The following is a 135,913-nucleotide window of genomic DNA, read 5'->3' on the forward strand; positions in this document are numbered from 1 at the left end:
TACGGGGTATACTTGGTGGTGTAAATGAAAACAATAACTGGAGAAGGAGATTTTACTTTGAACTTTACAAGATTTATAAGCAACCCGAAATTATTGAATACATAAAAATAAATAGAATGAATTGGATAGCCCACGTGATTCGAATGAGTGATGACACTACAATGAAAAACATACTGCTTTTTAGACCCACTGGAACAAGAAAGCGGGGATGAACGCGGTTGAGTGGACTGACTCGGTGGAGTCTGATTTTCTCTGCAATCAGATTTGGAGATCAAAGATAAATCGGAAGTCGTTATGGAGAAATCTTCATAGGAAGACATTGGCCCACAATGGGCTGTCTGACCATACTGATTTTTAGACCCACTGGAACAAGAAAGCAGGGATGACCGCGGTTGAGTGGACTGACTCGGTGGAGTCTGATTTTCTCTGCAATGAGTTTCGGAGTCTGATTTTCTTTGCAATCAGATTTGGAGATCAAAGATAAATCGGAAGTCGTTATGGAGAAATCTTCATAGGAAGACATTGGCCCACAATGGGCTGTCTGGCCATACTGCTTTTTAGACCCACTGGAACAAGAAAGCAGGGATGACCGCGGTTGAGTGGACTGACTCGGTGGAGTCTGATTTTCTTGCAATTAGTTTTGGAGTCTGATTTTCTTTGCCATCAGATTTGGAGATCAAAGATAAATCGGAAGTCGTTATGGAGAAATCTTCATAGGAAGACATTGGCCCGCAGTGGGCTGTCTTGCCATACTGCTTTTTAGACCCACTGGAACAAGAAAGCAGGGATGACCGTGGTTGAGTGGACTGACTCTGTGGAGTCTGATTTTCTTGCAATTAGTTTTGGAGTTTGATTTTCTTTGCAATCAGATTTGGAGATCAAAGATAAATCGGAAGTCGTTATGGAGAAATCTTCATAGGAAGACATTGGCCCACAATGGGCTGTCTGGCCATACTGCTTTTTAGATCCACTGGAACAAGAAAGCGGGGATGACCGCGTATGAGTGGACTGACTCGGTGGAGTCTGATTTTCTCTGCAATCAGTTTTGGAGTCTGATTTTCTCTGCAATCAGATTTGGAGTCTGATTTTCTTTGCAATCAGATTTGGAGATCAAAGATAAATCGGAAGTCGTTATGGAGAAATCTTCATAGGAAGACATTGGCCCACAATGGGCTGTCTGGCCATACTGCTTTTTAGACCCACTGGAACAAGAAAGCGGGGATGACCGCGTATGAGTGGACTGACTCGGTGGAGTCTGATTTTCTCTGCAATCAGTTTTGGAGTCTGATTTTCTCTGCAATCAGATTTGGAGTCTGATTTTCTTTGCAATCAGATTTGGAGATCAAAGATAAATCGGAAGTCGTTATGGAGAAATCTTCATAGGAAGACATTGGCCCACAATGGGCTGTCTGGCCATACTGCTTTTTAGACCCACTGGAACAAGAAAGCGGGGATGACCGCGTATGAGTGGACTGACTCGGTGGAGTCTGATTTTCTCTGCAATCAGTTTTGGAGTCTGATTTTCTCTGCAATCAGATTTGGAGTCTGATTTTCTTTGCAATCAGATTTGGAGATCAAAGATAAATCGGAAGTCGTTATGGAGAAATCTTCATAGGAAGACATTGGCCCACAATGGGCTGTCTGGCCATACTGCTTTTTAGACCCACTGGAACAAGAAAGCGGGGATGACCGCGTATGAGTGGACTGACTCGGTGGAGTCTGATTTTCTCTGCAATCAGTTTTGGAGTCTGATTTTCTCTGCAATCAGATTTGGAGTCTGATTTTCTTTGCAATCAGATTTGGAGATCAAAGATAAATCGGAAGTCGTTATGGAGAAATCTTCATAGGAAGACATTGGCCCACAATGGGCTGTCTGGCCATACTGCTTTTTAGACCCACTGGAACAAGAAAGCGGGGATGACCGCGTATGAGTGGACTGACTCGGTGGAGTCTGATTTTCTCTGCAATCAGTTTTGGAGTCTGATTTTCTCTGCAATCAGATTTGGAGTCTGATTTTCTTTGCAATCAGATTTGGAGATCAAAGATAAATCGGAAGTCGTTATGGAGAAATCTTCATAGGAAGACATTGGCCCATAATGGGCTGTCTGGCCATACTGCTTTTTAGACCCACTGGAACAAGAAAGCAGGGATGACCGCGGTTGAGTGGACTGACTCGGTGGAGTCTGATTTTCTCTGTACTCAGTTTTGGAGTCTGATTTTCTCTGCAATCAGATTTGGAGATCAAAGGTAAATCAGAAGTAGTTATGGAGAAATCTTCATAGGAAGACATTGGCCCACAATGGGCTGTCTGGCCATCTATGATTATGAGTTCTGCTAAACTAAATTTCTCGTCGCAAAAAGAAAAGAAAAATTCCTCAACATAAACATTCAATAATTTAAAAATTTATAATCGCAAATGTAATCCCAAAATGTTCTTTAACTCTCTAGAAATGTGCTAAATTTCATATTGTCTCGTGTCATAGTTTTCGAGTTATAATAGGAGACTTGTTCAGCGGAAATTTTCCGAAACAGAGAGAAACTGCGGCTATGTATATTTTTTTAAAACAATAGAGATTTCTATCAACTATATTTGTTTTGAATAATTTTAAATTGAACGAATATTTCTAAGCAAAGTATTTCGCCTACAGATTTAAGAACACAATAAGTTTGAGGTCTCGAAATTTTATTTTTACAACTAGTCATCAACTGATATCATAAGAATTTAACTGTTTAATTGAATTCAGTTATGTATCATTCTATTAACATAACGTTTAAGTTAATCAGTAAGAATATAGTGATTTTAATTGTTATTTTAATAATTGTTATTTTAATATGTTATTTTAATTTTAAAGAAGACTTTCATGATGATTAAAATGCAAATTAAATTCCGAAATAAGAAATTTATCACCATGCTTGCTCTGACTAAGCAGTTTTTGTTCACATATAAAATGTCTCAAATCTCCCTTTAATATTAATCTATAATTTAGAAGCTCGGTTAGATATTAATTACAACTATCTAAATAATTATAAACAAAAAAATATGTATTTTATCCAGACGGCTCTCCCCAGCTGCCATTTGAGCAGTTATAGCTTAGCAGTTTATTCCCAGCTGCTAATTGGACAATTCAGCAGTCTACCTATATTATTTGTCTATGGAGAAACTTCTCTGAATGATAAGCTAACTTGATTGATTCGAGAAATTCTGTTTTATACCGTAAAACAGAAGGTTATATTTTAAGTAAATATGGATAATGAAGAGATTTGATGGTCTTCTGAGTTCAAGGTTCGAAATAATCTTAAAAAAATTACGCTCCCACTCTATCAGTTTGTGGATAAGCTGTTTATCAAGGTTGATATAAAATAAACAAACGTTTAGAGATACCGAATAATTAAACAGTCTTAGACTTATTGTTTTTTCTCCCTAAGGAAAAATAATTAATCCCCCTAAATTTTAAGCCCTTGATATTTTTGTTTTCTTTTTGTTTAGATTTACTAAAATGGATTGAGCTAATTTTAAAGTCAATCCTATTTTATTAAATTTCAATATCAAATTCATATATTGTGCTTTTTCTTTTTTACAATGCATAACAAAGTGTAGTATGAGTTCTATCAAAACGTTTTTAAATTGTAAGATATTATTTTTATCTGGATTATAATTTTGTGGTTAAAATTTCATTTTTACTTGTGTTTAAAAAAACAATGTTAGATCATTCTTATTTTTTTTCCATCACAAAATTTAAGGCAAAAAAATTGTTGACTATAATTTTAGTACGTCTACTTATTACCTCTTTAAAATGTTTACAATACTTACTTTTTTAAATTTTTCATTTATTTTATTTCAGGGTCTAATATAAATTATTTTTCAGGTGAAACTAATAAATATTTTAGATTAATTTCAGTTCTCAGAAGCGTTGGTGTCGTATCTATCGATTTCGTTCACGTGGATGAGTGACTTTGTGTTTGATGCTAATAGATAGACATGAAGATGACTCTTGAGAAAGCACTAAAACTTCGTCCGTTTCTAAATTAGGTAAGGTTTGACAATATTCTTAAACTAATTATTATGTATTAAAGACAAATAATTTTGTAAAATTTATTTTTCGTAAGTTTTTACCAAAACAGTCAATGGCAACACACAGTGAAACGTGTAAAATACAATGTCTTTAGAAAACGGAAAAATCTTTTCTATTTCTTTCATATACGAACCGAGAACGTCTATTTATTTCCATGATGATAGCTGCTGACGTCTACAGCACGTCATTGACGATTTAGTTTCAAAGGCACTTTGGCGTGTTATAACACGTCTTTCCAAATCAAGTGGTAAAATTGAAATTTTTATTTGTGATTAGAAACAAAGAATTAAGCTATCCCGGGATGAACGGAAATCAAACACGTTGCAGAATATAAAACACGGTACTACTTAATAACTTTTGATCCAGCAGGGGTGATTGTGCTCCGGAAAAAATCCGTATTTCCGGATTTTTCGTAAATCGCGATCCGAAAATTTCAAAAAATCATGCTCACATTATATATAAAAATTCTTGTATGTTTTATTTAAAAAATATTAGAACTAGAATTTATACTTGGCATCTCTTTCATTTGTATATTTTTTTTGTGGTAGAATTATAAATGTGATTAGAGATAAAAGTAAACTTACGCATTATATATTCATTTAAATTATGCTGCATATAATTCATTTAGAATATCATGTTTTGAAAATTTTAATGATTTAAATTTATAAAGATATTAATTTTTTTGAATTTTACTCAAGAATTTTTCAGGATTTTTTTAGTTGGACCCACAATCACCCTTGATCCAGTAAACAAATTTCACGTACTCAATCAAAATGTTTCAATAGGCTGTGTTGGCTGTGGTTCCACTTAGTGTAGTGAATTAAAGTTAAGTTTCTGTCCTTTAATGGCAATCTTTGTATTTCTTTTTCAGTAGGTGTAAATGACGTCATTTTTTGTGCATATAGTTAGTGGGTATGTTGCCTAACAAGACAGGCATGTATTTTTGGCGGTGTCAGCTGAATGGCTGCAAAAACAAATTCCAATCTATTTAAGTTTTTTTGTTTTCTAACCTAACTGAGAAGCCTGACTCACCAAAATAAATCGTCATAAATCACAATCACTTAAGCAAATATTATAATTGCAACGACTCTGCCTCTCTTATATAAGACTAAGCGTTAAGGACCAAAATTCTGTTTACCCGTCTTTTGATGGAGGGTCATTTTTTTATCTAATAAAATACCAACAGCCTTTTCAAAACACATAGGACAGGGGATAGCCTGGTTGGTAGAGCACTGGGTCCATGTCCAAGAGGTCGAGGATTCGATTCCTACCGGCCAAGGACTCCTCGTGTAGTAAATGATGACTGTTGCATGTTAAGTCTGTCGAGTCAAAAAGTCCTCCATGTTCCCATAACAAATCAATACCTCTGGGGGTACTGATCCAAGAGTTCCCTCGTCTTCTGGATTGGTTTGAAATTACAAGACCACGGAGATGAACATTGGTAATCGTAAACCCAAAATTGGGTCGGCTGTTCAACGGCGGTAGTTATTAAAAAAGGATTTTGAATTTAATTTAACGCATCAGTGAGTGCAGGAGAGCATACATTAAATTCAGTTTCTGAAGGGTAACAAGAGAATCTGCATTAGAAGTTCAAATTTAATATCCAAACTGACCTCTTTCTTTAAACAATGACCCCGGTTTATGAACCACTGCATTCAGGTGTCTTTGATTAAAAAAATTTAAGACAGTGGATAATCGATTGTATATATTTTAAAATCATCACCTTAAGGGGGTTTTTTCATTAAAAAAATTTCTAATAGTTTCTAGTTTAGAAATCAGTTATTCTACAGATTATCTAGCTAATGGGCAGATAAACAAGGATGAACCAGTAAAGTGCCAAAATATTGTTTCATTTCACAAATTAATCTGCTAATCTTCAAACAACCTACATAATCTACTTTTTACCTACTAGGCACTGGTTAAAGTCAAAGCAATATCTTTACTGGAAAAGCAATGTACGCTTAAATTAAAATCATAATAATTATTTATTTTCGCTATCTAAAAAATCCAGTTACATCGATGAACACATTAGTTGATAGAGTTTATGAAATACAGTCGGACTTCTATTGAACGAACTTCCATTTTCTGAATTTCTCTATTTTGCTAAATTTTTTTCTTCGAGGAACTAAGAAGATTTTGGAAATTTCTTCGTAAAATAACTTCTGAATAGCGAAGTGAATTTTCTTTTTAACGAACTTTTCTTGGAGATTCCCTTTCCCTGTTTCCCAAAATATTTCCGGATATTTCAAACTTGTTAATGTATTTTATGGGGGATATTGATAATTCAAAGCCACCTAACGTTTAGAGACAGTAGTAAAATCCTTTTCCCTTTTTGTTTACATTTCAAACGAAAAACTCTGACAAAATTAACGGATTTTATCAATAGCAATTCAACTTATGAACGCATGCGGTAATGTATGTTTAAAATTACTTTAAATAATAAAAGCAGCTATAATTTTGTACATACATATGGCTTTTTTTAGTTGAAAATGTATGTAGCGTGATAGTGTAACACTGGATAGTGTTTTGCTCTATTCTTGCTTTTCTTTTAAGGTTAAGATTTATAAAATAAATAGTAGATACTAGTTTACAATATAACGGTGTATCAATTGCTATTTTACTCGTAATTATGTCTAGGGTTTGTGTTTAAGTATTTCAAAAGTTCTATTTAACGAATTTTCCGTGCAACGAACTTATTACCGGGATTTAATGACTTCGTTAAATAGAGGTCCGACTGTATTATGAAAGGAATCAAATAGTTTAAAATATTATTATAATTTCAGAAATCATTTATTTATTATCATGGGGAGAATGTCCCTCAATAAAAGAATGTCATTTATTTATTTTAGAATCTGGTCAATGAATATAGCCATCAAGTTAGTTGATAGAATTCAAGAAACAAATTTTTGAACTTTAACGATGAGAAAGCCATTAATACACACATTACCTATGGTAATGCGGAAAACTCTTTATTCTGCACCTTAGCGAACCAAAATAGTCAATCTGTAGATTTGTTCGCCAGGAGTTGGCACTTGACTCCGCCTTCATCACACGGTATCCGACGATATTATTTCACCACTTTTGGGAGAATGATGTGAACAATCCTGAACAAGGTTGCTATTTGGCGATCATATGACAAAAATATTTATTTCGCAATCTTCATGTGCATTTTTTTAACATTAAATATTTCATAAATTTGATGATATTTCTCTTTTGAGTGAATGGTTTGTCTTTTTTGAGACATTTTTCTGGGAAAACAGCAGTTTTTAAATTTAAAGTATATTTAATTAGCTAGAGTAACGGAATGTACTATAGCAAAGAATAAATCGAAGTAAGTGACAGAAAAATAATTCACTGATTGCATTTGACGCGCATGAAGGGTTGTCTCATTTTCAAGCGCTGAGATGCTTCTCCTCTTACTCCCGCCTAGTGAACTCTGCGTCCGAGGAGGTTGAGCCAAGTGCCAACTCCTGGTGAACGAACTATAGAGATTCTCGGCTCCGTCATCGTCTCATGTTAAGATATTTAAGAAAGCGAAGACAAGAATAATCCATTGAGATAGAATAATTCTATATCTCATTAGACTTAGGGATGTAATGATTTTAACTTAATGATCATAAATTCCTCCCCCCCTTAGGTTACCAAGAAAAAGAAAAGTTGCAAGAAGCGATGTAAGTACCTGACTAACAGTCTTGAATACAGTGTTATACTATTGGTAAGTTTAACGTGGTTTAAAAATCCTATCTATTCAAAATATGGTGTGAGACGTACATTTCTTTGTAAAGGTAAGTTTACTAATAATTCTTAATTATAAGGTAAGTTATTTATTTAGAAGTTCTGTTTAGTTTGATATTCTAAGTAATCGCAGAGTAGCTACTCTAATAATGCGTTTTTTCTTCGGGTTAAAAACAGACAAAATTTTGTCCGGGATTTTTTTTTTCTGGTTCGTACATTTTTGGTAAAGCGTTCTTGATTCGAATAGCGAAGGTAGGTAGCGAAATTCATCGCTTCTACATCCGCTTCAGACTGCATGCCACGAAATTCAGTCGTTCCGTCACCGCGTTGCGTTTGCGTTTCCTAATTTTTGTTATTTTTCCAGTCTTTTCAATTTGTTTTTTAATTAAAAATTTTTTTCTCAATTTTTAATTGTGTTTCTAATTTTTTTTCCACAGTATCTTTTTCTGCCAATTTTTCTCCATTATGTTTCCATTGTTCTTCAATTTCTTTCTTTTGAACGTTTTCCATTTTTCTCCCGTTTTATATGTTCCAAGTTTTATTTTCGTTGTGCAATTTCCGAGTTTTTTTTTATTTTATTCATTGTCCTTTTTTTAGAAGTTTTTTTTTTTACTCTTGTGTTTTTTTCCAGGATTTTTAATAACATTTTGTCTTTATTATAACAATTTCTCTTCAGTTGCGTTTATTCGTAGTGGTTCGTTTCTCTCCTTTTCATTGTGTTCGTTTTCAGTTTTATCATTATTTTTGTTTATTGTTATATTTGCTTTCCAGTGTTTCATTATGTTTTTCATTGGTTCAAGGTGCTTTTTTGTTCATATTTTCATTTTGTGGTGCGTTTCATTCATTGGTGGTGTTTCGTTTTCCATTTATTCATTGTGTTTGTTTTCCATTTATTCATTGTGTTTGTTTTCCATTTATTCGCTGTGTTTGTTTTTCATTTATTCATTGTGTTTGTTTTCCATTTATTCATTGGGTTTGTTTTCCATTTATTCGTTGGATTTGTTTTCCATTTATTCACTCTGTTTGTTTTCCATTTATTCATTGCGTTTGTTTTCCATTTATTCATTTGGTTTGTTTTCCATTTATTCATTCTGTTAGTTTTCCATTGATTCATTCTGTTTGCTTTCCATTTATTCGTTGTTTTTTTTTTTTCAATTTATTCATTGTGTTTGTTTTCCATTTATTCGTTGGGTTTGTTTTCCATTTATTCACTGTGTTTGTTTTCCATTTATTCAATGTGTTTTCCATTTATTCGTTGGGTTTGTTTTCCATTTATTCACTGTGTTTGTTTTTCGTTTATTCATTATGTTTGCTTTCCGTTTCTTTTTTTTCCGAGGTGTTTTGGGTCCTTTGTTTTCAGTCTTTTCACTATGTCTGTTTTCCGCATTTTCCTAACGTTTCTTTTCGTACCTCCATGGTGCATTTTTTTTTTTTTAATCTTTTCATGGTGTTTGTTTTCCGTTTTTATTGTTTTTATCCTTTTTTCACGGTGTCATTTTGTTTTTGGTTTTCTTTCCTCACTTTTTCTTTTTTTTTTCGTTTGTTAATGGTGGTTTTTTTTTTAAATTTTCATTGAGCTTCTTAAGCAATGTTTAATTTATTATTCCCGTTTTTACTATAGTGATTTTCTTTTCATCTTCTGTCTGTCATTTCTTTTTGCATGCTTCTTACACTTTATTTTAATTTTAAAACATTTAATTACTCCAAGTCTGCTTTCGATCTCTTGCCAAATTAATGATATTTAACAAGCTATGCTATTTTTTTATTGTAACATGTTTTAGATTTTTAGGATTACTTTGCATAGTACTACGATAGATAAGGGCCCGTTTGGATGAATTGAATGCAGAGTTGCCGGACTTATATGGATGCGAACAATTCCGGAGAATTGAAGACTTTTGCTGTAAGTAAAGCATATTTGTTTTATATATATATATATATATATATATATATAAATACAAGAAAACACGAAGAAAGTTAAGAAAAACAATGAGTTTCATTTATTGCACTTAAGCTGCAAGTAAACAGAACTCATTAGATAAGTTCAAAATGAAGAATAAAACAAAGAAAAATTATAGACATATAAAAAGAAAGGGGGGGGGGATAATAAGTAAAAAAATAACAAACAATAGTTTATATATAAATAAAAAAAATTAAAAAAAAGAATTAAATTTTATTATAAAAATTGGAAAATAAAAGATATAATCTTTTCTTCAGCTCACACGATTATATCCGCAAAACAGAGTGCTTTCTGGTATTGTATCAATAAAGCCAAAGCAAGATATATTAATACAATAGTGTGAGGAGCACTCAAAATTTTTTTTATAAAAATAACAATAAATAAAATAGATCACAAAAAGTAAAAATAACATGTAAAAATAACATGTAAAAACAGAAAATAAAATTTAATAAAAGGCAAAACATTAAAAAGGGGGCTATAAAGCGAGTAGCAAAATCAGATCAACTTACATGGTCGAAATATTTTTCAAGAATGATTTAAAAATGTTTTCACACAAAGATTGCCAGATTACAAAATATGAAAATAAAAGATGAAAACAAAAGCGCAAATTGAGTGTAACAAGAGGGTTTTAAAGTGTCGTTCTTACTGCACAGCTGAAGTGATTTGTTATTCTGAGATTTGATTTGTTAGTTACCAAGGATGGGCCTGAAATGGATGTGCGCAAGGTAATATTATACTGGATAATTTTAAAAATTGATCATAAATAGTTTTAGAAGATAGATGTTTATTTAAGAAAAAATATAAAATAGAAAAGAGAAACATAAATTGCCTGCTTTGCAAATAATTTTAGCCGCGGATTTGCACGATATGGATTAGCGCATAGAAAAATTATTCAAATTATCAAAGAAAAAATTTTAATAGATTTTTAGAAAGATAATTTTAACACGGATTTGCCCGAAATGGATTTGCACATGGAAAATTGTATAAATTAATAAAGAAATTTTTAGCAAACAATTTTATCCACGGATTTGTCCGAAATGGATTTGCACATGGAAAAACTGTATAGATTAACAAGGGAAATTATTTAGTAAAGAAATTTTTAGTAAATAATCTTTTTAACGTGAATAAGTTTTTCTTAACTTTCTTAGTGTTTTCTTTTATATATATATATATATATATATATATATATATATATATATATATATATATATATATATATATATATATATATATATATATACATACAGTACCCTTCCAAATTATAAGGGACACTTAAAATTTCTAAAAAATTGTCATTTTTCAAAGTGTCATAACTTTTTCAAAAATGAATCAATTTTCATAAAAATTTCAGGAAATCATGATCAGGTCTTCTACTTTCACCTAAAAATTATTCATTTAATTTATCTCAATTTTTTGCTAAAATTTGCACGTTCGAACAAAGCAATTTTTTTTTTAAAAAATAATGTCAAGTCTCTTTGTAACAAAATGTTTTGCATGAAAATTATTATTTACACATTAAACTACAAGTCATTAACTTTAAAACGCGCTTAAGTAAATGACTTGACGATTTTTTTTGTCCGAGATATGAGATTTTTAAAATTTTTTGTCATCTATAGTGAAAAGTGAGTTGTGGCAGTATTTTTGGTGAGAGAAACCTGGAATAGCCCAGATAATATTGCAAAAGCAAGAGCTTGTATTGAAAGAATGCCGCGAAGAATAAACGCAGTTATACAAGCAAAAGGACATGTTGCAAAATATTATGATTTTTTTTATCAAATTTGTTTTTGTAAAAAAGTTTTTGAATTTTATAGTAAAGTTAAATTTCTTGAGTCGTTTTTTAAAATTTTATTACAAATTTACAAATAATGTTCTTGTTTGTAATAATGTTTTAAATAAAAAACTTAATTTATCCAAATAAGAAAGTTGCAAAAAAATAATACTAAATACTAAATAATTTTCGAATTCACAATAATTTCGTTTTCACTATAAATGACAAAAAATTTTCAAAATCTCATATCTCAGTCACAAAATAATCGTAAAGTCATTTACTTTTGCGCGTTTTAAAGTTAATGACTTGTACTTTAATGTGTAAATAATAATTTTCATGCAAAAATTTTTTTTACAAAGTAGCAACGTGTCAGACTTGACATTTCTTTTTAAAAAGAAATTGCTTTGTTCAAATGTGCAAATTTTTGCAAAAAATTGAGATAAATTAAATTAATAATTTTTAGGTGAAAGTAGAAGACCTGAACATGATTTCCTGAAATTTTTATGAAAATTGATTCATTTTTTAAAAAGTCATGACACTTTGAAAAATGACAATTTTTAAGAAATTTTAAGTGTCCCTAATAATTTGGAAGAGTACTGTATATATATACTAATTTAGATCGTAATAGGTTTTGCAAGTAATATGGCCGATTAAACGTACGGTTTGTACATTAATCGGCATTATGCTACAACACACCCAGGAGAAACAAAAATCTAAAAAAAGATGAATATTAACATACCTGGTGCAGACGAGATGAGGGATAATTAGAAATCACAAATACCTGTCAAGATTTACTAAGTAAACAGTCACTTTTTTTTCGAGAAATGAAAAATAACTTTATTCTGTTCTTTTTTTTTTTTTTTTTTTTTGTAATGCACTCAGAGTCAACCTAGTTCACAGGTGGTGGCATTAGGTGTTCGAAAAACAAGGATCAGGTTCAACCTCAGCATACTGACTTGATGGTGAAGCGGCAAGATCTATCACTGTAGGCTGCGAAATACACAATAGCGTAATCGCTTTATTGTTTCGAACAAAACATAGCATAACAAAATTATGTTCTATTGGGGAAAATAACCGCCACACTGCCCATCTGGATCATGGCTCTCGGATGATGTTCAAAAAACTAAAGACACGCTGTTGACAAAAGTTAATATCTATAGGTGGATCATGGCTCTCGGATGATGTTCAAAAAACTAAAGACACGCTGCTGACAAAAGTGAATATCTATAGGTTGATCATGGCTCTCGTATGATGCTCAAAAAAACTAAAGACACGCTGCTGACAAAAGTTAATATCTATAGGTGGATCATGGCTCTCGGATGATGTTCAAAAAACTAAAGACACGCTGCTGACAAAAGTTAATATCTATAGGTGGATCATGGCTCTCGTATGATGCTCAAAAAACTAAAGACACGCTGCTGACAAAAGTTAATATCTATAGGTGGATCATGGCTCTCGGATGATGTTCAAAAAACTAAAGACACGCTGCTGACAAAAGTGAATATCTATAGGTTGATCATGGCTCTCGTATGATGCTCAAAAAAACTAAAGACACGCTGCTGACAAAAGTTAATATCTATAGGTGGATCATGGCTCTCGGATGATGTTCAAAAAACTAAAGACACGCTGCTGACAAAAGTTAATATCTATAGGTTGATCATGGCTCTCGTATGATGCTCAAAAAAACTAAAGACACGCTGCTGACAAAAGTTAATATCTATAGGTGGATCATGGCTCTCGGATGATGTTCAAAAAACTAAAGACACGCTGCTGACAAAAGTTAATATCTATAGGTGGATCATGGCTCTCGGGTGATGCTCAAAAAACTAACCTTTGTCAACAAATATAAATAAATTACAAAACCTCACCCCCTTTATGTCCTTAAGTAATGTTTGAACGATCCCTATATCTTGTTGCAAAGATATTTATTTAATTTTAATCAATATGTGGTATTTTTTATTTTCAGCTTCTGAAATCTTTAGGAAAGATAAGTCTAAAGCAAAAGCCGACATCATAGTTTTTTTAAGGTAAGTCATTTAAACACTCAAAGAATTTAATAATCTTTGTGTTAGTATTAATCACCATTTATATACATTTTCGGTAAAATAATAATAATACATAAGCTAATAAAGAAATACATTAATACCACGCATCAATTCCTATACTTAGATGAAAACGTATTAAAAAATTAGCCTAAACATTATATTTGTCAAAAAATGACACAATAAGGCAATCGTTTTCGTTCCGAAAGGTTTGATACCTCTAAATTACGTTAAAACCAACTTTTCTTTTAACAAAAGGTTTTTATTACAGGGGGAAAATTCGCAATGCGAACAAATTGAAATAATTAATTTATCTTCTGCAAGCGTTCAAAATCTCGACGTGGACTGGCGGAAAACAGGTTAAAACTTATTTGAATAACAATGTTAACTATCTGGTAACAATGTTAAGTATCACGTTTCTGATAGAAAACGGTGTTTTACTAATAATGGAAATAAAACCATTTCGAACTGAATCCTTTGTAGCAGAAGTAAATAAATCAATAAATGTTTACTGAAATATCTCAATTAAGTATGGTGCATTATCCAGTTAAAATAGTTCATGGGTAAATCTTAAAAAGTTAAATTTGTTGAACTGCAGGTAAACCCTGTTCATTCTGCTGTGGTCCTAAATTGGGGTAAAAATAAAATTATATATTGTGAAATAAACAAAATAATTTTTTTGTTCACAAACAGTTATGTCGAGTTTGCTCTGATATATCTTCTTATTTAGCTTAAACAAATTTCAACTAACAAATTTAAGAAATAAGGGTGATTCTTAGGAAACATGACAATTCGGACCAAAAAATTTCTTCAAAATTAAAGTCTTCAAAACAATATTTTTTTTTCGTATATTTATTTAGTTACATTTATTAATATCTTACAGAGAGAAGTGTAGTTCATTGGCATTTGCTCAAGAAAAAAAATAAAATGGAAATTAACCACTTTTTGAATGCCAGGAAAATGACATATTAGCTTAGAAGTTTGAAAAAACAGTCATTTTAAGCTATTAGTAAGTAACAAAACCTAAGCCTTTATGTTAGATGGACCATGAATAACTTAAATTAATTCTTTTATCTACTGTAGAAAGAATCAAACATTTTTTGTTGCTAATAGGTATAGAATAAAATTGTATAAAATAATCAATCATTAAATAAATAAATAACTTTGATTACATTCAATCTTATTACAATCATACATAAACTTGGTATTAGGTTGATATTAGCTTTCCCTCTTTACAGTATTAGCAGTTAAAAAAAATTTCTGGTAACACTTCAATGTCTTGGCATTCACAAGCCAGGAAATTGACAGCTAGGATAATGACAAATTCGCCATTTTATAGCATATAACTTTACTTTAATTTAATATTTTGGCTTAAGACATTTATATTCTGCAGAAAACAACAAGATTTCTTAAAATAACTCAGATAAAACTATGTAGTTTATGTTATTAATGATTTCAAGAAGCCAGGAAAATGACAACATAAAAACCTACTCGCCTTGAAAAAAATCTAGATTTTAAACCAGAAAGTTGGTTCTTTATTCATGTTCAGATAGGAGGGTATTTAATCAATCTATTAACATAAGATATTGATTGCTGGCTCTATCTATTTTGGTTATAAACCACTAAATAAAAGTAGCCTGGAAAATGACAGATTTTCTTGTGACAAACAAATTATTCGCAGAAAATTTTTTTTTAAACGAAGTTTTTGTTAATAATACCCTCTGCGTATATTTTAGAAATGCTTACATAGGATAAGATAAAAAAAATAGATATTGAAAAATTTATGGGAAGTTTTGAATCTAAACTGCTGTTTGTAGAAAATGCAACACCATGAAAGAATCATCAGAATCAAATGAAATTTAATGCAGAAACGACTTGTACTGATACAAATAAATGATGAAATTTTCAAAACAAAAGAAACAAATTAAGCGTCCGAAATCAGTATTTGGTGCAGCCACCACGCGCTGCAATAAGTGCTGCTATACGACGTGGCATGGAGTCAAACAGATGTTGAATATCTGCTTGAGGAAGAGAATTCCATATCGCTTGTATGCGCAACCAAAGTTCGTCTTTGGAAACTGCAGGACGCGGATCACGAGTGAGACGCCGACCAACCATATCCCACACGTGCTCAATAGGCGACATATCCGGCGAATAAGCAGGCCAAGGAAGAAGTTGCATGCGTTGTGCTGAACAGAAGTCTCTAACAGTCCGCGCAACATGTGGGCGTGCATTATCCTGCTGAAAGATAGCTCCAGGGATGCCTTGAAGGAAAGGAACGACTTCGGGCTGTAGCACTTCACGGACGTATCTGTTGCTATTGAGATTACCCTCAATTCGTATCAAATTGGATCGTCCATGATACGAAATCGCACCCCAGACCATAACTCCGGGTGTTCGACCACTATGTCGTTCAATAATACACTCAGGAAGGCGGCGTTGACCGGCATAACGTCTAACACGAACACGGCCATCATGGGTCCACAAATTGAAGCGTGATTCATCTGAAAAGACAACTTGGTGCCAATCAGCTCGCCAGCCTCTGTGCTCAAGAGCCCACTGCCGACGCAGCCGTCGATGATCCGCCGTGAGGGGAATCCTGTATAATGGCACCCTTGCACGCAATCCACGGCGCAGCAGACGACGACGAATTGACGAAGCCGACAATTGTACACCTGTAGCAGTAGACCAATGTGCTGCCAGCTGCCTGGAGGAAGCTGTGCGATCATTTACCGCCATGCGGAGCAGGTGTCGATCATCGCGCTCTGACGTCACCTTCTGTCGTCCAGTGCCTGTTTTTCGAGTTGTTCGGTGCTCGTCGGTCCACTGCTTCCAAACTCGCATCACTGTGGAACTGTTCCGCTGCATACGAGCTGCTATTGCGCGATAGGAAAATCCTCCTTCTCGATGGCCGATTATCCTCCCTCGTTCAAACTCCGTAAGTTGCTTGAATTTCTTATTCTTCCGTCGTGGAGGCATACTCAGGTCTCACTAAACGTTTTCCACTAACAAATAATCATAGACTATTTTCAACGTCCCGCTACAGCACTTTATTTATACGCTTTCAGCATCAATTCAGAGGGCGCTGCGCGCGCCACGCACGCGCGATGGCTCTGAAACTTTATTAATTTGCATAATATCCTATAATTGACATTTGCTGCGAATTTCATTTGATTCTGATGATTCCTTCATGGTGTTGCATTTTCTACAAACAGCAGTTTAGTATTATTGGAAACATTGTTTGTGACATGCCAGAAACATGACATTTTGAAGTTCAATTTAATTTTTTAAATATAGCAAATAGTCGATGCAAGTACTAGGTTATTTTAAATGCTAACAGCAATGCTATTTATTAAATTTTTTTTAAAAAAAAAAGTTCTTTTAGTAGTATTAGATCTTGGTGCAAGTGACTGTAAATTGTCATATTTCGTGAGAATCACCCATAAATGTTTCTTTGAATCGTCCCGGTAATAAATGGCGTAATATCTAAATCAAAATTTTACTAAATCATAAAATAAAGTAACGTAAAATTCATAATTTTGTAGAGTAATGCATTAAATATAAAGGTAAGTAAAGCTTTAAATTAAAAAACCAAAATATTGTAAAGCGTAAAATGTATGAAGTGAAATTTTTAGCAAAGTAAGAAGTTTGTAAAGTAAATAAAAAAAAGTAAGATAAAAAGTAGAAATTATATTAGAGAATAAGTGAAGTACAAAGTAAATTATCAGTTTAAGTAAAAGCTTAAAGTATGAAGTACAAAGTGTTACGCAAGGAGTAAGATCTAAAGTAAAGAAAAGAGTAAATTAAAAAATAAAGTCAAGCATAAAGTATAAAAGTAAAGCATGGAGTAAAAGGTGAAAAGTATTAAAAGTAAAGAATAGTAAAAAATATAGAGTAAAGTGTCAAATAAAAAGTTATAGAATAATGTAACAACGCATAGAATATGAAATAATGTAAGGCTTAAAATGTTAGCGTCATATGTAAAAGTAAAGCGTAAATAAGTTTGTGTAGCAAAAAGAAGAGTGGAGCATAAAGTAAAGCGTGTAAAATATTAAAAAAAATTTATATATTATGTAAAGGCTGGAGTAGAAAGTATAATAAAATGTAAAATATAGTAAAAATGTCAAGTAAAATGCCCATCGAAACACGTTTCAGAAGTAAATTGATAACTAAAGTGAAAAGCCTAGTCAAATCTGAAACAAAATTAGTGTGAAGTAGAAAGTATTGTAAAGTAAACCGTATATTATAAAACATATAGTAAAGAAAAATTTAGTATAAAATAAATTGTAGTGTAATTTAAATTATAAAGTAAATATGTAATGTTTTAGCGCTTCGCGCTGTAGTACCACAGGTCCCTGGTTCTATCCTCTGGCCGGACAAGGTTTACTCAGCCTTTCATCCCTTCAGTGGGTCGATAAATCAGTACCAAGCATACTTGGGAACTAAACACTGGGGGTTCCGCGTTCGGCTGACCGCCTGATCGGAACATCTGCTTCTGCACCCCAGAGCCCAAGATCAAGAAAACTGAGATGGGCACAGTAGGCCTTGGCCCTCTATGGGCTGTCGCGCCACTGAGTTTAGTTTTTTTAGTTTAAATATGTAATGTTAATTAAGCTTAAATTAACACGCAATATCTAAAGTGTGAAGTACAGAGTAAAATATAAAATCGAAAAAAAAAGGTAAAGCAAAAAGTTAATTAGAAGTTAAAGTAAGCGTCAGTGTCAAATATAAAGTAAAGCGTAGAAAAGAAAAGTAAAGTGTAAAATACGAAGTGAAGTTTAAAGTAAAAGTATTAAAATGAAAAATATACTAAAAAAAAGTATTAAGTAAAGTGGAAAGTTGGAGGTAAGATAGAAAGTATAATCAAATGTAAAATGTAATAAAAAGAAAAGTGTATTGTAAGGAAAATATCTAAATATATCAGTAAACTAAAGTGAAATCGTCAAGTAAACTAAGCATAAAATAGTGTTTGAAGTAAAGTAGAATATTAAGTATAAACTAAAGAGCAAAATGTTAAGTACAGAAAAAGCGCTTAAAATAAAACATCACATAAAAGATGTAAACTTAAAACTTAAAGAGTACAGTAAAATGTACAGTAAGAGCGTAAAAAACGCTCAAAATATAAAATAAAACATAAAGTTATATGCATGTGACGTTGAAGGTATAAAGCGAAATATAATAGAGAAATTATAATGTAAAGTAAATACGTAAAATAAGCTTATAAAAACGCAAAATATAAAGTATTGTAAGTAAAGAATAAAATATAAAGTAATGAAAAATAAAGCAAAAAGTATGTAGTTAAAGTAAAACTTATGATAATTTAATTGCAGCGTAAGATAAAAAGCGAAACTTAAAAAAATATTATAAAGCAAAAAACATATAATTAAAATAAAGCGGAAAATGATAAATAAAGGGTAAAATATAAAAGTATATAAAGATAAAATATAAAGTATTGTGTAAAGTTACAGTAAAGCGTAAAATCTAAAGTAAAGTATAAAAAGTATAGCAAAATGCGGTTCAACAAATGTCGAATATACATAAAATAAGGCAAAAAGTGTATTGATTAAAAGCTAAAATAAGAAAAAAGAAGTGTAAAGTGTGTAATAAAATGACAAGTAAGCTCTACGTAAAGTATATAAAAATGAATAAAGTTAAGATTAAAGTAAAGTTTAGAAAAAAAAAGCCTAAAATAAATGTGTCTAAAAAAGTAAATTTTAATGTCATTTGAAGTGTGGAGCATAAAGGAAACTAAAGTGCAAAATATAAAATGAAAATGCAGCTTATATTGTTTAGTAGAAAACAAAACGCATGTAAAGTAAAAAGTTTAAAAAAAAAAAAAAAAAAAAAAAAAAAAACGAAAAATAAAAAACATGTACGTAATTCAAAGTGTAAACTAAATTTAAAACGTAATATAAATCGAGTAATTCGGGAGTAAAAAAAAAAGTAAAATATAAGAAAATAAGATGTATAATTTAAGAAAGTAACGCGTAAATGTTAAGCATAAGGAAAAGACAAACACTTTAAAGTAACTCGAAAAGTAGAACTAGCGTATGTATAACGTAAACGCATAAGATAAAACGTGTGAAAGTACATGGTGCGTAGCGTTTTTAAAAAGTGCTTAAAGGTGCTTATTTTTGATTTTTGCGTTTTCTTAAAGCCCTTAAAGGTGCTTTTTTCATTGGGTGTTTTTTAAAAGTGCCTAATTTTTCCCTTTCAATAATGATTTTTTTTTCCTTACCACATCGATCTTCCCCGCGTATTATGCGAACGCGTGCTTTTCACATTCACCGTTTTCACAATTCATTCAACCATAATCTATTCCCGTCGAAAGAATGCGCCAATAATTTTACGTGTTTGATGAAATACTCGCGAGTTCATATGTGCGTCTACTGAGCTAGGTTCGGTGAGATTCTTGCACTCTTCTACATTTTAGGCTTTGTTTTCCACCGTCTAATACGTTGAACCGAAAAAACCTTTTGACTTTTTTTTATAATGGCTAATATAATCAAGAAAAGAGTTCTTTGTCAGAAATTGTTTATTTTTATTATGATCATGTAAAGTCTTTGAAAAAAATTTTGCCTTTTGTTCGTATATAGTGCTTAAAAATATTTTTGAGTGATTATTTTATTTATTTTTATTTTTTGAAAGATTTAGCTACGCACCCTGAAATAGTTGAAACTCATAAGAAAAGTAAACGTGCAAAAGATGACGATAAAGTAACGCATAAAAAAGTGAATAACTCAAAGTAACTCATAAGAAAGTGTGTATTAAAGAAATGATTAAGAAAAGTTAATCATAAAGAAATATAACGAATAACATACGTTGACGCGTAGAAGTAATCCATAAATAGAACTGCCGCTTAAAATTTAGTAAGCGTAAAATTAACGAGTAAAAGACGAAGTAATTAATAAGAAAAATAAAATGCATAAGAAATATGGCGCAAAATAAACGCTTAATCCGTAAACGCGTAATGTCGAATAATGCGTAAAAGTAACTCATGAAGATAAGTATTCGCTTAGAAGTGAGGAATAAAGAAATTTGTGGAGTAAAAAAAAGGCATAAAAATCCTGAACACGTTTAAGTTACGAATAAGAAAAGTAAAGAAGAAAGAAAAATAATGTTTAATATATGATAACACGTAAAAGAAATGAGTGAAAAAAGCAAATTGTAATATATAAAAACGAAAAAAGTAAGGTTTATTAATAGAAATTATATATAAAAATTTTAAATTATATATAAAAATGTTAAATTATATATAAGAAAAGAAAAGCATAAATTGAAGTACAAAGTGTAACGCAAAGTCTTAAATATTAGTTGAAGCATATAAGTAAGCATAAAGTGAAGTAAAGCATAAAGTGAAGCGCAATGCGTAATTTAAAGTTTGAAGCATCAAGTGAAGGCTTTAAAATTTTATCCTAGAGTATAAAATAAAATATCAAAGTAAAATATCAAGTAAAATAAAATAAAATATGTGGTGAACTGTGAAGTATAAAATAATGTATAAGGTAAAGTTTAAGTTAAAAAGAGTGTAAATTGTAAAGCGAAGCGTAAAACTTTGTCGTAAAGCAAAAAAGTATGTTAAGAATAAAGTACAGTTAATAAAAATAATGCAGAAAGTTGTATGTAATGTAAAGAACAAATTATAACGTAAAATAGAATAAAAAGCGCAAAATATAATTAAAATTTAAAGCGTAAAATAGAAAGTATGCAGTTAATCGTTATACCTATTGTTGTGCATGAAGTAAAGTTTAAACTATGATGTAAAATTTAGTAATAATAAGATACGATATCAAGTAAAAAGCAAATCAGTACAATATCAAGTAGAAAGCAAAATATTGCATAGAATAATATAAAACGTAACACATAAAGTAAAATGTAAAATAAGAAGTCTGAGAAGTAAAAAGTAAAAGTTGAAAATAAAAAGTGAAGGCTAAGGTAAAATACGGTAAAGCGCAAAGTAAGCAAACCACAAAATAAAGCACGAAGCACAGAATAAAGCTTTAAGTCGGAAGTAGAAAGCAAAGTGTGATCAAATGTAAAAGATAATAAAAAGTAGATGGGTATGTATAATATAGCAGAATATTGAAGTGTAAAGTTAAAAAGTCAAGTAAACTAAGCATAACGTAAAGTTTCAATTAAAGTAAAATGTAAACATGGTGCGTAGCGTTCTTAAAAAGTGCTTATTTTCTATTATCGCTATTTAAAAGCCCTTAAAGGTGCTTTTTTCATTGGGTGTTTTTAAAAAGCGCTTAATTTTCCCTTTTCAAAAATGTGATTTTTTCCTTACCACGTCGATCTTCCCCGCGTATTATGCGAACGCGTGCTTTTCACATTGTTCTATTCAATGTTTTCAAAATTCATTTCGGCGTCCATAGCGTCTGAAGGGCCAATCATTTTACGCGTTTGATGAAATACTTGGGACTCTTCGTGTGCGTTTACTGAGCTGGGTTTGGTGAGATTATTGCTTTCTCATGTGCAACTCTGCTGCATTTTGCAAGAAATTCTCAATTTCAAACTTCATTCTCCACCCTCTGAAATCGAACCGAAAAATCTCTCGATCATTTTATAGTGGCTAATATAATCAAGAAAAGAATTCTTTGTCAGAAACTGTTTTTTTTTTATCATGAGCAGGTAAAGTCTTAGAAAATTCTTTTGCATTTTGTTAATGTATAGAGTGCTTAAAAATATTTTTGAGTGCTTAAAGAGTGCTTAAAAGGTGCTTATTTTTTGTTGAGAGATTTGGCTATGCACCCTGGAGCGTAAATGTACAAAAAAGAAAAAGGCTAATAAAATTAAGTGAAACGCACAAAATTTAAATAAGAAAACTAAAGCGTATAGTAGATTGGAACGTCTAGTAAAATTATTAAGAAAAGCGTAAAATATAAAGCACAGCAGAAAATAATATGTGTGTTAAATTGAAAGCAAAGTGAAACATAATATAAGAGTTAATTATACCGTAAATTGAAGTATGAAGTAAATACTTAAAACTAAGCTTGAAGTTACGTGTGCAATTTAAAGTGTAAAGAAGAGTGAAAAGTAAAGAGAAATAAAGCAAAAAGTAAATTAGAAGGTTAAATAAAACGTGCAAAATAATATGCTGCTTAAAATTAAAAGTAAAGCGTAACGAAAAATGTAGAGTATAAAGCATAAAAAAATAAGCAAAGAGTAAAATATAAAAGAGTTGAGAGTAAAATCTACAGAAATGTGTAAAGTAAATTATTAAGTAAAGCGTTAAATATAAATTAAAGTATAAAAAAGTAGAGTAAAATAAGGTCAAAAGTGTATTAATTCAAGCTTGAAAAAAATTGTGAAGTATAAAATAAAATAAGTATTAAATAATGAGTAAAGTTAAGTCTAAAGTAAAGTATATAAACGAAATTAAAAGTGCGTAAAAGGCATGAATTATAATTTAATATTAAGTTAAGTGTAAAGTAAACGAAAGCGTAAAACACAAATTAAAAATCTAGCTTATAATGTTTTTCAGTAGATGGAGAAGTAAAAAAAGCGTGTGAAACAAAGGATAAAATAAAAGGTTCGTAATGTGAAGCGTAATATAAACTTAAAAGTAAGGCAAAAGGTAGAGTATAAAATGAACTATAATTGAAAGTGAAGTTAAACAAAACAAAAAAGATATATATAAGCTCAAAATAAAGCTAACCATGCAGTATGAACTAAATAGAGGCGTAAAATGTTCAGAAAAGTATAAAACATAGGGCATAAACTGAAGCATCAAAAAGTAAAGTGCGAAGTATAAGGCTGTGGTATAAGGTAAAGTGTGAGAATAAGATATGAGTCGGACAGCAAGTAAAATCAACAACACATTAGAAACGATAAATGCAAATGCGTAAAGAAACCTGTTATAGAAAACTAAAGTAAAATATGTACATAAAGCGTGTAAAATCTAACCCGCAAAAAAGTAACGCATAGGGAAATTAACGCGTGTAAAATTTAAAGGAAAGCGTATAGTGTGGAAAAAAGGAAGTAGATCAAAAGTAAAAGTAACGCATAACAAAAATAAATGCATAAAGAGAAGTTACTCGTAAAACATAATTATACTTTTAACACGTAAATGACTAATAAATTACACGTAATTAAAACGCGAGAAAAAAAGTACCGCATAAAATATAAAACCTAGAAGCAAGCGCGTGAAGGCAACGCAAAACAAAAATAAAAGTAATGCGCAAAATGTATTTAAGCGTTAAAATACGCGTTGCTTAAATGTTACGCATCAAGAAAAATACCGCTTAAAATATAACGTGTAAAAGAAACACATGAAAAAAACACCTTTTAGAAAATTAACGGATATAATATAAAGTAAAAGAAACTGTAAAGAATAGAGCAGAGCAGTACAATAAAAATAAAAGTAAAATATAAGAAAAGTAAACTCTTAGAAGTAACTCATAAATAAGAGTGATGGGAAAATGCAATGCGTGTAACGATTACAAGTAAATCACAAGAAAAGCAAGCGTGAAAAAGTACATAAGTAAAATACATATAATGCCTAATATTAAAGTAATGCATAAAAAATTATAAACAAGTTAAAGTTACGCATAGCAGATTAAACGCGTAAACACAACGGATAAATACACATAAAGTAAAATGTAAGTACATTAAAATATAAATGAACCGTAAAAGTGACGCATAAAACTAAACACGCAAAAGAAACTTATAGGAAAAGAAAAAAGTAAAATTATAAAAAGAAACGAGTAAAAATAAATTTTCTCTGACGCCTAAAATAAGTTATCTAACACATACATTAAAGTAAAAATAGCGTTTAAAAGTAACGAATTAAAAATATGAACGCATTAAACGGGTAGAAGAAATACATATCGAAAGTAATAGTAGTGTTTTTCTTCTCATTTTCTTCCTATCATTTGTTTTTGCATGCTTCTATTTTAAATTTAAAACTTAATTTTGCTTTCAATCTCTTACGAAATATGAATGTTATTTAACAATCTATGCTATTGTTTTAATACAGCATGTTTTTGTTTTTTAGGATTATTTTGCATAGTACTACGATAGATAAGGGCCCGTTTGGATCAACAATGTTTAATTGAACTGCCGAACTTATTTGGATGCCGTTCTATGAAACAATTTCGGAGATTTGAAGATTTTGCTGTAGGTAAAGCATGTTTTGTTTCTTCTCATTTTTTGATAACTGCAGATATATATACGAGATATATATCCATATATGCAGATATACATAAATCTAACAATGCATTGGGTATATATACAATTAATTTTTAACAAAAAGTGTTGAAAAGTTAGCCCTTCAAAGGAAGGAAAAATCTTAATCGGTTTCAAAGATAAATAGCCATTTCAAAGATACTTTTTAAAAATAAGATTTTAAACGTTTTAATTTTGATTGATTGGTAACAGTAGCTTACTACCTAACAATATTAAGTCATCTAACAATGCATGTAGTTACCTGGTCTTTGAGTCTTCTCTGGAAATTTGTTAGTATCTGTTCAACGCCTTGTTTCTTTGACAAATTTATAAGGTCAGTTATTATAGTGATCCGTTTAAAGTACAATTAATTGCATATAATAATGTTGTTTTCTCACTGTGAAAAGGAGAATTCAAAATATGGTTATTGAAGTTACGTTTTATTTATTTTAAGCATCATAGCATAACCAAATACTGAGATAAGAGGGAGTTTATTAACTGGATTACCAAACGATGAAAAATCAATGAATGAACAAGTGTTCCTTTACTGGGATTTTTTCAAGTTAAAGAAAATAAAAGAAATTTTTTTAATTTTCTTGTACCTTTAGTCATATTATACATCAAAATTATGTTAAAAATACAGGAAACAACTTCTAACCAGTGAATGAACAGTATGTATGAAATATGATTTTACATGGATAATTAGTATTTCTGAGAATTCAGTTAAATGTTGTATGAATAGTTTCTATAACAATTTCATTTCATAATGCTAATTTAATAGCTAAATTTATTTAAAGAATTATAATAATAATTTATTTATTATTTATCTTTATAAATGTTGTGATTAGTTACATCATACGTTAGACACTTTTATAAACTATTTTTACTGGTCGATCAATTACTAAATATAATAATAAAAGCTTGAATAGAAAATTTATTTGCTTACTTTTGTGTCAATAATTATCTAAATTATTATCTTATTACGGTTTTTAACGTCATGACGGAAACTGTATATTTAAAGACAATCATCCGGGTGTAAAATGGGTGAAGTTTTTTTTAAGACGACATCCACCGATAACTCAGTGCAATGCGAAGATAATTTCGAAAGGCAAAATTTCCCTTACAGAGAATAATATTCGGAAGACTGGTTTGAAGAACTTTAAATGAATCTCTTTAGGAGGGAAGTAGCCCTGGCATCCTTTTAGAAAGTGATTGCATTTACAATGCGAACGAAACGGGAGTTGAATACTGCCCTTAAACGGGAAATATCTTTGGCCCAAAATACTATAAGGATTTATAATCAATTGTTCTTAGGCAAGGAAAAGAAAGAAGTACCTTCATTGGTAATTTTTCCTTACTGAAGAATTCTTTGAGGTAATACAGAATCAGTTCCTGCTATATATTGCATTGGAAAAAGCTATTCATGAAGTGAAACGATGACCACAGCAACATTTTACAAATGTTTCTATTTATCGCTAATTGAAAATGCTATCAAATTCCCTATTTTGCTGAATACGTATAAATCTCATATCAATTTGAAACTGAGCAAGTTTTGTTCATCAAAACAAATTCTCTGGTTTAGTTTTCTACCTAATTCATGGAAATCTCTCGTTAGATCTTGAAAACAAAAGAATTGTGAAACAATATATTGAGAGAATTTTACATCCATTTTTAAATAAGCTTTTGAGGTGTCAACTGATGAAATTAAAGTGTTTTAATGAAATGTGGTATTTTTTCCATTCGATGTAGAAAACGTTGACTTCAACAAATGCATGCAAAACAGACACCAAGAGTTAATGACCAAGACAGCTTATTAACAAAACACATGCTTTGAGAATAACGATGCAATATTTCTTTAGAAGCTTGAGAAGGAAATCTCACAAGCTATGTTGCAAATTTTTAAAGGAACATTGACAGAAGAGTTTAATCTCCTAAATATCCAATAGCCAGTGCTTTTCTCAATATGGAAGAATTTATTTAAAAAATAACATTTGGTTAAGTCAAATTTTGGCACTGAAGCTGATACAACTAACATTGATAATGAAAGTATCTTGAAAACTGATTTTGAGATAAGTCCTCTTGAGGCATTGTTAGTTGCAAAAACAATTGGTTCCATCAGTAAATTGTAAGTACTGCTGAAGACCTACTAGATATAAGTCAATGAGAGATGGATTATACTCAAACTTCGAAACTCCTTTTTCTTATTTATTATCCAGTGAAGAATTCTAGAAATGGTACTGGAAAATAAAAAGAAATTTCAGAGATACATTTGCATTGGCCAATAATTTGGAAAAAAGAGTACGGTCAAATCAAAAGAAAAAAATTACTTTTTTGCATTAACTTCAGAAAAAGAACGAAAATTTAAAGAGACTGAAAAAGCTGGAAAAAAAGTTAAAGCAGAAAGTATGACGAAGAGAAAAAAAATAATTATAAAATTAAAAAAAAAACTTCAAAATATATAGAGGGAAACAAAGTGTAAACAATATCTGACTATAATAATAATAAAAACATCATCGGATTACACAATGATAAACATTAATGATTAAGAACGGACTATTAAATTGGGAGAAGAAAAAAAAAAGAATCAATTTTCTTAAAATTCTGTATTCAACCATATTTTACTTTTCATTCCATGACTGAAAAAAAAGTAAAATTTCCCACGTTAACTGTGGTTATATGTTGTAATTCCAAGAAAAATCTTGTTTTTAGACATTTGTGTGGCCTATGGGTTCCTAACGAGCATCTAGCATTCTCAAAATTATTTGTTCATTCACTGGATAATTTAGTGTTTATTCACTGGTAAGAACTGTTCCTTCACTTGGTTATCTTACTACTTATTATTTGAGCCACCAAAAGCTTAAAACAATATTATGTAAGTTTTACATAATTTGCATTTAATATCAAATATGTCGACACCGTCATTTAGCTAAAATTACAAATTTTGAAATTTTTATGATTTTTTTAAAGGCAAGCTAAGCTTAAGTGTTCCTCCACTGATTAGTTTACCCTACTAAATTCCAAAAAAGTTTACAAATATAGATGTGTTTTTTTTCGGTGTTTTTTTATGTTGAGAAAGTGAGCAATAAATTTTAGTTTAATATTTTTTAAATAAAGTAGTTAGAATGTGTAACTTCTGATTTATTTTTCAAGGTAACGTGGTTCCGAAAAATACTGAACAGCTTAAAATATTAATTATGTGATCGTGCAATAAGCAAATCACATCCTCTGTTAACGTAAGAAAGTAATGACGCAAACTTGCGTTAATTTTCACTTTTCCTGAAGTAATCTAATTTTAGAATTTCATTTTAATAAATAATGTAACTCTTCAAACGAATAGTATTATAGATATTTCAATACATTTTATGAAATTTTGAGAAGAATATTGTTAAGAAATCTTTGCAGTTTTTTTGAAATGCCTAAAATTCTTGAACTCTGAAGCACATAAAAACAATTTTTGTCCAAATTGTTTCGCTCTCCGAAATTTTATTTATAGTTTGAAAGTGTTTCAAGTGTAATTCTTCCAAATTATAATTTTTTCTTCTTCTTTTTCTTTAAAAAAGGGTAATTTTTACAAATTATTCAAGTGTAATTTTTACAAATTATTTTTTTTCCCTTAAAGAAAACCACTTGAAATTATTATGTGACTTCATCCCCGTTATGTCCTTAAGTAATATTTGTAAGGCCTGTATTATCGTATTTCAAATATATTAATGCAATTTTAATCAATATGTGTTTTTTTTTCAGCTTTCGAAATCTTTAGACAATCTAAGAGACATCATAGTTTTTTAAAGGTAAGTCATATAAACACTCAAAGGATTTAATAATCTTCGTGTTCACTATATTAATTAGCATGCATCACTTAAATGAAAATGCATTCAAAAATTAGCCTAAACTTTATATTTGTCACAAACTCAAACAATAAAGCAATCGTTTTCGTTCCGAAAGGTTAGACACCTTCTAATTACGTTAAAACCTTTTTTTTGAAAAGTTTTTATTTCGGTCAAAGGTTCTTTTTTGAAAGATTTTTATTTCGGAGTTAAGCATAAAATAAAGCTAAAATTAAAATTTTATTTAGTAATGCAGTAAATATAATGCTAAGCAAAGCGAAAACTTAAAAAAATTATGTAGTGTAAAGCGCAAAATATATAAAGTAAAAAGTTAAATATTTAGTAAAGTAGGAAGTTTGTAAGCTAAATAAAAAACGTAAGATAAAAAGTAGAAATTATATTAGAGAATAAGAGTTGCTCAAACTTAAGTATCAGTTAAAGTAAAAGTGTAAAGTAATATAAGCATAAATATAAAGTGTTACGTAAAGAGTAAGATATTAAGTAAATTTAAAAATGAAGTAAAGTAAACTATAGCATCAAATATAAAGTAAAGCGTGAAACACAAAGTAAAATAGTGTGTAAAGACAAAAGTGTAAGGAAAAAAAAAAACAATTAATCTAAATATAGCTGAAAATTATCATTAAAATAAAGGATATGTTATAACGGAAAGAAAAGCGTTTGATATGAAGACAAGTTTAAAGAAAAAATATAAAATATTGTGTGAACTAAAACGTTAATTATTGTATAAGGTAAAGTGAAACGTGAAGTAAAAAGTGAAAGTAAAATATAAATTACGCAGTATATCAACAAACTTATTGTTAAGTATAAAGTAAATATAAAGTCAAAAGTATTGTTAATAATATATGAAGTCAAAAGCATTGTATAGTAAGAAGTAAAATATGAAATAAAAAGCTAAGTATTTTATAGAATAATTTAAAGCGTAACATATCAAGTAAAACGTAAAATAAGAAATTAGCGAAGTAAAAAAGAAAAGTAAAGCATAAAATACGAAGTGAAGCATAAAGTAAAAATGTGGTAAAATGACAAAATATAAAAAAAAGAAATAGGTAAAGCGGAAAATCGAAAATATAGCAGAAAGTACAATCAAATGTAAAATGTAGTAAATAGAAAAGTGTATAGTAAAGGAGATATTTAAATATATCAGTAAACTATTAAGTGAAATCGTCAAGAAAACTAAGCCTAAAAAAATGTTTGTCAGTAGAATATAAAGTATAAACTAAAGGGAAAAGTGCTGAAAAAGCGCATGAAATAAAACGTAGCGTAAAAAATGTAAACTAAAGAACATGGTAAAATATAAAGTAAAAGCGTAAAAAAGGCGAAAAGTATAAAATAAAGTAATATGCTTATAAAGTTGAAAGTATTAAGTGAAACATATTAAAGAACAAATTTGAATGTGAAGTAAATTCGTAAACTAAGCTTAAAAAAATAAGTAAAACATAAATTGTCAAGTAAAGAATTAAAGTAAAGGAAAATAAAGCATAAAGTAAGTAGTTAAAGTAAAACATGAAATATAAATAGTAGCGTCAGATAAAATGTGAAGCGAAAAACAATAATGTAAAGCGATAAATATAAAATTAAAATAAAGCGGAAAATGTTAAGTAAGGGTAAAATATAAAGAGTAAAATATAAAAGTGTTGACAGTAAAATGTAAAGTAATGTGTAAAGTTACAGTAAAGCGTGAAATTAAAGTATAAAAAGTGTAGCAAAATGCGTTTTAGGAAAAGTTCAATATATATATATAATAACTCGTAACATAAATGCAACGTATACGAAATTAAATTTGCAAATTTACGTAGAAAAGAAAAGTAACGCATGTAACACGTAAGATTGACGTGTTCGAAAATTAATGAGTAAAAGTAATACATAAGTAAAGTAACGCATAAGGAAAATTAATGTAATGCGAAGGAATAGAGAAAAACGCTTAAGGAAGAGCCTCACGTAAAGAACGCTTAAAAATAGTGTGTAACGTCACTATTTTTAAGTCACTATATTTAACGTCACGTGTGTTAAAAATAGTATGTTAAAGTATTTAAATTAAAGCATAGAGATGAGTAGTGCGTAAAGTAAAAGCAAATGCATACGAAATTAAACACGCAAATTTACGTAGAAAGGGAAAAAAAGCTTGTAATATAATTATTACACGTAAGATTAACGAAAATTAAATCATAAAGTAATTCGTTAAAATAGTTCGAAAATTAAGACGTAAATGTAATGCATAAGAATCGAAAGTAACGCTTAAAGAGAAGTATCACGTAAAATATTACGCGTAAACGTAAATGAAGTTTCATCCAAATTAATAGTAAATAAAGTAAAGTAAATCATAAAATAAAATAAAGAGTAAAATAAAAATTGAAGTAATGCATTAAATATAAAGTTAAATGAAATGTATAAAAAAAATATGTATTGTCAAACTTATAAGATGTAAAAAGTAAAATATTTAGTTAAGTAAAAAATGTGTGTAATTTAAAAAGGAACAACATAAAATAAAAAGTAGAAATTATAGCAGAGAATAAAGTGTAGTAAAAAGTAAAACATCAGCTACTAAATATTTAAAGTAAAACGTTCTCAAAGCAAAATAGAAAGTAAAGTCACGCGTAAAGTAAAAAGCCATATGTATAAATAATGATGGGTAGTAGAAAGTATAGAGCGTAAAATAAAGTAAAACGTGAAGTATGCAGAAAAGTAAAGCGTTGCATATAAAGTTAAGCATAGAATAATGTAAAGCATAAGATATAAAATAAAGTAAGGTATAAAATATAAGCGTAGCATAAAAAAGCGTTGAGACATTTTTCACGTAAAAAGTAAAGAAAAGCATAAAATAAGCGAAGCATAGAGTAAAAAGTATGTAAAGCGTAAAAAAAATTTAAATTACAGTGGTGGCCAAAAGTGTGGACAATTTTTGAAAGTTTCATGTCTTTCAACTTTGTGTGCTTGTAGAATATATTAATTTTCACTTAAATACAAACGTTTACATATCAAATTGAAGGTAATTTAATGTAAAATTTAATAATACAGTATTACAATATTACAACAAAAAAATTATGCAACTAATAGTAAGATCTATCTTAGATTTGCATTTTTTTAAAGTGATGCTTACACAATTAATACTTAGTGGGATAACCCTTATTTTTTAAGACAGCTTCACAGAGTCTTTTCATCGAGTGAACGAGTGTTTGGAGTTCATCTTTCGTAATCACATGGTGCCAAGAATCAATTATAGCTTCAATAAGTTGTCTTTTATTGGATGGACGTTTTTTTCGTACAAGAATTTTCAAGCGTCGCCACAAATTTTCAATTGGATTGAGATCAGGGCTGTTCCCTGGCCATGGTAACATATCTATGCCTTTATTTTGAAACCATGCTTTGCATACTTTTGCTGTGTGGCATGGAGCTGAATCCTGCTGAAAAATAAATGGTGCGTTGTTGGGGAAGAGATCCCTGATGGAAGGTATCAATTTTGGTTTCAGGACAGTTTCGATGTATTTTTTGGCATTCAGGATGCCATCAATCACTTGAATTCGGCTCACACCATCTGCAGACATACATGCCCAAATCATAACATTTGTTGAGTTTTTTGTAGTTGCTTCAATGCAATCAGGATGAAGTGCTTCACCTACTCTACGTCTCACGTATTTTCTACCATCACTACTAAAGAGCAATATTTTACTCTCATCGCTCCAGATTACTTGCTTCCATTGATTTTCTGACCATTTAATGTGTTCTTTTGCCCACTTAACTCGTTTTTTGCGTTGCTTTTGATTTAAATATGGTTTTTTCCTTGGAGTTCTAGCTTGTCCAAATCCTGATAACCCTCTTCTTATTGTTCTTGAACTTATTGCAATACCCGCTGCATTCATTTCACATCTAATGGCATCTGATGAAATTTTTTTTATCTTGAAGGCATAGCCGTTTAATTTTTCTATCGGCAGTAGCACTTGTGCATTTTTTTCGGCCTGATTTGGCTTTATTTTCCACTGATTTCGTTTTTTCATAACGAAAACGGAACTTTCGTACTCCAGAACGAGTCACTGAACCACTAACTTGTCTTGCAATTTCAGCATAAGAGAGGCCATTTTCTCTCAATATGACAATTCGGCTTCTTTTTGTAGATGTCCAATTAGTTCTTCTTGTTGATGACATTGCTTAAAATTAGTTTAATTAAAAAAAAGGACTTTAAATATTCAAAAACAGCAATACTCTATTTAATTGTACTAGTATGCATCATTCCACAAAATATTTCCACAACAATAACTCTTTTACCATCCAAATAACCTAAACTATAGTTACAGACATTTGATTGGTATTAAGAACAGTGTCTGTGATTGGCTAGTACGCTTTTATTACAAAATACGTCCCTATTCAAAACGATTTGTGTTTGTTTGTTCTACTAAAATGAGCATAACTTTTTTTTAATACAGTTATTTTAATTTTGTTTTTGTTATTAAATTCTACATTAAATTACCTTCAATTTGATATACAAGCGTTTGTATTTAAGTAAAAATTTATATGTTCTACACGCACACAAAGTTGAAAAACATGAAACTTTCAAAAAGTGTCCACACTTTTGGCCACCACTGTATATCTATATAAAAGAATATACTATGCAAAGTATAAAATAAAGCATGGAGTAAAAAGTAATGCGTAAAATAGAATGTATAATAAAATGTATTTAAAAGACTAAGTAAAGCGAAGGCTCTAAAATGTAATTGAAAGTAAAGCATATAGTATAAAATAGAGTATAAAGGGAAAGCATTGAGTGAACTAAAAATAAAGTTAAGTGTGAAGTAAAGCGGAATGTGAATCATAAAATGTAAAATAAAGCGTTAAGTATAATCATAGTAACGTATAAAATCTAAAGTATAAAGTAAAATATTAAGTAAAAAAATGTGGAGAAAGAAGCAAAATGAGATAACTAAGTAAAGATAAGTAAAATAGAATAATAATAGCGAAGAATAAACTAAAGCTACTAATGTAAACCAAAGCGAAAAACATAAAGTGTAGCCTAAAGTATTAAATAAAACTAATATTTAAAGTGTAAAAGAAAACGTTAATCATATTTTTAAAAAAAGTAAAACATAAATTGAAGCACAAAGTATAATACAAAGTTTTAAATATAAAGTGAAGCACAAGGTACAACTCAAAGTCTGAATTATCAAGTGAAGCGTTTAAAAATTTACCTTAGAGTATAAAACAAAGATTAAAGTAACATATCAAGTAAAATCAAATAAATAAAATCTGTGGTAAAGTGTGAAGTAAACTAAAGCGTTAAGTATAAAATAATGTATGGGTTAAAGTTTAAATCAAAACGAGTGTAATGTAAAGCGATGCGTAAAACATGATCGCAAAGTAAAAAAAGTATGTAAAGTACACAGTTAATAAAAATACAGCAAAAGTTGTATGTAAAGTATAAATTATGACGTAAAACAGAATGAAAAGTGCAAAATATCGATTAAAATTTTAAGCTTAAGATAAAAAGTATTGTAAAACGCATATAAACTAAACTCATTAGCGCGACAGCCCATAGAGGGCCAAGGCCTACTGTGCCCATCTCAATTTTCTTGACCTTGGGTTCCGGAATGCAGGAGCAGATGTTCCGGTTAGGTGATCAGTGTTTAGTACCCAAGCATGCTTGGTACCCATTTATCGACCCACTGAAGGGATGAAATGCTGGTAAGAAGATAAGACGCGTATATATTTAAGAAGTTAATTAAAGTATAAGGTTAAGTGAAACGTGAAGCATAACGTAAAATATAAAGAACGCAGTAAATCGTTAAACCTGTTACGTATAAAGTACACAGTAAGATATAATGTAAAGTTAAAGGCAAAGTATAGTAAAGCGTAAAATATAAAGTAAAACGTGAACTATAAAGTAAAGCGGAAAATACTAAGTGAAAAGCAAAGTATTGTATAGAATAATATAAAACGTAGCATACGAAGTAAAATGTAAATTATAATGTTTGAAAAGAAAAAGTAAAGCAAAGTGTAAAATAAGAAGTGAAGCATCAAGTATAAAACGATTTAAGTTCCAAGTAAAAAATTTACTACGTAAAGCAGAAAGCACAGAATAAAGCTTAAAGTCAGAAGTATGGTGCTAAGTATGATCAGATGTAAAAGATAGTAAAAAGTAGTTAGGTGAATACAATATAGCAGAATAATGAAGTATAAGGTAAATGCGTCAAGTAAGTAAGCATAAAGCAAAGTTTGAAGTAAGCTCACCGGACAAAAAATTAGTCACCCTAGTGCGCAAGTGCCGATGAAATCGTTAGGTTTCGTCAGATGGGGCAGTGGTCAAGTGACGTGCCCAAATGCGAGCGTGCTGCTTCAACGTGATCACAGGCAAGTAGCAATCGGTGAGATATTTTTGTTTGAAGCTAAAATTGTGTGTAAATATGGATAAGTGTAAGGATGTGATTGAGTGGCAAAAAGGAGCAATTGTTTTAGACCGTGCCCATGGTCATACGGTGAATGAAGTTACTAGATTTGTTGGCGTTTCAAAGCGGACTGTTCAACCTGTCTACAAGCAGTGGTGTAATACACGTGGTCACGAAAGGCGAGGTCAGAATTGTGGTCAGTAAAAGATCTTGTATGAGAGGGACCGGAGACGTGTTTCACGACTTGTCAGTCAAAATCGCTTCCAAAACAGACAGGAATTGCTTCAATTAGTAAATGAAGGTCCATCCCAACATGTTAGTGAAAGAACATTGAGACGGGAGCTGCATGCAATAAACAATTGGAGTCGAAAACCTCGTAAGAGGCCATTGCTCACACAGGCACATAAAGTTGTGCGACTTCAGTGAGCCACAAATCAACGAACGTGGACTGTTGCTGGCTGCCGGAATATAATATGGTCTGACGAATCACGTTTTTGGTTTTTTTTTCTTCCAATGACACACGTCATCGAGTGCAACGAAAAGCAGGTGAAGCATTTCATCCTGACTGCGTGCAAGGTCAGGTTCAAGCCGAAGGAGGGTCTGTCCTGTTTTGAGGGCGTTTTGCTTATTATAGATTAGGTAACCCTCGCTGAGGTGGTCACTAACATGTTTATTTGAACATTCTGGATGTTTATATGTTGCATATCAGTTAACATCTTCATGAAAAGTGTGTTGTCGGCCCTATTTTTCAGGATGACAACAGCAAAGTTCTGTGGGCTGGAAGAATATGTGACTGGTTTTATGAAAGCTCAGACACTCAATTACATCTCGACTGGCCTGCAAAATTACCTGACTTCAACCCAATTGAAAATTTGTGTGACATGTTGAATTAACGGGTAAAACGCTGAAATCATCATACTCGTAATTTGGTTGATTTGCGCGATCAAATCCTCAGCGAGTAGCTTAAACTGGATTCGACGTACCAGCAAAACCTTGTGGACTCACTTTCTAACTGAATCCAGGCGGTTATCGAATCCAGAGGTGGTGTTACATGTTATTAAATGAGATTTTTCATGATTTCTCTAGGGGTGACTAATTTTTTGTCCGGTGTGCTTAGTATAGAAAGCAAAGAATAAATTAACGTGTAAATGCATAGTGAAGAAAAAAAAGCGAATAAAATGAAATTTAAGTAAACAGTGCATAGGAGAATGTAAAGTCCAGTAAAAGTGTAAAGAAAGGCGTAAAATAATATATGTGTGTTAAATTGAAAGCGAAGTGAAACATAATGTAGAGATAATCTTAATTATACTGTAAATTTATGTATAAAGTAAACATTTAAACTAAGCTTAATGTACAATTTAAAGTATAAAGAGAAAAGTAAAGAAAAAATAAATCGGAAAGTAAATTGGAAGGTAAAAGTAAACATGAAAATTAATATGCACCATAAAATATAATTTATAAGTAAAGCGTAAAAAGTTAAGTAAAGAGGAAAATATACAGAAATGTGTCAAGCATAAAATATTAAGAAAGTATTATGTAATACTTAATATAAAGTATAATATAATAATAAAAATGTTAAAGTATCAAAAAAAAATTTAAAAAGTGTATTAATAAAAGCGCAAAACATATAACAGAAACATATAAAATAAATTAAAACTTTGTAAAAAAACATAAGTTATAATTTAATAATAAGTGAAGTATAAAGTAAACGAAAGCGTAAAATAAAAATATAGCTTATAATGTGAAGTAGACAGAAAAGTAAAATAAGCAAAGCGTAAAATAAAAAGTTTTTAATGTAAAGCAAATCTAATATCTTTTATTTTTCGTAAATTTCCTATGAATTATTCTGACACACTCGTTAATAAAGTTTAGATCTTTTTCAATTATGATAGAGGGAAAAAATTAGACGATGGCCCACACACTATGGCGTTCTTGTGAGGGTTTCACTTAGAGTTGTGAGAATATGTTATAACTAGGTAGAAATAACAGTTCACTTTTTATTGCAGGATCTAAAGACAAATAGATTAGAGCTGGTTACCAACAAGTCGCAAAACTGTTTGTTAGGCATTTTACTGTTACCATCCTCGTCATAATAGTTCCGTCTGCGTTGCTCCTGTATATGTTAGATCAACATGATGACATTCAAGTAACTGAAAGAGTCATGTCACCCACGTGATCTGAGTAAGGACTGAGTGACTGATGAAATAAGCAAGATCATCTTCCATGTACATTAAGAACAAAACTGTAAAGGCTGACAAATGTTATCTTTCCATTATTTTATATTAGTTATCTATTTTAACAAAAAGTTATTATTTTACAGGTTATCCTCGCGAATGTAATTAAAATGCATTGTGTGTGTGTTTCTTCCTTTATCCCTAACACATAAATTATGCATATGACCGCAAATATTTTATTCTTGAAGCTAAATTTGCTAAAGTTTAGATTTTTAAATTGGTTATTAGTGACAAAAGTACACCTTTTTCAACTTATAGTTTTTATGAGAAGATTTAAAAGCTTAGTTTAAAACGCCGACATAAATTTTTCACTCAAAATTTCAGCCTCAATTATAAAGTCACTATTGATTAAATAACTCGTAAAGGTAAAATTGTAAAATAAACGTGTAAAGGAAACATAATGACGTCAAAAGTTCAAAAAGTTATGGATGAATATATATCAATCGTATAATTATTATAAATAATTATTAGCTACGCATTAATGCTAAGATAAGCATAAGAAAAATAAACGCGTAAAAATAACTTATATGAAAAGTATAAGTAACACGTAAAAATATAACAAACATGTAGAATATTCGTATATTACTACTGCTTAAAAGCTACGTAGAAATAATAGTAAATGTGTGTAATAACTAATATAAATATCTAGTTTCACTAGTAAAAGTAAAGGCACTGTTAAAGTACAAACTATAAAGATAAAAATGTGTAAAAATATTAAGTAAACTATTATAAGCAATGATTAAACAAATGCACCGCGTAAATAATAAATTAACTTGAAAAATATAAAAAACTAGTGGGCTGCGCCCCCTGCTCGCTAACGCTCGCCAACCCCCGAAAATTGCTACGCAATGTTATATGGTTTGCTTCGCAAACCAAGATCGCTTTGCTCGCTACTAACTTAGGTACATTGCAAATGCACAAAATTCTAAGAATTCAAAACAATCATTCAAATCCATATAACAACTTTTTTTTCTAAAAAAATTACATCTTTTTAGTAAATACTGAGTCCTTAAAATAAATTTGAATTCAAATAAATGACATGTAATTCGTAAAATCTATTAGATATGTGCTATAGTATATCTTAAGATAAAATTTCTAAAACTGATATCTCTTTAAAAAGGTTCAAATTTCGGCTATAATTAAGTCTATTAAAAATTGAAATAATTGAATTGCAATGGAAAAACCTACATAAACAAATAAATTCTTGATGTAAATCAAAAATTGTCATATAAATTCGTAATACATAAATACGAGAGAAAAAAACGCTTTCAACAAAAAACTAAAATAGAGATCTATCGACAAAGACTTCTGCCTAGCTTATGCTCCCCCTGGTTAGTTCAGTTTCCGTTTTTAAAAGCGCTATATGTTGAGCCATCTTAGTTAGATTTGGCATGTGACATTTTTAGCGGCAATCATTGGGCTATTTTCTAGCGTTGCCATTCGGGGAGTTGTAATGAAGCTTTTTTTTTATCGCCGTGTAAGAGAAATATAGATGTTTAGATTTAGTAAACGCGGAAAAAGCGATAAACAAAAATTCTTAATGCATCAATACTTCGTTTTATTAATAAGTCAACACCTTATCATACGATCAATTCTCTGGCCAAATGAATTTTAATCAGTAAACGAATAGACTATATCGATTGTTTCTATTATTATCGGCTGATCTGTACATGTTCTTACAATCTTTGATCATCGCTCGAATCTACTGTCAGTACCCGAAACGCATCATTTGATCAATAACCTAAGCCACTTTTCAAAACGTTCCCTTATTGAGACTTGAGTAGTTTTTCCCTCTAAGCTAATTTTCATTGGTTCTCAAAACCACAATTGATTGATCACTGTTGACTTGAACCCTGTATCAAACTCTCATATCATCATCGATATTCGAACTTGCCATCATTATCATTTAATAATTTATCGATCTTGCCAAAATTTGAACACTTTTTTAGGCAACTCTATGTTAGATGCTCGAACCTATTTGATCGCAAATCCGCTATGATTTCATCAAAATCGGAAGCTGTATTTTAAATACTTTTCTAACGTACAGTACTTGAACTCATTATCTTTTTATTGGGAATCAAATCCGCTACCATTTAATCGGTACTCGTACATAGGACTGGCTTCATTCCTCTCTTTGAGCAGAAGCTTCCTCGTGTCGCCATGCCATACATAAATTTCGGAGAATGTAAGCAAAAATATTATGAAAACTTCGCATCATTCTCTCTGTAAAAATAAGTTCGAATTGTTCTTGCTTTCAAACTACACAATTAACTCATTATTTTCGTTCAAAATTTTTTTTCTTGTCCATAATATTAAAAATATATACCATTTTAAACTAATAAAAATATATTACTAGCTGATATGAAGGACATTATAAATATGTGAAACAGTTCAGTTAAAACTTTCATTATTAAAAAATAGTGAAGCAAATATCGACACTTTTTTAGCTACATATTGTTTGAAAACAATAAGTTGGGAATCCTGATTTTAAAATATGCTGATAAAGGCAATTTGTTCATACTTAATCATTAGGAAACATCAGCCTTTAAGCGCTAATTACTGAAACAAAATAATAATTTAGGTTCATAATAGTATTAGATATTTTACAATTGTTGATAAATATTTAAATTTTAGAGAATATAGAAATTTATTAAGAATTAGAGAATATAGAATATAAGAGAATTAAGAATAGGAATCTTAAATATTTAGAATAAGAACATTAAAAAATTTGTTACGAAATTAGGAGAATTTCAACTATTATTTATACTATTATACTATTCCTTTAATTTTCTTGGACTTGAATCCATTTCTCTTTGCCTGCCATTCTTTTTGAAGTAACGAGTCGGTTTCTATTTAGATTTAATTCTTAAACGTATTGCAGATTTATATTAAAACTAGGTCATTCCGTTTGCTACGTTGAATTCGTTCTTTACATAGTTGCTCATTTACTTTAGGGAATACGGGTATAATTATATTTTTTCCTTTTTTGTTTCTATCAGAATTTTTGCAAGTTGTAATCGCGCAAACTAGCATTTCGTTAATAATCTCACATTTTTAGTAATTCACTTCATAAAAACTGGTGATAATAACTATAGAAAACAGAGATTGTCTCGAATTACGTCACAAAAAGGAATGCTCTCTTTGTTAGTCCAAAAGTTCCGCTCTTGAAGTAAAAGTGCAATCAATGCACCGCCGTGCCGTCACAGGAGATAATAGGAGGTTTGGAGCAGCGAGAGTTTCCTCCAAAGAGTGAATCTATCTTTCTTTAACCCTGACTCCAACCTACATTATTTTAATATTGGTGTCCAAACCCTCTATTATTAATGGCTATTATTAGTACTAAAATTCACTTAGTTTTGGAATACTCAAACTCGCTGTATTACCATAGATTCTCGATCTGACTCTCAGTTGTAGGGTGCTTGAACCTATTATCACTTGATCTAAAATTGAATCTACTATTTCCATGTCAGTTCTCATATACTCCTTTGTTTTTTATTGGTGATCGAACTTACAATCGTTGATTAGTCATCGAGTGAACACACTAAATTTTTCTCGGTACGCGACCACTATCGCGATAACCTTATTTTTCCAATAGTACTCGTTAGTATCATTTGATCAACATTTAAGTCTACTATCATTTGAACCTAATTCTGATTCCGTTTTCCAACTTACTTAAACTCCATATCACTATCCTTTTATTCCGTACTTGAGCTCGCTATCAATAATCGATCCTTCTACTTTCCATCAGTACTCGGAACCAATATCCCCATCGGCAATTGTTTTTACTATCATTTGAATCGATCCTACTATCAATTATTACATTAATAATCGTACCAATTTGGTTACAGCAGTAAATTCCAGATTCTGCGTGATTTACTCCTCAGCGGACACTTCTGTTTAGCAGTTTTTACCATGGGTTTCAACTTGACCAAGATTCCTCAAAATTAAAATTTTTCTACGCTATAGGATGTGTCAAACTTTACCAATTACCCTTCCAAGTTAAAAATGTATTTTATGGTTTTGAAAGTTGACACCTACACCAAATAACATTTTACTGACTTTTAAGAAAAAAGTTTTACTTTCGAATAATTTTTTTATTTTAAGAATGTAAAACAATGATACATTTCTATAAATAATACATTATTTGCAGGGGAAAAAATTTCCATTTTGCCGAATAAATTTACTATTTTGACCGAATCATAAATTGGCGACAGCAATTATTCTTACATATTTATAATAGGGGGACATCAAAGGCGTCTTATTGGTGATGAAGCTATAAGTTATAAATAACATAGTTGTCAACTTCTCCTATTTCCCCTGGAAGATTTAACTTTTATATCTTAAGTGTTAGCAACATTTGTACTTTGATATTTTATTCAGTGTTTAATATATTTGATTTAAAATGTTTTGTTCGCCCTTATACCTTATCAATTTAACCATCTGTATAATTTATCTGACAATCAATATCGTGCTAAAGAAATTTATGATAAGAGTTACGAAATTAAGTATGAGTAGAGTAGTTTAAAATCTACAAATAAATATAATAATCGAAATATTTTTTGCAATCCGAGGACCACAACATTAATTCAGGAAATCGCGAGGGCCGTGCATGTATTAGAATAAAGAAATTCAATAGCAGGAGGAGATTGTGTAGTAGTTCATTTTAGGTACTGAATATTTTCTGCTTCGGAATTTTTTCTCTCGGAACGAATTAAACTAACAGCTATTCAACTATAGTGTGTTCATAGTTTGAAATATACTGTGCTCGCAAATTTACTTTATGGATGATACAAAAAACTATTGTCCCGCAGTGGACTGATCGTTAAGACACGGTTCCCAGCAGATCACCGAAGTCAAGAATCACTATCTACGGTCAGCGTGCGGGTAAGCGACCACTTGGATCAGCCTGCGTAGGGACCGAGAGTGCGCGGTATTGGTCCTCGTTAAACTGTTCTACCGTGAAGTGCTCAACTTCGCGTGCAGGTCGTCGCGCTACTGAAGCGGGGGTGCCATCCCCTCTGCAGAGGATCAAATTGTGATGAGGAATCCTCAGAGATGTTTCCCAGACCGTCGCCAATAGCCGATTGTGCCCCTAGTGCGACGTAAATGAACAACAACAAAAAACTATTACTATACGCTAGTTTCGGATGAAACTGGCTTGCTTACATTCTGAAATGAGACCACCACAACGAGTGATTGACAATGACAAAATTCTGAAATGGCTACCTTAAAATGTACTTAAGCCTACTTTTTTTTTTCCAAAGCTATTTTTTTTATAAAAAAGTCACGTGTTATTTCATTTATGTTTCTTGAAAAAAAATAAAAGTAAGAATATGAAATCTTGTAAGTTTGCCGAATGGTCAGACAATATTTGAAGAATAGTTCTCATCCCGGGGCCCCTGATTATTTACACCGACAGTTAAAGGCAGCCATACTTTATACGCTTTTTGAGAGTCGAAGCCATTATTAAAATCAATTTCCTGCAAGATTCAATGCTCGTGATTGACAAAATGACTCATACTTTTTCGTTTTTTATTAATTTTATTCTGGAGAATGAACGTGCGCCACTGCAAGTTTTAATGAATTATTTGCATAAGAAGTTTAAGGTAGCCATACTTTTTACGCGTTTTGAGAGGTGAAGCCTTCTAAATAAAATTATTACTCTAGAAAGAAAAACGTATTGTAGTAGTTGAACTTTTAAATCAGTCTATCGTATTTATGCCATTTGAGTTCGTCAGATCAACAATAATAAAAAAATATGCGAAATAAATTTATACTCACAATAACTTATTACGTGAAATTGAAATAAAACTGATATCGGTGATACGTTTTTATTCTCACGCGAATTAAGCAGCATAAAATAGGAACTAACTTAAAACACTGCTCCACTGTTGTTGACTGGCATTCAAAACTCCCCTTTCCCTTAACTGTATAGCATAAAGTGACCACATGTCCCGATTTTGGCGGGACCATCCCGCCGATTTTTAAAAATGTCCCGCTTTTTAGAAAATATCTGCATTTCTTATTTTAAATGTACTGTAAAAATATATTCCTATTATTTATTAAGTATTATGTGAATATAGAGAAATGAAAAATACATAAAAAACACATAAAATACGTGCAGAGTAAACTAAATTAGGCAATGTACCAAGTTAGATTTACTCGGTGGTGTGCGATCATTGTCTTTACGTCTCGGCTTAATTTAGATAAGTGCGGACTGCCGTTAGACAGTTCGGTTTGACTCATTATTTGATTGACAAAGGTTGAGCAATACCAACACCTACTAGTGGTTGTGGCAATACTCGCCACAAAGTAACGGTCAATAAGGTAAAATTTAATACTCTTTTTTAGCCTTTGTAATATTTTTTTATTATTTATTTCTAGTATTTACCCACAAAATAAAAGATGAGTAAAAAAGAGGATGCAAATTTAATGAAGAGCTAAGCAGAGAATTTCCATTTATTAAAAGAACCAAAATAGACTATATGGTACGGTGTGATAAAAGCAATGCTGAATTTTCGATCTCAAATGGTGGAAAAACGATATTACTAACATCTAGCTACAAAGAGGCACAAAAGAGTTTTTAATAAAGCCAGTGTTAGCTTTAGCAACACGGAAAAACAGCTAGCATTAGCGGAAGGGCTATTTGCTTTCCGCACCATAAACCACAATCAAAGTTTCAGATCAATGGATTGTACGTCGCTAACATTATACGACAAAAAATATGCATGTGCAAGGACAAAAACCGAAGCAATTATTTGTAATGTTTTTTCACCATATTCGTTTTCACAATTGCAGAAAGAATTAGAAAAATGCGCATTTATATCCATATATTCTGATGCTTCCAACCACAAAGATTTAAAATTATTTCCCACAGGTGTTAGATTTTTTTATCCAGAAACAGGAATTAAAATTAGAATATTAGATTTTTTTTCATTGCCTGATGAAACTTCACAAATAATTTTTGATTTAATAAGTACTATTTTAAAAAAAGAATAATTTAAACAATAAAATGATTGCCCATTGTGCTGATAACACTAACGTAAATTTTGGTGGAAAAGCTAGAAGAGGCATCAACAACGTTTTCACGAAACTTAACGAACATTTGAAGCAAAAAAATATTGGAGTAGGTTGTGCAGCGCACATTCTATACCTATACTATTCAAACAGCATCTGACTTACTTCCAGTTGATGTTGAAAATATTTTTGCAAACATTTATTCCTATTTTTATATAGATATTGTGCGTGTTGAAAGTTTGACTAAATTGTAATTCTCATTTCATCCCATTTGCCTCAATTTAGTATAGCACAATCAGTTCTTTCTGTTTTTATCACCTTTTCTGTTCTTGTTCTGCAAGAACATATCAAGAATGTACATGTTATGGTGGGTGAGACATACGGTTGAACTAATTTTTTCTTTCATTATATCATCTCAAACTCTCTCACTTGCTAACCCATTTTTTTTTAAAACAAATTAGTTAGGCTAAGAAAATGTTATTGAGACTTTTGACTTTCCGGGGAGCCTGGGTTTGGGCCATCCATAAGAAAGGCTCTGACTAACATTGATATGAAGGAATTTCATTTTACGCTACATTCACAAAATAATTAATGAAATTAGGTTTGTTACATATTATCAAAATAATTAATAATCTTCTGTTCGTTAATAAGTTCACAATTGCTAACTAAATTTATTCAATAAGTTTCGGACTCTGGCTTCAGTCGATCATTTAGGTTTCAGACTATGATTGGACCTACGAATATAAATACACCTTAAGCTGTTTTTATCTCCTTCTCAAAATGTAATATAACAATCGTCATCTGTTCGTCTTGAACAACTAATACTAAAAAAATAATAAAATGTTGACTCAACTTGAATTTGCGGACAGGATGAAAACGCTGGGGGGGGGGGCTGAATTAAGAACGAAACAAAGTTTTAATTTTTTTTGAATAAATTCTAAAATAAACTATATTGATTAAAAATTCAGTGCTTTAAAATTAAGTATAAAGCATTTAACTAATTAAAGAATGTTTAACATTTCTGATAAATTAACTAAATCAAGTCGCTAAGCAAAATCAATAACGCTTTATTGATATTTCCAAAAAAATAGAGGTCATTTCATTCTTTGAAAGGGATTCAAGGACCCAAACTCAAAGTCTGATCCAAGCCCTTCGGTGATAGTTGAGCATGTTCTGCATTTACCATGTTTAGAAATTTCACATTGCAGACCAGACTGTGTAGGGGTCAGGGAAATGGCTTTGCATCAGGAAGGTTCTGGGTTCGAATCCCGAGCAAGGCATGGATGTTGTTTCATTCTCTGTACTATTGTGCCCCTAAAAGAGTGGTCAACAAATATGTCCTGTAAATGCCTGGATTGAGGAAATGTAAACACCGCTATGCATTAGAAATTTCACATTTGTCAAGTAAAAATTATTCAGACTAAAAGTCAAAAATATTCCCATTTGTTTTCATATTTGGTTTATTACGAGTCGCATATTTTCGGCGAAAAAATATTCTCACTTATTTCGATAATTGGTTTATTACGACTTGCATGTATTTGGTTGAACACTAGAAGCACTGTATATTCTTAAAATTTAAGAAGACTATGCAAATATTATGTAAATCATTTCGATAAAGATTATTCGAGTAGACACAACATAGTTTTACTCTCTCTTTCCTGTTTTATAAACATGTCGCAACCGGCAAAAAAAAAGTGACACAAATCAAAAACCAGCATTTGAGAAAAATCAACTTGAGGATTACCATAAAACTTATTCTAAAAGAGAACAATATTGAGCACACACAATCTAGAGATGAGACACCTTTTGAGCTTGATGGGACACTTCATACATATTTTTATTGACATATCCTCAAAACTGCTGTTATTTGACTTGAGTCACTTTCCGAGCCATGGTTAGATATATGCATTTTAATCCTTATTAATCAATGATATTATATTCCTTAACATTATAAATACTATTGCCTTGACTTAAAACATTACAGACTTGATAATGTGATGGTTTTAAGAAGAATTTATTTTTAGTGTATAAAAAAACAAAACAAATATTACATATTTTAACATTTGTTTGACACATCTTTACTAAATCTAACAATAAGCTATGTAACATCTATGTCACGTTCCTGAAAGCCTTTGCATCTATACATTTTATTCTCTAAATGCATTGAACTACAGATCTTGGACTCCTTATGGATCAATTACGAACCATACTAATTGTAAACTTTATTTAGATACGAATAACTTAAGACATAGATATTTTTATCTGTGTTTTTAACACCTTAAAAACATTCCAATGCCGTTACATGGCAACCCTGTTCAATTTCCTGCCATGTAAATGGATCAAAATAATGGTCTAAAAAAATATGTAACGTGTGTAAGGTAACCTTCTAAAAGGACTAAATTGAAATGTAAGTTAATCAGCTGAGCTCGAAATTGGATATCCTCTGCTGGTTGCGGAATAAAATCAATCAGTAACTCATATATATACATTACTGTCAAAGTTGGTGGTTGTTGACAATCACATAGTCGCTTTGGTAAAGTCCGAAATATATACGAGATCCAGTTAAGTGCGACTGCCCGTTATGCCCTACATCAATGTTTAAGGTCACTACTTAGTATGCATTTAACCGGTACTCCGAAATGCTGATGTTTCCCCTAATCTATCCCTCAGCAGATATTTAAATATCGAATAAATATAATAATAAATGGTTATGCTACAACTCCTTTTTCTGACGATCTTTCATCTCTGAACTTTTGAGATCGAAAGCTTGGGATTTTTAATACCAGAGTGTGTCTAGGACTCGGTCTCCTAGAGCAAATAGCTAGTATTTACCACGTACAGGGCCAGATTAACCTATAGGCACACTAGGCACGTGCCTACGAAAAACTTGGGAAAAAAAATTTGTTGACAAAAATAATTTAGCTTTAAAATCAACAAGTGTATTTTGCTTAAAATTATGAAGATACAAATAAAAATATATTTTTTGGCAATAAATTATTTTGCAGAATCTTATGATCTAATATATTACTTTTTTTCGATTTTTGGATTCAACGAAATCTTGTATTATTCTGTCGAATTCCAAACTACGCAAAATGTCGTATTCAATAGACATAAGTGCGAGCGATGCCAAACGATCTTGATTCATTGTTGAACGCAAATAATTTTTTATCAATTTTAATCTGGAGAAAGATCTTTCTCCTTCTGCATCTGATCCAAGAATCTACAAATATAATCTTAATGCAATGTGAACGTTAGGAAAAGTATTCACAAGTTTATCTTTAATTTGAACCTTTAACATTGCTTGTGCAGATTTATGTTCATACAAATTTGAAAATAGTAAAAATTCATTTACAAAGTTTTCCTCTAAATCGGATGAGTAAATTTTCACCAAATCTTGCGCTTTTAGTTTAATCTCAGATTCATTTATATATTCAGCATATACTTTGAAAAGAGTGGAGGAGTGGGGGAAGGAGAGGAGGGCCCAAAAACGGCTCTGACCACTTATGTTATAAACATGGGGTCACGATCCCCCCAACACGTCATTTATACACGTCGTAGCAGTTAAACGAATAATTAAAAGGAAACACCCCACCCAATAATTTTTTAGTTGTGTTTTATTGAAATGCCAAGACTACTCCATGGTAATTTTTTTTAATTTTAAACGGCGTGTATTCTCGTTAAACACACTTGACCGGTCGAAAAAAACTACTATATCCACTACATATTTGCCACTTTTCCGAGGCTCATCTCTGAATCTTTTCAAGAACTCACATATTTCTAATATCATTGAAAAGGTCTGTTATCCTTTCTCGCAAAATTCAAGTATTTTCTTTTATGGCAAATAGATAATAAATTAAGATAAATAGCATTCATCTGTCATTCAATCGCTCCTTATAAGGAAATGTTCTCCAGTCGAGATAGGAAGATCGATTGTTATGTCAGGCAAAGGGTGGTCCACTGTTGAGGTGTCACTTTTGTTGAGAACTTTTTCAATGTACTGTAGGATTAGATTAGATAATCATCCCACTGACTCCTGGGTGGATTGTGGATTCGAGGATGTCGGAGTTTCAATCCCAGGTTTGCCAATTCTGTCATCATCACTTTGTAGTTATAACCTTTGTGGCGGACGTCGTGCTCAACAAAATCTGCTCCAAGGATTTCTTCGGGTGGTGCCAGATGAATTGGTACATAATAATCGATCCCCTAAAAACAAATATCATTAATAAAAAATTGTAACAAATCAAAGCAAAAAAAAAAGAATAACAATATAATTGCCAATTTTTTTTCTCTGCAAGGATAATTTCCAAAGTGGTAGTAAAGGGACAATCAAATCGCAATTAACAAAAAAATTTTTATATTATGCTAAAGCTCACCATAATTAATAATGAAATTATTATGAGAAATTAAATATTAATGAAAGGAAATGCAATCACTTCATTATTTTTTGGTACATTACTGCATATATTATATTTTATAATCTTTAATGTTTTTTCCTTTTTATAACCGTCGTTGAACAGCCGACCCAATTTTGTGGGTTTACACCTAATAATGTTCAACTTCGTAACCTTGTAATTTTACACCCCATCCAAAAGACAAGGGAACTCCTCAATCAAGTAGTGAGAGAAATTTGTCTTCGTGGAGGACTTTTTGATAGAACTAACCCGCATTTGCGTTACATGGATAAGAAAACCACCAAAACCTCTCATGGTTAGCCAGAAGGCAAGGGGACTCTAACCCAAAATCCGTCTACCACTGAGGATATTTTACGTCAGCACTGTAGTCGGTGCAAGCCGGATACGGAATTCGTATCGACCAGCATCACTGGAATTCGAACCCGGGTCACCTCATTCGAACGCGAACTCTCTACCATCTGAGCCATCACGGCTCTGGCTACAAATATGTAATTTCATTGAATTTTTCATGTTGCTCAACTTACTTTAAATATAAGATATGTAGTGATCATGCTCGTGAGACTGACAGCAATACATGCCAATAGTTGCACTCCCAGCAGATACAGGCCACCGCCCTTCAGTAGTCCACTTCGACTGTGCGTAAGATTGAGTAAGTCATCATCATCAATGAATAATCCAACTGCAATATCTTTCCCCTTAGACCACCCATGGCATGCACAGCTACGGCGCCAACAGGATCGTCAATTATGTATTTGTCCATGTAAGGAGGAATTATGTTCAAAAGCACAGCACCAACACCTCTAACTAAGAGAGATTCCCATGACCTTAGAAAACCTGAACCAGCTGGAGAGAAAAAAAATCTGATTATTAGTTTTCAGAATTAACAATGCGTGGAGAAACATTAAAATAAAAACAGGGTTCATGAAGTATTCATAAAATTTATTTACGTGGTAAAGGTTTGTAATTAAATTCTTCAGTTAAAATTTAATACTGGTCAGAATTCTTAATAAGAAAATACAAAATAAAGAAGCGTAAAGGTACTGGTAATTTTTAAACGGTTAAAGCTTATATTTAAATGCTTTTTGCAAAATATTTTATAGAGACAAAAAAGCAAAGCTTCCAGAATTTACAGTAATTTTAAAAGCCTTACCACGAAAGAGCTGTTAAATCATTCATATGTAATTGTGTGGAAAATAAGTTTAAAAGAATAAAAATAATGCATTAAACATAGCTATCTATAGAATAATTTTTTGCGAAAGGTGTAAAAAGTTGGCAGCCCTGCATTTTACAGATAGAAAATTAAAATGAAAAGACCGTATGTGAAACATTTGCGCGAATTTCTGTATGGTAAAAGCTTGTAACTAAATGTTTGCTTTCAAATTCAATACTTTTTCAGGTCGAAATTTTTAGTAAGGATAATCAAAACAAAAATATCTACACAAAACATCTTAAAGTATATTTGACGACGAAAACTTTTGAATTAAATGCCTGTGTTAAAATTTCATAATTTAATTGGTCATAATTCACGGTATGAAAAGACAAAATAAAAAAAACTTAAAGAGATACATCACATATGGTGCGAAATTAGCATATTCATACATATTTAAATATGTAATGAAAGTATCTGGCAGAACTAAAATTCATCTGTTCTATATATTTAAGGGTAAATGCCCTACCATTTCTTTTTCTCTGAAGTTACATTTTGCATCCTTGTAGAACGGGGCGTACTCTTTCGAAAGCAGATTTTTCCAGTAGGCCTAATATTTCATAGTTTTTTTTTTAAAGTGAAAAAATATTTTAAAAAATTATTAAGCAAAAAAATAGTTTTATTTTTCCAGATTGTTTTTGTGTCATCAAAGTAAAAAGCGAATCTTATCTCGGGTTTTAATTTGGATAAAAACGTAATATTTACATAACATTTTAGAAAGTCAGAAATACAATTCTAGCAGAAAACGACAAAAGATTTTAAGATATATGTCTTAGCACTTCATCTTCATAATTTAGCCGACATTGAAGCCCGCACAAATAGGCCTATGAGGGGAAATTTAGGATTTTTTTTTTGTTCCTGAAGCATATAGATGGCAGCACTTTTTTTTATCCAGGAAAATCAGTTTATTTGCTCTTTTTCAACTTCTTTTGTAACAATTTGGATATTCTAGCATGCATGGGGTGTTTTCTGTGTGTGAAATCCAGCAAAGAAAGCGTAATGGAATAAATAAAAAAAAAGAATAAAAAAATAAAATGGCGCGAGTAAGGTTCAAATGGTCCAAACATATCTGTCGAATAAAATTTTTATGGGCCAATTAGGGGGGATCTCAGTGGGCCCCTAAAGGTATATTGCGAAGATGAGAGGAGAGAGCTTTTGAAGCGAAACTGTGGTTGGCTTCACGTATCACAGTGAACTGGATGGTAGGCCACCAGACAAGCAAGTTCGCTGCTGGATGATAAAATACAAAGTTTGAATGAGATTGGTCAAATATTTCTGTAGAAATTCGAATTTCAAACATAAAAACTTCTTTAAAATTCCAATTCTCAGGAACTATTCAACTGATTTTGCTCAAAGTTTGTCATCTTTCTACATACAATTACAGTTTTTAAAGAGAAAATTTGTATACCTTACAATTCAAAATGTTTTTAATTATTATTAAATAAAATAATACAAAACAATTACAGAGTTGACACACTCTAATCTGAAAAAAAAAAAATTCTGTGTTTTCCCTGTAAATATTATACACAATATAGTAAGAGGAAACACACAATCATTTTACTCTTGTGTTAGCTGTATTGTACTATACTAAATTTATTTACCGGAGAAACTTAGAGAAAAAAGGTACAGCTGAACATATTTAAAACAAATAATGCTAGAGCAAATTAAATAGTTTAGTATAGCTGAAATATGCCATAGATTGCACCCTGAGTGGTCACCATTTTTTAAAAAACGAAAATAAGAAACAAAATTTCCTGTATTTTCTCAGTTTGTAAAGTTAGTTAATTAAGTATTATTGGCGCAAAAGCCATTTTTGGCCATACCGCACCTACAACTTGTTTTATAAGAAACATTGTGCTATAAATTAAAGCTAAATTGATTTGTAAAAACCAACGTCCCTTAGATAATTAAAAATGTTATTGTGTGGTTTATCTCCAATTAATAAAGCCAATGTTGGATTAAAGCAACCAAAGTGGCATTGTCTTTGTGTTTTAAATTCGTTACACTTGGTTAAAATATATTTAATAGTGAGCTGTTCTCTACAATGAGAACATTCGGGTGCAGCTTCGTTTAATAAAAGATGTTTATTAGTTACTCGAGAGTGACCAATGCGCAAGCGATTTAATATTACTTCCTGCTTTCGACTAATGTTAAGACTTTTATAAGATTTAATAGAAGGTTTAATGTCATGCAATTTATTATTTATTTCATTTTCCCAATCATTTTGTCAGTGTAAATACTGTTCATTGTCAATTGCATTTTTGATATCTGTGTAGGTAAGGGGGTTGTTTGTTATATTGTTTGTTGACTTAGCCACTTTATCTGCTGCTTCATTACCCGAAATGCCAGCATGGCCTGGCACCCAACAGAAAATTATGCCATATTCTTTTAGGAGTAAATTGCTGTATAGGTTTAAAATATTATTTATAATAGAATGTGTAATCAGTTCTTTATTTTGTAAGGCTACTATGACACTTTTTGAATCTGAATATATTATCCATTTTTTCAACCTTTGAGAAGAAATAAATTGAAGAGCCAGATAAACCACATGGCATTCAGATGTAAATACGGAGCATTTCGAACGTAATTTTTCAGATATTGTGGAGATAGGGGTAACAACAGTGCTTGCAACATGGTCAAGGCCTTTAGAGCCATCTGTAAAAATGGAATTAAAATTACTATATTGTTCTTGGTGTGAATTAAAAAGCTGTAAGTAAATGTCAGCATCAGTTTGTGCTTTTGTCAGTTTGTTAAAAATATCAATAGTTTGGAGAGAAATGACGTCCCAAGGAGGTCTTAATTCGCTTGCAGGTAAAATATTAAAGTCTTCTGGGTTTAGGTCAGATAAAATCTTTCTTACTCTCAAACCAAAAGTCGGTATTGCAGAGGGTCTGTTACTAAATAATCTTTCATAAAATGGAGTTGTAACATTTGAAAACATGCAATGTATATGATGGCTTTTGACATGAAAATAGTATCTCAATGTTAACTTATTGCGTCGTTCAGCAAGAGTTGGTTCATGATATAAAACGTTTAAACTTTTTATGGGTGATGTGCGAAATGCTCCTGTTGCTGTATGTATGCCAGAATTATGGATGGTGTCAAGATATTTAAGAGCAGATTTTCTAGCTGATCCGTAGACAATGCAACCATAGTCGTCTTTAGATTGAATGATACACCTATAAATTTTGAGCATGGCATCTGTATCTGCACCCCAAGAGCTATTTGTCAAAACTTTAAGTAAATTTAATTTCAGTCCACAGGTTTTTCTTAAGTGCTTAATATGAGATGCAAAAGTGAGTTTAGAGTCTAAGATCAAACCAAGAAATTTTGCTTCGCTTAAAACGGGAATGCGGAAGTTTTTGAGATACAGTTCAGGATCGGGGTGGAGCCCTCGTCATCGACAGAAGTGTAAACTCGTTGTCTTAGTTGTATAAAAATTAAAACCATTTAACTCAGTCCATTGGGATAATTTATTAATAGCGAGCTGCAATTGTCTTTCGATAGTGTGCATATGAGATGCTTTACAGGAGATCCGCAGATTATCAATGAATAACCTGCCGTCCACTGTAGATGGTAACGTGGTTAAAATATCGTTTATTTTTATAAGAAATAAGGTTACACTAATGACACTACCTTGAGGAACACCTTCCTCTTGATTAAAAGTGTCAGATAAAGTGTTATTCATTCTAACTTGAAATGTCCTGTCTGTTAAAAAGTTTTAAATGTCCTGTCAGTTAAAAAGTTTCCATTAATGTCATAATTTAGAAGGTCCCTTGAAATGCCGTATCTCCACGTTCGATCATACGCTTTCTCAATATCAAAAAATATCGTCACAAGATGTTGCCTTTCTAAAAACGCTTCACGTATATCAGTTTCTAAGAGCATTAGATTGTCAATAGTTGAATTACATTTGTGAAATCCGCTTTGTCTCTTAGATAAAATACGAGATTCCAATAAATATATATTACCCTTCCGTTTATTATTCTCTTTAGGAGTTTGCAAAGACAACTTGTAAGAGCGATTGGTCGGTAATTAGTAGAATGTATAGGGTCTACCTGGTTTAGAAATGGCAACTATATATGATTTTCTCCATATTGATGGGAATTGTCTATTCAGCCAAACTCTATTAAACAGTTTTAAAATTATTTCCAAATGGGTATCAGAGAGGTGCTTAAACATACTATTGTGAATTTTGTCAGGCCCTGGAGATGTTTCTTTACATTTATTAATAGCAGATTTTAATTCAGTTATTGTCCGAGGAGAATTGTAATCATTATGAGGTTCAACAGAGGGTCTAAGTACTTTTTTCTCAGTTTGAGTTTTTTTGGAAAGTTTGAGAATAATTTTCTGTACTAGAGGCTCGGGAAAAGTTTTCGGCTAAGGTATTTGCTATTTTTTCAATTTCTGTTATTTTATTTCCATTTACTTCAAGATGGGTAATAGGTAAAGGGTTGTAATGACCAGATATTTTTTTTTATTTTAGCCCAAATTTCTTTTGCTTTTGTATTGTTATTTATGGTACTTATATATTTAATCCAAGATTCTCTTTGGCTTTGTCTTCCAGTTTTCCTAGCGAGTGCACAGAATTTTTTAAACAGAATTAAATTTTCAACAGTTAGGTATCGACGGAATATTCTCCAGGCTCGTCCTTGTGCTTTATGAGTTTGTCTGCATTCTTCGTTCCACCATGGCATACCTGCCAGGGAAAAAAATAGGAACACGTCATGCGGTCGCGACATTGAAGTTCACTTCTTTACACTATATGTTTGCATAATTGTAACTGTATAAGATTTAATGTAACAATTATAATTGATTATAATACATATCAACAGACAAGATTTCTGATTATTATTCAACAAACTAATTAAACAGAAATGATAGCTGATTTTAGTAATTTAAAACATATTTAAAAACAAAATATTTTATTATTACTCAAACATATGTGACAATAAACACATATAAAAAAATAATCAATTCTTCTTGTTAAGTGCTACAGTTGTAGCAGATTTGGCTGATTTTAAAAACTTTTCATCAAACATTTGTCTATAACAAGGCTAAATCATTTGGGACTTGGTGAATCAAAATTGCCTGCAAAGTAGACGCATTCATGCTACCCCTAAACTCAGTCTTATTTTTTGGAAACATCGCACAAAACAACTTTGATGCATGGTCCGCAGCAGCTAACAGAATATTGTGTTCAAGGAGAAATCCTGTGAACAATAGTTCACTTCTAATTGATTGTAGATCAATAGTGGACAACACAAAATCGAAAATTTTTGCCGACTTTTTCATATTTGTATATGCGGTAGCATGCTACAGAAGGGAAAAGAGGGGAAAACTACAAAAAAAAAAAAAAAAAAAGCATTGTAACATATTTGTAAAGAACAGATAGCAAAAATATAATAAAAAAACTTATAATTAAGTCTATTCATAGAATTGAAACTGCAATTCCACAATACGTTTTTAACACAAATGCACTTGAACATTATTAATTCTACTTTATGTTAATTACGCATGACAAAAGTGCTTAATGTTTGGCTACCAAATGATGATAACCATGACAAATGCTTGTTCGTTCTGTTTAAATCTGCTTAGATTGGAACACAATAGTGTTATAGGATATTATTTAGAAGCATGAAATACTTTTATTAAGTTTTTGTATTTATCCAAAAAAATTATCGAAATAAGCATAAACAGGGTGCACGGCCAAATCTTTCAACAAAAAATAAGCACCTTTTAAGTACTTTTTAAGCACTATAAATATTTTTTAGCACTACATACATTAACAAAATGCAAAATAATTTTCAAGGACTCTACATGATCATGATTAAGTAACTAGTAAGTTTCTGACAAAGAACTCTTTTCCTGATTATATTAGCCACTATAAAAAGATCAAGAGGCTTTTTGATTCGATATCAGAGGGTGGAAAATGAAGCTTGAAATTGAGAATTTCTTGCAAACGAGAGTTGCATATGAGAGTGCAAGAATTTCACCAAACCCAGTTCAGCATATGCACGTGCGGACCCGAAAATATTTAATCAAACATGTAAATGGTTACCAATGATCGGCGCTTTAATATGCTATGGACCGACGGGGGACAAAATAGATTGTGGTTGAATGAATGTGTTAAGGTAAACCTAACATAAACCATGAAGTTTCAAACCTCCAAAAATTTTTTTTTAAAAAATATTAAAATGCAAACAAATTATAGAAGGATTTCTTAAAAGTACACAATGGAGAAGTGGTCCTGCCCTTATTTGCACGCTTTTTGAAAACATTTTCTCAAGATTTGAAACTACACTAGATATATTACTTTCCTATACACTTTAAACTACCTATGTACAGGAATAAGAGTAGTTAGAGAGTAAAAATGAGGAAATCTAAGAATGAATATATATATATACATACAAATAATGCCGAAAATACAAATCACGGTGTGTAATTTTTAGATCGTGTAAATATGAATTATGATGAATAATTTTTAAACCCGTAAATATGAATCACGATGCAAAACTTTTAAAGCGCGTGAATATGAATCCCAATGTCCAATTTTAAAATCACATACAAATACAAAAATCGATGTTTGACATTACAACTGCATGATCGAATCACGACAATGGATTTTAAACTTGAGTGAATACGAATCACTAAATAGGGTTTTAAAAATGTGTAAATACAAATCGGGCTATTGGATTTTTAAATCTCATAAATAAGAATCGCAATATACGATATTTAAATCGCATGAATAAGAGTCGCAATGCACAACTTTTAAATCAGGTAAATACGAAAATCGATGTTTGATATTAAAATCACGTGAAAAAGAATCAAAATATTAGTTGGTTCTGGACTTGGGATTTCTAAAGGCTTGTTTGGATTGTTCTTTCTCAGCCATAATAAATAAAAATTTACAAGATTAATTGAATGAGCAAATAAATATTTTCACCGCAAATAAACCAATATTTTTTTTATTATTTTGCTTGCTTTCGGGCCAGCAAACAGGAAGCAGCGACGTCTGAATTTGGAAAATACCAGCTATCTGCAGGGCAGGCAAAAATACGAAAAAAACTTATTTTCTGTGCATATAAGAGAAAATAGCTAAAATGAGTAAAAATACGGAAGGGCTGGCAGCTACGTAGATCGAATTTTCTGTTTATCTTTGAAAATCGGAAATAATTATAATTATTTTATTTCAACAACTTAAATTCCAGTAAAAGCGAAATATTTATTAAAAAAATCTTAAACTTTTAGAGAATCGGAGTTTTTGATTTTAAAAAAAAGGTTAAAATTCTACAAACAAAAGCGAAAAAAACGGAAATCCGCTAAAAAGCGAAAAAATCTCATCCCTACTATGTAGATGAAAGAGAATTTGCAATGAAGAATTTCTCCTGCTGCTCAGCATACTCTTAAGATATGTAATTGGATTCCAAAATTACAGTAAAAAATAATAATAACTACTCAATACTAAATATTTAACCATTTAGTATAACCATTTTGAAAGTAAAATGTCTTGTTCTCCAAAAATGAAATTAAGACTTACAGAGATGAATGGTGAAAGCACCCCCTTGAGTAGAGCTGGCATGGAAGCTCTCAACATGAAGATATCGACAGTCTGGGAGCGAAGCCTGTTAAACAAAGCTACTCTAGATCTTGGAGCTATGCACACTGCAATGAACCTAAAATACATTACTATTTAAATAACATACTCATAATAAAAATAAGAATAACTAAGAAAGATACGGAGGCAAAATAAGATAGAGGCATAAGATAGCAAAAAAATAAAGGCAGACACTCCGACTACTAAGAAATTTCCAAGCAAGGGAGGGTAATGTATTAATATTTCACGAATTAGAATTAAAAGAATTACAAAACAAAATATAATAATTTAAACAAATACTATTCTGTCAGATAGATGATTGCTAATGCTTTAATAAAAAAAATTTAAAACTTTTAGTTCTAAAAAACCTTTACTTTGCTTTAAAAATTCTAATTTAGTTTACAACCACTAAAAAGAATAATTCATAACAGTCTCTAATGTACAAGTTTCTGAAAATGGAAAGAACATAAAATAAAAAGAATGTGCTTCAATATAATTAAGAAGACTATTTTGTGTTTAGCAAATTAATTTATGATATTTTTGTTATAATGCTGTTGAGATGAAAATCAGTGAAGAAGGAAGATGCATGGTATACTTGACTAATTGAAGATTGTAATGAAAACAGGATGATGAAAATAACAGTAGAAGATGGAAACTAGATCATAAACTATAATAAAACTTTTATTTGGTAGCAATTGGTACTCAAGATACAAAAATTAATCCATAGGACTTCTAGTTAAATAAATTTTGCATAATAATATTAATAAGGACAGGCCATGGGAAACAAATGCCCCACAACCTGCCAAATCAAAAGTCAAATTAAAAAGTAATTGAATTGTTCTCAACAGACCTTAAGAATCATGAGAAGAGATCCATGGATGGTGATTTATTGAAAAATAACATAGCCAAAGCTAGGAAATATATGTAATGCCAATTGTGGCATCAGAAATGCTTCTTTATGAAATTGAAAAACATCAAATTTAATGTAACAAAAACAACAAATGTAACAAAATGTAAAAACAATTTTTTTTTTTAAAATTTCAACTTTTATTTTTAATTAATATATTATAAACTATTGATTGTCAGGTCAGAAAATGTAGCTTTTGAAAAAAGTTAAAATTATCTTAGAATAATGGAATGATAATTAAACTAAGTAATATTACAGCATAAAAATAAACTATTAACATAAATAGGAAAGACTTAGATTAGTTAGAAAAACTGATTACAGAAATCTACATTTAGTGAGCATAGCTTATAAGTTTATAAAAATAAATAGGTGAATCATATCCTTATTTACAAGCCTGTAAATACAAAATATTTTTTCCCATGAGACAATTTTGATAATACGTATCCAAATTGACAGCTTTGAGAGATAAGAATTTACTACAATTTTGTTACTACACAAGAATAAATCAATTTAGAGAGAAGAAATAATTATTTGGTATATATTGATCATTTATTCACAGTTGATAATTAAGACAAATAAAAATATATATTTACTTGCAAAAAGATATAAGAAATAATCATACAATAAAGAAATTATTAATTGAAACTTACATTGGTATTAAATAATTTTAGAAACCACTAAATAATAATAATAATACAATATATTAAAGAAAATAATCAAATTATTAAACAAAAGTGCTAAACAAGAATGCTAAATGCTAAACAAGAATGAAAATGCTAAACAAGAATGAAGGATGATTTTAAAAATTAAATTATTTTGAAACATCCAAAACATTTTTTTTTAAATTCTTGAATTTCTAGAAACCTGCTTCCAATTGTCTAAGACAAATTTAATATTTTGTGTAATTTATTAAAACAGTTAACAAAGCTTCAAATACCCCTTGATACTTTTGAATAGAACAGTATTCAATTAACAAAACAACAATTTTATTAAATGCAAAATGAAAAATAAGATCATGGTTCATAATAAATAAGTAAAAAATTTTAATTACACAAAATACTATGAAATCAACAGAATTTTCCAACATCTAGGGCAAATCAGTGCATAAATGAAATAGAATCAATACTATTTTTCTTTTAACTTAAAGATTTCTTCAAAATTAAATGGAATGAAAAAAATGATATCAATTCTGTTAAAACAATTTGTCTTTTTGAATCATGTGTACAATTTTTACACAATAGTGATAGTAAAGTGTGTTTTTTGCTCTTTCTTATTCAATATCTTCATTCAAAATTTACCCTATAATAATTATTTTACTATACACTAAACTCCCCTTTAACTGTGAGTGGATTATTCACTTCAGTTTATCAGCAATCTGGTCACAGGAAAAAATTTCCTGTTCATTAAATATTTCAATAAATACAATTCTCAAATATTTATTTTATTGAACTAGAAGATCCACGAATGAACCTGATCAACATCAATGTTTGTTAATAATACTAAGTTAAATAAATGTTAAACAATATTAAAAACAAACACGCACACAGTCTTTCAATTCTATATACTGATAATTTATAAAAGAAAAAACATTTTTACCTTTTTTTATTGCCATATGATTTTGAGCAACTTTAGCATACAGGATAACAAGCACCATATCCCCCTTTCTCTCAGATATTTTTTAATACATTCCCTGGAAACAAAAATAATGCTAAATAAGTTTTATATCATATTATAAATAGAAAAAAAATGTCAAGTGGAATAAGTAGTAAGTTTTAATTCTAAATAATTACATAGGATGAAAACCATATAAGAAATATGAAAGTAACCTATCTTTAATTATGTGCATTTTAAAACTGATTTTGATTTTTAAGAGCTCTTCTGCCAAGAAAAATAAAATACACTAGCTTAAGTGATTTAAACTCAGAGTAATACATAGTACATAATCTTTCGGGTAAGAATTAACTAGATTGTATTTTCAGTAACATATTTTAAAAATATACTAATGGGTGATATTTTTTTCCCGTGTGGCAGAATCGTGGCTACATTGTCACAGAACATTACCGAATTCTTGCAAAAAGATTTTTCCGTTAGGAAGTAAATAATTTTGGTTTTCTTCTCAGCAGAAATTTTTATTCTATTAATTTTTTTATTTAGTTTTTAATTTTGATTTCACATAGTTTTTAAAATCCTATATTATTAATTTGATATTATTTATGATAGCAACAGAATTTCGAAATGAAAACATGCATTTAGTAACCCTTTTTCGAAGAAACTGATTCACTTGATTTCGCCTTCAATCTTTTTTTCCCGATAGTTACTGCTACGGATTTCACAACTTTTTTATTATTTTATTTTAATGTGATGATGATTAACAAAAATGCTTAAAAGGAAATTATAGGTGTATTTTTCATTGACAAAATGCGTGAATGTCTGCCATAATATTAGATTTTTTAAAAAAAAACATTTATTTAAGTTGATGTTTGGGTTACTAAAAAGTATATTTTTTATATTTAAAAGAATCTTGCAGAAAGATATTAGTACTAGAGAGGCATGTCGCTGAAAGCCCGAAAAAAGTTCTGTCACAGGTTTTTTTCTTCCACCTAAATTAAAATCATTATAAAAGAATAATTTAAATTTTTGCTGTTTTAAAAGCCAAAACAAAAGCAGTGATGGAGCAAATTTTAACATACAAAAAAATTTAGATCTCAAACATTTTTCAAATTAAAAAAACTGTGGATTTTTTTTAGAAAGAAATTTTGTGCCACCATAACTGAGATGAACAAAACTTAAAAGTTGCTTTTGCAAACCAACAATTAAAAAAAATACCATATTATTTGCAAACGTAATTTCATACAATAAAAGGACTTTTGAAAAATATCCTAAAACAGGATCTGAGATTACCTTAAGCATGTAATTTGATTTACCTACATAAAAAGTTAATTAAGGACTGCTAACCAATATTAGCGAAATACTTAGATTAATAGTAAACAAGGCCAAAAGGCCATCTAGTATTGACTCTCAGTAGGAATGTTATAAACTATTTCTTTAATTGTAAATGCATTACTTGATACTTATCAAACATGTTTTGTATTTAACATAATTTTTTTAAAATAATATTTATAATTAAATTATCTACTACTGAAGAATCACACCTTCATAGTAATTAATTTTTTAGTTGGATTTTTAAAATCTCTCTAACATGAATCTCGACATTGGATTTTAAAATCGCATTAATATAAATCGCAACATTAGGTTTTTAAATTGAGTGAATACCAATCGCGATGTACGATTTTTAAATCACATGAATATGAATCTCAATGTGCAACTTTTAAATTAGGTAAATACGAAAATCGATGTTTGATTTTTCAAACCACGTGAGTAGGGATTGCAATATTAGCAGATTCCGGCACAGTTTCAAATATTCAAAAACGTGAAAATCCGCAAAAGAATCAATCGGCAGAAGAATCCCGCGTATGTAAGTGTCTCGTTAGCTGGAATAAACGAAGGTTTCAAAGTTTGATATTAGATTGAGGGTATTCATGAAAATTTCCTCAGATTATAATTTTGGATTAGCGAAAGTTCGAGAATCAATGGTCACGAAAAACGCGGAATTCCACGACATCCCCAGAAAAATCATATGCCTACTCCTAATTTTTAAGATCTGGAAGGATAATACAACAAACCCAGAATACACTCACCCCTGCCACTTTCAGCAAAAGATTTTATAAAGTAATTTTTAAAAAAAAATTTATGAAGACAATCAACACAGCAAAGAAAAAAACGCCATTTTGAAAGATAGAAAATTTAGAACTTTTTACAAAATCCTAATGAAGAAAAGCACCTTTAAAGTAAATGCTTTTAAAAAACGTAAATTAAGCACCCTTAAGCACTTTTTAAAAAGGCTATGCACCCTGTTTTAACACAAATAACCAATAAAAATCATTTTTGTGAGTAAAAATGAAAGTATTCTGTTTAAAAATAAAGTACTTATATATAAAGTTATAAAGTACATAAAGTTATAAAGTACATATATATAAAGTTATATAGTTAAAAAATGATTCAAAAATATTGACCTAGTCTATCTTCATCTGGATCAATATCCTCTGAAACAAATATATCATTCAGTCTGAATAACAATTAACACAAAAATAAAAACATGGTACTCATCTAGGGCACTTATTGAAAAATTAAAAGTGAGAGAAAATTAGTAAGACAGTGTGGTCGCAAAGCAAGAGTTTCTATTATAAACATAATAAACTTAAATAGACCAACAAATGGCTCTAAAACATTAGCATCTTCAAGAACTAAATAAAGAAAGCTACAAATTCAAAAGCAGCAATGAGTACTCAGGGGTCTGTCTAGACATTTTGTGAAAGGTCATGTTCTTGTAAAATTTTGAAAAAATCACTCATAAATATTGAATGTAAAAAAAAAAAGGTTAAGTCACATTCTTTCAACCAGGGTCCAGCTTTTCTGATTTTGTGCAAATAGGGTCCTGTTATTGCAAAAAAATTTTTCAAGGAGTTTTTTAATTGTAAATAGATACAAGATTATGCTCAACACTGTAAAATTATAATTAAAAAAATTAAATTTTAAAATATAAACAGCAATTGCTGCTACTAAACTAGAGATGCAACATACAAATATTTGGTATTTAGCCTATACTGCTGAATGTGAAATATTCATTTTGGATGAATAAAGAAAGAAGCGTCTGCGAAAGACAAAACTTAGTTCGTTTAAGTTTACATCTGTCTCCCCCCCCCCCCCCCGGGAAGGGTTTATTCGATTAGCAAAACAATAATGAAGATAAACAAATTTGTGAAGGGTCTGTTTTTATGAAAACATAATTTGAAATTTCTCCTAAACAGACCCTACTATGTGAAAATTCAAACTATCTATTTTAGTTTTACACATAATCTAACACTTAAAAATGTAAATTAACAATAAAAGCTTAGCTTTAATTTTTTATTTATCATATTTTTTAAAATTGCTGATACTTCCAAAATTACATTACAACAAGGAGTTTCAAGACAAGGAGTTTCCGTTTATCTTTTCAAAACGAATTAGCTTAATTCTTTTTAATGGTGGAATGATAAAGCAGGAATTTGCCAGTCTGAAAAATGTGCTTGCTTATAAGAAGCAAACCGTGATTTTAGCAAGCGATTCCTAAAATTTCTACCTCTTCGGTTCAGCTAATCCTTTCTTAGAAAAATCCATTTAAGATTCCAAAGGCAACAGTGTGGTATTGCTTTTATGATGTTTTGTTACTTTTATATATACGTGGTATTGCTTTTATGATGTTTTGTTACTTTTATCTTTGCTGCACTGCTATAATTACTTTAAAGTTTTAGTTTCTCTTTCATAAGTTTTCACCTGCCCTTAAATAATTTAGCCAAAAATAAAAATAAAAAAGAAATAGCAAGTATAGCCCTACTTATTTTGTGATGGTGGTAACAGCCAATAAGAGTGGAGTATGCTTTGGGGGCTTGGTTAGAGGAGGAGAGAGAAAAGGCAAGGACACACATGGTTTTGGAGAGCTGAGGTTAAGATAAAAAGATATGAGGATCCTCAACAGCTAAGTTATATTCTAAAATTTTCTATCACCCCATAATTATTTTTTATTTATTTATTAATTAGCAGTGCAGCTTCATAATGTATAATTTCATGTTAAAATTTTTATGTACCTATTATTAATTGGAGTGAATGCCTTCCTGGAACAAAATTTGTAACTCTAAATATCTTAAATGATCTATATTAAATAAATAGTTTTAACACTTTGTAATTAGTGATTATTCTAATGATCTTGTTCTCTTATATTATTTTTAATTGCTATTTTATTCATTTGTATTCTTATCTTAATGTGTGTGGTGATGAACTGAACATCACCACAACAGAAATGAATCATAAATCCAGCAATTGTGGGTGGGAACTTTTTCCAAAAGCAGTAATGCAAACGACAATATTTTTCAGACCACGAGTCTCATCCAATAAACAACACAAGGAAGAGAAATTATAACAGTTGAAATGCATACTTTTTTTGCACAGAAAGAAAAACTAAATTTATAATTTAGTAAGTAGGTAACACTATCCGGACAAAAGTACCCAGACACCCAATTGTATAGACTTAAAGTGTCCTGAGGCACATATTATATATGATACACATGTTTGGGAAGACTTTCCATCAGTTTTTGATAGGAATTGACTTCTATCATAGCTGAAGTGAGTGCTTGCAGGGAGGAGGGTCAATTTAACTGGCTATGTAATCTGTGTTCTAATTCCTCACAAAGAGAATTAGATAGGGCCTCTGAGAAGACCAGTTCAGTTTTTGAATACTCATTTCGTCAAATCACGTCTATGCAAGCCCCGATGTGTGAATGGAGCCTGCTGGAAGAGAAATGGGCCGAAATATTGCCGTAATGTTGGGATTGCAGCATTGTCCACATCCATCTCAAAGTTCATGTTTCCCAACCACAGGAACTAACATACACAGGCCAAACCACGAGAAACACCCACCACCATCACCATAAAAACCGGGTGTCTGGATAGTGTATAAGCTTTTATGAGCAGTTATGATAAAAAGAAAGCATTCCTTCACACTCAATTATAAGAAGAAAATTCGACTGTATAGGAACTGTTTCATTAAATAGTTAAAAAATTTCATAATTTTTTTTTTGTGCATTGTACATTTAAATTTAGTAAGGATGATATTGGGATAAATAAGTAAGTTGAAATCAACATTAGATAACCAAGAGTCATATAGTTCATATAGAGTCATAATCATATAGTTATTAAGTTTCAAATACCAGCTTGTATTATCCATCCTAATAGCCTCTGAGATCTTCTTCAATTTGTTGTTTTTCTCTAAGTTTGTGAAAGTCACCCCTCGCTTTTGCTTTTTCTCTCGAAAACTCACTGAAACGAAAAGAGTTTGAATATTATGAAAACCCACACAAATAAAGTTTTTTTTTTTTTTTAGACAAAATTTTTTTTAAAAATTGATTATTGACAGTATTGTAAGAAAAGAAACTTCTGAACTGAGCATTTGCACATGACTAACAAGTTTGGTGCACAAAATACCGTGATTTTGTTGAGGCATTATTGATTTAAAACTTGAAAATTTAGTTTGAAAGAAATTTCCATCCACCAATTCTACTCCTTCATAATAAGCAAAAGCAATTTTACTAAAGTTGCAGCAGTTAAAAGTTTAATTTGAAAGTTTTATTTCAGGGCTCGTGATTATTTAAAATTCTTTTTTTTTTTTTAAATTTAAAAAAATCGGATTTTTTGATTTTTATTCAAATATACTGTAAGAACTTTGATTCATAACTAAAAAAACTTTATAAATGTTTAATCCAAATTAAATTAATATTAAAACTATATTACAAGAATATTTTAGAAGCTCTAACTACCTAAAACAATTTTTCCTTATAATACATAGCTTCGAATGCATCAAAACCATTTTGAAACAAATGCATAATTGAAATTTAAAGACTAGATGAAATAGAGAATTTAAAGAATATTTTAACTATTCAAAAGTTTCAATTAACAAACCATAATTTTAATTTAAAATAGTGATTTTTTTTTTCTTTTGATTTTCAAAATGACAAAATGTAACAGATAGTGTTTATAAATGTAGTCATTCATCAAAAAATAAATAAATATTTAATCTATACATTTTTATATTAAAATATTCATTTTTAATCATACATCAAAATAGATAAATTAAGCTAAAAAAATTTTTTTTTAAATCTATGTACTCATTGAAATTTTTTTTTTTTTTTTTTTTGCAAAATTTCCTTATAGAAAATCTGAAAACGTCAAAGATACTGTAAACATATGAGAAAAAAATACTTTAATCTGTACTTTCAATCTCAAGAATCAAAGGATTTAGAAAAATGTAATTTCAAATGTGTCTAAATTTAACACATACCAAGAGAGAAAGTAATTTCGTTAGCTAGAATGAATTAATTCAGCAATAATAAATTTTAAAACTAATGCAGCAATTTATTTAAAATACATTTTAAAACTAAGAAAAGAAATAAAAGTATTAATAATTAAAAACACTGTTTTTAAATTTTTCAAATCAATATATGTATAAAAATCATTTGATTTAAATCAATGATTTTTTTAAAAAAATCATTTGATTTAAATCATTTAATTCCTCAACAATCAACCTGATTTAATCAAACATGATTTAAATTGAGATTTAAATCAACAAACCCTGTTTTATTTTAAAAAGAAACATTAAAAATAATAACATAATTATCAACTCACACAGGAAAATACAAATTTAATTTAATCCAACCTTGATTGCAATTTTTCTTACAAAAAGATCAAGTTAAGTAGTGTTGCCACGTTTTTGTGAGAAGTTTTCTATTTCTTATTAAAAAAAATTGGAAAATATATAATTGAATTGAAACTGTAATAAAAATGATGATATAATAAAAATATAATTAGGTCGGTAGGAACTTTATTAACGTAGCAAGCACTAGAGCTGCACAATGCGCTATTGGCAACGGTCTAGGGAACACCCCCCCCCCCCGAGGATGATCCGAAGACGTGCTATCGGAATTTCAACCCTCGAAAGAGGGGATGGCTTCTCTACTTGCGTGCAAAGTAGAGCACTTTAAGGTAGAACAGCTTAACAAGGACCAATACTGCACACCCTTGGTCCCTACAAAAACTGATCAAAGTGGTCACCCGCCCGCTTACTGACCCCAGCCAGTGATGCTTCACTTCGGGGTTCTACTAGAAACTGTGTCTTTACGCATTGCAGACAATAATATAATTAAAATACTAACTACTAACATGTTTATTGAATATTACTTTAATTATAAAAATGAGTTTAACAAAACAGTGCAATTAGTATGCCAAAATTATTAGATGTTATAATGAAAATAAATTACCACCTAATGCAATTCAAAACAAAAATAAAATATATCAGACAGACACTGAATTTGGGGAATCATCCAGAAATTAAAAACTCAAAAATCTTTTTTCTTACTTTAGGGTTAAAATACTTAAAAACTTTAAATGACTATTAAATAAATTAAGTAGCATGGGAAACTTTAAACAAAAAATTACTGACTCACCCACTCAAAACACCAAGTACTAGATTGAGAACAAAGAAAGATCCCAGAATGATAAGGCTAACAAAATAAATCCAGGGCCAACTGTTACCACAAGCATCATTCACCCGAAATCAACAACAAAGATCTTTACATTACAGCCAAGAGAATTGTTGTCTAACAACCACACAAAGAGGAATTTAAAGTCAGACTTTGTCCTGATTTAGGAGAAAGCCATACCGCGGAAGAAATTTTTTGTCGTAAATTCTCTTTCTTCTGCATTACTAATTTAAAAGAAAGAAAAAGTAAGTTCAGGAAAACATGGAGTAAGTCAAAGTTTCAACGGCTGAAAAAAATACTTCAAAATATTAAAATGCAAACAAATTATTTGAAGAGAACTTCTCCGTTGCGTAATTCTAAGTTATCACCCCGTAATTTATTTTCATTTGCATATTTTAACATTTTCTTTTCAGTATTTGAAACTTCACGGCTTACTCTAAGTTTGTCTGAACTCACTTTTTCTACACTTTAAATAAGTAATGAAGGAGAAAGAGAATTTGAGAGGAAAATTTTCTTTTGCGGTATGGCGTCGTCCTCTTAAAAGTTTTTCTGTCTTGGTAATTTTATCAGTTTCTCGAAATATTGCCAGACGTGGGAAATTCTCGTTCAATGGCAACACTCTAAGGTGACAAGGCCTACATGGCCTTTACTACTAGGGCAACAACAGTAAATTTAACTTGGTTAGTTGTACTATTGACAGAATAATTTTACCAATACTGGTAACAATCTTCTAGTTTTCTAATTTCCTCAAAATTCAGAATTCTTAACAATTTAAAATCAAAATTCTAAAAGGCAGCAAATGACCACAGTTAATCACAGTGCACAGCCAAATCTTTCAACAAAAAATAAGCACCTTTTAAACACTCAAACATTAAGGAAATGCAAAATAATTTTCAAAAACTTTACATGATCATGATAAAATAAGTTTCTGACTAAGAACTCTTTTCTTGATTATATTAGCCATTATAAAATGATCGAAAGATTTTTCGGTTTGAGACCTCAGAATGGAAAATGAAGCCTGAAATTGAGAATATCTTGCAAATTGAAGCAGAGTTGCAAATGACAATGCAATAATCTCACCGAACCCAACTCAGTAGACATGCATGCGAACTCACAAGTATATTTTATCAAACATGTAAAATGATTGATGCTTTCATACAATATGAACTGGCGGTACTCTGAAATATATTGTGGTTGAATGAATTGTGAAAACGGTGAATAGAACAATGTGAAAAGCACACTTTTGCATAATATGTGGCACCTTAAAAGGGATTTTAAAAAATGAAAATCAAACAGAAGCACCTTCAAGCATTTTTTAAAATCGCTACACACCTTGTTTAACGTGGATCAATTATTTAGTAATTGACCGCTTGTACCAAACACCCAATTGGTATTTGGTTCAAGCAGGAGTAATTGTGCGCCCAACTCAAAACTCCTCAAAATTTCTTGATTAAAATCATAAATGACACATTTCAAAAATTTAATGTCTTTATAAATTTGAAACATTGATATTTTCAAAACATGAAGTTCTAAATAAATTATATGCAGCATAATTTAAATGAATAATTATGTATAAGTTTACTTTCATGTCTAATCACATTTATTATTGTACCAGAAAAAATATTTACAAATGAAAGAGATATCAAGTATAAATTCTACTTATAAGATTTTTAAATAAAATATACAAGAATTTTTACACATAAATGTGATCGATGATTTCTTGAAATTTCTGAACCTTGGATTTCCAGAAATTTCCGGATCACGGTCAGCGAAAAATCCGGATTTTTCGGAGCACAAACATCTTTGGCTCAAGTTAATTGTCACAGGTATTTACTTCTCTTACCAAATATTTAGATTTTAGCCAATTTGATAGTCAGTTATTCGAAATCGCTATCACAAGGCGTCAATCTGAATCATTATTTTCATTAAAACCAAATTAGTTTAGTCAGCTTATCGTAAAAATACAGGTATAGCTTAGGTCAGCTTACACAGGTATTTAAAAAATTTATGCAAAACAGGGGTGATTGTGAGCTCAAGTCAAAATTCCAGAAAATTTCTTGAGTTTAAAAAGAAAAGTTCAAATTGAAAAAAATTTAAATAAGGTTTTTTCCTTTTTCTCAATATTTATTAGTTTACTTAAAATATATTAAAAATTTTACACATACCTATGATGACCTGGAGAAGTAATTAAAATTTACAAATATGTCTTTCTTTCTTGAGTTTATGATTATAACAACTATTTACTGATAAAAAATGAATATTAATCATGAATATAAGCTTATAAAGTATCTCTCTGGCTCTCCCTTACAAACAAATAAAATAAACTGTGTTTTTAAGTTCCACCTCTGAAAATTTGATTTCCGGAAACTTCTGTGATCAATGATTTTTTGATACCTCTGGACCTTCGATCTTCGGAAACTTCCGGATCACTGTCAGCGAAAATTCCGGAAATCCGGATTTTTTCCGGAGCACAATCAGCCCTGTGCAAAAACTATTAAAATTCAATTTCATAAAACGATACTTCTAATCCCTGTAATGTAAAAGCCAGTAGGTAACAATTTTTTTCCTTTTCCTCCAATGTAGTATTCAGTCAATTCAACATCATAATTTAGTTGAGAAACTTTTAAAAGAACAGATCCAGGAGAAGTTTATTAAACACAATAAAGAAATTAAACCAAAAAAAAAAAAAGAACACTTCTAAATGGAATGAATATATGCAGTTGATGATTATGAAATAAAATATTTAAATCGAAAAAAAAATTAATATGCTGATGCTTTGTTGGATTTCTGCTACCCACGCTCAGGGTTGCCACTCAAATCTGGGGGAAAAAATTCCCTGTACATATTTTACACAATATATTAAGAGGAAACACAATTACTGAGCTCTTGTGCAAGCTATATAGGGCTAATTATATTTATTAATTTCAATCGCTGGAAAAACTTGAGGAAAAAAAAGGAACAACTGAACATACTTAAATAATGCAATAGTAAATGAAATAAGTTAGTATAGCTGAAATATCCTGCTTAGATATCCCATACATGACGCTTTGAGGGGTCATTATTTAAAAGAGGAAAACAAGAAACAAAATTACCTGTATTCTCCCAGTTTGTAAAAAAAAAAAAAAAAAAAAAAAAAAAAAAAAAAAAAATTAATTCCTGCATTCTCTCTGCTATTTTAGGTAATTTTTAAATTCCCTGTATTTTCCAGGTTTTCCCTGTGACAACCCTGAATGCTGCAGCAATTTTGACTGCTAATACAATATGAGACAATTTTTATCTTTGTAATCAGGGGTATGTCTAGGTTTTTCTGAGAGGTACCTATTTTGTGAAAATTTAGACAAAATTTGTGAAAAATTAAAAATTATATTAAAAAATCAACACAAAAATATGGATTTATCGTTTCTTAAGGGATACAAAAATTAAATTTTAAGAAAAAGTATTTTGTGAAGCTACCATTTTTCCTAAAATTGAATTTGTGAACCTACCGTTTTTCCTAAAGTTGAATTTGTGAAGGTACCGCTAAACGGTAGTAAATTCGGCCTGGACAGACCCCTGGTAATGTGAGTTCAAAGAATGAATACTAACATTGTATAGAACACTGGTCCATCCTTCATTGGTAACACATTGGAAAACAGTGAGCATGGCCAGACCAAAATTGTCAAAATTCATGATTCCGTAATTTGGATCGTCCCAATAGAGGCGGCAGACTTCTCTCACACCTTCACACTGGAAGCCAGAATCACTACACGGATGAGGTTCTCCTTTGATCGATATCTCACCTACAATAAAATAGTTTAGTTACTTCTTTAGAGTTAATACATATATTGAATATACATATAACTGATAGCAAAATAGTCACATACTTATTAATATACAAACAGAAATATTCAAATAAGAAAGCAAAATATTTGTAAACAAACAGATATACATATACTGAATAATACATATACCCTGTGGCAGAATTTTTTTGGCTTTCTGCAAAAAACCTCTCTTGCGTTAATATCTTTCTGCAAGATACTTTTAATAATAACTAATATACACGTTATTCATTGAATTTAAAGCAACAGAAACGTATTTGCAACAAAAAAAAAAACCTTTTTGGTTAAAATAAAATTTTGTGTATTTTTTTTAAATGAAGATGTAATATTTTTTTTAATTTTTATATCACGGCAATATTCTCACATTTTGTAGGAGGAAAACACACGAATAATTTCCTTTTCGCAATTCGTAAATCATAATTACATGAAAAAAAATTAAAAATTGTGAAATCTATAAAAGAAAATAAAACTAAACTTTTTTCAGTTCTATTTGTTTCAAATAAGAATAAAAAAAAATCAAGATCATTTCTTATCCCTCTGATGCGTGAAAAAGGAATCTTTTGAATATAATTATGGAGAAAAAAAATTCTTTCAAACATTTCTGCAGAAAGGATATTTTTTACTTCAATATTCTTTATTTTTCATTCTTATCAAATAAGAATAAAAAAATTACGAGCATTTCTTTCCCCTCCGATATGCGAAAAAGGCATCTTCTAAATATAATTTCAGTGAAAAAAATTTCAAAAAAGGAAACTAAGATTTTTTTTCTTTCTAAAGGAAAATTCTTTTTGCAATAACTCTGTAACGCTCTGCAACAATGTCACTGTGTTATTACGGTTCTGGCGCGGGGTGCATATACATGCTTTATATATTTTGAAAAAAATATATTTTGAGGTGCCAACAATATTGCCGTTTCGCTCAACAATAAGAAAATATTGTAAAGAAACTTCAGACTTGTCTTACTATTAGTAACCACTTTGCAAGCATGTATGTGTAAAAGAGTAAATAAACAATGTACTTTTAAACCAACATCCAGGGCAGAAATAATAAGCTCTAAAAAAGTATTGCCAACGTTCATTACTAAGACAATCACTCATTCCAGAATGATATGCAACGTCAAACCCTCCGATTGTCATAAATAAAACATCACTCATCCTGGTGACCAACTTGGCAATATTACAAGATTATATATTAGCATAGAACAACAGTTATCCAAAGTAATCAAGTCTTTTTTTTACCCATTTTAAAGTATGTTGTTTTTTACTATTGTATAAACTCGAAATTACGAGATTCTGAAATATATTTGTGAACTTAAAATATCGCTTTGAAGATTATGTTTGAAACTTAAAACTCTAAGATTTTGGTTGGCAGTAAGGACAGACTGAGCAAACGTTCTGAGACACATTCTCTTTTAATGGAATTTTCTCGAAATACAAAATGTTTATTTTCCATAGTTTAAAAGCTTTTTAAAATAAAATAGCAGTTTACACACAATACATAAATATTTATAAACAATAGCTTCACATTTACAATTTGTTAATATATTGTTTTCATTAGAATACAAATATAGTTTGTCTAAAGTAAGAACTCCTCTAGCCATTGGTCTGGACCACTGGGGGTCACTATCTCAACGAGGTAGAACTATTTCAAGTAGGGGTGAGGGGTCATTGTTTAGGACAGGTTTTGGCTCGGTCTGGTTGGCGAGAGAAAGGGAATTTCTTTCTCTGGTCTATTGTGTAAGCCCTAGCATGAAGAGAAGCTACCCTGACGAACTATACGCTAGTTTTACATTAAAAATATATCATTTTTTATTTTAAAAGAATTTTAAAAAAGAATCTTACTTATAAAAAACATAACACTTTTGTATGGAATTTCAACTTAACCTGGCATTACTTTCTTTTACAATAGAAGCCTAACTAATAATCTTTCTTTTAGAGAAGCCTTCAAAAATAAAGCTCATTATCTATTTTTAACAGAAACTATTTCGAAAATAAATAGTATTAAAATTAAAGTTTACATCAGAATTGAATTTGCAGAATTCTAATTCTGAATTAATTTTTTTTTTACATATGCAGTAGCACCGCAGCTAAAAATGAACAAAACAAGCTTAATAATAATTTTTGTTGAAATGAAGACAAAGCAGAACTGTTTATAATTGTTGAAAGGAATGACTTGTTAATGAATTTAGTTATTTTCTTTTGAATCAAAAAGTTTGATTGGAAAACTAATGCAGTATCTTTTTCATAATTTAGTCAATATATTGTTTTTAGAATTATACATTGGTCAGGATATTATGTATATAATTATACATTCTAAACCCTAAAGCATTTCTAACACATAAGAACATTCCTTTAACTTTTAAGAACATTCCTTATGCATCTTTTTGGGGTTGGGGATTTAGAAGTCCTAAACTGGTTTTGGACAGGACATGTAGGTTTTACTGTCTTAAACTGACTAAAACTACCTTAAACTGTGCAAAACCTTGAACATTGGTAAAAGGTAAAAATTCTATATGTGTGACCATTGTATACATAATTAGGACTGCAGGTCTGTCGCGGCGCGAATTTCCGCGAAATTGTCATCTTTTTTCTTAAAATCCGTGAATTTCTCAATATGCCTTGACTTGTGCGAAAATTGTTTAAAATTTGATTTCTTTTTTTCATTCTTTATTTATTATTTTAATTAAACAGAATTTTTTATTTTCCTGAACCTTAAATTGAACATGCAAAATTGATTAGACATTTAGGGGAGTGAATCAATAGCAAAATGACATGAAAATAGTTCAGAGATAACCACAATCTTGTAAAGTAAGGTGGTCTTTCTACAATTAAGGAGGGTAATTACCTTCCTGAAGTCAGTAAGAGTACAAAAGAAATTGGAATCACAAAAGGAAAAAGTTATAAATCAAATCTTTGACAGAAAAATTGTTATAGATGCTATTGCGCTGAGCAATCAAATTTCTACTGCCTTTCTACGTATCCAGTTAATTTTTCCTAGGCGGCTTCTTGTGATTTCTTAAATATGGATCTGTTTCTTAGATGAAGGGGGGGACTAGTAGTTAGTAGGGACTTGTAACTAATAGTTTGAATGTAGAATGCTTGAGTTCTCAGAGCAATTACTTCTTACAAAGCAACGATCAAGGAATTTTGCGTTGGTAAAGGAAAGTTGATCGAGTTTTGGAAATCAAAGACCGAACGCTCCAAAATTGGCAATTCGAAGTTTGTCGGTGCCTAAAAACAGCGGTGAAGCAGAAAGATCGTTTTCTAAGTATAAAAATGTGATAAGTGATGAAAGACGAAGCATAAATGAGAATAATCTGACAATGTACAATACTTTGTACCAGAATTCTGTTCATTTAAATAAAAAGATTAATATTTTTGCTTAAAATTCAAAGAAATACTTTTTTTGTGTATTTTTAAGCTTTCTTTTATTATTTGCGCAATATCTGTCTTTTGCATCATTTATATAATAAATTTTTTTATGTTTAAAATTTGGGAAATTTTCAAAATTTCCCACGATTTTTCCGCAAATTTGGGTCTTTTTTCCTGCGACAAACTTACAGCCCTACACATAATAATTGCATATATCAATAAATATTTGATACTTTTTTTTATAATTTGCTTTAACTTATTAAAATAAAATAATATAATATATCAAATTTTTTTTAACTTCCTAAAGGAAAAATCTTTCTGCGAGAACACTTTAACGCAATGTCGCCATCATTCTGCCAAGGGGGTACCACTAATTTTGAAATATTGTCCCCATCTTTCTGCACGACTCCCACTAGCCTTGCAAAGAACTCTTCCCAATATTTTCTTTTATAGAAAATATAAAATTTTAAAAACATGAGCGATGATACAAAAGCTAGCTATAGAGAAGAATAACGTTTAACACATTAGAAGAAAAAAAATTAATACCAGTAACATTATCAAAACAAGTTTTGTGCATTTTTCCAGAGAAAAGCTCCAGACCAATGATTGCATAGATGATGATGACTAAAATGACGAGGAGGGTGATGTGGAGGAGGGGAATTATGGCTTTTAGAATGGAATTGAGCACCACTTGAAGACCTAAAATAAGAATCACAAAATAAGATATCACTTATTTTTGGTGCAACATTATGTGATTAGAAGTGCACACACAAGAATAGCTGAGACACAATCTTTATCGTTCGAAAAAATCTAATTATAAATATGATCATCTGAGATGGCAAATTGAATTCATCAATAAAAAAATACATTTATTCAGAGCATCTTCTTATCTGATTAATAAAAACATTAATTTGAACCACAAAACCCTATATTAATACTCGAGTATCCGATCAGTTTAAGGAGAGAGTTTATCTTAAATTATAAAACTACTAAGAAGTTTCAGAATATTTTTCAGAAACGCTTAACATTGATATAAACTGAATAATGATAATAAAACAATTGCAGCTCAACTAAGAATTGTTTTAGCGTTTAAGGAAGTGCGGAGCATGCAACTTTCAAAAATGTTCAGATTTCTTAAATTACATCAAAAAATAAATTAAATTTTTTTAAAAAATTATGATTTTCTCTCAACAAAAATAAGGAAGAAATTTCTTTTTCTTGTTTTTGCTCATTAAAATGTTGAGAAATTATTCTTTCCCTTGCAATGAACTAAAATTTAGAATGCTCCTTTCACCTTGATAATTTCTTCCTATTTTTCTCATACTGAAAAATATATGTTAACCATTTTCTTAATCATCACGAGTAAATTCTGGTAAGAATATAATTAAATTGAAATGCAGGTTTCTAATATGAGCAAGAATATGCAAGTATATCATAAAAACTATAGCTGGACTATAGATGAATATGACTCATCATAATTAAATTGAAATGCAAGTGTATAATATAAGCAAGTGTATGCAAGAATATAATATAAACTACGCAAATATAAAATATAAGCAAGTAAATGCAAGTATTTAATATAAACAATAACTAGACAAGATGAATATAACTCGTCATAATTAAATTGAAATGCAAGTGTATAATACAAGCAAGTATATGTTAGTAAAACAATAGCTAGTCTCATGATTAATATAACTTTTCATATATAAATTGAAATGCAAGTGCATAATATAAGCAAGTATATAATATAAACTATAGCTGGACTAATGATTAAAATGAAAAGCAAGTGTATAATATAAGCAAGTATGTAATATAAAATATTGCTGGACTCATGAAGAATAGAACTTGTCATAATTAAATTGAAATGAAAGTGTATAATATAAGCAAGTATATGCAAGTATAATATATAAACTATAGCTGAACTAAAGATGAATATAATTTGTCATAATTAAATAGAAATACAAGTGCAAAAAAATAAGCAAGTACATGCAAGTATATAATAAAAACTATAGCTGGAAAAAAGATTAATGTAACTCGTTATAATTAAATTGAAATGCAAGTGTATAATATATGCAAGTATAATATATAAACTATAGCTGAACTAAAGATGAATATAATTTGTCATAATTAAATTGAAATGCAAGTGCATAATATATGCAAGTATAAAATATAAACTATAGCTGGACTAATGATTAAATTGAAATGCAAGTGAATAATATAAGCAAGTACATAAAATGAACTAGAGCTGGATTCAAGATAAATATAACTAGTCATAATTAAATTGAAATGCAAATATAAAATATTATCATATATATAAACAAGTATATAATATAAACTATAACTAGACTCAAGATGAATATAACTCGTCATAATTAAACTAAAATGCAAGTGTATAATACAAGCAAGTATATGTTAGTAAAACAATAGCTAGTCTCATGATTAATATAACTTTTCATATATAAATTGAAATGCAAGCGCATAATATATGCAAGTATATAATATAAACTATAACTGGACTAATGATTAAATTGAAATGCCAGTTTATAGTATGAGCAAGTATATGCAAGCATATAATATAAACTATAGCTAGAAAAATAATGAACAGAACTTGTCATAATTAAATTGAAATGCAAGTGCATAATATATACAAGTATATAATATAAACTATAGCTGGACTAATGATTAAATTGAAATGCAAGTGTATAATACAAGCAAGTATATGATAGTAAAACTAAAGCAAGTATATGATAGTAAAACAAAAGCAAGTCTCATGATTAATATAAATTTTGATAGATAAATTGAAATGCAAGCGCATAATATATGCAAGTATATAATATAAAATATAACTGGACTAATGATTAAATTGAAATGCCAGTTTATAGTATGAGCAAGTATATGCAAGCATATAATATAAACTATAGCTAGAAAAATAATGAACAGAACTTGTCATAATTAAATTGAAATGCAAGTGCATAATATATACAAGTATATAATATAAACTGTAGCTGGACTAATGATTAAACAGAAATGCAAGTGTATAATATAAGCAAGTATATAATATAAACTATAGCTGGACTAATGATTAAATTGAAAAGCAAGTGTATAATATAAGCAAGTATATAATATAAAATATTGCTGGACTCATGAAGAATATAACTGGTCATAATTAAATTGAAATGCAAGTGTATAATATAAACAAGTATATACAAGTATAATATATAAACTATAGCCAAACTAAAGATGAATATAATTTGTCATAATTAAATTGAAATGTTAGTGCATAATATATGCAAGTAAATAATATAAACTGTAGCTGGACTAATGATTAAACAGAAATGCAAGTGTATAATATAAGCAAGTATATAATATAAACTATAGCTGGACTAATGATTAAATTGAAAAGCAAGTGTATAATATAAGCAAGTATATAATATAAAATATTGCTGGACTTAGGAAGAATATAACTTGTCATAATTAAATTGAAATACAAGTGCATGCAAGTATATAATAAAAAATATAGCTGGAAAAAAGATTAATGTAACTCGTTATAATTAAATTGAAATGCAAGTGTATAATATATGCAAGTACAATATATAAACTATAGCTGAACTAAAGATGAATATAATTTGTCATAATTAAATTGAAATGCAAGTGCATAATATATGCAAGTATATAATATAAACTATAGCTTGACTAATGATTAAATTAAAATGCAAGTGTATAATATAAGCAAGTACATAAAATGAATTATAGCTGGATTCAAGATGAATATAACAAGTCATAATTAAATTGAAATGCAAGTGTATAATACAAGCATGTATATGTTAGTAAAACAATAGCTAGTCTCATGATTAATATAACTTTTCATAGATAAATTGAAATGCAAGTGCATAATATATGCAAGTATATAATATAAACTATAACTGGACTAATGATTAAATTGAAATGCAAGTTTACAGTATGAGCAAGTATCTGCAAGCATATAATATAAACTATAGCTAGAATAATAATGAACAGAACTTGTCATAATTAAATTGAAATACAAGTGCATAATAAATGCAAGTATATAATATAAACTATAGCTGGACTAATGATTAAATTGAAAAGCAAGTGTATAATATAAGCAAGTACATGCAAGTATTATATATAAACTATAGCTGGAAAAAAGATTAATGTAACTCGTTATAATTAAATAGAAATGCAAGTGTATAATATAAGCAAGTATATGCAAGTATAATATAAAAACTATAGGTGAACTAAAGATGAATATAATTTGTCACAATTAAATTGAAATGCAAGTGCATAATATAAGCAGGTATTTGCAAGTATATAATATAAACTATAGCTGGACTCACAAAGAATATAACTTGTCATAATTAAATTGAAATGCAAGTGCATAATATAAGCAAGTACATACAAGCATAAAAAAAAACTATAACAGGAAAAAAGATTAATGTAACTCGTTATAATTAAATTGAAATGCAAGTGTATAATATATGCAAGCATAATATATAAACTATAGCTGAACTAAAGATGAATATAATTTGTCATAATTAAATTGAAATGCAAGTGCATAATATATGCAAGTATATAATATAAACTATAGCTGGACTAATGATTAAATTGAAAAGCAAGTGTATAATATAAGCAAGTACATAAAATGAATTATAGCTGGATACAAGATAAATATAACTAGTCATAATTAAATTGAAATGCAAGTGCATAATATATGCAAGTATATAATATAAACTATAGCTGGACTAATGATTAAATTGAAAAGCAAGTGTATAATATAAGCAAGTACATAAAATGAATTATAGCTGGATACAAGATAAATATAACTAGTCATAATTAAATTGAAATGCAAGTGCATAATATATGCAAGTATATAATATAAAATAATGCTGGACTCGTGAAGAATATAACTTGTCATAATTAAATTGAAATGCAAGTGCATAATATAAGCAAGTACATGCAAGTATATAATAAAAACAATAGCTGGAAAAAAGATTAATGTAACTCGTTATAATTAAATTGAAATGCAAGTGCATAATATATGCAAGTATAATATATAAACTATAGCAGAACTAAATATGAATATAATTTGTCATAATTAAATTGAAATGCAAGTGCATAATATAAGCAAGTATATAATATAAACTATAGCTGGACTAATGATTAAATTGAAATGCAAGTGTATAATATAAGCAAGTACATAAAACGAATTATAGCTGGATACAAGATGAATATAACTAGTCATAATTAAACTGAAATGCAAGCATAAAATATTATTATATATATGAACAAGTATATAATATAAACTATAACTAGACTCAAGATGAATATAACTCGTCATAATTAAATTGAAATGCAAGTGCATAATATAAGCAAGTACATGCAAGTATATAATAAAAACTATAGCCGGAAAAAAGATTAATGTAACTCGTTATAATTAAATTGAAATGCAAGTGTATAATATATGCAAGCATAATATATAAACTAGAGCTGAACTAAAGATGAACATAATTTATCATAATTAAATTGAAATGCAAGTGCATAATATAAACAGGTATTTGCAAGTATATAATATAAACTATAGCTGGACTCACGAAGATTATAACTTGTCATAATTAAATTGAAATGCAAGTGCATAATATAAGCAAGTACATACAAGCATAAAAAAAAACTATAGCTGGAAAAAAGATTAATGTAACTCGTTAAAATTAAATTGAAATGCAAGTGTATAATATATGCAAGTATAATATATACACTATAGTTGAACTAAAGATGAATATAATTTGTCATAATTAAATTGAAATGCAAGTGCATAATATATGCAAGTATATAATATAAACTATAGCTAGACTAATGATTAAATTGAAATGCAAGTGTATAATATAAGCAAGTACATAAAATTAATTATAGCTGGATACAAGATGAATATAACTAGTCATAATTAAATTGAAATGCAAGCATAAAATATTATTATATATATGAACAAGTATATAATATAAACTATAACTAGACTCAAGATGAATATAACTCGTCATAATTAAATTGAAATGCAAGTGCATAATACAAGCAAGTATATGATAGTAAAACAATAGCTAGTCTCATGATTAATATAACTTTTGATATATAAATTGAAATGCAAGTGCATAATATAAGCAAGTATAATATATAAACAAGAGCTGAACAAAAGATGAATATAATTTATCATAATTATATTGAAATGCAAGTGCATAATATATGCAAGTATATAATATAAACTATAGCTGGACTAATGATTAAATTGAAAAGCAAGTGTATAATAAAAGCAAGTACATGCAAGTATATAATAAAAACTATACCTGGAAAAAAGATTAATATAACTCGTTATATTTAAATTGAACTGCAAGTGTATAATAATCAAGTATAATATATAAACTAGAGCTGAACTAAAGATGAATATAATTTGTCATAATTATATTGAAATGCAAGTGCATTATATATATGCAAGTATATAATATAAACTATAGCTGGACTAATGATTAAATTGAAATGCAAGTGTATAATACAAGCAAGTATATGATAGTAAAACTAAAGCAAGTATATGATAGTAAAACAAAAGCAAGTCTCATGATTAATATAAATTTTGATAGATAAATTGAAATGCAAGTGCTTAATATATGCAAGTATATAATTTAAACTATAACTGGACTAATGATTAAATTGAAAGGCAAGTTTAATGAATGAGCAAGTATATGCAAGCATATAATATAAACTATAGCTAGAATAATAATGAACAGAACTTGTCATAATTAAATTGAAATGCAAGTGCATAATATATGCAAGTATATAATAAAAATTATAGCTGGACTAATGATTAAATTAAAAAGCAAGTGTATAATATAAGCAAGTATATAATATAAAATAATGCTGGACTCGTGAAGAATATAACTTGTCATAATTAAATTGAAATGCAAGTGCATAATATAAGCAAGCACATGCAAGTATATAATAAAAACTATACCTGGAAAAAAGATTAATATAACTCGTTATATTTAAATTGAACTGCAAGTGTATAATAATCAAGTATAATATATAAACTAGAGCTGAACTAAAGATGAATATAATTTGTCATAATTATATTGAAATGCAAGTGCATTATATATATGCAAGTATATAATATAAACTATAGCTGGACTAATGATTAAATTGAAATGCAAGTGTATAATATAAGCAAGCACATGCAAGTATATAATAAAAACTATACCTGGAAAAAAGATTAATAAAACTCGTTATATTTAAATTGAACTGCAAGTGTATAATAATCAAGTATAATATATAAACTAGAGCTGAACTAAAGATGAATATAATTTGTCATAATTATATTGAAATGCAAGTGCATTATATATATGCAAGTATATAATATAAACTATAGCTGGACTAATGATTAAATTGAAAAGCAAGTGTATAATATAAGCAAGTACATGCAAGTATATAATAAAAACTATACCTGGAAAAAAGATTAATATAACTCGTTATATTTAAATTGAACTGCAAGTGTATAATAATCAAGTATAATATATAAACTAGAGCTGAACTAAAGATGAATATAATTTGTCATAATTATATTGAAATGCAAGTGCATTATATATATGCAAGTATATAATATAAACTATAGCTGGACTAATGATTAAATTGAACTGCATGTGTATAATATAAGTTAGTACATAAAATGAACTATAGCTGGATTCAAGATGAATATAACTCATCATAATTAAATTGAAATGCAAGTGTATAATACAAGCAAGTATATGATAGTAAAACAAAAGCAAGTATATGATAGTAAAACAAAAGCAAGTATATGATAGTAAAACAAAAGCAAGTCTCATGATTAATATAAATTTTGATAGATAAATTGAAATGCAAGTGCTTAATATATGCAAGTATATAATTTAAACTATAACTGGACTAATGATTAAATTGAAAGGCAAGTTTAATGTATGAGCAAGTATATGCAAGCATATAATATAAACTATATCTAGAATAATAATGAACAGAACTTGTCATAATTAAATTGAAATGCAAGTGCATAATATATGCAAGTATATAATATAAACTATAGCTGGACTAATGATTAAATTAAAAAGCAAGTGTATAATATATGCAAGTATAAAATATAAAATGCTGGACTCGTGAAGTATATAACTTGTCATAATTAAATTGAAATGCAAGTGCATAATATAAGCAAGTACATGCAAGTATATAATAAAAACTATAGCTGGAAAAAAGATTAATGTAACTCGTTATATTTAAATTGAAATGCAAGTGTATAATATATGCAAGTATAATATATAAACTATAGCAGAACTAAATATGAATATAATTTGTCATAATGAAATTGAAATGCAAGTGCATAATATAAGCAAGTATATAATATAAACTATAGCTGGACTAATGATTAAATTGAAATGCAAGTGTATAATATAAGCAAGTACATAAAATGATTTATAGCTGGATACAAGATGAATATAACTAGTCATAATTAAATTGAAATGCAAGCATAAAATATTATTATATATATGAGCAAGTATATAATATAAACTATAACTAGACTCAAGATGAATATAACTCGTCATAATTAAATTGAAATGCAAGTGCATAATATAAGCAAGTACATGCAAGTATATAATAAAAACTATAGATGGAAAAAAGATTAATGTAACTCGTTATAATTAAATTGAAATGCAAGTGTATAATATATGCAAGTATAATATATAAACTATAGCAGAACTAAATATGAATATAATTTGTCATAATTAAATTGAAATGCAAGTGCATAATATAAGCAGGTATTTGCAAGTATATAATATAAACTATAGCTGGACTCACGAAGAATATAACTTGTAATAATTAAATTGAAATGCAAGTGCATAATATAAGCAAGTACATGCAAGTATATAATAAAAACTATAGCTGGAGAAAAGATTAATATAACTCGTTATAATTAAATTGAAATGCAAGTGTATAATATAAGCAGGTATATGCAAGTATAATATATAAACTATAGGTGAACTAAAGATGAATATAATTTGTCATAATTAAATTGAAATGCAAGTGCATAATATATGCAAGTATATAATATAAACTATAGCTGGACTAATGATTAAATCGAAATGCAAGTGTATAATATAAGCAAGTAAATAAAATGAACTGTAGCTGGATTCAAGATGAATATAACTAGTCATAATTAAATTGAAATGCAAGTATAAAATATTATCATATATATGAACAAGTATATAATATAAACTATAACTAGACTCAAGATGAATATAACTCGTCAAAATTAAATTGAAATGCAAGTGTATAATACAAGCAAGTATATGTTAGTAAAACAATAGCTAGTCTCATGATTAATATAACTTTTCATATATAAATTGAAATGCAAGTGCATAATATATGCAAGTATATAATATAAACTATAACTGGACTAATGATTAAATTGAAATGCATGTTTATAGTATGAGCAAGTATATGCAAGCATATAATATAAACTATAACTAGAAAAATAATGAACAGAACTTGTCATAATTAAATTGAAATGCAAGTGCATAATATATGCAAGTATAAAATATAAACTATAGCTGGACTAATGATTAAATTGAAAAGCAAGTGTATAATATAAGCAAGTATATAATATAAAATATTGCTGGACTCATGAAGAATATAACTTGTCATAATTAAATTGAAATGCAAGTGCATATTATAAGCAAGTACATGCAAGTATATAATAAAAACTATAGCTGGAAAAAAGATATATATAACTCATTATAATTAAATTGAAATGCAAGTATATAATATAAGCAAGTATAATATATAAACTATAGCTGAACTAAAGATGAATATAATTTGTCATAATTAAATTGAAATGCAAGTGCATAATATAAACAGGTATTTGCAAGTATATAATATAAACTATAGCTGGACTCACGAAGAATATAACAAGTCATAATTAATTTGAAATGCAAGTGCATAATATAAGCAAGTACATGCAAGTATATAATAAAAACTATAGCTGGAATAAAGATTAATGTAACTCGTTATGATTAAAGTGAAATGCAAGTGTATAATATAAGCAAGTATAATGTATATACTATAGCTGAACTAAAGATTAATATAATTTGTCATAATTAAATTGAAATGCAAGTGCATAATATATGCAAGTATATAATATAAACTATAGCTGGACCAATGATTAAATTGAAATGCAAGTGTATAATATAAGTAAGTACGTAAAATGAACTATAGCTGGATTCAAGAAGAAAGTAACTCGTCATAATTAAATTGAAATGCAAGTGTATAATACAAGCAAGTATATGTTAGTAAAACAAAAGCAAGTCTCATGATTAATATAACTTTTCATACATAAATTGAAATGCAAGTGCATAATATATGCAAGTATATAATATAAACTATAACTGGACTAATGATTAAATTGAAATGCAAGTTTATAGTATGAGCAAGTATATGCAAGCATATAATATAAACTATAGCTAGAATAATAATGAACAGAACTTGTCTTAATTAAATTGAAATGCAAGTGCATAACATAAGCAAGTACATGCAAGTATATAATAAAAACTATAGCTGGAAAAAAGATTAATGTAACTCGTTATAATTTAATTTAAAAGTCAAGTGTATAATATAAGCAAGTATATGCAAGTATAATATATAAACTATAGCTGAACTAAAGATGAATATAATTTGTCATAATTAATATGAAATGCAATTGCATAATATAAGCAGGTATTTGCAAGTATATAATATAAACTATAGCTGGACTCACGAAGAATATAACTTGTCATAATTAAATTGAAATGCAAGTGCATAATATAAGCAAGTACATGCAAGTATATAATAAAAACTATAGCTGGAAAAAAGATTAATGTAACTCGTTATAATTAAATTTAAAAGTCAAGTGCATAATATAAGCAAGTATAATATATAAACTATAGGTGAACTAAAGATGAATATAATTTGTCATAATTAAATTGAAATGCAAGTGCACAATATATGCAAGTATATAATATAAACTGCAGCTGGGCTAATGATTAAATTGAAATGCAAGTGTATAATATAAGCAAGTACATAAAATGACTTATAGCTGGATACAAGATGAATATAACTAGTCATAATTAAATTGAAATGCAAGCATAAAATATTATTATATATATGAAAAAGTATATAATATAAACTATAAATAGACTCAAGATGAATATAACTCGTCATAATTAAATTGAAATGCAAGTGTATAATACAAGCAAGTATATGATAGTAAAACAATAGCTAGTCTCATGATTAATATAACTTTTTATATATAAATTGAAATGCAAGTGCATAATATATGCAAGTATATAATATAAACTATAACTGGACTAATGATTAAATAGAAATGCATGTTTATAGTATGAGCAAGTATATGCAACCATATAATATAAACTATAGCTAGAAAAATAATGAACAGAACTTGTCATAATTAAATTGAAATGCAAGTGCATAATATATGCAAGTATATAATATAAACTATAGCTGGACTAATGATTAAATTAAAAAGCAAGTGTATAATATAAGCAAGTATATAATATAAAATATTGCTGGAGTCACGAAGAATATAACTTGTAATAATTAAATTGAAATGCAAGTGCATATTATAAGCAAGTACATGCAAGTATATAATAAAAACTATAGCTGGAAAAAAGATTAATGTAACTCGTTATAATTAAATTGAAATGTAAGTGTATAATATATGCAAGCATAATATATAAACTATAGCTGAACTAAAAATGAATATAATTTGTCATAATTAAATTGAAATGCAAGTGCATAATATATGCAAGTATATAATATAAACTATAGCTGGACTAATGATTAAATTGAAATGCAAGTGTATAATATAAGCAAGTAAATAAAATGAACTGTAGCTGGATTCAAGATGAATATAACTAGTCATAATTAAATTGAAATGCAAGTATAAAATATTATCATATATATGAACAAGTATATAATATAAACTATAACTAGACTCAAGATGAATATAACTCGTCAAAATTAAATTGAAATGCAAGTGTATAATACAAGCAAGTATATGTTAGTAAAACAATAGCTAGTCTAATGATTAATATAACTTTTCATATATAAATTGAAATGCAAGTGCATAATATATGCAAGTATATAATATAAACTATAACTGGACTAATGATTAAATTGAAATGCATGTTTATAGTATGAGCAAGTATATGCAAGCATATAATATAAACTATAGCTAGAAAAATAATGAACAGAACTTGTCATAATTAAATTGAAATGCAAGTGCATAATATATGCAAGTATATAATATAAACTATAGCTGGACTAATGATTAAATTGAAAAGCAAGTATATAATATAAGCAAGTATAATATATAAACTATAGCTGAACTAAAGATGAATATAATTTGTCATAATTAAATTGAAATGCAAGTGCATAATATAAACAGGTATTTGCAAGTATATAATATAAACTATAGCTGGACTCACGAAGAATATAACAAGTCATAATTAATTTGAAATGGAAGTGCATAATATAAGCAAGTATATGCAAGTATATAATAAAAACTATAGCTGGAATAAAGATTAATGTAACTCGTTATAATTAAAGTGAAATGCAAGTGTATAATATAAGCAAGTATAATGTATATACTATAGCTGAACTAAAGATTAATATAATTTGTCATAATTAAATTGAAATGCAAGTGCATAATATATGCAAGTATATAATATAAACTATAGCTGGACCAATGATTAAATTGAAATGCAAGTGTATAATATAAGTACGTAAAATGAACTATAGCTGGATTCAAGAAGAATATAACTCGTCATAATTAAATTGAAATGCAAGTGTATAATACAAGCAAGTATATGTTAGTAAAACAAAAGCAAGTCTCATGATTAATAAAACTTTTCATACATAAATTGAAATGCAAGTGCATAATATATGCAAGTATATAATATAAACTATAACTGGACTAATGATTAAATTGAAATGCAAGTTTATAATATGAGCAAGTATATGCAAGCATATAATATAAACTATAGCTAGAATAATAATGAACAGAACTTGTCTTAATTAAATTGAAATGCAAGTGCATAACATAAGCAAGTACATGCAAGTATATAATAAAAACTATAGCTGGAAAAAAGATTAATGTAACTCGTTATAATTAAATTTAAAAGTCAAGTGTATAATATAAGCAAGTATAATATATAAACTATAGGTGAACTAAAGATGAATATAATTTGTCATAATTAAATTGAAATGCAAGTGCATAATATATGCAAGTATATAATATAAACTGTAGCTGGACTAATGATTAAATTGAAATGCAAGTGTATAATATAAGCAAGTACATAAAATGACTTATAGCTGGATACAAGATGAATATAACTAGTCATAATTAAATTGAAATGCAAGCATAAAATATTATTATATATATGAACAAGTATATAATGTAAACTATAACTAGACTCAAGATGAATATAACTCGTCATAATTAAATTGAAATGCAAGTGCATAATATATGCAAGTATATAATATAAACTATAGCTGGACTAATGATTAAATTGAAAAGCAAGTGTATAATATAAGCAAGTACATAAAATGAATTATAGCTGGATACAAGATAAATATAACTAGTCATAATTAAATTGAAATGCAAGTGCATAATATATGCAAGTATATAATATAAAATAATGCTGGACTCGTGAAGAATATAACTTGTCATAATTAAATTGAAATGCAAGTGCATAATATAAGCAAGTACATGCAAGTATATAATAAAAACAATAGCTGGAAAAAAGATTAATGTAACTCGTTATAATTAAATTGAAATGCAAGTGCATAATATATGCAAGTATAATATATAAACTATAGCAGAACTAAATATGAATATAATTTGTCATAATTAAATTGAAATGCAAGTGCATAATATAAGCAAGTATATAATATAAACTATAGCTGGACTAATGATTAAATTGAAATGCAAGTGTATAATATAAGCAAGTACATAAAACGAATTATAGCTGGATACAAGATGAATATAACTAGTCATAATTAAACTGAAATGCAAGCATAAAATATTATTATATATATGAACAAGTATATAATATAAACTATAACTAGACTCAAGATGAATATAACTCGTCATAATTAAATTGAAATGCAAGTGCATAATATAAGCAAGTACATGCAAGTATATAATAAAAACTATAGCCGGAAAAAAGATTAATGTAACTCGTTATAATTAAATTGAAATGCAAGTGTATAATATATGCAAGCATAATATATAAACTAGAGCTGAACTAAAGATGAACATAATTTATCATAATTAAATTGAAATGCAAGTGCATAATATAAACAGGTATTTGCAAGTATATAATATAAACTATAGCTGGACTCACGAAGATTATAACTTGTCATAATTAAATTGAAATGCAAGTGCATAATATAAGCAAGTACATACAAGCATAAAAAAAAACTATAGCTGGAAAAAAGATTAATGTAACTCGTTAAAATTAAATTGAAATGCAAGTGTATAATATATGCAAGTATAATATATACACTATAGTTGAACTAAAGATGAATATAATTTGTCATAATTAAATTGAAATGCAAGTGCATAATATATGCAAGTATATAATATAAACTATAGCTAGACTAATGATTAAATTGAAATGCAAGTGTATAATATAAGCAAGTACATAAAATGAATTATAGCTGGATACAAGATGAATATAACTAGTCATAATTAAATTGAAATGCAAGCATAAAATATTATTATATATATGAACAAGTATATAATATAAACTATAACTAGACTCAAGATGAATATAACTCGTCATAATTAAATTGAAATGCAAGTGCATAATACAAGCAAGTATATGATAGTAAAACAATAGCTAGTCTCATGATTAATATAACTTTTGATATATAAATTGAAATGCAAGTGCATAATATAAGCAAGTATAATATATAAACAAGAGCTGAACAAAAGATGAATATAATTTGTCATAATTATATTGAAATGCAAGTGCATAATATATGCAAGTATATAATATAAACTATAGCTGGACTAATGATTAAATTGAAAAGCAAGTGTATAATAAAAGCAAGTACATGCAAGTATATAATAAAAACTATACCTGGAAAAAAGATTAATATAACTCGTTATATTTAAATTGAACTGCAAGTGTATAATAATCAAGTATAATATATAAACTAGAGCTGAACTAAAGATGAATATAATTTGTCATAATTATATTGAAATGCAAGTGCATTATATATATGCAAGTATATAATATAAACTATAGCTGGACTAATGATTAAATTGAAATGCAAGTGTATAATACAAGCAAGTATATGATAGTAAAACTAAAGCAAGTATATGATAGTAAAACAAAAGCAAGTCTCATGATTAATATAAATTTTGATAGATAAATTGAAATGCAAGTGCTTAATATATGCAAGTATATAATTTAAACTATAACTGGACTAATGATTAAATTGAAAGGCAAGTTTAATGAATGAGCAAGTATATGCAAGCATATAATATAAACTATAGCTAGAATAATAATGAACAGAACTTGTCATAATTAAATTGAAATGCAAGTGCATAATATATGCAAGTATATAATATAAATTATAGCTGGACTAATGATTAAATTAAAAAGCAAGCGTATAATATAAGCAAGTATATAATATAAAATAATGCTGGACTCGTGAAGAATATAACTTGTCATAATTAAATTGAAATGCAAGTGCATAATATAAGCAAGTACATGCAAGTATATAATAAAAACTATAGCTGGAAAAAAGATTAATATAACTCGTTATATTTAAATTGAACTGCAAGTGTATAATAATCAAGTATAATATATAAACTAGAGCTGAACAAAAGATGAATATAATTTGTCATAATTATATTGAAATGCAAGTGCATAATATATGCAAGTATATAATATAAACTATAGCTGGACTAATGATTAAATTGAAAAGCAAGTGTATAATATAAGCAAGTACATGCAAGTATATAATAAAAACTATACCTGGAAAAAAGATTAATATAACTCGTTATATTTAAATTGAACTGCAAGTGTATAATAATCAAGTATAATATATAAACTAGAGCTGAACTAAAGATGAATATAATTTTTCATAATTATATTGAAATGCAAGTGCATTATATATATGCAAGTATATAATATAAACTATAGCTGGACTAATGATTAAATTGAAATGCAAGTGTATAATATAAGCAAGCACATGCAAGTATATAATAAAAACTATACCTGGAAAAAAGATTAATAAAACTCGTTATATTTAAATTGAACTGCAAGTGTATAATAATCAAGTATAATATATAAACTAGAGCTGAACTAAAGATGAATATAATTTGTCATAATTATATTGAAATGCAAGTGCATTATATATATGCAAGTATATAATATAAACTATAGCTGGACTAATGATTAAATTGAAAAGCAAGTGTATAATATAAGCAAGTACATGCAAGTATATAATAAAAACTATACCTGGAAAAAAGATTAATATAACTCGTTATATTTAAATTGAACTGCAAGTGTATAATAATCAAGTATAATATATAAACTAGAGCTGAACTAAAGATGAATATAATTTGTCATAATTATATTGAAATGCAAGTGCATTATATATATGCAAGTATATAATATAAACTATAGCTGGACTAATGATTAAATTGAACTGCATGTGTATAATATAAGTTAGTACATAAAATGAACTATAGCTGGATTCAAGATGAATATAACTCATCATAATTAAATTGAAATGCAAGTGTATAATACAAGCAAGTATATGATAGTAAAACAAAAGCAAGTATATGATAGTAAAACAAAAGCAAGTATATGATAGTAAAACAAAAGCAAGTCTCATGATTAATATAAATTTTGATAGATAAATTGAAATGCAAGTGCTTAATATATGCAAGTATATAATTTAAACTATAACTGGACTAATGATTAAATTGAAAGGCAAGTTTAATGTATGAGCAAGTATATGCAAGCATATAATATAAACTATATCTAGAATAATAATGAACAGAACTTGTCATAATTAAATTGAAATGCAAGTGCATAATATATGCAAGTATATAATATAAACTATAGCTGGACTAATGATTAAATTAAAAAGCAAGTGTATAATATATGCAAGTATAAAATATAAAATGCTGGACTCGTGAAGTATATAACTTGTCATAATTAAATTGAAATGCAAGTGCATAATATAAGCAAGTACATGCAAGTATATAATAAAAATTATAGCTGGAAAAAAGATTAATGTAACTCGTTATATTTAAATTGAAATGCAAGTGTATAATATAAGCAAGTATAATATATAAACTATAGCAGAACTAAATATGAATATAATTTGTCATAATTAAATTGAAATGCAAGTGCATAATATAAGCAAGTATATAATATAAACTATAGCTGGACTAATGATTAAATTGAAATGCAAGTGTATAATATAAGCAAGTACATAAAATGATTTATAGCTGGATACAAGATGAATATAACTAGTCATAATTAAATTGAAATGCAAGCATAAAATATTATTATATATATGAACAAGTATATAATATAAACTATAACTAGACTCAAGATGAATATAACTCGTCATAATTAAATTGAAATGCAAGTGCATAATATAAGCAAGTACATGCAAGTATATAATAAAAACTATAGATGGAAAAAAGATTAATGTAACTCGTTATAATTAAATTGAAATGCAAGTGTATAATATATGCAAGTATAATATATAAACTATAGCAGAACTAAATATGAATATAATTTGTCATAATTAAATTGAAATGCAAGTGCATAATATAAGCAGGTATTTGCAAGTATATAATATAAACTATAGCTGGACTCACGAAGAATATAACTTGTAATAATTAAATTGAAATGCAAGTGCATAATATAAGCAAGTACATGCAAGTATATAATAAAAACTATAGCTGGAGAAAAGATTAATATAACTCGTTATAATTAAATTGAAATGCAAGTGTATAATATAAGCAGGTATATGCAAGTATAATATATAAACTATAGGTGAACTAAAGATGAATATAATTTGTCATAATTAAATTGAAATGCAAGTGCATAATATATGCAAGTATATAATATAAACTATAGCTGGACTAATGATTAAATCGAAATGCAAGTGTATAATATAAGCAAGTAAATAAAATGAACTGTAGCTGGATTCAAGATGAATATAACTAGTCATAATTAAATTGAAATGCAAGTATAAAATATTATCATATATATGAACAAGTATATAATATAAACTATAACTAGACTCAAGATGAATATAACTCGTCAAAATTAAATTGAAATGCAAGTGTATAATACAAGCAAGTATATGTTAGTAAAACAATAGCTAGTCTCATGATTAATATAACTTTTCATATATAAATTGAAATGCAAGTGCATAATATATGCAAGTATATAATATAAACTATAACTGGACTAATGATTAAATTGAAATGCATGTTTATAGTATGAGCAAGTATATGCAAGCATATAATATAAACTATAACTAGAAAAATAATGAACAGAACTTGTCATAATTAAATTGAAATGCAAGTGCATAATATATGCAAGTATATAATATAAACTATAGCTGGACTAATGATTAAATTGAAAAGCAAGTGTATAATATAAGCAAGTATATAATATAAAATATTGCTGGACTCATGAAGAATATAACTTGTCATAATTAAATTGAAATGCAAGTGCATATTATAAGCAAGTACATGCAAGTATATAATAAAAACTATAGCTGGAAAAAAGATATATATAACTCATTATAATTAAATTGAAATGCAAGTATATAATATAAGCAAGTATAATATATAAACTATAGCTGAACTAAAGATGAATATAATTTGTCATAATTAAATTGAAATGCAAGTGCATAATATAAACAGGTATTTGCAAGTATATAATATAAACTATAGCTGGACTCACGAAGAATATAACAAGTCATAATTAATTTGAAATGCAAGTGCATAATATAAGCAAGTACATGCAAGTATATAATAAAAACTATAGCTGGAATAAAGATTAATGTAACTCGTTATAATTAAAGTGAAATGCAAGTGTATAATATAAGCAAGTATAATGTATATACTATAGCTGAACTAAAGATTAATATAATTTGTCATAATTAAATTGAAATGCAAGTGCATAATATATGCAAGTATATAATATAAACTATAGCTGGACCAATGATTAAATTGAAATGCAAGTGTATAATATAAGTAAGTACGTAAAATGAACTATAGCTGGATTCAAGAAGAAAGTAACTCGTCATAATTAAATTGAAATGCAAGTGTATAATACAAGCAAGTATATGTTAGTAAAACAAAAGCAAGTCTCATGATTAATATAACTTTTCATACATAAATTGAAATGCAAGTGCATAATATATGCAAGTATATAATATAAACTATAACTGGACTAATGATTAAATTGAAATGCAAGTTTATAGTATGAGCAAGTATATGCAAGCATATAATATAAACTATAGCTAGAATAATAATGAACAGAACTTGTCTTAATTAAATTGAAATGCAAGTGCATAACATAAGCAAGTACATGCAAGTATATAATAAAAACTATAGCTGGAAAAAAGATTAATGTAACTCGTTATAATTAAATTTAAAAGTCAAGTGTATAATATAAGCAAGTATAATATATAAACTATAGGTGAACTAAAGATGAATATAATTTGTCATAATTAAATTGAAATGCAAGTGCATAATATATGCAAGTATATAATATAAACTGTAGCTGGACTAATGATTAAATTGAAATGCAAGTGTATAATATAAGCAAGTACATAAAATGATTTATAGCTGGATACAAGATGAATATAACTAGTCATAATTAAATTGAAATGCAAGCATAAAATATTATTATATATATGAACAAGTATATAATGTAAACTATAACTAGACTCAAGATGAATATAACTCGTCATAATTAAATTGGAATGCAAGTGTATAATACAAGCAAGTATATGATAGTAAAACAATAGCTAGTCTCATGATTAATATAACTTTTGATATATAAATTGAAATGCAAGTGCATAATATATGTAAGTATATAATATAAACTATAACTGGACTAATGATTAAATTGAAATGCAAGTTTATAGTATGAGCAAGTATATGCAAGCATATAATATAAACTATAGCTAGAATAATAATGAACAGAACTTGTCATAATTAAATTGAAATGCAAGTGCATAATATATGCAAGTATATAAACTATAGCTGGACTAATGATTAAATTGAAAAGCAAGTGTATAATATAAGCAAGTATATAATATAAAATATTGCTGGACTCATGAAGAATATAACTTGTCATAATTAAATTGAAATGCAAGTGTATAATACAAGCAAGTATATGTTAGTAAAACAATAGCTAGTCTCATGATTAATATAACTTTTCATATATAAATTGAAATGCAAGTGCATAATATATGCAAGTATATAATATAAACTATAACTGGACTAATGATTAAATTGAAATGCATGTTTATAGTATGAGCAAGTATATGCAAGCATATAATATAAACTATAGCTAGAAAAATAATGAACAGAACTTGTCATAATTAAATTGAAATGCAAGTGCATAATATATGCAAGTATATAATATAAACTATAGCTGGACTAATGATTAAATTGAAAAGCAAGTGTATAATATAAGCAAGTATATAATATAAAATATTGCTGGACTCATGAAGAATATAACTTGTCATAATTAAATTGAAATGCAAGTGCATATTATAAGCAAGTACATGCAAGTATATAATAAAAACTATAGCTGGAAAAACGACTGATATAACTCATTATAATTAAATTGAAATGCAAGTATATAATATAAGCAAGTATAATATATAAACTATAGCTGAACTAAAGATGAATATAATTTGTCATAATTAAATTGAAATGCAAGTGCATAATATAAACAGGTATTTGCAAGTATATAATATAAACTATAGCTGGACTCACGAAGAATATAACAAGTCATAATTAATTTGAAATGCAAGTGCATAATATAAGCAAGTACATGCAAGTAAATAATAAAAACTATAGCTGGAATAAGGATTAATGTAACTCGTTATAATTAAAGTGAAATGCAAGTGTATAATATAAGCAAGTATAATGTATATACTATAGCTGAACTAAAGATTAATATAATTTGTCATAATTAAATTGAAATGCAAGTGCATAATATATGCAAGTATATAATATAAACTATAGCTGGACCAATGATTAAATTGAAATGCAAGTGTATAATATAAGTACGTAAAATGAACTATAGCTGGATTCAAGAAGAATATAACTCGTCATAATTAAATTGAAATGCAAGTGTATAATACAAGCAAGTATATGTTAGTAAAACAAAAGCAAGTCTCATGATTAATATAACTTTTCATACATAAATTGAAATGCAAGTGCATAATATATGCAAGTATATAATATAAACTATAACAGGACTAATGATTAAATTGAAATGCAAGTTTATAATATGAGCAAGTATATGCAAGCATATAATATAAACTATAGCTAGAATAATAATGAACAGAACTTGTCTTAATTAAATTGAAATGCAAGTGCATAACATAAGCAAGTACATGCAAGTATATAATAAAAACTATAGCTGGAAAAAAGATTAATGTAACTCGTTATAATTAAATTTAAAAGTCAAGTGTATAATATAAGCAAGTATAATATATAAACTATAGGTGAACTAAAGATGAATATAATTTGTCATAATTAAATTGAAATGCAAGTGCATAATATATGCAAGTATATAATATAAACTGTAGCTGGACTAATGATTAAATTGAAATGCAAGTGTATAATATAAGCAAGTACATAAAATGACTTATAGCTGGATACAAGATGAATATAACTAGTCATAATTAAATTGAAATGCAAGCATAAAATATTATTATATATATGAACAAGTATATAATGTAAACTATAACTAGACTCAAGATGAATATAACTCGTCATAATTAAATTGAAATGCAAGTGCATAATATATGCAAGTATATAATATAAACTATAGCTGGACTAATGATTAAATTGAAAAGCAAGTGTATAATATAAGCAAGTACATAAAATGAATTATAGCTGGATACAAGATAAATATAACTAGTCATAATTAAATTGAAATGCAAGTGCATAATATATGCAAGTATATAATATAAAATAATGCTGGACTCGTGAAGAATATAACTTGTCATAATTAAATTGAAATGCAAGTGCATAATATAAGCAAGTACATGCAAGTATATAATAAAAACAATAGCTGGAAAAAAGATTAATGTAACTCGTTATAATTAAATTGAAATGCAAGTGCATAATATATGCAAGTATAATATATAAACTATAGCAGAACTAAATATGAATATAATTTGTCATAATTAAATTGAAATGCAAGTGCATAATATAAGCAAGTATATAATATAAACTATAGCTGGACTAATGATTAAATTGAAATGCAAGTGTATAATATAAGCAAGTACATAAAACGAATTATAGCTGGATACAAGATGAATATAACTAGTCATAATTAAACTGAAATGCAAGCATAAAATATTATTATATATATGAACAAGTATATAATATAAACTATAACTAGACTCAAGATGAATATAACTCGTCATAATTAAATTGAAATGCAAGTGCATAATATAAGCAAGTACATGCAAGTATATAATAAAAACTATAGCCGGAAAAAAGATTAATGTAACTCGTTATAATTAAATTGAAATGCAAGTGTATAATATATGCAAGCATAATATATAAACTAGAGCTGAACTAAAGATGAACATAATTTATCATAATTAAATTGAAATGCAAGTGCATAATATAAACAGGTATTTGCAAGTATATAATATAAACTATAGCTGGACTCACGAAGATTATAACTTGTCATAATTAAATTGAAATGCAAGTGCATAATATAAGCAAGTACATACAAGCATAAAAAAAAACTATAGCTGGAAAAAAGATTAATGTAACTCGTTAAAATTAAATTGAAATGCAAGTGTATAATATATGCAAGTATAATATATACACTATAGTTGAACTAAAGATGAATATAATTTGTCATAATTAAATTGAAATGCAAGTGCATAATATATGCAAGTATATAATATAAACTATAGCTAGACTAATGATTAAATGGAAATGCAAGTGTATAATATAAGCAAGTACATAAAATGAATTATAGCTGGATACAAGATGAATATAACTAGTCATAATTAAATTGAAATGCAAGCATAAAATATTATTATATATATGAACAAGTATATAATATAAACTATAACTAGACTCAAGATGAATATAACTCGTCATAATTAAATTGAAATGCAAGTGCATAATACAAGCAAGTATATGATAGTAAAACAATAGCTAGTCTCATGATTAATATAACTTTTGATATATAAATTGAAATGCAAGTGCATAATATAAGCAAGTATAATATATAAACAAGAGCTGAACAAAAGATGAATATAATTTGTCATAATTATATTGAAATGCAAGTGCATAATATATGCAAGTATATAATATAAACTATAGCTGGACTAATGATTAAATTGAAAAGCAAGTGTATAATAAAAGCAAGTACATGCAAGTATATAATAAAAACTATACCTGGAAAAAAGATTAATATAACTCGTTATATTTAAATTGAACTGCAAGTGTATAATAATCAAGTATAATATATAAACTAGAGCTGAACTAAAGATGAATATAATTTGTCATAATTATATTGAAATGCAAGTGCATTATATATATGCAAGTATATAATATAAACTATAGCTGGACTAATGATTAAATTGAAATGCAAGTGTATAATACAAGCAAGTATATGATAGTAAAACTAAAGCAAGTATATGATAGTAAAACAAAAGCAAGTCTCATGATTAATATAAATTTTGATAGATAAATTGAAATGCAAGTGCTTAATATATGCAAGTATATAATTTAAACTATAACTGGACTAATGATTAAATTGAAAGGCAAGTTTAATGAATGAGCAAGTATATGCAAGCATATAATATAAACTATAGCTAGAATAATAATGAACAGAACTTGTCATAATTAAATTGAAATGCAAGTGCATAATATATGCAAGTATATAATATAAATTATAGCTGGACTAATGATTAAATTAAAAAGCAAGTGTATAATATAAGCAAGTATATAATATAAAATAATGCTGGACTCGTGAAGAATATAACTTGTCATAATTAAATTGAAATGCAAGTGCATAATATAAGCAAGTACATGCAAGTATATAATAAAAACTATAGCTGGAAAAAAGATTAATATAACTCGTTATATTTAAATTGAACTGCAAGTGTATAATAATCAAGTATAATATATAAACTAGAGCTGAACAAAAGATGAATATAATTTGTCATAATTATATTGAAATGCAAGTGCATAATATATGCAAGTATATAATATAAACTATAGCTGGACTAATGATTAAATTGAAAAGCAAGTGTATAATATAAGCAAGTACATGCAAGTATATAATAAAAACTATACCTGGAAAAAAGATTAATATAACTCGTTATATTTAAATTGAACTGCAAGTGTATAATAATCAAGTATAATATATAAACTAGAGCTGAACTAAAGATGAATATAATTTGTCATAATTATATTGAAATGCAAGTGCATTATATATATGCAAGTATATAATATAAACTATAGCTGCACTAATGATTAAATTGAAATGCAAGTGTATAATATAAGCAAGCACATGCAAGTATATAATAAAAACTATACCTGGAAAAAAGATTAATAAAACTCGTTATATTTAAATTGAACTGCAAGTGTATAATAATCAAGTATAATATATAAACTAGAGCTGAACTAAAGATGAATATAATTTGTCATAATTATATTGAAATGCAAGTGCATTATATATATGCAAGTATATAATATAAACTATAGCTGGACTAATGATTAAATTGAAAAGCAAGTGTATAATATAAGCAAGTACATGCAAGTATATAATAAAAACTATACCTGGAAAAAAGATTAATATAACTCGTTATATTTAAATTGAACTGCAAGTGTATAATAATCAAGTATAATATATAAACTAGAGCTGAACTAAAGATGAATATAATTTGTCATAATTATATTGAAATGCAAGTGCATTATATATATGCAAGTATATAATATAAACTATAGCTGGACTAATGATTAAATTGAACTGCATGTGTATAATATAAGTTAGTACATAAAATGAACTATAGCTGGATTCAAGATGAATATAACTCATCATAATTAAATTGAAATGCAAGTGTATAATACAAGCAAGTATATGATAGTAAAACAAAAGCAAGTATATGATAGTAAAACAAAAGCAAGTATATAATAGTAAAACAAAAGCAAGTCTCATGATTAATATAAATTTTGATAGATAAATTGAAATGCAAGTGCTTAATATATGCAAGTATATAATTTAAACTATAACTGGACTAATGATTAAATTGAAAGGCAAGTTTAATGTATGAGCAAGTATATGCAAGCATATAATATAAACTATATCTAGAATAATAATGAACAGAACTTGTCATAATTAAATTGAAATGCAAGTGCATAATATATGCAAGTATATAATATAAACTATAGCTGGACTAATGATTAAATTAAAAAGCAAGTGTATAATATATGCAAGTATAAAATATAAAATGCTGGACTCGTGAAGTATATAACTTGTCATAATTAAATTGAAATGCAAGTGCATAATATAAGCAAGTACATGCAAGTATATAATAAAAACTATAGCTGGAAAAAAGATTAATGTAACTCGTTATATTTAAATTGAAATGCAAGTGTATAATATATGCAAGTATAATATATAAACTATAGCAGAACTAAATATGAATATAATTTGTCATAATTAAATTGAAATGCAAGTGCATAATATAAGCAAGTATATAATATAAACTATAGCTGGACTAATGATTAAATTGAAATGCAAGTGTATAATATAAGCAAGTACATAAAATGATTTATAGCTGGATACAAGATGAATATAACTAGTCATAATTAAATTGAAATGCAAGCATAAAATATTATTATATATATGAACAAGTATATAATATAAACTATAACTAGACTCAAGATGAATATAACTCGTCATAATTAAATTGAAATGCAAGTGCATAATATAAGCAAGTACATGCAAGTATATAATAAAAACTATAGATGGAAAAAAGATTAATGTAACTCGTTATAATTAAATTGAAATGCAAGTGTATAATATATGCAAGTATAATATATAAACTATAGCAGAACTAAATATGAATATAATTTGTCATAATTAAATTGAAATGCAAGTGCATAATATAAGCAGGTATTTGCAAGTATATAATATAAACTATAGCTGGACTCACGAAGAATATAACTTGTAATAATTAAATTGAAATGCAAGTGCATAATATAAGCAAGTACATGCAAGTATATAATAAAAACTATAGCTGGAGAAAAGATTAATATAACTCGTTATAATTAAATTGAAATGCAAGTGTATAATATAAGCAGGTATATGCAAGTATAATATATAAACTATAGGTGAACTAAAGATGAATATAATTTGTCATAATTAAATTGAAATGCAAGTGCATAATATATGCAAGTATATAATATAAACTATAGCTGGACTAATGATTAAATCGAAATGCAAGTGTATAATATAAGCAAGTAAATAAAATGAACTGTAGCTGGATTCAAGATGAATATAACTAGTCATAATTAAATTGAAATGCAAGTATAAAATATTATCATATATATGAACAAGTATATAATATAAACTATAACTAGACTCAAGATGAATATAACTCGTCAAAATTAAATTGAAATGCAAGTGTATAATACAAGCAAGTATATGTTAGTAAAACAATAGCTAGTCTCATGATTAATATAACTTTTCATATATAAATTGAAATGCAAGTGCATAATATATGCAAGTATATAATATAAACTATAACTGGACTAATGATTAAATTGAAATGCATGTTTATAGTATGAGCAAGTATATGCAAGCATATAATATAAACTATAACTAGAAAAATAATGAACAGAACTTGTCATAATTAAATTGAAATGCAAGTGCATAATATATGCAAGTATATAATATAAACTATAGCTGGACTAATGATTAAATTGAAAAGCAAGTGTATAATATAAGCAAGTATATAATATAAAATATTGCTGGACTCATGAAGAATATAACTTGTCATAATTAAATTGAAATGCAAGTGCATATTATAAGCAAGTACATGCAAGTATATAATAAAAACTATAGCTGGAAAAAAGATATATATAACTCATTATAATTAAATTGAAATGCAAGTATATAATATAAGCAAGTATAATATATAAACTATAGCTGAACTAAAGATGAATATAATTTGTCATAATTAAATTGAAATGCAAGTGCATAATATAAACAGGTATTTGCAAGTATATAATATAAACTATAGCTGGACTCACGAAGAATATAACAAGTCATAATTAATTTGAAATGCAAGTGCATAATATAAGCAAGTACATGCAAGTATATAATAAAAACTATAGCTGGAATAAAGATTAATGTAACTCGTTATAATTAAAGTGAAATGCAAGTGTATAATATAAGCAAGTATAATGTATATACTATAGCTGAACTAAAGATTAATATAATTTGTCATAATTAAATTGAAATGCAAGTGCATAATATATGCAAGTATATAATATAAACTATAGCTGGACCAATGATTAAATTGAAATGCAAGTGTATAATATAAGTAAGTACGTAAAATGAACTATAGCTGGATTCAAGAAGAAAGTAACTCGTCATAATTAAATTGAAATGCAAGTGTATAATACAAGCAAGTATATGTTAGTAAAACAAAAGCAAGTCTCATGATTAATATAACTTTTCATACATAAATTGAAATGCAAGTGCATAATATATGCAAGTATATAATATAAACTATAACTGGACTAATGATTAAATTGAAATGCAAGTTTATAGTATGAGCAAGTATATGCAAGCATATAATATAAACTATAGCTAGAATAATAATGAACAGAACTTGTCTTAATTAAATTGAAATGCAAGTGCATAACATAAGCAAGTACATGCAAGTATATAATAAAAACTATAGCTGGAAAAAAGATTAATGTAACTCGTTATAATTTAATTTAAAAGTCAAGTGTATAATATAAGCAAGTATATGCAAGTATAATATATAAACTATAGCTGAACTAAAGATGAATATAATTTGTCATAATTAATATGAAATGCAATTGCATAATATAAGCAGGTATTTGCAAGTATATAATATAAACTATAGCTGGACTCACGAAGAATATAACTTGTCATAATTAAATTGAAATGCAAGTGCATAATATAAGCAAGTACATGCAAGTATATAATAAAAACTATAGCTGGAAAAAAGATTAATGTAACTCGTTATAATTAAATTTAAAAGTCAAGTGCATAATATAAGCAAGTATAATATATAAACTATAGGTGAACTAAAGATGAATATAATTTGTCATAATTAAATTGAAATGCAAGTGCACAATATATGCAAGTATATAATATAAACTGCAGCTGGGCTAATGATTAAATTGAAATGCAAGTGTATAATATAAGCAAGTACATAAAATGACTTATAGCTGGATACAAGATGAATATAACTAGTCATAATTAAATTGAAATGCAAGCATAAAATATTATTATATATATGAAAAAGTATATAATATAAACTATAAATAGACTCAAGATGAATATAACTCGTCATAATTAAATTGAAATGCAAGTGTATAATACAAGCAAGTATATGATAGTAAAACAATAGCTAGTCTCATGATTAATATAACTTTTTATATATAAATTGAAATGCAAGTGCATAATATATGCAAGTATATAATATAAACTATAACTGGACTAATGATTAAATAGAAATGCATGTTTATAGTATGAGCAAGTATATGCAACCATATAATATAAACTATAGCTAGAAAAATAATGAACAGAACTTGTCATAATTAAATTGAAATGCAAGTGCATAATATATGCAAGTATATAATATAAACTATAGCTGGACTAATGATTAAATTAAAAAGCAAGTGTATAATATAAGCAAGTATATAATATAAAATATTGCTGGAGTCACGAAGAATATAACTTGTAATAATTAAATTGAAATGCAAGTGCATATTATAAGCAAGTACATGCAAGTATATAATAAAAACTATAGCTGGAAAAAAGATTAATGTAACTCGTTATAATTAAATTGAAATGCAAGTGTATAATATATGCAAGCATAATATATAAACTATAGCTGAACTAAAAATGAATATAATTTGTCATAATTAAATTGAAATGCAAGTGCATAATATATGCAAGTATATAATATAAACTATAGCTGGACTAATGATTAAATTGAAATGCAAGTGTATAATATAAGCAAGTAAATAAAATGAACTGTAGCTGGATTCAAGATGAATATAACTAGTCATAATTAAATTGAAATGCAAGTATAAAATATTATCATATATATGAACAAGTATATAATATAAACTATAACTAGACTCAAGATGAATATAACTCGTCAAAATTAAATTGAAATGCAAGTGTATAATACAAGCAAGTATATGTTAGTAAAACAATAGCTAGTCTAATGATTAATATAACTTTTCATATATAAATTGAAATGCAAGTGCATAATATATGCAAGTATATAATATAAACTATAACTGGACTAATGATTAAATTGAAATGCATGTTTATAGTATGAGCAAGTATATGCAAGCATATAATATAAACTATAGCTAGAAAAATAATGAACAGAACTTGTCATAATTAAATTGAAATGCAAGTGCATAATATATGCAAGTATATAATATAAACTATAGCTGGACTAATGATTAAATTGAAAAGCAAGTATATAATATAAGCAAGTATAATATATAAACTATAGCTGAACTAAAGATGAATATAATTTGTCATAATTAAATTGAAATGCAAGTGCATAATATAAACAGGTATTTGCAAGTATATAATATAAACTATAGCTGGACTCACGAAGAATATAACAAGTCATAATTAATTTGAAATGCAAGTGCATAATATAAGCAAGTACATGCAAGTATATAATAAAAACTATAGCTGGAATAAAGATTAATGTAACTCGTTATAATTAAAGTGAAATGCAAGTGTATAATATAAGCAAGTATAATGTATATACTATAGCTGAACTAAAGATTAATATAATTTGTCATAATTAAATTGAAATGCAAGTGCATAATATATGCAAGTATATAATATAAACTATAGCTGGACCAATGATTAAATTGAAATGCAAGTGTATAATATAAGTACGTAAAATGAACTATAGCTGGATTCAAGAAGAATATAACTCGTCATAATTAAATTGAAATGCAAGTGTATAATACAAGCAAGTATATGTTAGTAAAACAAAAGCAAGTCTCATGATTAATATAACTTTTCATACATAAATTGAAATGCAAGTGCATAATATATGCAAGTATATAATATAAACTATAACTGGACTAATGATTAAATTGAAATGCAAGTTTATAATATGAGCAAGTATATGCAAGCATATAATATAAACTATAGCTAGAATAATAATGAACAGAACTTGTCTTAATTAAATTGAAATGCAAGTGCATAACATAAGCAAGTACATGCAAGTATATAATAAAAACTATAGCTGGAAAAAAGATTAATGTAACTCGTTATAATTAAATTTAAAAGTCAAGTGTATAATATAAGCAAGTATAATATATAAACTATAGGTGAACTAAAGATGAATATAATTTGTCATAATTAAATTGAAATGCAAGTGCATAATATATGCAAGTATATAATATAAACTGTAGCTGGACTAATGATTAAATTGAAATGCAAGTGTATAATATAAGCAAGTACATAAAATGACTTATAGCTGGATACAAGATGAATATAACTAGTCATAATTAAATTGAAATGCAAGCATAAAATATTATTATATATATGAACAAGTATATAATGTAAACTATAACTAGACTCAAGATGAATATAACTCGTCATAATTAAATTGGAATGCAAGTGTATAATACAAGCAAGTATATGATAGTAAAACAATAGCTAGTCTCATGATTAATATAACTTTTGATATATAAATTGAAATGCAAGTGCATAATATATGTAAGTATATAATATAAACTATAACTGGACTAATGATTAAATTGAAATGCAAGTTTATAGTATGAGCAAGTATATGCAAGCATATAATATAAACTATAGCTAGAATAATAATGAACAGAACTTGTCATAATTAAATTGAAATGCAAGTGCATAATATATGCAAGTATATAAACTATAGCTGGACTAATGATTAAATTGAAAAGCAAGTATATAATATAAGCAAGTATATAATATAAAATATTGCTGGACTCATGAAGAATATAACTTGTCATAATTAAATTGAAATGCAAGTGTATAATACAAGCAAGTATATGTTAGTAAAACAATAGCTAGTCTCATGATTAATATAACTTTTCATATATAAATTGAAATGCAAGTGCATAATATATGCAAGTATATAATATAAACTATAACTGGACTAATGATTAAATTGAAATGCATGTTTATAGTATGAGCAAGTATATGCAAGCATATAATATAAACTATAGCTAGAAAAATAATGAACAGAACTTGTCATAATTAAATTGAAATGCAAGTGCATAATATATGCAAGTATATAATATAAACTATAGCTGGACTAATGATTAAATTGAAAAGCAAGTGTATAATATAAGCAAGTATATAATATAAAATATTGCTGGACTCATGAAGAATATAACTTGTCATAATTAAATTGAAATGCAAGTGCATATTATAAGCAAGTACATGCAAGTATATAATAAAAACTATAGCTGGAAAAACGACTGATATAACTCATTATAATTAAATTGAAATGCAAGTATATAATATAAGCAAGTATAATATATAAACTATAGCTGAACTAAAGATGAATATAATTTGTCATAATTAAATTGAAATGCAAGTGCATAATATAAACAGGTATTTGCAAGTATATAATATAAACTATAGCTGGACTCACGAAGAATATAACAAGTCATAATTAATTTGAAATGCAAGTGCATAATATAAGCAAGTACATGCAAGTAAATAATAAAAACTATAGCTGGAATAAGGATTAATGTAACTCGTTATAATTAAAGTGAAATGCAAGTGTATAATATAAGCAAGTATAATGTATATACTATAGCTGAACTAAAGATTAATATAATTTGTCATAATTAAATTGAAATGCAAGTGCATAATATATGCAAGTATATAATATAAACTGTAGCTGGACTAATGATTAAATTGAAATGCAAGTGTATAATATAAGCAAGTACATAAAATGACTTATAGCTGGATACAAGATGAATATAACTAGTCATAATTAAATTGAAATGCAAGCATAAAATATTATTATATATATGAACAAGTATATAATATAAACTATAACTAGACTCAAGATGAATATAACTCGTCATAATTAAATTGAAATGCAAGTGTATAATACAAGCAAGTATATGATAGTAAAACAATAGCTAGTCTCATGATTAATATAACTTTTGATATATAAATTGAAATGCAAGTGCATAATATATGTAAGTATATAATATAAACTATAACTGGACTAATGATTAAATTGAAATGCAAGTTTATAGTATGAGCAAGTATATGCAAGCATATAATATAAACTATAGCTAGAATAATGAACAGAACTTGTCATAATTAAATTGAAATGCAAGTGCATAATATATGCAAGTATATAATATAAACTATAGCTGGACTAATGATTAAATTGAAAAGCAAGTGCATAATATAAGCAAGTATATAATATAAAATATTGCTGGACTCATGAAGAATATAACTTGTCATAATTAAATTGAAATGCAATTTCATAATATAAGCAAGTATATGCAAGTATAATAAATAAACTATAGCTGAACTGAAGATTAATATAATTTGTCATAATTAAATTGAAATGCAAGTGCATAATATAAGCAAATACATGCATGTATATAATAAAAACTATACCTGGAAAAAAGATTAATGTAACTCGTTATAATTAAATTGAAATGTAAGTGTATAATATATGCAAGTATAATATATAAACTATAGCTGAACTAAAGATGAATATAATTTGTCATAATTAAATTGAAATGCAAGTGCATAATAAAAGCAGGTATTTGCAAGTATATAATATAAACTATAGCTGGACTCACGAAGAATATAACTTGTCATAATTAAATTGAAATGCAAGTGCATAATAAAAGCAGGTATTTGCAAGTATATAATATAAACTATAGCTGGACTCACGAAGAATATAACTTGTCATAATTAAATTGAAATGCAAGTGCATAATATAAGCAAGTACATGCAAGTATATAATAAAAACTATAGCTGGAAAAAAGATTAATGTAACTCGTTATAATTAAATTGAAATGCAAGTGTATAATATAAACAAGTATATGCAAGTATAATATATAAACTATAGCTGAACTAAAGATTAATATAATTTGTCATAATTAAATTGAAATGCAAGTGCATAATATATGCAAGTATATAATATAAACTATAGCTGGACTAATGATTAAATTGAAATGCAAGTATATAATATAAGCAAATACATAAAATGAACTATAGCTGGATTCAAGATGAATATAACTAGTCATAATTAATTAAATTGAAATGCAAGTATAAAATATTATCATATATATGAACAAGTATATAATATAAACTATAACTAGACTCAAGATGAATATAACTCGTCATTAAACCAAAATCTCTAAGCTACTCGCAGTACTGGCTCTCACTTAAAAAATGAATTAATTTCACTTTAGTAAACTATATCAGTAAAAAGAAATATATCTGCCACAGTCTTGCCCGTATTACAAACAAAAATCCTTACTTTTTGCAGAGTTCTAAAAGGACAAAAACTCTTTTTTAGAGAATGGTCGAAGTAACAACAGTTGGCAATAACTTTGTTATTTCCTTTCTTTTACTAGTTATTCTGCATTCAAAGGCATAAATGATGTCACATTTGCAGGGTTCCTACTCAATTTCAGAAGAAAAAAAAATTCCTGACTTTTCTAGGTATACCAGGTACATTTTAATTTATATTGAGACCATATTGTCATGAGAAAACTTTGATTCTTTTATTTATAATGTGAAATATTAAATTTTCTCTATAAAAAAAAATTTAATGAGGAAGGGAACATTTCAGTTTGACTAAAATGTGAAATTGTTATAACAAATAATTGTAATAGATGTATAAATTATTTATTTCTAATCTCAATAACTGATTACTTTTTTTTGACAATTTTAAGACTGATTATTTTCCAGGCATGATTTAGGAATATATTTCAGGATAATGTAAAAAAAATTGCAAATTTCCTTAACTATTCCTTGATTTTTGAAGTTAAAATAAAATTCCCTGACCATTTCAGGTTTTCCCTGTTCTCCCTAAGCCGTGGAAGGGAGATGGGAATTTTATGAAATTGTGACAGGAGAGTTACAGAGATGTGAAAGCATACATTTTAGGCTAAATAAACACCATTTAAACTCAGCAGATTAATTCTCCATTTATCCAGAGTTAACTCGGTATGTACATATTGCAAATATTTATTGTCTGGATTATTTTATTACGTTTTTATTCTGCCGACAGCAAAACAAAATAGAATAATCTGCTGTGATACGAAGTTTGCCAATTTTTATTTAGGAGTTGTGTGGGACTGCAGATTATTTTCGTACAATTATATGTACGATGGTTGATGAATTTACATAAAAAAAAGAGTAAAAAATTGGCGTTCAGGAGCGAAAGTAAAAGTAATGCAGGTGATTTTTCAGATGTGAACATATACAAAGACTAATATATAACTTTTTTTTTTTTGCCCATGATAATTTAGGATAGTAAACTGATGGTAAATTAAATATTTTTACACTTAAAAAAATTAAAATTTCAACTTAAAACTTGTGTGTTATGTTTTGTTTTAGTTCCTTGTATTTCTTAATAAAATAAAAATATATGTAGATTTTTTGCATTTCTTTTTCCTTTAAAAAATTGGTAAGGTAAGCGGTTAATTTATTGTTTTCAAGTAAATCTTGCTTTAAATTTAAAGCACATAAAAAGGAAAACCAATTAAGATTTGTGAATGAACTTACTTGGCACCCCCGATACAAGCCTCAGAGGACAAACAACACGGAATGCTCGAAGAGTTTTAACATCAAAGCCATCTTTCATGAGATTTGAAAAAGCAGTACTTATCACACTATTCAAAATAAAAATATTTTTTTGTTTGTGAGAATAAAATATAAAGAATGTAATCAAATGCGTATCAAGAAGAATATATTTCTTAAATGAATACCCTTTACTCTATAACTTTATTAAGAATAATATAAATACAGCGAAACTCTTGCTATGAACACACCAGCGAAACGGAAGCCTCTCAATACGGAAATTTATTCAATTCCCTATGAACCTTCTATGAATAAATCATTAGGTACATTCTCCGTGAAACGGAGACATCCGTAAACCAGACGCAGACAGTCATCTTTGCCCTGTGAAACATTATTTTCTATTTCCTCAAACCGGACACTAGTTTTTCTAAATTTGAAGAAAAAACCTTTTTTGCTCTAAGTTGCGGGGGTGGGGGGGAATACGCAACTTTTCAAAGAATGTCAATTTTTTGCTAAAATGTCTTAAACTGCAGACGGAAAAAAAAATACCAAAAAGACTCTCTAAATTAAAGTCTCTTGAAACACATTAAATTCATATAAATTTAAATTTATTTGGCTTCAACTATTTTAAACTTATTATTAAAAAACAGGTTTAGATAATTTCATATCAAATCATTCAGATATTTATTAAATCTGCTAGACATGAAAAATACCAACTTTCATTTTTTTCTCCCAGCCATTTATTTACAAGAAAAGAAATTTCGAAAATTAACAAATTCAGTTTTTAAATTTCTAAACAGTTGAGAACTAAATTTTATCTTCTAAATTTCATTTTAAAAATAGCCAACTTATTGACAAAAATTTAAATTATTATGTGTTTCTTTCCATAGAAATTATGTTTACACTAGACACTAAAAAAATTAATCTTATTTTGTGACAATTTTTCTTAGCACAAAACTTACATATTTTAATAAAACAAAAATTTTACTTTAAATTCAACAGATAAAAATAATAAAAATAGACCTTTACAATTCATAAGACATATTTGAAGTGGTCAATGTTAAAAGGGGTAGGTATGTTACAAATCTGCAGGAAAAAAACCAAAAGAAAAGTTTGTTTTATAAAAAAGGGTCCACAATTAAAAATTTTACTATTTGCCACTGGCCAAAAACAATATTCCCTAATTACGACCTACAGTAGACAGTTATCAAAAAATGTCTAAGAGTTGAAATGCAATAGAATATGTAAAAAAGATAATATCCACCATATATCCAAAAGAGAACATTCTACTATATAAAAGATGCAGGTTTAAGGGGGGGGGGAAATCAACTTGTTCTAATCAGTTTTAAAACAAGCTGATTTAAATCAATCAAGGAACCCTGATTAGATAGAGACATCCAGAATACAGGGTGCATAGCTAGATTTTTTAAGAAACTTTTAAGTACTTTTTAAGCACTCAAAAAATATTTTTAATCACCCTCAAAAAAGAAATCTTAATTAGTTCAGTAATAGAAATTATTTTTTCTATCGCTGAAAGTCCTTAATTTGTGAACATAAAATCAATAAAATTCAAAAACATTTTCACAAACTTCGCATAATCAGTTTCTGACACGGCAAAGAAAAAATCTCTTTTTAAAAAGATAGAAAATTAAAGCACTTTTTACGATTTCCAAATAAAATTTTTAAAAAATACCTCTAAGGGCTCTTAAAAAATGTTAATCAAAAATAAGCACCTTTATGCACTTTCTCAAAACGCTATGCACCTTTGTAACAGCATGCAGGGTCTCCACCAAAATGTTTTAGGTCCCTATAACATGCCAGAATGTTTTTTTAAAAAAAAACTAACAAATTTCCCAAATATAAAATAAATAATTTTCAAAATATGCACATTTTGATCATCCCAAAAAACTCAAAACCATTTTTAAACAATGCAAAAAAAAAAAAAAAAAAAAAACACATTGATGCTAACCATAATAACTTCAAATAAAAAAATAATTTTTAAAACCATGGAAGTTAATTAAAATAATGAAATTAAATAAACATAAAGGTATAACAAATCAAAAGGTAAGAATTATTTTGTCAAATTAAACAGTTATTAAAACATCTTTCAATGCCAAAGTACCTGAAATTTTCACAAGTACCTAAGACTTTCATTGGAACATAGAAAAATAGATTTTGCTTGTCTTTTTAATCTGATAACTACTGACTCTGATAACTGCCTTTCTGGTGATAAACTATTCAAAATATTGGTGTTTGCATGATAATTACTACTTGTAAAAAATAAAAAAAATGAAAAGCACACTTTACCCCGTAGAACATATTTTAGAAACTGTATAAGGCAATGTTATTTATTCCCTGCCCATGCGTTTTATATGCATGACATCTAATCTTGTTGTTTCTCAGCACAACAACATTTTAATAGACAAGTCTTAGTCAATTTCTTCAAGTAAAAATTAAGAGATATCAATTACATCAAAAATGTCTTACCTATTAGATGTAAAAACTCATTAACAGTTTTCAAATGACTTAATAATATGAATCACACACATTATTTGCAGTTATATAATAATGAACATAAATTGGTAGAAAGATAGTAAACATGTGGTTAAAAATGTAAGAAAAACTTAAAATTAATATTAGAATAAAATTCATTATAAACCACTTATTACCTTGTAAACAATATGCTAAATCTAAATGATTATCTACAAAATATACATCTCACTACTTTAAATACTAACACTTGCAACAAAAACAAATAGTTTTAAATAGAATAACAATAGTTTTAATGAAAGTTCTTTCGAAATACAGTAGCCATATACCTAACCTTTTTTAACATATCAATAAATGACTAAAACAAATTTTCTCTTCAAACTCATCAAAATAACTTAATATCACTAAAATCTTATGAAATACAGCAGACTTGAGTTTAGAAATTATATTATTTATTTATACTAACAAAATATTGCCTCTCACAATAAACAGTTCGTGCAGGTTAGAATATCGAGATTTGTTTCCGTTTACCAACAAACAAAGCTTGCAACTCGGATTTACCGCCAAAATCGGGGAGATATCGATATTGGCGTGGCGATCGCAACGCTCGAGTACGCCATCTGGGGGGAAACCAGTTTCATGTGTTTGGGCCAAGGTTTGGCCATCCCCTCCCTCTGTGGGGTTTTGGGTTTATTGAAATCTTCAATGACTTTGACTTTTTCTTCTGTTGGACGAATTCCTTTTAGAGAAACATTGTGGCCAACAAAATTCACCTCAGGCTTAGCGAAGTTGCATTTACTGAGATTCAATGTTAATCCAAATTGTTGCAATCTCTCAAAAACTATTCTGAGATGTTGTAGATGTTCCTCTTTAGAGCGCGATGCAATTAATATGTCATCCAGATAGACGAAACAGAATTCTAGACCACGTAGAACGGCGTGCATAAATCTCTGGAATGTCTGCGCTGCGTTACGAAGTCCAAAAGTCATCAAAGAAAATTCGAACAGTCCGAATGGTGTACTAATAGCTGTTTTTTCTATATCTGCTGGTTCCATGGGAATTTGATGATAAGCTCGATGAAGATCCAATGTGGAATATATAGTACAACCTTCTAATTGGTGTGTAAAATCATGCAGGTGTGGTATAGGATATCTATCCGGTAATGTAGCTGCATTTAAAGCACGATAGTCTCAGCACGGTCTCCATTCGCCATTTTTTTTCTTGACCAGATGTAATGGACTAGACCAAGGGCTGCTTGATGGTCGACATATGCCCCGCTCAAGCATGTAGTCAAATTCTGCTTTGGCGATTTTTAGTTTCTCTGGAGCCAATCTACGCACTCTAGATGTTATGGGTGGGCCTTTTGTAACAATAGCATGAGTGACATTATGGTTTAAGTTAACTTTATTCAGTTCTATTTTTTCTGAAGATAAGTTTTTGAATTCTTGCAGCAGAGAATGAATATCTGGATCTAGATTATTACTATCGAGGGGTGTTAAAAATGAAGATGGTCCTTTGATTATTTTAGTTGAGACTGTCAATGATGTTAAAGGATCAAGCAAACGTTTTTGTTTAATGTCTACCAAAAGTCCATGTGCCTTAAGAAAATCTGCGCCAATTATTGGCTTTGAGACGTCTGCTATGATGAAATTCCATTTGAAACGTCTTCTCAAGCCTAAATCTAAACTGATAAGTTGCTTGCCGTAAGTTTTGATTGAACTTGAATTTGCAGCATAAAGTTTAAAATCATATGGGAACAGTTTATTGGGTTTTGGCGGTGGAATTACAGACACGTCAGCCCCAGTGTCAATAAGATAGTGCCTTTTGCTTGACTTGTCAAAAAGAAAGAGGCGGCAATTTGGATGGCCGTAGTCGTTGGCCTCTTCAATCGACCGGCCCGTTAGTTTTCCGAAGTATTTGTTGGTTTTTGAAATTGGCAAGGTTTAACACAGCGATGTGCCTTGTTTCCAAATTTAAAATGGTACCATCATAACTTATAACGAGAAGATTGGGATCTCGAACGGCTACGGTCTCGAGCTGTTACAGATTTATCTTGAGGTCTACTCCTTGTGATGAATGTATCAAATTTCTTAGTTAATTCTGCAACACTAATCTCCAATGAATTAAATTTTTCGTTACTAATATTATTATGCTCAAAAGTTTTACTGGATACTTTATCAACTGTACATAACTCTGTTGAGCTAAATATACCAATAATTTTGTCTGCCATCTCTGCCATTTTATCCAAAGAATCAGAGCTAATAGATAATATAGCTTGAACCTGTTGTGGTAGCCTCTGTAGCCAAAGTGATTTTAACAATTCCTCAGAAATGGAATTTTCAGCCAAACCTTTCATTTGTCGCAACAAGTCAGATGGACGCTTATCGCCAAGATTAAGTGTAGTCAACACCTTTTTTAACCTGGCTTCTTCAGAATCTGTCAATCTACTTAACAATGCATTTTTTAACGCGTCGTATTTTCCATTCATTGGCGGGTTTAACAAAATTTCATCATTATTAACAACACAATCGAAGTCGCTCCTGTGTTGCCATTAGCAGTCGAGAGTATGCAGGCGTTGAGAGTGTAGACGTTGAGAGTGTAGACGTTGTGTGACTGTTCGAGACGAGACTGAGAAGCAACAGCGCAGGAGGTGAATGATGCATTCACAAATAGCAAGTCAACCGTACAATGTGGACTATCCATCGAAGTAGGCGTAACCGTTAAGAGATTGCGAAGTGGGCGTTACTTGCGAGAGCAAATCACGTTCGAAGGTCACCAATGTGGGGTTGACTTGCTATTTGTGAATGCATCATTCACCTCCTGCGCTGTTGCTTCTCAGTCTCGTCTCGAACAGTCACACAACGTCTACACTCTCAACGCCTGCATACTCTCGACTGCTAATGGCAACACAGGAGCGACTTCGATTGTGATGTTAATACACCTCTCACATTCAGCACTCAAAAAATCCGGAGACTCTCTCCCGGTCTTTCACAAGTACATCAACTAGTGAGATCTGTTCATCGAATCTTATCCCTGATAAAATACTGGTGGGGGAGTACTGTGGCGTAACTTCCACTACAAAAGTTTAACATCATTCACTAGTATATAAAGCATGCTAACTTGATTCTATCAAGAGGTACCTTTTGATAGATGAAGGTTGGCATAGTCGATAACTCCACCCCCCACACCTCTTCTCCTCTTTTCAATTGTATAGGAATGTACTACGATTTTATTTAATAAATGTACTTTTAATTTAATAAAAATATTTTTTTAAATTTTCGTGATGCCTTTCTTTAGAACTATGTTTAATGCAGTTCCATATAGTTTTAAAAATTAAACGATTTTAATTTACATGAAAATCAAGACAGAAACTAACGTACTTCCTTCCTCTATGACTCTCCACACGAATTATCGATAAGTCTTGTTGGGGAGAAACTTTTAAAAAAAAATCGCAGAAAACTACCAACTCGAAAGGTGCAACTCATAGCCACCCCTGGGCAAACACACACATCTGCATTTTGTTTTTTAATCTGTAAGTTTAATTTTTTTTTAAATATGTAAGTTTAAACTCTATTTGGCACCTTAGCGATTGTAGTTGATGCGACAAATACACGATACGGAAATATACCCTTCGAATTTATAAATTATGGATAGCTTATATGCAGTGGCGTATCTAGGGTATGGCAGGCGGGGCTGGCGCCATGGGCGCATTATTTGAAAAAGGCGCAAAATCAACCAACACCAACGTTTCTTTCTTTTTTTCAAAATATTTTGATATTTTGTTTGTTTTAAAAAAATAAATTTCACATACATACGAATACAAATTTTAAAAACAATAATAAAAATTTTAAAAAAATAAATAAAACATTGAAAAGAATAATTTAGAAAACTCTCCAGAATGCAGAATAAAAATTTCCAATGATGGGATCCTCAGATAAATCTTTATTTTTACAGTACCATAAGCAAAAAGACAAGATAAACATCTCTTCATATCACATTACCAGGATGTTAAAGGGCAATTATGCGGGGATGAATAGAGCACGTGCAGGCAGAGAATACCCTTATGAAAAAATCGAGGTATAATTGTGGTATAAACAAGGTATATTTTAAAGGTATAAAGGAGGTTGTTATTTAAAGACGTCGTTGAGGTTGAAAAGGGTGCAAATGAATACCTCAAAACCAACCTCAAATATACCTTAATATATACCTCCAGAGGTATATATGTTTCAACTTGAGGTGTTTAATTTTACATCTGGGGAGAGGTAGATATTTACTACTTTAAAGTGTTTCATTTTCAACCTTAGGTTATTACTTATCAGCTTGAAGTATATTTATTTACACTTGTGGAAGTATTTATTTAACAACCTAAAGTGTGTCATTTTACACTTCAGGTTATTATAAATCAACCTCAGGTGTATTTTGTTCCAATTCAGGTAATTATTTTTCAACCTCAGGTATCTAATTTTATGCTTGTAGAGATATATATTTTTCAACGTATGGTGTGTCATTTTACACTTCAGGTTATTTCAAATCAACCTCAGGTGTATTTTGTTCGACCTTAGGTTATTACTTATCAGCTTGAAATATATTTTTTTACACTTGTGGAAGTATTTATTCAACAACCTAAGGTGTGTCATTTTACACTTCAGGTTATTATAAATCAACCTCAGGTGTATGTTGTTCGACCTCAGGTAATTATTTTTCAACCTCAGGTATCTAATTTTATGCTTGTAGAGGTATATATTTTTCAACCTGAGGCATATCATTTTACTCTTCAGGTTATTTCAAATCTACCTCAGGTGTAATTTTTGATAGTTGGAAAGGTGATTTTTTACTAACGTAAGGTGTATTATTTTTCACCTCAAATATAGGTTTTTTATGCTTGTAAAGGAAATTTTTTTAATCAAACTAAAGTATGCCATTTTTCCCTTCAGGTTATATTTTTTTATGCTAGTGCTGGTAATTAAATATAATTAAAATATTTCTCCTTAGACTGCTAATTTTTAACCTAAAATATATATCTTTTCACTTGTAGAGGTATTTATCACTCTGATGGAGTTTTTAATGTTACACATTAGGTGGTAATTACTTATTAACTTTTTACGGTCTGTCTTAATTTTCACTGCTAATCCTGATGCTAAGAAACTATTTTCTAAACACATAGGCGGAATACGGATGAATCTTTCTTTCGAAAGAATTTTCGACTGATTTCCATGTATTGTGTGAAGAAAAGTAAAATGCAATGCAAAGAATATATCTTCCTTTAATTTTGAAATACAACTCATTGGAATGTATTCTTCCTCACACAATTCAGAATAGGAATTTTCACTTAACGCCTTTAATTTATAGTTTGTGAACCTTGTGCTAATTTGCAATTAAATAGTTCATAAAATTTATTAATCTTGAATTAACATGTAGAGTTGAATAATGTTAAGTATGCTGACTCATAAACCTTAAAAGAACATTTCAAATGTTTCTGTAATTTTAATAATTTCAATTAAACTATCGTGAAAAGAGGATACATTTGTTTCAGAAAAATGTGGGAACTCATTTATATAGAACAGATGTTAAAGGCGCTAATTTTTTGTAAAAGCGAAATAACAGCAAATTTAAATAATTTAGCCAGCTTACAAATAAAAACTTTTATTAACAAAAAAAAATTAATTTTTCGTTCAAGAAATCAAAATTCTTGACAATTACTCTGCTTCTTCTGCAAGTTTGCTGTGCTTACGTTATTTGGAGCATTGGAACCTATAAATAAAAAATTTGAATTAGCGAGAGTCATATTTACATTGATAATGACAAATTTTAAAAGATTAGAATAATATTTTAAAGCTTATTTCGTTGCATAAATCACCTTTTATTATTATTTCTATTCAATTTTGAATAAATAAATGGTTTCTTTAGTAACAGCAGATGAATAAGAATAATAATAATGACCTGCAAAACTCTCCTCCCAGTATATTTCAATTCTTTATTTTGACTGTTTAAACATATCACTTAAAAAAGCTAATTTTTCTATAAGATGCATATAAAAACTGCTGTAGAAATAACACGCTTATTGAAATTCTTAATTTTCCAATAATTCAACCGACCATTTTTAATTATGGATTGTTATGCTGATATTTAAATTTTTTTCTCAGCAAATTTTGAATAAATTCAATTACACTGGCCTGCTTGTTTAAATTTTTAGTCCAATTTCGCAAAAGAAATTGTACTAAAACCAATTCTCAATGCTGCTGATTCCGAAAATAATTGTCTATCACGTAAGGTTTTTAAAAACAAAAGGTCATTTTCAACCTTTTATTTAATGTGATCAAGAATCAATCATCTTTTAATAAAAGAATGTAGAACATCAATGTTTTGTGTTTTTCATGCCCCATCGAAATAAAAGCAACATTAAGTTTATATGTTTACTTGCCTGAGAGAATAATTTAAGATAATGCTATAAAATAATGTTTTCAAAAATCAAAGATCATGCAAACTTTATCAGTAATTTTTTAGGTGAAAAGATTTCATTGAATCAAAGGAGAATAATTTACTTGTCTTTTTTCTTTTTGGTGTATATTTAGAGTTACTCCCAGGGGAAGGCTCTCCAGTTACTAGTCTCCACTTCCTCCTAGCTGCAGAGCATGTATTATTGACAGCCTTATTCAAACCTTGAAATTCTGGATGCCATTTACGGAGCAGCTCTGTAAAAGTTGCATGTTCAAGTTGAGTAAAATCAAGTTATATAAAAGTTGCATAGCAAGTTTCATTTGGAAATTTTCAGATGAGATTTTTTTTTAAGAAATTGAAGGAAATTGAAATATATATTTATATAACTTTGATAAGTTACTAATGTTGACAACAAAAATCCAGAGTCAATAATACTTTTAAACTTTTTTAACTACAATATAGGCAGATTAAGTATAGGTTCACCAAAATTATTTTAATATTTAATTGAAATAATAAAATTATTTTTTTGGAATAGCTGTCTCAGTAAATTTGTTTTATACAATATTCTTTGTGGATTAAAGATAAAAACTATTTTATTAGAGCACACTATTTATACGAAAAGTTTTCATGTTCTTTTAGTCTCTTTACGAGTCTTCACGAGTCTTATTAAAAATAAATTGAAAATATTCCAAAATATTAAACTGCATCATGTTGATCTAGAATAATATTCAAGATTTTGCCTTAGCGGACTAAAAACTAAAATAAAACTAAACACAGTGGCGCGACAGCCCATAGAGGGTCAAGGTCTACTGTGCCCATTTCAGTTTTCTTGACCTTGGGCTCTGGGATGCAGGAGCAGATGTTCCGGTTAGGTGGTCAGCCGAACGCGGAACCCCCAGTGTTTAGTTCCCAAGCATGCTTGGTACTCATTTATCGACCCACTGAAGGGATGAAAGGCTGAGTCAACCTTGCCCGGCCCAAGGATCGAACCCAAGACCTGTGGCACGGAAGAGCGGGGCGTTGCCTTAGTGGACTAAACGGACAAAAAGTTTGAATTTTGCATGAGAATTTTTTAAGTGGATGCCAGTTTTCCTTCACCTATAGTTGCCTTTTTGCTAACTAACTTCAGATATTATTTAATAGGTGATACACATACAAATACTTTTAAGATACTCAACTAAACCAAGCTTATGTATAAAAGGGCAAGTAAACTTAAACTAGGCTGCATTAATTTCTTCGTAAAAATTTTAGTAACTTGTACTTGTCAGAATTCAATATGCTGTTGCTGGAATTATTATGGTGTTATTGAAGAAATGATTTCTGGTGAAAAGATGCGTTCTCTTAATCTTAATTTTAATGTTGAACTAAGCCATATTACACAAGTAACTAATTCTGGCAACTTTAACTTAATTCCTGTGACAAATATATCTTCTGTTTGTATTTCCATCCAGTGCGATGACACTGGAAAAATTTATTTTGCTAATGTGGTGAACAATCTAGAATTAGAATAACTTTTTTCTCTCTAGAGGCAATGTATATGTAAGTTCAGTAATCCCCGCTTATATATAATGTAATCGCTGTTAATATCAATCACTTATTATTACCGAAATTATTCGGTTCTGATTTTTTTTTCATTGATATTATAGTTTTCTGTGATCCTTACATAATTTAATGTTATTAGAATTTAATTTTCAAAATTCTTTATTTATTAGCGTTATATTTTTATTTACTCTGCACATTTAAAAATAAAAAAAATTCTTTTCTTTCTCTGCGATAATGTTAGAATTTCCAATTTCTCATCATTTCTGGAGTTTAAAAACAAAATATTTTTCAGATTATGAAAATTTATGAAGTTTGCTTTATTAATTTGTGAGCGGGGTTAAAAAATTAGTTCACTAAAATTAGCTTGAATCTTATCTCATATTACATATATTTTTATTAAAAAAAATTTCAGATTTTATTAGGAATTCTCATATATTTTTTTATGAAATTTGTTGATTTGATATGGTAAACTTGTTTCCTACCTTAGAATCACCTGTTAATAGTAAACATTAATTTAAAAAAATGAATATTTACTTCGAAAAACAGGATTGTTTTTTTTCTTCATGTTTGTAAATATATATTTTTATGAAAATGCAACTTTTGAAGAAATATTAAAATTTTTGTGTGATGTATTTACCCTGATTGCAATTTTTATTGTATATGTTTATTTTATTAGTTAAATATGCATGTTAGATTTTTGTTGAAGGCAACAAATATGCATTTCGTTCCTTACAATAGTATTATTTATTTGTTTTATTACCTGCAATACATAAAAACTGTTAACTTTCAATTTTCAGTGATTTATTTATAAGAGAAATTATGAACCTTTTACTCAATCAGCTTGCATACTGCTACGTTAAAACATATACATTTAAGCAAAACAAAAAGAATAGTTATATTTGAATAAATTACAAACAATAAAATATACTGTGCGTAACCTGCTGTAACGATTCACCAGTAACGTTACCCTAAACAGCGACGAGAAATATTTAGATTGATCTGTCTTATTGCTAAGCCTACAACAATAGCCTCAAAGAATATCCTCCGACTTAAATAATGTAAGATCAGGACGCGTCTTTAAAACAAAAATAATGAAATTTAAGTTTGAAAATTGAAGCATATTTGATTAAAAGTGACAAAGCTAAATTAATAAATGTCAAGCACACTTACCGAATTTTAAAGAAACTTTCTATTGTAAACACACACGCCATTTGCCGGCTAGCACGGAACTCTGGGAAGTGAGCTAGTTGATATGAAGTGTACTTTAAACAACCTTAAAACAACCTTAGGTATAAATAAAATGACTTCATACATCTCAATAAAGACCTCACTCTCTTTAGTTGAAAAAAATTATATTTTTTATACCTCGTAAATACCTCTTTTGTTACAAGTGTAAAAAAAACAACCTGGTGAACCTTAAAAACTGCCTCATGATTCTGGTTGATATGAAGTGAATTTTAAACAACCTCAAAATAAGCTTAGGTATAAATAAAAGGACTTCATATACCTCAATAAATATCTCACTCTCGTTAGTTGAAATAAGGTCAATTTTTTTATACCTCAAAAATACCTCTTTCATTACAAGTATCAGAAAATCAACTTGATATACCTTAAAAATCACCTTATCAGTCTGGTTGATTTGAAGTGAATTTAAAACAACCTCAAAATAAGCTTAGGTATAAATAAAATGACTTCATATACCTCAATAAATATCTCACTCTTTTTAGTTGAAATAAGGTAAAAAATTTTACACCTCAAAAATACCTCTTTTGTTACAAATGTAAGAAAATAAACCTGGTATACCTTAAAAATCACCTTATCAGTCTGGATGATTTGAAGTGAATTTTAAACAACCTCAAAACAAGCTGAAGTATATATAAATCAACCTCGTACACCTTAATTACAACCTTTACGAGGTATAATTTTTATTTCTGTTTTCTCTGCAACCTTAAATATACCTCAAATATACCTCAAAACAACCTTAATACCTCAAAAATACCTCAAATCAACCTTAAATATACCTTAAATTTTCATAAGGGTAGCCCTTTGGTGGTGACAGAGGGCAAAGAAATGTGAAAACCATGGAGTGTCCCTGTCTAGTTTAGCCCAATTATCATACCCTTAAATGCGTGAAGATCTTAAATTTTATCAGGGGTGAAAATCACTTTGAAAAGCGGCTTTCGAATTTGTTGAATGTATGTACAAATAGAACCCTTGCTGTAAATTGGCGAAATCCTTCCAGAAAGGGAGGTTTTGCCACACATGGTGGGAATCACTGTCACAAAACATTTAAATACTAAAAATAGGAGGTATGTATATATTTTCTTTTCTAGCAATGCCAACTGCTCCACTTTCTTTAAAATATTTTATTGAGTGGTAGTTAAAATCGAAACCATGCAGAATTTAAGATAATTCGGGTGAAATTTATAATTCTCACGTGGAACAAAATTATGTTTCACATAATTTTTTTCAATTATTTATTATTTATACGTAGAGGGGGAAAATGGTTTTACATTAACTAAACAAAGAATCATACAATAAATATAACTTTAGCTCTCAATAAAAAATATTTTTCTACATGGAGCAGAGCAAGTTTGCATCTTTGTATATGTAGATTGAGAGGGGCGTTTACTACATTATAATATTTTGTTTTCGTATATAATTATTTTTATTAAAAAAAAACATTTAATATGACCAATGATATTTTAGTAATAAAAAGTAAACTTTGTGTAATTAAATGCTCGTTATTGTATTATTATTATTATTAAAAACAATGACTTAATGGGAAAAAGAAAATGAATGTTAAAATTTGAAATGTTGGAAACATAATTATTCAAGTTTCCTGAAAAATTATTGCAATAAGTAAATATTGTTGTGTAAATTGCGTAGCATTGGTTCAGTTAAGAGTGTCGACTACCGAGAAATAGATTTCTTTTCATTTATTAAAAGATAGATTTTAGGTTTAAACACTCATAAAAATTCAATTTATTTATTTTTTAATGTATTTATTTATTTTTTAATGTATTTATTTATTTTTTAATGTATTTGTTTATTGAATTAATAGATTAAGGAACACATCTGTTAGTTGCTCAAACTGATTTTTTTTTGCTCTTAAGTCACAGAAATTCACACACAATTTTAATTTTAAATTAATAACTTAAGCTGAAGTTTAAATAATCCTTTTGTTTACAAATTAAGAAAAAAAAAGATATGTGTAATTTATCAAGACCTTACTTTGAATTTTTTTTAATTTCAAACCATCTCAGACACAAAATTGTTTAACCTTTTACCTGCTATAGACCTATTTTTGTAGTCATAAATTATACTTGAAAAAACTGTTTTTAAATAAATAATATAAAGTGTTTTAAATAAATAATATAAAGGTTCATATAAAGTGTCCTTTATTTATATATTTGTCCATTATAATTAAAATAAAATGGAAACAAAATATCATTGAGGCTATAATATGTATAATTTTATAACTATCTATTAAAGCAGCACAATATCAACAATCATTTTTTTTCATTAATTGATTCCCTTTATTTTAAGAAAATAAGTAAAAAATAATAATAAACATCTTATTGAAAAATTCGAGCTTGTCTATTTATGAAACATATGCATTTTTATAAAAATTTAAAAAGCCCTCTGTCCTCAAAATATTCAGAAGATTTACATTTCGCTTTTTTTTAAAAAGACCATCTTAAAACTAATTAAATTCAATTAATTTTGGAAAGATTTATTCGGATAATGGCTTTGTCTAAAAAATATCGATGGTTAAATCCTTTATTTTAAATATTAATTATTTGTTGCTTGTAAACTGAAGTTGCATTTTAATGTAAAGGTTCTCGATTGGGTAAATTTTTCATCGCTTAAAGTTTTAAACTGACTTATCACCCCAGACAATATTTAAATGTTAGAAAAATGTGTGCGCATCATTAAATTTTTAAACGAATAACAGCTAAGGCAAAATTTACTTTATTAATAATTATGTATTTGTCGATCTATGTGTTTGGATTAAATTAGATCATATGAATTTCAAATAATTTTTTCTGTATACATGTATTTCGTCTCTATCTTTTTTTTATATTTACACCTAATTGCCGCTTGAGTGCAAAATTTAAGAAACGACATTTTTATTAACTAAGGTTTAACGTAGTAATTTGGTCACATGACAGCCTACTTTGGTTTTAATAAACCGTAATTATAGAAACTTCTCAGAACTATTCAAAATATTTAATAATAATATTACATTACCTTCCTTTAAAAAACATTTTATGCTCGCTCAAAATAAAAATTTTTTTAGGTAATTCTTTTAGCAATTTTTTTTTTATCATAGATTATTGTAAAACAGTTTGTATTTATTATATTAATTCAGAACATTTCTTCTTAGAAATTAAGTTTCTATCCTCTAGTTCATTTTTTTTATTTATTTTGTGAAATATGTGAAAATTGTGTGACGAATATGAACAAAATAAATTAATATGTGTTTTTAACATTTTAATATTAGTGCAGATTTTCTAAATGTGTTTTCAATTATTATTGTACCATTGCTACATTTTTGTTTCCTTACATAAAAATAATATTCTATTTAGCTAAAATTTAAAGGAAATATATTAGGGGGGAGGAGGGTGTCATTACGATGCACAGAGTTTCGACCTGTTTTTCTAATCTAAGCTTCTAGGGAAAATTTTGAAGATCAAAAACTTAAATTCGATGAAAAATGAATGACATGATTACTAAGGGGAAGTACGTTTTTATATTCGATTTTATTGCTCAAATTATTGTATGCACTAACTTTTTAGCTTATTTCTATGGATTTAAGGAAAAATAAAGTAATTTACAATTTTATCGTAATATTTCGTAATTTAAAATAAAAGATTTAACTTTTCTCCATCGAACCATTAAAATTTTAATAGTACATGATTATCTGATATTAATAATAGGATTATCAAAGGTAATTCTTTTTCTAATTTACTTGATAGGTTCCAACCACCCTCGGACTTATGTGTATAAAATGAACAAAAGCGAAGAATTTTTAATTTAAATACACAAACTTTTAATTAAATATTTCATTCTTTTGAATAGTCCCAAGTCTACAATATGATTTTAAAAAAAGTTTCATTATCCTAAAAAAGAAAAAAAAAAAGCGAAACGAAACTAAAATGTCTATACCTTTAGTGCCTTTATTTTCCTTTAAAAATTTCAAGCACAATGGCTCAAAAATATTTACATAGTGGTTTCCATTTTCTCTAACTACTTTAATATTAATTATTATCAGCATTATTAAAGAAGGTATTTCCTGAATTATCACTAATAATCATCCGAGTTTAGAATATATTAAAGATAATAAAATCTATTGCGACTTTTGATTTCCAGGATCTTTTCCCCTTTCTAAACCAAAAGATGTCTTTTTGAATTATTACTATGATTTTAAAAATATCTTTCATTGTTGATTTAGGCAAAAGGTGGAAGGTGGTGATTTAGGATCATTGGAAAATTCTAATTAATTTTTGTCTTTTTAATAACTACCTTTACAATGAATAGAATTTTTATTCAAATTGATGGACTACCACAAAGATCTAATTTTTCATCTTTCATCTCTAAATTTATTGCTCAGCCTTTCATCCCTTCAGTGGAACCAGAACATCTGCTCCTGCACCCCAGAGCCCAAGGTCAAGTTAACTGAGATGGGCACAGTAGGCTTTGTTCCTCTAAGGCAGGGTTTCTTAACCTGTGGTTCATGGACCCCTTAGGGGTCCATGGGTCATATTTTGGGGGTCCACCGATTGCTCTTAATTTTTAAAACGTTTGGATCAATAATATTTAAGTAACATTGATCTTTTTTTTCCCTCTAAAAGGTGAAAATTCACACATATTTGAAATTAGGTGATCGAGATACCTCAAATTCCGTACGAACTGCACACAGCCCTCTAATGTCCTTGTCATATTTTTAACATCCTCCACTAACCGGCTTTCAGTTTGCAGCATCAGGGGCAACCCCCTGATGACGTCCGCTGTACTATTTTTACTATCCTCTATCAAACTACGTACATTTGACACCTTGTTCAGGTTACTAGATCTAGAATTTTTTACTAAGAAGAAAGCCCAGTTTTTGAAATCTGGAACATTAGACAAACTTGGATTTGGTATTCCACAAAAACCTCTGGTTGAGGCATCTCTCAAAGTTGCATATCATATTGCTAAAAGCAAGAAATCGCATACTATTGGAGAGACGTTAATTAAGCCATGTGCGCTGGAGATCGTTGAATTAGTTTGTAGATTGGAACAGAGAAAAAAAACTTGAGGCAATTCCATTTTCAATTGATGTGACACATTCAAGAATAGTTGAAAAATTTCTTGCAATATCTTGAAAAAGATCATCGATGAATTGAAAGTATCGCCATTTCCCTTTAGTATGTAACTGGATGAAACTACAGATATCTCGAATTATAGTCAACTTCTTGTTTTTGTTCGTTACGTGTCTCTTGATACTATCAAAGAAGAATTTTTATTCTGTGATTCTCTTTTGCAAACTAAAAAGGCAGTTGATGTTTTAGCAATGTTAAATGTTTTCCTTACCAAACAAGGAATACGGCTGGAAAGAAAAACTTCATTCACTTCGTACAGATGGAGCACCTGTAGTGCTTGGCAATAAATCTGGTTTTGCCCTGTTGGTAAAAAAAAGTCTCCTAATGTTCTTGTTACTCATTGTTTTTTACATAAACATGCGCTGGCTACAAAAACTCTTCCAACCAACTTAAAAGAAGCATTATCAAAAGTTATTGAAACTGTAAATTTTATTAGACGTAGAGCTCTTAATCATCGTCTCTTTAAAACGCTGTGTCAAGAAATGGACGCAGAACATGAGGTACTTCTGTACCACACGGAATTGCGCTGGCTGTTACGAGTGCAGATTTTGAAACAATTTTTCATGTTGAAGATCGAATTATCACTTGTTCTAGAAGAAAAAGATAACTCATTCTTCGAATATTTAAACAAAAAAAATTTTACTTATAAATTGGCTTACCTGGCAGATAATTTTAACCACATGAACAATATAAGTCTTTTAATTCAAGGACCCGATATCACCATTATGGATGCAACTGAGAAATTACAAGCATTCTAATTGAAGACGCCACTTTGAAAAAAAATAGAATTCAAAATGAGATATATGCAAACTTTTAAATATTGGACGAAGTGCTTTCTGAAAATGGATCTTGACAAGATAATTTGTTACTGAATAACTTAAAAAATGAAATCTGTGAACACCTGGAAGTACTTCAAGTTTCATTGAAAAAATATTTTAATTTAGATGAGATAAAGGTAAAAGATGAGTTGTGGATTCGTCATCATTTTCTTTGTGATATTGACTGTATCGATGATATTAACCTTGCCAAAGATGAGCTTATTGATCTTAGAACAAAGTCCTTGCTAAAAATGGATTTCGATTAAAAAATACTCGGAGAGTTCTGGTCTTCTGTGAAAGAAGCCTACCCATTGCTTGTAAAGCGAGCTATTTCAGCTATAATTCCGTTAGCTACAGTGTATCTTAACGAAGCCGGACTTTCCACAGTTGTGACAATAAAAACAAAACATCGTTATCGATTGAATGTTGAACATGTTATGCTCGTTGCTTTGTCAAAAACCATCCCTCTATTCAATTTATTAATTAAGGAAAAGCAGCAACAACCTTCAGACTAAAAATTTTAATTTTAAATATTTTGCATACTATTGAAATAATAAAACTAAATGCTGAAATAAATTAAATACTAAAAATTGATGTTTTTTGCAATTTTTTTTCTCAGAGGGGTGGTTCGTGACTTCTTAAAAAATTTTAAAAGGGGTCCATTGTATCAAAAAGGTTAAGAAACACTGCTCTAAGGGCTGTCGTGCCACTAAGTTTAGTTTTTAGTTTAGATTTATTGATGATTTAACTATCTTTAATTTTCAAGGTTACACAATTTTTTTAAAATAACATTTACCTGGAGGAATTAATCTTGTTTTGTAATCAAGATGATAATATTAATTATAATTCTTTAGATTTGGGTATTATAAAAGAAGAAAATATCTACTTTGTTGATTTAAACGATCAAAGAAGTGATTTTAATTTTAATATAAATAAACTAATTACTTTAGAATTCTAATGTTTCTAAAATGCTTTTAATGTTTAGAAATCTAGTCTACTTAAATACCATTTTTAATTAAATGAATAGAATTAAATAGAACATAAAGTAATGTTTATTTATCCAAAAAAAAAAAAAATAGGCAATCTCTTTAAAAATTTGATAAAAAACAATGGATACTCAACTGAAGTAATAAATTTCTATGTGAAATCATTGATTTAATTGTATGTTATTATAAATAAGTTTATTAAAAACTTCTTGGACAATTTATATAATTTCTACCATGTGCAAATGCATTTCGGGCAATTCCGTGGCTAAAAATATGCGCAAAATGGCGATTCATGTTTCTTTCTCTCTTTTTTTCCCCTCTTAAATAAATGCGATTTTTCTAAAATCATTAAAATTGTATAATTGAACATCAACTTTATTAATTATGAACTTATCCAGTATAATATCACTTTGCGCATATCCATTTTCGAGTAAATCCTTGGTAACTAACAAATCAAACGCGCTTCAGTACTGTATTACACACATACATACATACATATATATATATATATATATATATATATATATATATATATATATATATATATATATATATATATATATATATATATATATATATATATATATATATATATATATATATATATATATATATATATATATATATATATATATATATATATATATATGCTGGTTTGTATAGATATAATAGATATGAGTTAAACAATAGAGAATAATAAAAATATTTTAAGAAGGGCGCCGATAGGGAGGATTGCCATAGGCGCCATTTTCTCTGGATACGCCTCTGCTTATATGAATGGCAAGTAAGTAAGAGTGAAGTGAAGTATAACGAGGCCGTTCTAATTCAAAATTTTAAGTGAACTAAGTGCATCAGCCATAAGGGGACGTGGTTGCAAAATAATTCTTATCTTTTTCTTTTCGGTTTAATGATTTAGTAATTAACGTTTACGGTGTTTAAAGAAGAAGCTCCTAATTTTAAACATTCCAAAAATATATATATATATATATATATATATATATATATATATATATATATATATATATATATATATATATATATATATATATATATATATATATATATATATATATATATATATATATATATATATATATATATATATATATATATATATATATATATATATATATATATATATATATATATATATATATATATATATATATATATATATATATATATATATATATATATATATATATATATATATATATATATATATATATATATATATATATATATATATATATATATATATATATATATATATATGACGCCCGGTGGCTGAGCGGCAGCGCTTCGCGCTGTCGTGCCACAGGTCCTTGGTTCGATCCTTGTGCCGGGCAAGGCCGACTCAGCCTTTTATCCCTTCAGTGGGTCGATAAATGAGTACCAAGCATGCTTGGGAACTAACACTGGGGGTTCCGCGTTCGGCTGACCACCTGACCGGAACAAATGCTCCTGCACCCCAGAGCCCAAGGTCAAGAAAACTGAGATGGGCACAGTCGGCCTTGGCCCTCTTAATGGGCTGTCGCGCCACTGAGTTAGTTTATATATATATATATATATATATATATATATATATATATATATATACATATTTAATGGGACGTATACAAGTATGTAGTTTTCATGACTATGCTATACCAAAAATTGCATAAATTTTATTTTTAAATGAATCTCTTTCTTTGTGAATCTCCCACCAAATTTTGTTCTAAAAATGCCCTGCCAGATTTAAAAAAAATACCCTTTAAACCAGGGTTTCTTAACCTGTGGTTCATGAATCCCTTAGGGGTCCATGAGTTATATTTTGTAGGTCCGCTGACTACTCCTAATTTGTAAAACGTTTGGAAGCCTACCCATTGCTTGTAAGCGAGCTATTGTCAGCTGTAATTCCGTTTGCTACAGTGTATCTTTGCAAAGAGGGATTTTCCACACTTGTGACAATAAAAAGATAACATCCAAATCGATTGAATGTTGAACATGATATGCACGTTGCTTTGTCGAAAACCATCCCCTAATTCAATTTATTAATTACGGAAAAGCAGCAGCAACCTTTACATTAAAAATTTTAATTTCAGAAATTTTGTATACTATTAAAATAATAAAATTAAATGTTTTCTAATAATTGATGTTTCTTTCAATTATTTTTTTCACAGGGGGGTGGTCCGTGACTTCTTAAAATTTTTTAAAAGGGGTCCATTAGATCAAAAAGGTTAAGAAACACTACTTTAAACAATCAAAAGTATTCCCAAAAACTTATTTTACAGACTACAAAAGATATCCCTCACTCAAAATTCCTTGCGGGCTTCTTTAAAGGGACTGCTAGGCCCCCGACTTTGAAAAATTATTACGCCTTATTGGAATCAGATATATTTTTATTAAAAAAATGTTTATTTGAATGCATTGAAAGAAGGGGGAAATAATCTAAAAATACTTCAATATGCAGTGAAGGTGCGTTTTAATGCTTTTTAATTACGAGATATTATCTAATCTTCCGTTCAACAACACAACGGGGAAACTCTCGTTTGCTCTAAAGAGAGAGTGAAGTGGCCGTTCTTTGGTGCGCCAGTGAGCGCTGTCGCCCCCACACCACAACTACTTAAAAGGAAGCGAAAAAAAATTAAAACTTTTTGAAGAAAGTGCCTAAATTTAATCCGAAAAATAAAATGACATTTTTCTGAAACAATTTATCCAATCAGGTGTGGAGGAATGGGGGTGGTTTGGCACGTGACTTCTCCATCGGCGGGTATATAAAGTGAAAAAGACACTTTCACAACCAGAACACAACCCAACAATCAATTATCAAAGATGAAGTTTTCGGTAAGTAAAGCAACAACCCTTGGATTATATCAACAACTGTGGATTACTTTGCATTTGGATTATACACTCCATCTCGGATTACTTATTGTTTTTTTTTTCCCTTGATAAGTATGCTTTTATTATTTCCATTCATTCAATACCGGCTTTGTGTAATAGTGAGCCTCTTACAGTAAAACAAACTCAAATGAATTTAAAGGCTTTTTCTTCGATTTTTGATTCTTACAGCACATGCATCATTTTTAAGGAAGTTGAAAAATATAAAATATTTCCATAGAAAGTTCGGATAAACATAAAGGGTATATAATGCCGCTATAATAACTATAATGCCGCAAATTCAATTCCTAAATTATTTTAAGGAATGAATATATTAGTTTGCATAGAGTAGTAATAAAATTATTCTATCTAGTTTTTATGAATCTTTCAAGCTTATGCCAGACAAACATAAAGCTTCCTTTCCATTAAGAAGTTTAGTTTCAGTACTAAAAAGCTTTCAATTACTAGTTTGCATATTTTTAGTTTCATTTAAATACGTATTTTTCATATGTATTCAAATAAAATTTAATAAATTATAAAAATTCATAAAATTATGTATTCAAATAAAATTTTAATTTTTTTAAAATATGTATTTAAATAAAATTTAATAAATTATAAAATTAATAAAATTCTGTATTCAAATAAAATGAAAAAATAAAATTTTTATATGAATTTAAATAACTAAATTAAATTAAATAAGATTATACATTTATAAAATAGTTTTTAAACACACATTTTCTACATTATATTTCCTAATGCTGATTTTTTTCCGAACTGGAAGGGTTTGTAAGGTGACACAACTATTTCATTACCATTTTGGATTTTCGGTTAAACTTTTTAATTGGTATTTTCTTGATATTTTTATTTGTAATTAAGAAACTTTTGATGATGCAGAACTGTTAGAGAGCACAATACCATTAAAAAAATTAAATAAATAAGTAAATAAAAAGGCAGATCGTGAAAAAGTAGCTCTATTAGATTCACAGAGACAGATGAACTTCTAAAATTTTTTTCGGTTTCTCAATTTTACTTTTTTAGGATCTAATTTTCTTTTTGTTTAAACTGATGAAAACCGATTTGGATGAAAATATTCTTTAAACGTGAATCGCATAAAAGCAAGGATCAAAAATATAAAAACAGGCAACTCTAATTAAAAAAAAACTATCGATTAGTCTAATTTTGTGAGAAAATATTAATAGAGAATCAAAAATACCACACGCTTTACATTTCCAAATTATATCTGGGTGACGGCCTTCTAGTTTATACGTATCGAGAGATAATGTCAAATATCCGTTTATTCTTGAAAATTAAATAAAGAAGCACCCCCTTTCGACACTTCGAATTATATTGGGAAATGATGAGTCTCTTAATAATGCAAATAATTTGAAGAATACTAAAAAAAAAAAAAAAAAATTGAAAATTCAAGCTTCTGTTACTATTAACCAATTTTTGAACACAGAGAATAAGTTGAGGGAGAAATATTATTATTATTTTTTAAATATACAGAAAAAAACAGCAACTTACGAAACATAAATTATATTTTATATCAATGACAAGCATGAAGTGAGAATCTGCAGTTATTTCAGATGCTGAATTTTCTTAGATGAATATTAAAATGTGAGGAAAATAGTTTCTCTCATCTTATTCTTAGAAATATTTGAAAAATTAAAAGTTTCTGAAAGCATTCAGTATTACATCCCAATTTGAAGTATCTTTTTTTTAAATAAAAATAAATGAAAATATCGAAATGAATATTTATTAATAATTTTATTAAATCTTAAAAAATTGTAAAACAATTCCAGAAGATTAAGAAAAAATAATAAGTAGATACACAAGCATAAAATTTTTTTCCATGCGAAAACAAAAAAAACGTGAATTGAACGCATTAGTATTTTAATTAGAAAGTGAAAATTTAAAGAAATCACACCAAAGTCGTTAGTAATGATAGTTTAATAATTATTAGCGTTTCATGTAAAAAGGCATACAAATTTTGACCTATTAATCTATTATACAATCCATACCTATTAAAATTCCTAGCATTGCTAGACAAATAAGGTTTCCTATGGGTTTTTTTCATGTTGATTTGAATAAAAGACCTAATTTAATATAAGAAAATTGATATGAGAATAACTGATAGGACTAAAGGTTATAAGCGCTTTATTTATACTAAATGCTATTTTTACACACTATAATACCCAATCGCTGATGTTGCTATCTGAAGAAATAAAGCATAGTTTTTCATGCTAAATAAATTTAGTTCAAAACAAAGTCAGTAAAATTATTTGTTAAAAGAATTATTAAGATTTTATGCTTAAAGCGTATAATTTTGGACTTATGTCGAATTAAACGCAGAATATTGCAATCTAAACATATCAGGCATTGTTAACGATGAAATTTTTGCTTACGCTAAATCCAGTAAAATCATAATTAAGTCCTTGAAACAAATAGTTTCGAAGTTGCAAGGGTTTTATTTGAAACAGTCATTAGTGAAATATAATAATTTCTAAGTAAGAAAAAAAAAACAAAAAAAAAAAAAACTAACAGTTTTGAAATGAAAATGCTTTACGTGAGAAAATTAAAACTTTTGATTTATATCTTTTAATCTACAAAACCATTATAACTTATGACGTAACTATTTACGAATGTCTAATAGTTTTTCTCAATTCAGAGTGAAAAAATTAAATAAACCAAAAAAAGAAAACGCAAATAATATTATGCATGACTTGATTGAATAACAATATTTCTCTTCCCTTAATTCTCCACAGTAAATTCAACTTTGTGCAAATTTTAGAAACCAGAAACAAACTTTCAGTAGGAAGTGGCCTATTAAAGGGTGCTAATATGAAGGATTTCACACTTGGAAGATTTTGGATAAATGGAAGTTAAAAACAGCGGATTTCTTTCTTGAAATTTCAATCGTATCCTCGAGTTTTTAGAGATTTCCCTTGATTATCCGACTATTTAAAAACAAAAAACATTTTCTTCCTCCGACATGTATATGGACTCTATGCCAAATTTATCTAAATCAATCATTTTATTTTAATTACAGCAGCCATCCACTATTTTTATTTTTCATAGATGAGTTCTTTTTATGAAATTCCTTTCATTCTATTCCCAAATCTCCAGCAGTCTGAGATGAATAATTGTCTGTTTTTTTTTCCTCACATATTTTGCTTCTTTTATCTTTTCTGTGTATATTTTTTCCAGTAGTTTTATTAATTTTCATTTTTAAAATTTCGTTCTACTTAAATCTACAGATACCCTACTTTCACTTTTTATTTTTCCGCGACGGAGAATGACGCATCGCATGTAACGTACCATAAAATTTTTTCGATTCTCTGCAATTAATTTTGCTTCTTGACGATGCAAAAGCAAAATTTAATTTAGTTCTAAAATATGTTTATTTTAAAATTTCAATCGGTACAAAATTAATAATTTTTCTAACCATCACTGCATCCAAAAACTTTTTTTTTTTTAATTTATATAATATTTTTAATCACCATAAAAAATATTCGCCAAGGAGATAATTCTCGTTCGTATTGCTTCTACAATGTTAAATAATTATTTTGTATTTATTATTTTAATTTGCATAAATTGAGTGCCTACATAACATAGTGATTATAAAAGAACTTTTAATAATTATAGAATGGTTGCTTCATCCGAAAATGTTGCATAATCATACGATTACTTCCTAATAGAATAAAGGAACAATAAGTTTAGTTTAAACAACCAAAAATGCACAAAATAAAATTAAGATAGATTGATAAATAAATATAACCGATAAAAACCGTTAAATAAGGGAAAAGTAAATAGGCTACAAATAAATATCATCATAGATTTTATTAATTTTTAATCTCTTGGTAACCAAATCTATTTGAATCTTCTTTGTTTTTCGATAACCCTGCTATGTGATTATTCTATTCAATTAGAATTTAGAAAAGGTAACAATTCCATTTCTGTGGTATGCGTACATAGAAATACGCAATTACTTTATAGCTTTTTATAATATGTAGAGAAAAGTAACCCCTATAGAAAGTTACAAAAATAGTAAAAAAATGAAAAATGACTTCTTTTTTTTCAATTTAGAAATTTATTTTTCAAGTGTTTTTCATTGCTATTCTTCAAACATGTTTAGGTATGACGAGTATTTTAAACTGTTACAGTGACTTTAGGAAAAAAAGCCATATTTTGAGCGGAGGAAAATTTTTTTGTCTTTCTGAAATTCTTAGAATTTATGTGAAAGATCGGAAAACTGGAATTCCATGAAATGATGAACAAAATCTAATTTTTGAAAAATAGGCATTCCAAAATATATTTATAATTAAACCT

General features: G+C 28.4%; 2 protein-coding genes and 1 long non-coding RNA gene across 12 annotated transcripts in view; 1 reads left to right on the top strand and 2 right to left on the bottom strand.

Annotated features, from left to right (window-relative positions):
• Positions 1–46,208: 46,208 nt before the first annotated feature.
• LOC147809994 (voltage-dependent L-type calcium channel subunit alpha-1D-like) lies at positions 46,209–113,109 on the bottom strand. Of its 10 annotated transcripts, none has more exons than XM_087164774.1 (10): positions 112,908–113,104; positions 110,069–110,175; positions 75,198–75,350; positions 71,048–71,241; positions 65,138–65,246; positions 62,408–62,437; positions 59,931–60,024; positions 57,371–57,506; positions 49,148–49,466; positions 48,283–48,414 (listed from the first exon to the last, which is right to left on the bottom strand). In XM_087164774.1, exons 2-5 carry the CDS (start codon positions 110,145–110,147, stop codon positions 65,244–65,246), a joined length of 429 nt encoding a protein of 142 aa, XP_087020900.1. In that variant the 5' UTR covers positions 110,148–110,175; positions 112,908–113,104; the 3' UTR covers positions 48,283–48,414; positions 49,148–49,466; positions 57,371–57,506; positions 59,931–60,024; positions 62,408–62,437; positions 65,138–65,243. The 10 variants fall into 10 exon arrangements, with proteins under 10 accessions (XP_087020902.1, XP_087020903.1, XP_087020900.1 ...); XM_087164773.1 differs by having other exon boundaries at positions 112,753–113,104; XM_087164775.1 differs by lacking the exon at positions 62,408–62,437 and having other exon boundaries at positions 112,753–113,104.
• Positions 113,110–118,200: 5,091 nt separating this feature from the next.
• LOC147809995 (uncharacterized) lies at positions 118,201–119,436 on the bottom strand. The gene is made up of 2 exons (XR_015434021.1): positions 119,116–119,436; positions 118,201–118,324 (listed from the first exon to the last, which is right to left on the bottom strand). It is a non-coding gene; the product is annotated as an uncharacterized LOC147809995 (long non-coding RNA).
• Positions 119,437–131,271: 11,835 nt separating this feature from the next.
• The window catches only part of LOC107450145 (uncharacterized), a 14,367-nt gene continuing 9,725 nt past the window's right edge, over positions 131,272–135,913 (top strand). Inside the window, exon 1 of the mRNA XM_087164778.1 lies at positions 131,272–131,551. Within this exon, the coding sequence (XP_087020904.1) occupies positions 131,540–131,551 (12 nt within the window). The 5' untranslated portion in view covers positions 131,272–131,539. The remainder of the gene's footprint in view (positions 131,552–135,913) is intronic.

The sequence above is a fragment of the Parasteatoda tepidariorum genome, chromosome 5, assembly GCF_982258835.1.
Source record: "Parasteatoda tepidariorum strain Cologne lab strain chromosome 5, Ptep-v5.0, whole genome shotgun sequence".
NCBI classification, from domain to species: Eukaryota; Metazoa; Arthropoda; class Arachnida; order Araneae; family Theridiidae; genus Parasteatoda; species Parasteatoda tepidariorum.

Excerpts from the sequence above, each read along its gene's own strand:
- LOC147809994 (XM_087164768.1), bottom strand. The coding sequence starts at position 53,026 with ATGCTCAAAATTTATAGGTGTATCATTCAATCTAAAGACGACTATGGT.